This window comes from Hydra viridissima, unplaced genomic scaffold (assembly GCF_058129835.1).
Source record: "Hydra viridissima isolate aposymbiotic clone 2 unplaced genomic scaffold, HvirCarnegie_v1 scaffold_1, whole genome shotgun sequence".
In the NCBI taxonomy this organism is placed as follows: domain Eukaryota; kingdom Metazoa; phylum Cnidaria; class Hydrozoa; order Anthoathecata; family Hydridae; genus Hydra; species Hydra viridissima.
In genome coordinates, this window is record NW_028324300.1 from 33866363 (window position 1) to 33987685 (window position 121323).

Here is a 121323-nt window from a genome sequence, read left to right on the forward strand (position 1 = left end):
CAAAGCATGCACATTTTAAAAAGATTGACGTATTTTAGTTTCGCTCAATAAGTGACGAAATGTCAACAAAAGAAGAAACTTCGAGAAAAAAATTTTGTACAAATATCTTGAAAATTCGCAGGCTTCTGCAAGACTTATTGCAAAACAATTGAAAGTTCCACTAATTACAGTTAGTGATGTTCTAAGACGATATAAAGAAACTCTATCAATTAAAAGAAAGCCTGGTACCGGACGAAAGAGCGGCTTTGTTAAAAAAAAGATTAGTGAAAAAAATTAAGATCTCAATTCAAAAATCCGGGATTCAGTCAGATTATGGTGGAGCAAAAAAGTTCAAAATTAGTAGAAGCACTGCAAGACGTGCAAGAATAAAATGTGGCTTTAAAGCATATCGTGCCGCCAAGTATCCTAACCGGTCAGGAAAAAAAAGTGTTTAAGTGAAAAAAAGTACAAGATTATTGCTTGATACTATTCTCACAAAACACGGCGGCTGCATAATTATGGATGACGAAACCTACGTAAAATGTCATTCCGAATCAATTGCCCAGTCAAAATTTTTATTCGGCAATTAATTGTAGAAGTGTTACGTCCAGGTATAATTAGGTTTCAGTGGATAAATTTTACAAAATCTAGTAAATGCTTTAGAACCAATCAAGGTTGGTGCTGAAGCACTTTGCAGAAGAGATTCGAACTTGCTCTCATCTGATGGCATTCTGAAGTTCATTTTCAAGTACCTAAAAAGCCAGGAAAACACCTTTAGTCAAGAGCTAGTTGACTCATTTACTAAAAGAGTCACTGAGAGGAGGAATGCTATATTAGTAAACTTAGTTAAATATCTGAATAATCCTGATGTCATTAATGGAGCAACTCTTGACATTTTCGAAAACTCCATGCCAAAGAGAAATGCAATTGCTATTACTGCATCAAGTTTGTTTAATCGTTTGTTTGAGCAAAAGAGAAGTGAGTCTATAGATGAGGAAAATTTGTCAGATAATGAAACTAGTCAGGAACAAGTACAACGATTTGCTTCCTTGTCAGAAGACTCGAGTTTTCCATTAAGAGACAGTCAAAGGGGTTACACCAAAGGAACAAAAAATAGAATCAACTTCCAAACTAATGCTCAAAGAAATGGAAGTATTTGAGCAAGCAAAAAAACGAACAAGCAACTTAGATTTGTTGCACAAGGTTTTGAATTCAATCCAAGTAACAAGTGCAGAGGCTGAAAGGTCATTTTCTGCAAGTAGTCCATTTGTCACTAAACTAAGGTCAAGGTTAAATGATGAAACACTCAATGTTTTATGTTTTTCACGTGCTTATTGTCTTAAGAAACGTAAAATTAACCATTAAAAAGACTTGTTTGTTTGCTGCTCAATTGTATTCAATGTACGTATGAAATATTGTTGCTATATATATTTATGTTTTTACTGCTGTTACTCCCCTGAAATATATATAAAAAATACACTGGAAAACCGGTTTTTAAAACATTGAAAACCGTGGTTCATTCGAAAAACCGGTTTTAGAAAAAATATAAATATTTCTTTTCCCTAGTATTGAGTGTATTTTTTTACTTTCCGTCGGTTGTTAAAAACTATATTTTATATTTTTATTATAGATCAGTTAATAAATCCAAATGAAATAGAAGCTTTTCAAATTGTCAAAATTTTGAAAAAATGGTAAATAAAAATTTCTCTATCTACATTAAATAACATTGTAACTTTTGCATCAGAAATGTCATTACTTCTCTTCTTTTACATCAGAAATGCTATTACATCTCAAAAATTTGTTTACGTAGTTTTTGCTTAAATTTTATTTAAATAAACGCAAATTTTAAAGTATATATTTCTCGAGCAAAATCCAAAATTGATTGCAAAGTTATCGCAAACAAAGTAGATTAAATTGATTTCAAAGTTGGCGCAAACAAAGTAGATTAAATTGACTTCAAAGTTGGCGCAAAAAAAGTAGACCAAATTGATTTTAAAGTTGGCGCAAACAAAGTAGATTAAATTGATTTCAAATTTGGCGCAAACAAAGTAGATTAAATTGATTTCAAAGTTGGCGCAAACAAAGTAGATTAAATTGATTTCAAAGTTGGCGCAAAAAAAGTAGACCAAATTGATTTTAAAGTCAGGGCAAGTAGACTAAATTCAGATACAGTCACAACTTGGTGGAGATTGCCCGAATATTTTATGATTTCATTTTTTATCAAAAGTATCAAAAAAGTTCGACAATTAAAGTTCGACACTCAAAGTTCGACAATTAAAGTTCGACAATTAAAGTTCGATACTCAAAGAACGCCTTAGCAACAGTTGCGCGTCATTGAAAGCAGAAGAACAAAAAAAAATTTAAACAAAAAATAATCGAATTCTTAGTCAAAATACGAAGTTTTATTGCATGCAGAAGTTAAAAATGAGTTCTATGACAATAAAAGCTCCAAAGTGACCAGCTTTTGAAAACCAAATGTTAGTTTCTCTTTTGCAAAACGCACATCTAATTATCAAATGTTCATTAAACGTTAACGAACCAATAAAATTTGTAAACCAGTTTGAAAAATTGATTCTCTTTAATTTTTCCAAGAGGCTAAAAGATACACGAAATTGACCTCTTTTTGTTTTAATGCAAATGTTCTGTTTCTTTTCAGAAGATTTTAAAATGAATAGATATAATGAAATGTAATCGATAAAATAACAGAATCTGGACGAGATGCAGAAGTTAACTTTCCGATGAAAAGTGTAAGGAAGTGCTGACAACTAATTAGTGAAAATTTGTTAGAACTTTTAAAAGTAAATGTAGATGCCATTGTTTTGATTTTTGAAAAAAATTATTAAGCCACTCGAAGAAATTCCAGAAACATTTGAAAAACATTTCAAAATCACCTTTAATCAGAATAGAGAAAATATATATTTTTTTTATTAAAAAAGTTTTTGTCTACTAAATTGCTGCTACGCGAACTAGGTCCACGTGATTACACTACCGTTGGAAAGTATAAGATAACATTCTGAAAAAGGCTGCAAAATATTTTTAAAAAATGTTACATTACGACTTTTATTAATAATTTCTTTGTTTTAGTTATTTACATTAATTAGATTTTTTTTCGTTTTAAATTTATTTCATAAACAGTTTTTTTCCTTTAAATTTATTTTCAGTAAAAGAAGATTTTAACTGGTTAACGAAGCCCTGCCATTTTTTGCCCTTCCCCCAAATGAAAGATTTATGCAAAAAAAAAACAAAAAACAAACAGAAACAATGAGCCGGTTTAACCATAATTTAATTTGGAATAGAAAAAAAAATTATCTTACAAACTATTTCAAAAAGTTTTCAGATAAGTCGACAGTAGAAACGTGTTGTGATTCAACTTCCTTCAAACAGCGTTTTAACAAAGTGGGATTGTTAAAGAAGTATGGGAACAAGGCTCTTTCCATACTTTTAAAGGAATCCATAGAAAGAATCTATCAAAAATATAAATAAAAAACTTAAACCAACCGGTAACGAAAAACAAAACAAGTACACAAGTAAGTATGAGAAAAAGAGTAACAAACAACAACATGGAAGCACCTTTCTTTTATAAACAATGTCTTTAATTATTTCGTTAACTTTTAGTTCTGATCGCGAAAGATCTTCTTCTATATTGTTCATTAAAGTCGATATCTAATAAAGAGAATAATTGCTGTATATATTAGGGTGTAGTGAGTAAAGAGAAATGTAAAAAATCACTTTCTGATTTCCTACAATATTTAGTATTCTAAAATGTTTTCCCCATGTACATTGAACAATATTATTTCTGTTTTAACTTACAAGTTTTTCTAACACATTAGCGTTTTAGGATTATGAAAAACAATAAAATCCTAAACATCAAAAAACCTTTCCACTGTTTACTACCTTTTTCTTGAGTAGAACAAACTTTAGCTTTGCTTCTTTCCTACGGGTAGAGCTACCTTCAGTTCTACTCAACCTTTTCTCAGACGTCTCTCCTATAAAACTCATTTTAAAACCCTTTTCACCCTGAACTCTTTCTCTCTATGGTTCTCTTTTATCCTTTTAGTAAATTTTGTTTATTCTAAATTTATAGTATTTATTTACAAACAATTGACCTGATACTAATCCTATCTTTTTTATAATAAACTAACTCACAGCATATATGTAAATATTTATAAAATAGATCTGCAGAAATTTTTAAACTACCTCACAGCATATATGCAAATATTTGTATACTTATAAAATGGATCTGCAGAAATTATTAAACTACTTCACAGCATATATGTAAATGTTTATATATATTTATAAAATGAATCTGTAGAAATAAAAAAAAAAAAAAAAGGTTAATCTTTACCTGCTCCTCTTCCTTCAGGTGATTGTTAGCTAAAAAATCCTCAAGCTTCTTTAAGGTTTCTTTTCTATGAATTAAATAAGTAGAAAATTTTTACAAATTTACGAGAAATTTTTACAAATTTACGAGATATTTTATTGTTAAATTAAACAAACATCTTCAGTTGTCAAAAACTTTCAAGATAACATTTAAAGTACCATCATAGAAACTCAGTGCCCAGGTTCCTTTGTTCGAATATATTTAGCACTTAGACAGTATGCGTTTTACATAACTATCTTAATAATTAAATGACTCACTGAAAATCGAATTTTGGATGCAATACTTACAAATGCTGTAATTGTGAATCTAAGTCATCATAACTTTCTTCCTTAGGCAGACACGCTTGTTTTGCATGGTCAGCTATTTCTTGATATGTTTTGTATAAAGCAGCTTTGTCACTGGGAGGTACTAAAAACACATTCATTGGTGATGGCAGTTTTTTAACAATAGGCATCATTAATATATTACTTCAGAAGAAACTCTCACCAATAGCATCATAGAGTCTGTTGACGAATTTATCATCAGATAAAATTGTTTCATTGTTATTCAAGGGGTCATTAAGATACGGTTCATTTAACAGTTTCTGTTAAAAAAAAAAAGAGTTAAAGAACTTAAAATTGCAAGATCTTTTATAAGTTAACTGCCATTTTAATTTCGTGGTCGCACTTATTAATTTTATGATGGAGATTATTATCATTTGGGAGATCAACTTAAGTAAAAAAGATACAATTCGAGATTCCATTGATTTGATTTCGTTAACAAGTAAAGTTTTTGCAGAAGCAAGAAGATAATAAGTATTTCGGTGTTCTTCAAACTCTGCTTTATACATCAAGCAAAGAGAATGTTGGCGAGAACTCTGCAGCGTTAATTGGTCAATTACCTAAAAAAAAAGAACATATATGTACATATAGATGTATACATATAGATGTGTACATATAGATGTATACATATAGATGTGTACATATAGATGTATACACTAAAGTTATAACATTTTAAAATTTTTTTAAAAGCTTGCTCTCAGCCCTACATGATGAGAATTAGTGAAAATATGTGATATAGCACTCTTGATTTGCCCTGACAAATACCCAGCGGATTGATTGAAATTTAAAAAGAAAGATATAAAACTTGATTTTTATACTCAAAGTAAAAGGTTTATAGATTAAATGAAAGACTTAGTTTCATTATGACTTGTTTTATTTACATTAAATTATCAATTACTCTGTTATTTTAGCTCCTAAAAGTTCATACAAATTCAATATATTTTCACACTGTTGGCACTGACATACTAGATATTTCATCAGAATATACGTTTCTCCCAATCAATAACTGTACTAATATAAGCTATTTTGTATACTGTGTAATAAAATTCAAGATTACATATCTACTATTTACCAATAAGGTTATTATCCTTTCTAGAAAATCTCATTTATGAAGAGCAGGGAAGATGTAGAAAACTCTAGTACTTGAAAAAAAACTTCACAGCATACAAAAGTAGGGTAACAGTCAATGATTCACTTGATGGTTCAACTAAAACCAAACCCAAAGAAATGATTCACTTGATGGTTCAACTAAAATACCCAAAGAAATGAAAATTATTGAAAAGTTTCAACATCTTTCTCAAAATGAAAAATTTGGAAATGGCAGATTTATAGTGGTGGCTAATAAACTGAAAAAATTGTGAGAAAAGTTAATTTTTTCTAACAACGATTTAAATTCTACTCTTAATTTTAAAGCATTTAATGGAGCAAATTCTTGGTGGAAAGATAACATTTCTAAATATATCATATGATTTTGTGCAAGAGGTCAGTAGAAATTAAGCAAATTTAAGAAATGATTTTTAAAAAAGTAATAAAAGGTAAAAATACAAAATGGTGCAATGATATCCAGTTTCTATACAAATTGGAAAATGGCTACCAATCAAGAACATGCTACATTTCCCTTAATTACCTTTAGAACATTACCTAATGCAATTAATGCTTGCTTTTGTGCTATTCTCAGAAAAATATGAACTATTTAAGGAAATTTCTAAAGCTTGATTAAGTAGAGTAAAGCTTCTTTTGGACAAAGTTGAGGACAGATGAGAAATTATTGATGGACAGATGGGAAATTATTTACAGTGCAATCAATTTACAATAATTAGAATGACCAAATTTAAGCACAGTGCAAAGAAGACATCCCAATGAGTAAATAGATTATCAGCACCAAAAAAAAGCACCTGCAATTGGTTAAACATGTGTAACCTTAATAGGTAAAAAAAATAACCCTTATCTTTATGGAAGAAACAAATCAACATGTTTACTTGAAATTGTTAAAGGAGCAATGGACTGCTTGGATCAATAAGAACAAATAAAGAGACAGATCAATAAGAACAAGTAAAGAGACTGGCATCAGTTTTGACAAGACAAAGTGACAGCTAATGCCCTAAATGTTGTTCAAGATTGGTGAAAGGGATTTTGATGTGGGTGATGGCAGGTTCTGGGGAAGGGATTTATCCCTCTCCACCAGATTTAAATACAATGGATTTTGCTATTGAAGTAATTTGGAAAGCATTGCATGTTGATTCTCTCACCAAAGTATAACATGAAATTTCACCAAAAACCACCCTTGCTTCATGTAATCAGGATTCTGAGATATTAAGGCAAGTGGTGAAAGCTAAAGGAGGTTACATTAATAAATAACTTGTTATTTATATTTGTATAGCTACATACTTTACTTACTCAAAAATTAAATCAAAATTCTTTATATTTGTGAAGTAATTTAAACAAAAATTTGTCAGAAAATACAAAAATTCAAACACAAAGAAGTAACATTTGTGACCAACGAGCAATTATAATTAAGCAAGAAATGTAAAAATAATATGTAAAAGTGTAAAAATTCTGAGAAAACCAATTTGAATTTTATTTTATCAAACAAGTGATTTTATTGCATTATTCAATTCAATTACCACAGAATTTGTGTTATATATTTCAATTTACTCATAAGTATAAATTCATTCATTTACACAAAACCGTAAATTTTCAAAAATAGTTTTTCTGTTTCTTGGGGGGAGATTTTTGGAAATAAATAATGTCTACTTTAATGCTTTTATATTAAAACTAATCTTAAAAGCTGTGGCCATATAAAGTTATAAAAATATTATAACCCTAATATACACATGCATGATATAGAATGGAAAATTAAATTAGACATATTTTTAGAGCTAATAAATTAAAAATTGAAAAATAATAAAAACCTCATCTAACTTTTCTAAGAAATACTTTTGTCTGGCTATCTTGAGATCACAGTTCCCATCTATAATCTTAGTAGAGTAAAGCCGTTCAAGTTCGCATAGTACAGTTTTAATTTCATTGTTAAATAAGCTATCACAAGATGCTTTCTTTGATTTCAATTCTGCAGTTAAGCTTTCTATTTCTTTGCTTGAAGTAAAGAAAAAGAAAAGAGGTAAACAAAACATGATTTAACAATAAAACACTTTCATAATACTTAAAGGAATATTTTATTACTACAGCAGTAAAACAGTATACATCATGACTTACATGCCATAATGACAATGATATACACACCAATATACATGTTTAAAATACCAAAAATTTACTACTCACTCAAAATCAATTTCATCAATATTGAATGAATCTGAAGTTAACATCTTCAATTGTTCTTCAGCAGTTTCTAAGGCTTTTTTGACACCATGCAATTTAACCTCAGATTGGAGGCGTTTTGTCTGGCTTTGCACATACCTTATCAATTTAAATGGATAAAAAATTTAAAAAAAAAACCTGATTAAAAAAAAAAGAAGAAACAACCACCAGTAATTTAAAACTTACTGTGACTTCAGTCGAAGCAACTCATTACGATGTTGCATTTTTATGGCTTGACTCTCTCCTTGAAATGAAATAAAATGTAAGTACTCTATATTTTTGTATATTTTTGTATATTTCAGTTTTTTATCATCATAAAAAACTTAATTTATTTTGAAATAATTTTTATTAGTAGACTTTAATTTAAAGCCTGTAGTATATTAAACAGGAGTTAAGAAACACTCTTTTAATAATCATTGTCAAGGTTTTGCACAAACTGGACACGAACTGGGTAGTATTGCAATATTATTTGCACAAACTGGACATGAACTGGGCACTGTTGCAATATTCTTATTACACATGAGTCTGAGACACACAATTCAAATAAAGTTCCATTAAACTTGATCTCTTTAAGTAAAACAAATAAAAATCTATAAAAAAAGTTTAAGTATAAAAAGTTTGTGGAATTCTGGTGAAAACAAATTTATAAAAGGCTTGTAATTGTTAAAAATGATTTTAACTGAACTAATGTTTACAAGCTTTTTAAAGACATAGAAAAAGCTAAAACTGATTTTTTTAAGAATACTGTTCATAGGAGAACTGTCAGCACAATAATACTGTAGAACTCTGAGGATTTGAGATAAAAAGCACAAAAATACTACAGATTTCTGAGGAGCAAGAGACAGTAACTTAGTGAAGCTGCCAAGCAGAAAAGCTACTTGAACTTTACTTTTCAACTTCATGAATGGACCCTGACATATAAACTATCTACTCTAATGTGAAAATGTTGATGACTTCTCTAAATATAAACAACACGATTATCATTGGTATATCTAAAGAGGTTTTCCAGATTTAAATTACGGCTAATCCCATGAGACAGCATCCTTGTGATTTCTGCAGAAATTTACTATGAAAGACTTTTTTTATCAGAATAAAAAAAAAAAAAACACTAAAACAAAAAAAAACCTTTTAAAATTTGAGTGTCTGGATTACTGAGATCTAATAATCCGTATTGGGAGGCATCTTGAGTTTCAGCAATATCACTAATACCCTTAAAACAATTTTAAAGAAAAATTTAAAACAACACAAGTACTGTAACACTAAAAATACTACAACAAAACTAAAAAAATAGACTACCTGAAAGAATTGTTTTTTAGTATAATCTGCAAGAGCGGAAATGAACTTTTCTTCCTCTGCCAAAATTTTATCCAGGGGGTATTGGAAAAAAAATTGAGGAGAATCTAAAATTTATTTTTAAAAAAAAAGGTTTTTTAATGAGTTAATAAAATTTAATAATTAAAATATTATAATATACATCATCATTTATCATGGAAAATCAATAATTACAGCTAATTCTTAGCACCTTTATCTGTGTCGTACAAGGAAATAATCTCTTTAGAAGTTTCAACGAAGGCTGAAAAACTTTTCGCAGTCTGAAGAAAAACAATTATGTTTTTACACACTTTTATAAAAATATTCAAAAGTCACATGGCTACTAATTACTTACTAACATTACTTACTTCCTCAGTACTTTTTATTGATATCTTTTTTTATGTTTACATTTTACTTTTCAAAAGTTAAACTAAAAGTGTCATTTTTATAGAACAGTCTCATACTTTAAAAGGATTTTAAATTTACACATATTTTTTATAACTTAATATATTTGTTTTATCATATAAACAATATAAAAAAATTTCAGCCCAATTCCAATAATAAGTATAGAGCAGTAAGAAAAGCTTCATTTTGCATAATTTTCTTCTTACTTACCATATCATTAGCTTGTTTGGTCTGTGCTGAAAGATATTGCTCGAATTCTTCATTTTGGGTTTGGTGAAGCTGCTTGTAGTTACTCAACTTTTTTTTTAACTCTTCATGCAATGAACTGGAAAAGAAAAAAAAGAAAAAATTTTTCAAATTATTTACATGTCCCTACGTGAAATATAAAATACTGAAAATAAAAAAACTGCTAAGAGCTTCCTCTTTTTTTTTGAGATTCAAGAGATGAGATATATTTTGAGTAAAAAAATCATATACCTTTTTTAAATTCAAAAAAATTTTCTTTTAAAAACAGTTTTGATTAAAATGATTTTAAAGAGCAAGAAGCAAGATGCTAACAATTATAAAATTAAAGTAGCCAAAAAAAATTGTACTAATGGAGAACAATAAAGTCTCAACTAACCAATATTTAAATTGAACTATCTTTATTGTAAAGCTATCTTTATTGTAAAGAGAAGATAAGCATCAAGACAAACTTAATACCAAGTGAAAAAAAAATTTACCTTAAGGGATCCATTTTAAGATTCAAAATTGCATCACAGTTTTTGATAAAAAACTCTTCATATTGTTTATGTAAAGCAAAATAATATTTTATAAGAAAGCTATTCTATTTTCTTTTTGAACAAGGTTAAAATTTTTGATACTGCTTACCATACTAATGAAAAAAACTTACATGTAAAATACAAACAAAAATATTGTTGTCAAAAATACTACTTTGACAACAATACTTTTTCTTTTGGGCAAAAAAATAAAAATGAAAATATTGCTTAAAAAAAAATGCAAAAAATTAAGCAGCACAAATAAATGTACAAAATAGTTTATTCATAGACATGCAAAATGTTCTCATAAATACAGCTTTATTCCATGACATTATGTGACATAAACACTTTTTAATAAGTAGATAAAACAAGTAAATATTCAAATAGAAATAAATTATGTCTTTATATAATTTTTACTGTATAAAAAAGATAAAAATATCACAAAGTAAAGAATAAAAACTCTATTTTACACCCAGCAATACTTATACAATGTTTTTTTTGCAAGCTCTATGTTACCACTGGCTTTATAGATCATAGCCAAATTACAGGCTGCTTCTCTATGCAAATCTATGAATGGATGGTACTAAAATAGAAAATATTGATCTTCAGTACTTTTTAAATACAAATAAAAAGCAAATATTTTAATTTAAGGTTTACTCTTATGTGTTGTTGTTATTTCATTTGTAAGTAAAACATATTAATATTAACTAACATATTGAACACATTAAAGCATGTAATTAATTTGTTGGGAAAACAGCACATAATAGTAGATGTAATGTTACATAATGATGTAATGTAATTACATCATTATGTAGATGTAATTACATCAAATGAATGGTACATGTTACTATTGAACTTTTTTTTAGTTACAATTAAAAGAAAGAAGTAACAACAACATAAATGTAAAAGCAAAAACTCAAAGTTTTCTATCTTAAAAAAAATTTAAGGAGCATCCAGCAATTCCTTAACAAAAATATGCAAATTGAATAATGCAAACCTCAGCTTTGTCTCCGTCTTTTTCATTGTGCAGTGGAAATTCTAATGCTTTATTGTAATAAAATGATGCAAAATGTACAAGTCCTGAAATCATAAAAATACATCAGTGTTTTTCTACATATAAAAAAAATGAAAGTCTGGTAACAGAAAAAATAAAAATTGAAGAGAAATTAGTAAAGAAATAGAAAAAAAAAACTTAAGGACCAGTTATGCTGTAAAAATGTTTTTAAAAAGCATGCAATGCAGATTTGCAACTCAAATACAAACAAAATGTATGTTTATGTATATATTGTTTACAAAATTTAAAATGCAGTATCGCAACTCAAATAAATATGATATATATTTCATTTAACACCTGATGACTAAAAAATGAGACAACTTTAAAATTGTTATTATAGCCATAGTTACATAGCTATCAAATTTAATTTTAAAAAATTTATAAACAATTACATGATATTAAAAAAAAAAAATTTATTGGTTTTCAATAACATCATTAAAAGCAATTCAACTTAGACGAACTGAAGTCATTGAGGCATAATGTTTTGCCACTTCTGGATCCATTTTGTTAAGACAATTCATGATACGTCATTTGAGTTGAGGAATGCTTGTTGCTTGCCAATTATTCTCGTAGACTAAGTGTTTCAACTGACCCCAAAAGTCCTCAATTGGTCAAGCTTCTGGTACATTGGGTGGATTTTTTACCTTTGGTAGGTATTTGATGTTATTGGCTTCGAGAAAAGAAACCACTTCCTTTGCATAGTGCGAGCTAGCTAAATCTGGCTAGAACAAGTACACTTCATTTTTATTATGTTTATCAATGAAGGGTATTAACCACTTGCGGAGACATCCAATGTATGCTTGTTTGTTGATTGCCTGGCCACTTCCAAAAAACATTGGTTTTGAAGTCCCTTTGGGCGATTTAATCAAAGAGACTAGCACCTTTTGCTCGTACTTCTTTATTCTTTTGAATATGACATCGCTAGTTGTAGATGACATGCTGCTAGAATAGAAGCCATCGTTGCCAGCCAACGTTGTATTCGCATATGTGAAATACGATTCGTCATCCAAGACAAAATCAAAATTCCTAAAATTGCAATATATATGACGACACAAAGGTTTGATTCGAGCTAGTTGGCTTTCGCTTCGATGTGGAATCTTTTTCTTCTTGTAATATCTAATATTTGTCTTGTTTTTAAGAATTTCAGATATATACGATTGGTCACAATCAAATCTTCGAGCTACTTGACCTTGTGAAACACTGTGATGATGATCAAATGCCTTTTTCAATTGGTCTATGTGCTTTTTGTCCATTTTTTTTGCCTTTGGACCGCTTCCTATTTTTCGTTGATAGCCTAAATTATTGTCTACACATTCTAGAGCACGATATATGGTCGCTTTCGATGCTCGTTCATCTAGAAAGTGTTTTACTGTGAAGATTTTTGGCTTTTCCAGATGCAAATTTCTAAATTGGCAAATGCGTTTTCTTAGGTCTTCTTGCAAGTGTACAGAAGACCAAATGAAAGATATTTTGCTTGAAACATTTGAGAAACCACTTTATAGGGAGGCAGCTCAGTGATAATATGGGGGCGGAACATATTTAACAGCTCACACAGAGCTTTTCATTGTTGATGGTGGACGCCTGACTTCTCAATGATACATGATAAACATTTTACAACCTTTTAGACCACACATAACACATATTGTTACTGAATACTTAAATAATGTTAATATTCATATTTTGGAGTGGCCAGCTTGCAGTCCAGATATGAACCCAATAGAGCACCATGTTAGAAGCCAACATCCACCACCTAACAGCCTAGACGGGCTGCAACAAAGCCTTATCTGCATGTGGGAAGACATCCCTCAAGAAATGATTAGATCTCTAATTGAAAGTATGCTACAGCGCTGTCAGGCTGTAATAATATCATAAGCTGTATCAGTATGCATAACAATAGTTATCATTTCACTTTATTTTGTTAAATGAACCATTCTTTGGTTTTTCTTTTTGTTTTGTTTTTTTTTTTCACCATCCTCAAAGTCAACTTTAATGTTTCATTTACAATGATTAGAAAAAAACACAAAGAAACAAACCAATTTGATGAAAAGCTCTTCCCATATTATAGAGAGATTCCTGATTTTCTTTTCTTAAACTCATGTATTGAAACATAAATACCAAACCCTAAAAGTTAATAAAGTAATTTGTTTTTAAAGTTAAAAGATTAAGAATTATCAGAGACAAAATCTTTAAATATCTAAAAAAAGGTTTTCAGATGTTTAAGATCCAAACATATTGTTCACCTGAATTATACTAGTGTGTCTTGTCTTGTGGAACTTTTGGCATGAAAGGTGGAGATAAGATACAGCCAAAAGTAAACTATTCAATGGGTTTGTGGGCCATTCACGAAAACATCGTGAATATTCACCTAACCAATAAAAAGGTACACATTACAATTTGAATAAACAAAAAAAAACAAACAATTTTCAAAATAGCCAAAAAAAATTTACCTATAGCATACTTATATGTTCCAGAAACAAATGAATTATTTCCATTCATAATAATTAAAGGCACAAGTGTTGGTTTTCTGAACAGCAGCCGAAGAACATAACGATGATGTCTTTTATCCATCATTTTATTGGTTATCAATGCAAACAAATTCCAAATAGTATTTTTATCAATGACATCATCAGTTTCATGCGTAATCAGAACACGGAAAGAATCAAATGCTTTGGAATACTCGCCTGCTACAAAAAACATAGTCGTTTGTAAGTAATCAAGCTCTAGTCGATATTTTCGACTCTCTTGGTAGGGTTTGAATAACATGGCTTTAGAAACAAGTTTGAAAGCTTTCTGATACTCTTTCAGATCCATGGCAACATTTAGTATCTATATAAAAAAATTATTTACAATTTATTTCACTAATTTTAAATACTGATTCCATTAACCTTTATGCATTAATAATTTTATAAAAAAAACTTTTTTATAAACCAAAAACATATTTGTCAACCATAAATATATTTATAACCAGAAATAATTTTAATACAAACCAGAAAGCTGTAAATATTTTTATGTTACTAATGAAATTTTAAGAATTTTAAGTTTTATATCAAAGAAATAAAAGAAATATAGAATATATGAAATAAAAGAAATATATCAAAGAAATGAGGTTGAATATTTTAAAAATTTTAACTAATTCTTATTAAATATAGTAAAAAGGTGAATTGCATGGTTCAGGAAGAATGTACAAAAAAAATCCAACCTGTAGAAGAAACTGCCACATTTGAGCTCTACCTATTAGCATTTGTTTTTGGTAACCTTAAAATAATAAAAAAAAATCCTTTTATTTTCAGCTGTAAATGCAGCTTTTTTATACATTTTTGATTCATCATTAAACCTTTTCAAAACATGCAAAAGTAGAAAGTAAAAAATACCAAAGCTCCACAAAAGGTAATTATGAATCAGTATGTAACCATCACACAGAAACTCTTGAATATTTCCCTCAGCATACAAATTCATACATTTCTTATAAAGTAGCTCACATTCCTTTATAAAAAGAAGATTTAAAAAAAGAAATAACCAAATAATCCTGTATAAATTAATAAAATAATTATTTGTTACAAAAATATAAACAAGCATTAATTGGACCAATCAAGAAATAATAAATTTCTGAAGCATTAGTTTTTATGACTAAAATGTAAAGTTCACCGTTGTGCAAAACAAATATAAAAAGTAGCAGAAAGAAGAAAACATACTTCCACTTTTAGTTTATTCAGTTCACTAACAGATGGATTTTCTGTTTCTTTGTCATTGAAGGTTTGGTCATACTCTATGTTAAAATAATGTAGCAAGTGAAACCACTTACATCAAAATCTAAATCCTATAAATTGTCTTGATTAACCTTAAATTGGTCAAAACAGACATCAAAAACATAGAGTTTATTAATAAAAAGAAAAAAATTGTGATGAAGTTATTTTTATACCAGAAATAACTGTCATGGCCTCATCAGCTCTTCCAACACCTCTGAGCAGGGTAGCAAGTGTCATACGAACAGATACATGTTGAGGTGCAAGTGATAGGACCATGTAGTAGGCTTCAATGCTTTTTTCTTTTTCATTTAGACAATCAAAACTTTCTGCAACTTTTAACCACACAGCTGCCTATTACAAAAAAAATCTGTGAGCTACTCTTAAGAAAATACTCTTAAGAAAATACTCTTAAATAAATACTCTTAAATAAATACTCTTAAGAAAATACTCTTAAGAAAGTGTAGATAACTTTGTGAAGAGAAAGATCAATTGTAGATTTAAGATTTTTTTGTAGACTATTTACAAGGCTATTCTGCGTTATGTTTATATAAGATTGCATAATATTATTACCTATAATAATTAACTTGAAAAGACTTATTAATTTTCATACACATAATTTTTAAACAATATTTTTAGTTTAGGAAAACGAGACGATGAAAATTAAGGGTACAGAATGAAATAGGTATTGTTTCCACTTTCTAGAAAGAAACAATCAGGGCACATCAATGAAAATAGAAGATTAAGTATAACAACCAAAATGGTTTGAGTTTTATTTTGAAAAACATTAAGTATTAATATACTTGATTAAACTTGGCACACTCAACCAATTCTAGTAAATACTTTAAAGATAAATTGTAATTTCCTATAATAAAAAAGTAAAAAAAAGCATAAACTTTATCAAGCTTTTAAAATCGAGAATAAACAAAAATATACACTAATATGGTGTTGTTTTTTTTTAATTTGAAATCACCTGTTTCGAAATATGCCTCAGCTAGATCTAACATTAAATCCCCAACCTCATTTACATCCTCAGAAAGCAATGGCTCCACTATATTCTACAAACATAAATATATTCTACAGACTAAAATACAATTTTTTAATTAATCAACTTAATTTTAATTGACAAAAAAGAATAAAGAATTATTTACCTCTACATAGTTAAGCTCATTTGAATAAATAAGACACTGAGCAAGTTTAACACGAATGTCAAGTGGCAAGTCAACTGGGATGTAATAACCACCATTAATAGGTTGGTTCTGAGAAACTGTTATCTTTGAAGCTCCATCTTCCAATGTTCTGTTTGGATCCTCAATGGTCACTGCAGAAGTCACTGCAAGTTTTTCAACTATTTTTGATGATAGGTCAGTAAAATGATTTGAAGAAACTTGAGCAGCAATTTTCTGAAAGTTTAGTGCACTCTTCTGTTCGGGGTAATTGTCTTGTGATTTGAATATTTCATCAGGAAGTTTTACTTCACATGTTTTCACAAGAAGCTGAAACAAAAAATCTAGCAAATTAGGTAAAGTACCAGAAAAGGTAAAGTACTTGAAATGACCTTTTGTTTTTGTAAAAATTTTTATTTAATAAAACTTGTTTAAAAATATTAATACAGTGGTTTCAAAAAAAAAAAAAAAAAAAAAAATGAAGCATTAAGATTTTGTTACCTCTTTTATTTTTTAAATAAAAAAGTAACCATACTTGATAAAAATGTAATTTTTTTTTCTTTTTTTTTTTGCAAGACAGTAAAAATTTTTGCTGACAACCTGTGTCACAAAGAAGTTCACAAGTTCATTACATTTTTATAAAAATTCAATATTATTAGGTGCATATAACAAAAAAATGCCAAAAAAAGTCTACAAAATTTTAAATTAGTACAAAAAAAAATTAGGTGCAAAAAGTTTTAAATTTAAAAACAATTCTATTTTCTTCCTAAACCTATTTCATTTATTCAAAAATATTTTATTAATCAGTTTCAAAAAATTTTTAGTTTCAAAAATTAGTTAGTTTCAAAAATTTTTTTGCTTAAATTTTGATAGAAGTTTCATATGTAGAACTGCTAATCACTAGTTTAGTCATATTTAAGATTATTTTGTTGAAACTTTGAGAAAAAACACTGAAGCAATAAGCAGGAGATAGTCTGTATAAAAAGATGCTGCAGAATCAGCAATAAGAAATTATAAGCTGATTTTTAACTTCCAAAAATTGTGTCAAAAAAACAGATGGCATTCAACATCATCCAGGATTTGAAAAGTTAAAAAAAGGTTTTATCATACCAAGTGGAAGCATTGGTATTTAAGGCTCCCTTAATTTGAGCTGTGTAATACATAGAGTCTATGTAAAATCTAGTGTCCTATTAGTCAGTAGAGAAGGTTTTAACAGGATATGGCTCCTGGCTACACTTACACAATTTAAATTTGATTGAAGAAAACAAAATTTTATACCCTATGCAGCTCAATCACCAGATTTCAATTCAATTGAATCTATTTAAGCTAAGATGGACAAAGAATTAGTCAAGATCCAAATAAGTTCCTTAAGCAGCTTAAAACCAGAACTAAATATCATTTACAGAAGAGTTCTAACCAAAAATTGCAACAACCTTGTTAAATCAAGGCAAAAGAGGTGCATTGCTTGTAAAAACGCACTTGGGGATATTTTTTGTACCTAGATTAGATTTGCTGCAACTAATTGATTATCCAATAGTTACACAAAAAAAAACCACACATAAATACATAAACATAAATACATAAAAACACTCCATTACATGCATTACATGCATTACATGCATTACATACATTACATACATACATACATACATACATACATACATACATACATACATACATACATACATACATACATACATACATACATACATATTGTTTTAAATGAAAATTTCTATAACTTTACAGACAACAAAAGTGAGATAGGCGTACAGTTTTTTGGCTCAAGGTAATCATCTTTTTTGTATAGAGGGCTAATATTTGCCAATCTCAAAAACTTGATTTAATGTTACACCAATTTTGGTTTGTTGTAGTTTTTATATTGATTTATGTCTTCAAGTATTATTTATACACAGACTAATACAGATTAAAATTTTTCTTAGAACTTTACTTACCTTAAGTACTTTGATATACTCATTTGTTCCCATATACATTTCACAAAGTAAATGTATGCCTAAGATTTAAAGAAATATTGCATTTTTCTTATTTTAAAAAAAAAAATTAATACTTAAAAAATTTTAATTTGTCGTTCTTATGGCTTTAAATGTAGAAAGAAAAAGCAAATGAACATAATACCTTCATAGTCCTTGATATTTGTACACAACTTATATGCAGTTTCCAGCATTTCTCTTGATCTGTCTATCAGCCCAATTTTATGATACAGCTGTATAAAAGTACAAAATTTAATTAACATGAAAATGAGTTTTACTTAACAATCCTTTATTAAAGAATTAAGTAAATATTAAGTAAATCATTATTAAGTAAAATATTAAGAAAACTGTTAAGTAAAATATTAAATTAGTAAACATTAAGTAAAATTTATTTAAATAAATCCTCATTTAACAACAGAAACTTACTTTAGAGATTTCTTTTGCAATAACCATGTAATCTTCTACAGAGGATGGATTTATTAACTACAAGTATGAATGAAGGTTTCATAAATATACAATTTTTACAAATTTAATGAATGCTTGTAATTTCAAAAACTAAAATATTGAAAATGTGTTTGATAAATGAGCAACCTGGAGCAGCTGTTTCTTATATTCAATAACTAGAAACATTAACAATTGAAAACTGAATCTTCTAACTATATTCAGTTTATAACAGTAACCTAAATAAATCTTCTAACCCTTCTAAATTCAGTTTATATTAGCTTAATTTACTATTGAGTTCAAAACCTTGCCAACATATCTCATATCAGTTCAAAACATATCTCATATCAGTTAAGTATCAAATATCAAATAAATATTAAATATCAGATAAGTATCATAAAGAGTATTATCTTTACCTTCATAATAGTAAATAGAATGTCAAGAGTTTTTCGGTAGTCTTGTTTTTCAAAGTACATGGTTGCTCTGTCCCATTGCAAACATGCATCCGTAGCAAGGACTTTGCAAGCTAAACATGATGAACAATGAGATAATTCTAGGTATATTTTGTTAATACAGTAGGAAAATACACAAAAGTAACTTTAACATTTTTTCAACTTCTTGTTATAAATTTCGATTAGTTTTGGATTCATGGACAGCAGGTTTAAAGTATCAGATATTTTTTCAGGAACTAAGAAGCATCAAAAAAGTAAAAAATGAACTTTTTAAAGTCAATTTATATTTTATATGGAATTGATTTTAATCATAATTTTGTTTTGAGTGTTATAAAATACAATTAAATGTTGTTTTTTTTAGTTTTTTTTTTTACTAAAGAAACTAAAGAAATTTTTGTTTTCATTATTTGTTCTTTTGTTTGTTTGTTTTTTAATATTTAAATTGTTCTTTTTAATTTGTTATTTTATTATTTTTTTTACTTTGTTATATTATTTTTGAAATTTTTATTTCTAGTTTTATAATTTATTTTTATAAAACCAAATTTAATAATATTTTTAATAACTTTTTTTTATGTAATATTTTTGTTATTACATAAAATTTAATAAAATAATATTTTTATGCAACTAATCATTGTAAAAAATATTATTGCTAATTTGAAAAATAAAAAATCTTCAAGTTAACGGAGGAAAGTAATCATACAACATGGATAAAGTCTCACCCATCCTGTTTCAATTTTGAAATCTACACAATAAATTCCAATTGCCAAAAAAAATTTCTCATCAAGAAAATAGAAATTCTTAAAACCTCTATCATAACATGCAAGAGCTTGCGTTTCACTTCCTTCAGCAATACATCTTTGTGCCAGGTCTCTCCACTCTTGCACATCTTTACAATCAAGAAATGCAGATACCAATGCATACTAACAATCAATAAGAATCAGTTATCAAATGTACATAAAAAAACATTCATTTATCAATGCTTACAATAATGATGCAAGCTTGAACTTTTGTTGAAAAATTAAAGAAAGTAATGAATGATTTAAAAACTAAATAATATCAAAAAATTATAATATAATTTACAATAATTTAAGTATAGCATATAGCATTCATCAACTCTTTAAATGAATCATTTTAAAAAACTATTGTACACTAATGGAAATAAATATATAAATTAGAAAGAGAAAAATGTGGAAAGTAAATGTGAGAAAAAATATATAGAGAGAATAAAGAAATATTTAGAGAGAATCCAGTGATGCAGCTGATGCAAGATCATATAAAGACTGATGCAAGCTCATAAACCAATAAAGATTAGAAAGTAATAAATATGAGGAATAACTAAATATAGGAAACAGTTAATTATAACAATTATTTATATATAAAGAACAATAAATATAGGGAATCAATAAACACTGGAAATATATTATTAGTTAAAGAAATTAAGTATATAAATAAACTAAATATAAAAATAGAAATGAACAAAAAAAATTGTGACAGGTTTCTAAAGGAAATCAATGAATTTAAGGACCTGCAATGCCATCTCCTTGTCTCCCTGTTCCTCATAGATAAAGGATAAAGTCTTAAAAGGTTCACCGCTTGATGGTACTAAGATAAAAACTTGAAAGATAAAAATTTCATCAATAACAACAAGCCCAGAGGAAATAATTTAGGATTATTTTTTTGAGTTATTTAATCTTAAATTTAAAAAAAAAAAAAATCAAACAATTTTTTGAGTTAATAAAAAACGAACCTTCTTTCACAACTTCTATACAAATTTCAGCTGCTTTCTTGAAATCTCCTTTTGCGACAAGCATATTAGCTTGACCAAGCTGCAGTCTAGCCATTTCGCTCAACTTTTGTCTAACACCATGTGCACGCTTGCGAAATTGGAAATTGTGTAAATCTTGAAAAATATCATGTTCTAAACCAAAGCAAGATTTTACTAACAAATCTACTTCATTGCTACATAATTCACATTCCATAGTTTGAAGAAAAAGTTTTTAGTTAAAAAAAGAGATGGAATATTAGGACCTAATTAAAAACGAAACACTTTTTCAAGAAACCTTTTTTGATTAAATGAAATGAACTGAAATGAAATGAGTGAAATAAACCTTTATGTTTCTTTGATTTGATTTTTTTATTTGCAGTGGAAGTTGAGATAACAGAAGGTAGTTTTATCATGAGTGGTTGGATTTCCACTCCTTGTAAAGAATCCTGTTCTTCAAAATTGTAATTGGGTACATTTGCAAATGACACTTCTCTTAATGGAGTAGTTAAAAAGTTCTTGGAATCTGCTGGAGGAATTGCTAACAAATACAAAAACTTTTTTAAGTTTTAAATAATTGGTTTATTAAGTTTATTGCATACATTATGTATAAAAAAACAACATAGAAAGTTTCATTTTAATAATTTTACTGTTTTTCAGCTCAAGTATATTTTCTCCTTCTATTTCATCCTTTTTCTTTTGACTTCTTTTTTTTTGCTTTATTTCTTGCTTTTTTTCATGCTCACTTGTAAAAATAGGCCCCCATGAAGAAAACATCGCTGATTCATCATCAGGAAACCTGCTACTTAAATTTAGACTTTCTGATGCTTCTTTCAAAGATGATACCAATGGATTGTTATCTTGCAAATCTGCGTAGTCAATATTTTGATTGCACAACCACGTTTCAAATGATATTTCTCCATTCAAGTAACGCAGAAGGTCTGGTTCAGATAGTGTTGGTACATTTTCCATGCTCCACAAAAAGTATTCAAAACCCTAAAGTTTTTAGTTCCAATTTTTCTTTAAACAAACGTGTTAAAAATTCTCAAATTTTGAAAGCAATTTCTGCATTTAAATTTGAACTCCATAAACATCTTGAAGGAGATTAAATACAAAATTATAAATTCCCTCCCCCCCCCCCATCCCAGTCATGCCATTGTTCATGAACTTAGAAATAGAAGTACTAATACATTGCAGTCTTAAATTTAAAACATTTGTTGTGAAGATATAATTAAAATAAAAAAGAATACATTTAAAAAGAAATTTTAACTGCACATTTGGTTTAAGTAACTTAAAATTTGTTTATTTAAAAATCAAGGACTTATAGCAGATGTAAAAGAAACATTTGACTCAGAAATGTCATTTAAAAATTGTTGAATGTCGGCATTTTCTATGTCCAGATCAAGGAGTGCTTGAGCAGTCTTGTTTAACCTTTAAAATAAGTAAAAAAAAAAAGAATTATCAAAATGATATTTTATCATGACTAACAAGGGTATATTTTACTATACTCTTGTTATGATAAAATTCTCAGCAACAGCTAAAATACAAAGATCATACTATAATTATTATTTTTAGTACATTTTCAGAACTTCACTCTGATTATATTATTTAACACTGATTTATCTACTTAATGTATTATTACATTTATGTATTTAAATATTTTTTTAAATTCATTAATAAATCCAAATATTTTACAATGAAGGCATTCAATTTCCTTACTTGCCTTAATGTTAATATAATAATTCACCAAGAGTTTAAAATACTCTTTAAATTTTTGTTTGAAAACGAAATATAAAGACTGTCTTTCTTTAAATTAGGAACCTTAACTAGAATGTTGAGCATAAAGTGAAAAGATTATTTCATAGCAATGGTAATTTATAAATGAAACTTTAAAATAAATAAAACTTTTATATCAACTTATGGTTTCAAAAGTAATTTATATAACCATTCAATTTGTTCTGGGCTTTGGAGACTTGCTTTAGTGATAGGCTCGTTATTTCGGTTCTGTTCTGTTATCTAAAGAGCAAAAAACAAAAAAAAAATTAATAAAACTCACCTTGAGCTAATAAAACTCACCTTCAGTTATTCTTTAACATCTTCCACTTTTACAAAAAAAACAACTTACCTTTAAAGCACGACATATTATATCCTCTGGTATACATGCAGAACGAGCAGTGTAGCAAGCATAACTATAGTTAGCATAACCATCTTTTAAATGATACAAAAATACCAGCTCACCATCATTTTCTATTATTTCCATGGTCTACACAAAAAAAGGAAATTATAAGAAATGCAGTAGAAAACATTTAAAGTTTGAAGAAAGTAGAAAATTATTATTTTAAATAGGAAATTAATATTTTTCATTTATTTACTAAAGCAACTATTATAAATAAATACAAAAAAAAGTAAGCATTTAACATTTATTACTGAATATTTTATAGTTTTAGCCATTAATTTTACAAATTTCTTTTAAGTTAAGAACTTTAAATTTAAAATAAATTGTGCCAAAAAATACAATCTTCTTCTTGATCACCTGGTATTTTATAATAGGAGAGTTAGGTAGTAGTTGTTTAATACTATGAAAATGGGTTGAAACAAGCACTGATGGGCACATCTCTTCATTGTGCAACCAGTATAGTAATGTTGAGCAAAGCAATGCCAGACCATCAATCTATGAAAAATTATTAATTCAACATTTTATTTTACAAAAATTAATTTTTTTAATAAAAAACTAAGCAAAAAAACAGTGTTTATAAATAGATTCTCGTTGCTATTAATAAAAATTCAGTGCTTTTTTTGCTAGGTCACCTGAACAAAATTTCATAAGATTTTAATTGCAGGTTTATTGAAGTAAGTATAAGTAAGTTATGTGATTTATACTTATGTTTTTAGCATTAAAATCAATAAAAGAAAGAAATATATCATTTACAGATGCTGTTCCCTTTCCAAATTCATCAATAATAACCAATGATTTTTCTGTGGCTCGATTAACTGCTGCCGAAATCTGCAATTTAAATAAAAAGATTTTTTAAAATTGTCTCATTTTAATATTTTTTATTTTAACTGACTTAACCAACTTTATTCTTTTGATAGTCATTTTGCAGGAATAAATAAAATCAAACAAGATGGAGGAAAATTTTTCCAGAACTAAACAGTTTTCCTAATAACAAACTTCTGAAATAAGATAATGAATCCTAATACTACCACTTTCTCTCCAAAAAATATTAAAGAAATATTAACAAATATTAAAGAAATCAATTTTAAAAAGTTGAAAAAGCAAAAAAAAGACAAAAAAATTTTGATAAAGGTGCTCTTTACTTGATTTAGATCAATCATAAAAGTAGATAATGGAACAGACACACTTTCTAGTGAATGAATTCTTGCATAAATAGCATCTTTAATGCTAATAATTGCTGACTCAGCAGGAACAAAACTTCCAATTTGCATTAAGTAAACAATAATACCAACCTATGAACAAATTTTCAAAACTTTATTTTTTAATATTTGTCAAAAACTTAACAATTTTAATAATAAATTTATTACATTTAAGTACATATAAAAATAAAATAAACAGCCTCAGTTGCGGCCAAGGACTGTGTTAAAAGATGAAATTAACCTGCTTCATCAAGACACTTTTCCCAGAAGCATTTGGACCAGTTAAAATTATTACTTTTCCATCAGACTTACTTAACTTTACATCATTGACTACAAACTGATTGACACACATTTCTTGGAGTGGATGCCTACAAAAAATGAAACATCAATAAGCAATATTGTAGTTACTTATGGAAAATCATTCACCACTAAATTAGTAATTTAGTGGTGAATGATTTTCCATAAGTAAATAGAATATTCAAAAGTAAATATAAGAATTACAAAAATAAAAGAGGATACCTTCCTCCTTTGATAAAAGTTACATTTTCTTCACTATTAACAATTTCAGGACATACAAAATTCAATTCTTTTGCTGCGACCGCCAATGCAAGAATACTAAAAAAAAATGAGTCACTATAAAAAAATCCCTTTCAAAGTTTTACCATCTTTGCTCTAAAATTAGGTTTTCAAATTTATTTTGAAAAGAGATTGAGATGACAAAGTAGCAGTAAGAAATAATATAAGCCAAAAGATAACTTTTTTTAAACTGCATCATTTGAAAGTTAGAACTATGGTTTAGGGTGTCTCAAAACCATTTTAAAAGAAAATAAGATTTGAAATCAAAGTCATTTCCTTTACAGTAAAAGTTTTGGCTTACTTACAATACATAAATGCTTAGTGTTTATGTTCAAACTGGGCTCAAAATTCAAATTAGCACGGCTTTTTAATAAGTTTTAAAAACTAATTAAAAAAAAAAAGGAGCACAAAGATTGGCTTTTGTTAATGTGTACATTTTACAGTTCTACAATTCTTAAGTTCCTTTAAATTGCACTTTTTAAAGGTTTTTGGTGATCTTCCATAACTTGCAGAAGATACAGCTATTGTGCCTCACATTGTTGACTAACACCAGGCTATCAACTGTGATCATAGCATCAATCAATGATGTTGCTATATGAAACCATCATCAATTTAAGTGACCTCAAAGAATGTTTGTGATATGATCTGAGATGCTCATTGGAGGTAATGTTAGCATATGTGAGCCAAGGTCTAGGGTAATATTTTTTAAAAATTTGACTTTTATTTGTTAGTTGTTTTAAAAACAGAGCTAGTGTAGCAAGCTCAGATCTAAGGTACCATGAATGTCAAATGTCTGAAACCTGACTAACAGCTGAAAATGTTCTGAAAATGGCCTTACCTATCCAGCAAGCTAAATGAATTATTCCCAGCTTTCAAATGTTAAATTCAATATTCATACCTGTATACAAGCCATCAAGGTTAAGAAATTCCTTATAGTTTAGTTTCTCACACTTGTGTGCTTCACTCAATTAATTGTGGATAAATGACTTAAGTTCATCAGATGCTGTTACTAATGGAACTCCTTGAAACTTTGCCTCTTCGTTAATAAATTTGTTCTACTTCTCTCTAAATCTTTTGAATGTAAAAATCATTAAACCTGATAACAGCTGAAAGTAGACTGTAAATTAATTTTCTGTCAACTGCTGCAAATAAATTAATGGGTCCCTACTTTTGCAGAAAAATTCTTTATCTTCCCCAATTTTTATTTTTGGCTCAGGTTGGGCATGGTTTATATCAAAATATCTTTTCTAGCTTTCATGAGTACTTGGCTAATTTTGTTATTTTTATTCTTCCTTAAGAAGTTAAAGCAATGCTTTATCAAACACCTGTACTCCTGGTACAGCCCCTCTATTTTAATCAAAATATGCTTTGTATGGTAGCAAGGTCTTTCACTAAAAACTTCATTAACTGGTCCTAAACTGCAGAGGCACTTTCACAAATTGGAATATATTTTGATTAATGGTAATATAAAAATTACATATCATATCTCAGTCTGATGTTGTTGTTGAGCACCAGTTAACTGTTCACATTGGAAACCAATTAACCAGAGGAAATTACTGCTTCTGGTTGTATGAGTGTCAAAAGGAGATTTGTGGTTGTTGAAATGTTGTTCTGTGCCATCATATTCACTTTTGAGGAGGTTACACATCTCAACAAATTAAGCTTGGATGTCATGGGCCACCCCTAAACCAATTCAGATAGGAATTTTGAGTTTTCTCATTATTTATCCAAAGAAATATTTTTAGGTAGAGACTCGACAATTTTGAAAAATTGTTTTTTTTTGGACACTCTGCTATGATTTTTATAGGACAGAGTTTTTCTTTATCATATCTGGGTCATTGCATTTTATTAGTAAATATCAGTAACTATTTGCAATAATCTGTACTTTCTTTTCAATACAAAATGTATAATATGGGACATCTGTACATCAGTTTTATAATTCATTAAATTCTTTTCTTTTTTATTCAAAGCAATCCTTTGTTTTCAAAATGTTCTTCTTAAAAATATTGTTAGACAACAACCACTATTTCGTTTTCAACTTGCAATAAACAAGTCGTCTTAAATTTTATTAATTACATCAGATTAAAACACGAAAACCACAAGGAGGAGTAGTAAACAACAGCAATCAATGACTGCAGTTCTGAATGAAGTATGGTACAAATTTTAACTAAGTTTATAACTAATTTCTACATTTTTTTTTAAAAAAAAAAGCCATAACAGTAGAATAAAATTCATTTTAACAAAAATTCTAAAATAAAACTTAAAGAAAATCATCCATAAAAGATTACCAATCTAACTCTGCAGAGAATTCCACAACATTTATTAGTGTACCAGTGTATTCAAGGACGACGTCTTGTAGACGGTGCATTATAGCTGTCTCATGATCTAAAAAAATTTCATTAAAAATTTCTTCAACATAAGTTTTTTGCTTATATACAATTTTGATAAAAAGAAATATAAAAACTAATTTTTTTATTTTTTAAATATTTATTTGGGACTACGTTTTTAAAAAGGTTTTTTTTTTTTTTTAAAGTGGAATTTAAATGGAGATTTCTTGCAAAGATACATGTGTGTACTTCAAACTTTAGTTAACAAAAATGATGCTCATCAAAAATTGAAAGCAGAAAAGTGTTGCCAAATATTTATTTTCCCAATTGCTAATACAGGAGTTTGAATTTATCTCAAAAAGGAACAACCACTTGGTATTTTTTTTATTCATCAAAATTTATTTCTTTTTACTTCCTCTTTACTTAACCATTTTAAGCTTTAATATACAAAGGTATAAATGTAACATTTATAAATACTTTCATCAACACTATCTTCAAAGTATAAGTTGACTTATGCTTCTCATATTCACAATATGAGAAGCATAAGTCAACTTATACTTTGAAGATAGTGTTAAAGAAAATTTAATAAGATTTATTTTGATTTTAAATTTAATTTAAATCTTAAAAAAGATAAACAAGTCCACAACATTGTATACAGACACTTTTCTAATTAAATTGGTTTTTAAATTAAGATAAATTTTTCCTCATTTTTCTTTTCTTTTTTTAGTTTTTACAAAGCTGTAAAAAATTAATTTTTTTAACCACAAAAATTTTGCTTTCAGTTAACTTCTGAATCACTGCTCCTTTAATTCTTTTTTTTTTTTTTTTTTTTTTCCAAAATGAAATGGGCTTAAGAGAATGGTAAAAATGGTTTAAGCTAATAATAAAATGGTTTCAAACTCTTCAAGTTTAAACCTTTAATAAGTTTTTATTAAGTCAGTATTAGAGCTCAGTTTTTGATTATTTACTTTGCAACTAGATTAAAAAGAAAAAAATTCAGAATAATTTTTATAACAAAATTCTAACTAATAGAATTCAAATAATTTGCTGTTTGTAAAATACAAACCATGTTTAAAAATTGTAAGCTTCAATGATTAAAATCAGAAATAAATATCTTTTTTAGAAATTGAGTAAAATTAAAAATAAAATTATTGTTAGTACACAGAAGCATAACAAATAAAAAAAATAAAACTTGATTAAAATGTGAATTTCTTTTCTAATGTCTTTTTTTAAAAAAAACTTGATTAAAATTATCTTTAATTTCTATTGTCTTTTTTTATACTAAAAACCACTTGAAAAGACCTACCTCGAATTTCACACTGGATGTCTCCCACTTTTAAATCTAACTCTATAAAAACAAAACCACATATTTAAAAAAAGTTACAATATATTACTAATAACATTTTTTAATGAAATATGAATTACCCTGCAGGTAATGTTTAGAAGCTTTGCAAAAAATATCTAAAGACTTTGATGGGGTGAAATATTTTGCTACACACAATTTCTTAGCACATTTTTTGCTGGAGTCAATTTATTTAAACATTTACAAAGGGAATTTTTTTTGTTTTGCCAAACTGATTCAAAATAACTTAGACTTTAGATTTGTTATCAAACTTGAATGATGTATGTTTGAAGTGGGGCAGAATGAAAAAAGTTAATGTTTTTTTTTATATCTAGACAACTAAAAGCTTTTGAGTTAGGTAGACCAGTAAAGTTTATCATATTGTCTTAGGTTTCTTTATTAACTCAGTAATCAAATATGGCAAGTGTTCAAGTGCTTCTGAAAAATATATTTGATGCAGATAAAACATTTTGTTTAGAGGTTTTTTGATTATTTTCTCTGGGTTTTTGTGAAGTCTAGAAGCATTAGCCAGTAGCAGAAATATTTTAGGGTACTCCAGCTCCTTTAAAAGCAGTGAATTTCAGCTTTTTGAAAAGATAAATACTTAGCCATCTATCTGGCAGTATGTAATGCTCTCAATCTAAAGATTCCATTATCTATGAGGAAAATATGACAAAGTTCAAGCAGTTCTCTGTAATCCTGTTGAACATGTGGCTAGTGCTTGCATGTAGAAAGTTTTCACTGACACAAAGTTTACTTTATTTATGAAAACCACTTGATGAACTTTCTTTCCAGGCCACTTGATAACTCAGGAACAACAAAATATAACATAATACTTTTGACAGCATTATCTCAAACATGCAATGTGACAAGCAATCCAAACAAGCTCTTTCTGGAAAGTTCTCTCAATAAATGAGTATGAACCTATTCACCCGGTATTGGAAGCTATTGCATTGAAAACTAATCCTGGAATCGGAAATTTGAGCTGCTAGTCATCCAATGAATGTAAGTTTTGATTTCCTTGCTCCTCTTCTGTACCCTAGTTGATTTTGGGATCAGCAAGCAGTGAATTATAAAAGTTGATATTGCCTTAATCTTTCCATGAGAAAGCAATTTTGGTTGCAGCTGCACTGTATTTGAACACGGTGTCTCTTTTTTGTAATTTAAATGTTCAGACTTTATAATCAAAAATACTGGTAAAAATGTTGTGAAAAAAATTAATATTAAATAGTTGTAAATTGCTAAATATTTTGCCTTGTAAAATCAGTCTTTAGTCTTACAAAATTTGAGTTTTTAAAACGAATTCCTATACAAAAAAAAAACAAACTATTTTAAACTCCTAAAAATTATTTTTTTAAACTCCTAAAACTAAATAAAGAGAATCAACCTTCAGTTCCTGAAGACTTGTAATAAACTGCTTCTTCTGTGGCAAACTATAAATTTTGATAATACATTTAAAAAGTTACATAGAATTAAACACACAAATAAATTAACAAAACTAGATTTAGTCTGAAGAAGAAAATTCCATTAAGTTAGGTAATATATTTGTATTTTTATTATTTTAAAACATTGTAGTTTAAATCAAACTGAAAATAATAAGCAAGTACTGTTTTTTAACACAAACCTTAAGTTGTAAACCAATATATCTCTAATACTTACTAAAAATAAACTAAGAAATCATTTTTATGTCTAGAAACTGACAAGATATTCAATAATAGCATAAGTTTGTTGCAAGCAAAAAAATTGGAATTTCCATGTGTTTGTGTCAATTCATGAAATATTTGGATTATGTAAGGCAAAAAGTTTTTACTTGTAAAATCTAGAACATTCTGTAACAGTAACACTATAATAAACTTTTTGTTATTACTACTTGTTATAGCTTGATAATACCCAGGGAAGAAGAAACTAATGATAAATCTAATATAATACAAAAAGATTATAAAAAAACAATTATTTGAAAGTTACAAACAAAAAATTATACCCTAAAATCCAAATTCTTATCAACTTCATAATTGTGAGTCTGCTTCATTTCTTCAGTTAATGGTATATTTACTAGATACCCAAGCTAGAAATAAATTATTGAATTGGTGAAGGGGTAAAAGGATTGTTAGACTCAGAATGAATTTATGGTAATGATGTTAATTTTTGACTCAGAAAAAATTCATGGTAATGATGTTAATTTTTGCTATGTAACTGTTTCATAAAACATTTTTCTTTTTCTTTACAGATTAACATGAGAATATTCACCTGTGGCAGATAAGTGACACTGCATTTCGTGATGCTTTCACTCAATTTATTAAGTTCTTTATGGGCTACTTGTGTCATTAGGAATGGAATGCCATCAAAAGTTTGCTTTTCTTAAAAATAAAAAAAATTAATTAAGTAAAATAATAAGATAAATGAGCAAATCAAGTTTTCAGAAACCTAAGGGACTAAAAATTAGGCAAAACAAAATCATAATTACAACTATTTACAGATAAAAACCAGAGAAATGATTTTTTATCTTTTAGCATCTATTAGTAGTTAACAAGAGTAATGGAATTAATAGCTACACTTAAAATTTTTTTTTTTTTAAAAAAAAAAAAAAAGAAAAAATTTTGATAAAATTTACTTTCATCTAACTGAGGGTCCAGTCCTTCCTTAACTACAAAATGGTTGACATACAATGACTCTTCAAAATCAATCTGATATATATTTAAAAAAATATGACTACACGGAGATCAAGATTACAATTACAACTATAATAAAATTTATTTAATATAAATTTTATATAATATAAATTAATTTTAAAGTTAATACTAACAATTTGTTTCATGAGGTTAGCAATATGAAGTAGCTTTTCAGTGAATGTTTCACACACTTTATAGACAACACTAATATCTTGTGGCAGCCGCTTACATATGTCTGCTATACAGACTGAGTTGAACAACGTCTGAAAAATCAAATAATTTAATTTTGTGAAATATGAGTTCAAACTAAAAACCACTCACAAAAAAAAAAAAAACAGCTGGACAAATTTTCTTTATGATTAACTGTAAAAGGAACAGTGAATAATCTTAAAAACTGAAACTTAAACACCACGTATGATTCTTATTGTATGCAGCACTTAAAATCTTAAATTTGTGAATTTTATCAAATTAATATTTTTCATCAAATCGCTAAAATTCAAAAATTTAACGTTTTAAAACACACAATTAAATTCAAATCTTAAAATAAAATTTATTTAAGACTATTTTATTTTTGATTAACTTTAAAAAATTTAGAACATTTATTTTTAGTAATTAATTTTACTTTCAAATATTTTAATGGTTTTTGTGATTAAATACTTTAATACAAAAAAAAAAAAAAGATTTGCATTTAATTTCTTTTCTTATTGCTTCTTATTTTTGTTATATGTAAGAATTGCAATTTATGTAAGACTTTTAAGAACAGTTAAATGTGTAAAAATAAATCAATGAGCTCATATCTGAATTTAACATAAATATTTACAACTTGGTTTAAAACAACAAATTTCTTTCAAAAACTCAGGTTGTATCTGGAAATACAAACTTTGTATAGGGTTTGCCAGTCATTCAGTGAAACAGCTGCAGTTTTCATTTTTGATAAAATTCTCTAAAAAGATAGTTGACTTTAGCAAATACATTTCATGCTTAGTGGAATCATCAGCCATGAAATGTAGACAAGAATAAAAATAAAATGTAAAAAAATTACAAAATTTTCAGTGCAAGGAGATCTGACAAAAAAAAAAAAGAATTATTTGCCAAGTTTCCCATGTCAAACTGGGGATGAAGAAACTTGTTTTTATTCTGCACTTGCGAATCAATTTGTTCTTTGTACTTCAGCAAGTTGCTGTGCTTTTAAATTATGATTTTATACTTTTTTTTAAGACATAAATAAGTTATATGAATTATTATAAACAACTTCATGTAAAAACTCACCAGAATGTTTTTAGTATTTTTCAATGCATCTTGAAGTGCAACAACAACTTCAATATTGCGTGAATTAGCAAAAAAACTCACAGCTTTTAGCCTATTTTGAATAAGTAAAATGTCCTTGCTGGGCCGAAGAAACCAGTCACGAAGTAATGCAGATCCTTGTTGTGACTTTGTCCTATTCATAATGCCTAAAGCAAAATTTGGGAAAAGTCAAATTTCCAAGCCATCTAACCAATGTGATATTTAATATATATATAGCATAAAGCAGAATTACTAAATGTTTTACCTTCTACTCATGACCTTCATAATTTAAAAATTGATTTTGCTTGAGCAAATTAGCTTACATAAACTTCGTTATACAAAATTATGTTACTTACCAAATAAAGAGAGACCCTCCTTAGCACAAGAGCCAGATTTATACACCGAAGGATGTAATTCTTTTTGGAAAATCTGCAAAGCTGAGAACACATGATCTTCAATTAACATCAAATTATTACTAAAAAAAAAGTAAGTTTAGTTTTCATTACTAAAAAAAAGTTTAGTTTTCATGGAAACCCTAACAAAATGAACATGAAAATCATCAAGTTGCTCAGAGAAAATTTATCAACTCATTCATTAAAGTAATAATAAGATAAACTTCTTTATACTTACAATAAAACCAAAATATACTTTATTAATTAAATAAATGCAACATTTCTGAATATTCATTTTGTTTACTTAGAGACTTAGAAACAAAATTGCACATGAAAGTTCCTTAGATGAGAACCACTACAAATATTTTTACAAAAATATTTTTTTTGAGAATTTTTGTAATTTTTGTTTTTTGTAGAAATTTTTATCTTTCATTGTAGAGGATCAAAATGTAATTATTTTTAAATGTAATTGTAATTACAAATTTATTTTTAAAAAAAAACTAAATTGAAAATGATTAAAACTTAACCTTTTCTGATTTGGCTAAATTTAATTGTTATAAATCATAATTGTTTTAACCCTTTGAATACATAGATATTAAAGTTTGTCTATTCTATAGTGCTAATACAATATAACGTTAAAACCTCAACTTACACTTTTTTACATAGTGTAAAATAAAAACTAAAGCATACTTTACACTACTAAAAAAAAATATTTTTTTTAGTAGTGTAAAGTATGCTTTAGTTTATATATATATATATATATATATATATATATATATATATATATATATATATATATATATATATATATATATATATATATATATATATATATGTATATATAGCATACATGGATACAGTTTTCAAATACAAGATAGGTATTTGAACTCCAGCTTCTAACTCCAATCCAACTCGTGTTTGATCTAGATATTTCAGGAGAGCACCTGTGGCAGCAATCTACAAATTTGTGAAAAAAAACAACTAAAAAAATGATCTGGTATCTAGGAAGTCCCCATATTTGTGAGAATAGTTAATAAAAATAACATATACCAGGAAAAAATAACATACACGCAAAAAATATTATATATGGGAAAAATAGCATACATAGGAAAGAAATAACATACATGGAACTATAACTTGAGACATAAAAAGATGCTTATTTACAGTTACAAAAAAATTATATTCCACCAAAGCATACTAACCATACTTGTGTTATCAAAATTAAGAAGTGATGAAAAATATATCATTCGGTGTTCATCATCTGAATTATTTGATAGACCTGAGAGACCATTTATAGCAAGTATCCGTCGTTTGCAAGATTCAAATGCTAAAATAGCAAAGAGGAAATGACTTACTGATAACATTTTTAAAGTATCTATTGTATGCAAATTGAATTTGTAAAACTCAGTTATGAAATTTTAAACTAATCAACACTATTAGTCAAAAGTTTAAGAATACTTAGAGATACCTGTAAATACTTATAAATCAACTTGAAAGTAAAATTATTTTGAGCCTGCACAATTATATGAGTAAGAAATTGTAATGAGCTGCTTCTTTTTTTTTAATATGAAAAAAAATCAATGTGCCTAAATGTGTGTAGATGTGCCCAAAACATATACCATCATTTTAAAGTTAAACAATGCTTTGCTCTTCTTTTGATTTCTTTAGAGCAAGATGCAATAAATTTGGAAAAAGTTAGAACGATATTTTATTTTTTCATTCAGAATATTTTCCCAAACTAACTTGAAAGTTTAATGAAAAATTTGGTTAGACATTGGTAGTAGGGTATATTTTTTATTATTGTAATATTATTTTTTAATAGAATATAAGTAGACTTTAACAAATACTCATCTGCTTTTGTTAATTTGTTACAATGTTTTATTTATTTCCCTATTGGTCATAACTTTTATCTGGCTATAATCAGCCAGCAATTTTAATGTAGAAACAGTTTTTATCATGTTATTTTATGCTGAATGCAGGCAAAATGAATGCTCAAAACAGAACATATTTAACTGTTGAAACAAAAGAGTGCCAATAAATTTTTATTCAAGCTGAAAAACTGTTCTGGAGAGAAATTAGCTTAACAATATGAGGAAATTGCTAAAATGGTCAGCATATTACCTTGATGGAAGAATACAAAAAATAATTTTTTTGAATCATTCAAAAATGAAAATCCAAATACAATTGATATTGATCTTGCTGATCACCTGGATTTGTTACTAGTAACACAAAACTATAGATTTACTTTATACTGATATGTCAAATTTTCACATCATCCAAATTTTCAGTATTTTAAGTTCAAAAAAGAGATTGCAAGACCAGTGTTACATCTATACACCATGAATAAAATAAAATTTAAAGCAATCTATATAAAAACTATTCTTTATGTTTTTGACTAAGAAATTTTACATGTGAACTTAAATCAACTGTTAAATATGCAAAATTACCTTTTAAAAAAATTTAAAGCTTGACATTTTTTTTGCTTAAGGACAGTAGAGATTGGCAAAAAACAAATAAAGAAATAAAAACTTAGTGGGAAAAAAAAAAAAAAAGCACTTGGTGAGCAGAAAAAAATGGTGCTTGGTGTGAAAATCTTATTAGGCTTATTAGTTGACATAAAATCTTTTTTCAACTCCTCCAGATTGAGCTCTGCCTCAATTGAAGATAATAATTTAATCAAGAATTAACAATATGCAAATCAAGAAAAACAAATTCCACTATCACCATACCAACGCTTAAATCATTATCCTGAAATACTATAGCAAGGATGTTAACAAGGATATTAATGAGGATGAATAATTTCACAAAGACATTAAAATTATCCAACTGAAATATCAGAGTCAGATTGTAAGGTAATGGCAAATTATTGTTAGAGTTTAAAATAAGAATAAAAATAAAAAATAAAAAAGTCAAAATCCTTATATTGAAGAAAATAATAAAATGTAAATTTTCAGACATTTAAATTTACAGTTTTTTTAAAAAACATCATTCCTAACATAAAGTAAATGATCTCATATAACAACATTGGAAAAGATTTTTATTCTGAATATTCCCCATGAATTTTCTCCAATTCTTATAAAGTATTTTCTGACACCTACCAAGATAAACCCAATTCTTCTGTTTGATGTAAAAATATAGAAAAACTTAATTTCTGTAAATGGCACACAATATTCTTTTGTCTCTAGTTAAGAGTGAAACTGTACAAAAGAACAATGGCTGCTTTCAAAATTGTATACCCATAAAATTGTTTAGGAAAATAACTAACAACTTAGGCAAGTGATTTGATAGAACAAAAAACAAGCCAATTTTGTTTATTATTCTATTTTTAACTAAACTATTTTTTCCCAAAATGGTCATGGCAACATGATTTTACCCTCCATGTATCAATTTTAATATTTATTGAGACTTTTGAGTTTCAAAACTTCCAATCTGTAACATGGCTTTTTCTACCACATTACCATGGTTGCATGAATAATATAATGGATATCTTAAGTAATTTCAAAAATATTATGAGAATGAATACAAAGTCTCATTACAAATTTTTTGAATAAAGCAGTCTTATACTAATACTTACATGATCAAAATATAAAATAACAAAGCCTAAACTAAACAGATTAATGAACACCTATATTTAAACAGCTATACCAAAAAAATTGCTTGGAAGTACATCTAACTTTAAATTAGTTTCTCCATTTTGATCACCTTGTTCTAAAAAAATTAACATGTAAATATTTTTTAAAAGTAAAAAAAAAAGATAAATAATTACAAATAACTTTATATCAAATATTAGTTAATCATGCTAACCTTTCTTCAAAAACTCAATAAAAGACTCTTTCTGTTTTGAACTTGTTACTACACAGCTAGGCTCAACTTGAGATAGCACTTTTTAGACAAAAAATGAACTCAAATTAAAAACCAATAAATTTCAAAACTTTCTAGAATTTGCTGAACTCTTCTTACTCTGATTTTCTAATAAAATAAAAAAATTCAGTTTAGCAAAATTAAGACATGTAAACTTTAGACGTACAATTATGAAGGAAAAGATGATCTTGTGATTCAGCAACATCAGGGATCATATAAACAATTGATGTCTCTGTACTGTAGTAAGCTGCACCTAATCGAAAGCCAAACATCACAACAGACATGAAAATCTAAAAAAATAGTTCAGAAACAACTTTAAATAACATATTAAAAAAAAGGTTTTATGCTAGAACAAATGGCAGATATAAGACATGTTTGCATATTAATATAAACATCTTTTCAACTTAACTCAAATTAAAGAATACAATTTTCTACTTTAAAAACTTCAAACTTAATTATGGCATTACATTTTATCCATACCAAAGAAACCACTTAATGAACATTTTCTAATCTTTTTTTATAAATATATAATCTCAAAATGCTATTTTGAACACACATAAATTAGAAGCATAAAGTTGTTTTATTTACACAAGAAAGAATGTTAAAAAAACTGCTATTGATTGAAAATGTCTTTAAAATATATATATTTAGATCATAGGCTCAGATCCTTAGCACCGGGACAGTAACTCTATATCCAGACAATTGGCAAAGAAACAACTCAAAAACCACAACAAGCTACTTAGTTAATAAAGTTTTCTGTTCATAAATGGCTATAATTTGATAGATTTTTTGATTATAATGCATTTTACCATTTAAGAGGAATACATGAGTTTTTTACCATTTGTCTGGATGTAGAGTGACTGTCCACATGCTAGAAGGCTAACTATAGAAGCAAGTCTTCTGAAAAAGGTTATGGCCAAATTTTACTATTCAGAAATGAAAAATTGTTACTTGTTGTTCTCACTCTTTCTCATACACATGTACATGCACAAAAAAAAAAAAATTAAAGAGTCTTAAAAATTTTTTGGATAAACAGACTCAAAGAAAAAAGTTTACTTGTTTCTGAGGTTCATCTTGATCAATTCTTTCATGGCTATCATTTAAAAAACCACCATCAGCCATCTCATCATTACTTTTATTTCTAACTCCTGCGATTGGCGAAGCTGATTCACAACTTTGTGAAAATACTAGAGAAGTTTTTTTATTTGCTTGCTTTTTAACTAAATTTCTCCCAAGATCGCTTTCTTCTATAGGATTTCTTACGTCTAATTCAACATCACTCCTAGTTTCCATATTTCTTGTTGTGTTTTTAATCTAATTTTCATCTGATCTTTTTATCCATCCTTCATGCTTTTCTATCTGAGATATTATTTACATTAAAAATGCACTAAACATAAATTGCAAATTATAAAAAACAAATATAATTTGAAAATATGAGATGTTTAACAAATGCTATTACTATTAGACGTAATTGAACTGAATGAATATTAACTAGTGCAATTACATCTTATATAGTTAGTAAAGGCTTGTTTATTAGCTTTTCAAGACTGTCTAGAAATCGTATTTTGCGGGAAAAATTTTCAAAGCAACTTAATTACATTTTTGAAGTTCTATATAAATAAATCGCGCGAGATGCTGTGCCAAAAAACAAAAGCAAATTGACAAAAATATCGAAAAGCATCAGCTTTGAATCATTTCTGAATTCTTTTTTTAACCAATAATAGAAAATATCTCTGTGGCCTATAATTTTGTAAGTTTCTTCTCGCTTTGTTTATTAATGTAAATCGTAAAATTCGTTAACGGTATCATTAGTCAGAACTATTTCAAACTATATCGTAGATCGCTTTGATGAGTAGGTTGAACAATTCCATCGTTCAACAAGACCTTGTTAAAAAAAGTAAAAGATACTTTTGATAGAAATCCGAAGATTTCTGTTCGAACTTTAAATAAATAATTTATATAACAAATTTAATAAACTTAAGGCAAGTGCTTCCACCTAACAAAAAGTTAAGAGAAATTGTGGCTATAAATCTTATAAAAAGAAAAAAGTTCCTCGTCGTGAAGAAAAACAAGAAAATATTGCAATTCGTCATTCAAAGCTGCTTAATAAAAAATTGAGTGCTAAAAAATCTTGTTTGATTATGGATCAAACTAAACTTGATTATTGATGATTAAATTTTTTGTGCTGCATATTTCTGATCTCTTCCAGGACAGCAGTATTACTTAGCAATTAATTGCAAAAAATTGAATTCTAAATATAAATGCATAGGAATGCAAAAGTTCGTTAAAAAATTTTTAGTTTGGCAAACAATTTGTGAATGTGCTGAAAAAAGCTCTTGCTTGCGACTACGGTTACGATTAACACCGAATTAAAGATCTCAAATGGGTAATCCATTATTTTAGCCAGATTTAGCATCATGTCACTACGCTGGGACAGCTTTAAACTGGGTTAGAGAACATAAAGCAGATTTCGTTTAAAAACACTGCAATCCAGAAAATTGTCCCGAATTACGTTCAATCAAAAGATATTGGGTCGTTGTCAACGGAAAACTGAGGTTCAATATAAAAGAAGCTAAAAACATCCAAGACTTCAAAATAGATTAGAGCGACTAAGAAAATCCTGCCGAAGATCGTGCAAAAGATGATGTCGAGTGTAAAACGCAAAGTGCTTGCTTTCTCAAGTACACAACTTAACAAACTTACTTAAGTAAAATTTAAGATTAGTAATATATATACTTTCAAAATATATAACATTCAATATCGAAATACTATAGTTAAGTAAATATCCTTTAAAACATCCGCGAGGATTTTTTCTGGTACATGTCTTATTATTTATTTACTTATCTCAACTTTTTTAAAAGTCTGTTTTTTGGGTGTTACTATATAAATATTTTGAAATTCTAGTTTTATTATGAAAATAATTTAATTCTAATGTTATACTTGTATTTTCTTTATCTCTTTTTTTGCTTATTCATATTAGGTCATTGCGTTTTCTTTGTAAATCACTGTTTGCAATGACCTGTGTCTTATAAGGTGAACAAATGCAGGGATCGGACTTTTACGAAAATAAACATTTAGAAACCGATTCTTGGTCGTTTATCCACCGTAAATAGTTCAATTTTACATATCGTATCTTTAGTGTTTTAGGTTGGAATTTATAGAAACACAAAGGGAACTTTTTTGTTTTTTCAACGCAAAGTAAAATCTTGGCTTTAAAAGTTTGGAGTCAAATGCGTTTTTCAAGGGAATGGCATTAATGATCATTAGTAATATCCTAGCGATGCACAATCGGAGGATGCACAATGGGGCGATGCACGATGGAAAGATGCACAATGGGACGATGCACAATGGGAGGAGTCTTGAAAAACCTGCCCAAAAGTCGAAAAATCAGTAGAATCACATGAAAATTTTTGTACAATATGTTTTTGAATCATGAAATCCGAGTTTGAAATTAGAGTTCCAATATTCAATATAAAAAAAAATCAACAAATATTCATTTGAACATAAGTTTTTTGAGAAACTTAATTTCAATGTGGCATTTAAATTAGACAAGTTAATGTGGCAAACTTCAAATGAGCTAGAAACTATTAACAGGCTAGTTGTTGAGAGGTCCAAGTTAAACTTTTAGCAATACTTGCAGCATGGCCTGCTCCGGAAGCTTAAAGAATCGTTTGAGTTGTAAGCATAGCAGCCGAGAGAAATTTTGGGCCCTGGGAAGTTTTCTTAAGGGGCCCTCATTATGATCAATTATATACCCAGGACCAAAAGACGTGTGCTCTGGTCATTGAAAGTTAAAAATAAAAGTTAATTAACTCTTTTAAAAGTCAAAACTATTTAAATCTTTTGAAAATTACTTTAAAAAATTGTTTGTACCTACACGGGGCCCCGGGAATCTTCCCCGTCCACCACCACCACCGCCCCCCTCTCGGCGGCCATAGTTGTAAGTGCTAACTCGGATGAATTTAATATGGAACACATTTCCTCAGTTTTTCGGTGTTTCATTCAATCTCATGCTTGATCAAAATTTCATTTTTTTTCGGTTACTGTCATTCCATTTTAATTCTAACTTTGTCAAGGTTTCTTCAGTTTTTTCCTAGTATCTATTGGAACCTGGATTGCTGGTTATTTTAATCTGAAGATAATCGTTTTCTCAAACTTTCAAGAATTTCCAGACAATTACTTTGTCAAGAAATTCTTTGTGATCCTTAGAATATAAAGGTATTGAATTAAAAAGGTCTTAATTACATAGTTTTATAGAACTATAGTTTAAAGCTAAACAAAAAGTAACCCTTGCTATATCATTTCAATGCCAAAGAGAAATGTGCGTATTTTTGCATATACAAACAATATATAAATTTTTTCTTTTCTTTTTCCTTTTTAGTTTACAATTATTAATCGTAATACAACAATATAACAATACATAAACTTGGTATCTGAAAGAAGATCCAAAAGATCTTGTCGTCAGAACCATATAAAATATATCAAACGTGTATATATAATAAAATAAAAATACAATTGATTTAATAACTAGTAACAATGTAGAATTAACAAAAACTGAAAATAATACTACAAATTATCCAGAGTGAAATAATTTTTCATTTCAAAAATATTTATATATATTGCCAGTAGAAAGAAGATAGTTTTTTAATTTAGTTTTAAAAACTGAAAATGAAATTGACAAATCAAAATTTGGAACAACAATTTTGTTCCACAAATATGGTGCTCGATAGTTTATGCAAAATTGATTAAACTTTGTTTGACTAAAGGGTTCAAGTAATAAATTATTATTTCGTAAAGGATATTTGGTTATAGTTTTATGGGTAAAAAGATCTTTAAAAATCGACAATGGTTGTTCACTTTTACAACGAAACATAAAACATAAGATATTATAGACATTAAGTTCGTAGACGTTGAGTGCTTTAATGCTTTTAAATAAAATATTTGAATGAGAGAAACGATTTTCAAAACATATTATACGCATTGCGTGTTTCTGACGACGGTAAAGATTTCGCAACTTACTTTTAGAGGTACTTCCCCAAACAATATTTGCATAATTTAAATAGCTATGAATAAATGAGTAGTAGAGTTGAATTAAATTTTGTTTACTTAGATAGTATCTGACTTTATATAGAATTCCAATACTTTTTGCCAATTTAGTAGAAATAAAGTCGATATGATACTTCCATGTAATATTTTCATCAATGTAAATGCCTAAAAATTTTGTGACCGACTCCTTTTTTATTTCAATTTTATCAATAAAAAGTTTAGGTAAATTACTTGGTAAAAAGCGCTTTTTTGCGAGAGAGTGGAAAAGGACCCATTTTGTTTTGTCAATGTTTAAAGTTAACTTGTTGCACTTAAACCAGTTGGAGATGTGATTGAGTTCTTTATTCATATATGAAAAAAGCTCATAAATGTCACTGTTTGAAAGAAAGAAATTAGTATCGTCGGCAAACATGATACTCATAAGGTTAGAAGCTTTATTTAAATCATTTATATAGACTAGAAACAAAAGTGGACCTAGAATAGAACCCTGTGGAACACCACATTTTATGTCAATTAATTTTTTATTTTGAAAATAATCACCATAGGAAACAAATTGTTTTCTATTTGTCAAGTAACTTTTATACCATTTTATTAATTTGCCATTAATTCCGTAAAATTTGAGTTTTTTAAGTAGAATTTTGTGATCGACCGTGTCAAATGCTTTTGATAGGTCAATGAAAATACCTAGTGTATATTGTGATCTACCAAATGAATTGGAGATTTCACGAATGAATTGTGTAATGGCTTGTTCAGTTGAACAATTTTTTTTAAAACCGAATTGATTTTTATATAGAAGTTTATTTAGATTAAGATAATTGTATGTTCTATTGTATATAATTTTTTCTAAAATTTTCGAGAAGGTTGAAAGAACCGAGATAGGGCGATAATTACTAATATTTGATTTTTTTCCTTCTTTGTAAATTGGAGTAACTTTAGCTATTTTTAATTGGTCGGGGAAAACACCTTGCTGTATAGATGCCCTGAAGACTTTATAAAGAACACATTTTAAATTTTCAAAGCAATCTATGACTATGTTACCATTTATTTCGTCCGCACCCGTAGCTTTGTTTCTTTTGAGAGATTTGTAAGCTCTTTCAAACTCATCAAAAGATAAGTCAGAATATAAATTATCTACAGAAAACGAATTGTTTATAGGCTCTAGGAAATCACTAAACGTTTTTTCCGTAATTGGAATCTTACTTGCCAATTTAGTTCCTACATCAATGAAATATTTATTAAACTCATTTGCAATTTCGTTTGGTTCATATATATTTGTTTTATTTATTTTAATTACTTTAGGGAGGGAATTTGAATTTTTTGTTTGTTTTCCTGTTATTTCTTTTAACGTTCTCCAAGTACTTTTTGTGTCGTTTTTAAATTTACTTATTAAATTTGAATAATAATTTTTTTTTAGTTTTTTACGAATTTTTTCAAATAAATGTTGGTAATTTTTATATTTTTGATGGTTTTCATCTGATTTTGTTTTTAAATATTTTATATATAGTTTCTGTTTGATTTTAGAGGATTTTCTAAGTCCTTTGGTAATCCATGGACTATTCAAGGTTTTTTTTTTGTTATTTGTTCACAAAGTGGAAAGTTTGCATTGTATATTGAGAAGAACGTATCAAAGCACACTTGTCCAAAATGGGAAATAATTACTCCGAAGCTTCCCGAAAAAACCCTTTGGAGCGAAGTATCTACATATGTTCCTGATTAGAAAAATGAAAAAAATGAAATCCTTCATGACCGTCCGAGCGAGAAATTTTAGTTTTAAAATGTAAGAAATTGCGACAAAAAATATTTTTTTGCAATCAAAAGAAAACACATTTTTTATTCACTAAACATTGATCTACACTACATAACAGATCCCTGATGCATGGGTAAGTCACTAAAATGTTTAAAAAACTTCAAAATCAAAAGTAAAATGATTGTTTAGCAAGTTTAATTTTGATTTTTTTAAAAATGATTTAACAATTGTCCACTGTAGATTGCTTTTATTCTTTTTATTCTATGAACACATAACAAAGAAATAATGTGAGAAAACAATGTGAGAAAACAATGTACTCTTTAAAAAATTGAGTTGGGGGCAGCTTTAATGTTAGTTAGTCAAGCTTTTTTGAAAAACTAAAACATAAATAAACTGAAACAAAGAGACGATGTTTTCTTGATAACTTTGCATTAAAGACGCTTGCTGTTGAAATCTACTATGCAACTCAGCAACTTTTCTGGATAGTCTGGATGACCCAGAGGCCTTTTGTATCTCTCCCAGTGGGTTCGGAAACTGTGATGAAGGGCTTCTGTTGTCTGTTCGCTGAATGGTCCAAGAGACTTTTTGTGACGATCAATGAAATCCTTGACATGAAAGAAGACAGTGTCGACTTTTGGACTCACACTTACTTTTGGCAAGGAGAGGAAAGCCAGTTGAAATTGGTCAATTTTCTTTGAGTAGTTTGAATCCAGATGATTTCCAAAGCAGGCATTTACAACTGCATCAAACTTTCTCAAAGTGTCGATGAATGGAAAAACATGAAAAGCTGAACAATTCTCTGCTTGTCTTTGAAGAAGGTCAACATTTTTGAGGAGTTTGCGGCATTCATTCCCAGCAAACTGCCCTCCGTGAAAAGGCTGTTCTTTGATATGAAGAGCTTTAGGCCATTCTTCAGCCTCAGGCCAGGAGTCCTTTAGTGCCTTGAACAGATGGTTCACTACACCGAGAAGGAGATGTAGCTCCATTGGTGGTATGATGTCAAGAACAAGTGCATTGTCAGAAAAATCCAAGAGGGGCTCATGCACCACATTCTGAAATTGTTTAGCCTTTTTCATGTCTAAACCAGCTGCTTTAAATGAGGCATAAGATCTTCTGATGGATCCAAAGGTTCGAAAGTTACCATTCTGTGATAACCTATTGTGGTCAATGTCACACCATGTGCAAGGGTGTGAGCTGGCATGTGACTGAAGCCCACACACAAGGTTTGCCACCTTCAGGTCACTTGAAAGAAGAAAGTCAACTCGCTCAGAGAAGATGAGAGATAGTATTATTCTCAAATTCTCATAGTTTTCTGGTACATCCTCTGCTACAACAACAAGAAGTTGAGATTTCACACCACTGTCTTTTGCTGCAAAAGATGTAAGTGTCTTCTTGTCTGGTGGAGCTTGAACTTGAGAAATCAATTTATCTTCTTGAATCCCAAGGCTAACCTTGAGGAAACCACCACCACCGTCAATTCCAAGCTTGACTATGTGCTCTTTATACACTTGTTTTTTGAGCAAGACATCATTGAGAAGTTCAGAGAGATTCTTGCAGTGAACCACAATTTGTTTCTTTGTCTGAGACTTTTCATGTGTCACAGTTATGTTTGTGTGAGTGAAATGTTCAGATAGTTGTGTACCTATTTGATGGAATTTTGCCCGGAATCGAGGTTCAACAACTCTGGCTTGTGCAACATGGTTCAATGTTGAGGCCAATTTTTTGACGCTTGCATTAGACAGCCCTGTGTTTGTCTGAATGTTTGCAAGGTCTTGGGCTTTTAGAACTACTTCATCACCAAAGAGTCTTTTTGCGCTTGCTGCACCTGTATTAAAAACATTGCTATGAGTAGGAGCAAATTTTTCACATAAACAACCAAGTTTTCTTTATGGAAAGTAAAGTTTAGATTTGAACTGCAAATTTTATTTGTTAAAGGTTTTTTCTTTTGTAAAAGACAAAGACAATGACAAAGTTTTAATTACTATCAGATAAAAGATTTGCAAGTTACTGTTACCTGGAGTAATTGGCAAAGGTCGCCCACCACCACTTTGTGCTATTCTTAGGGTTCCATGAGGAGAAGCCTCTTTAGATGAAATGACTGCTGAAGCAATCTGTTCACTGACTTTGGAATCTTTTGATGCCAACATCTTTATGTTATGCCTGAATGTGAACTGATTGCATTGATGAGGTACTCCTCTTCCAATTAAGGAGAGGCAATCAGAACATCTTCTTTGGTCTTGGGATGGTAAAGGCTGTTGTGGCATTTCAAATGGGTGCTTTTGCAATGCTTTCAGGTGTCCAATTTTGCAAATGATGCAATCACACTGCTGTCCTCTTGTCTCAGGCCTAGGGATGACAGATGAGAAATCAAAAATGGGAGGGACAGAGACATTCTCACCATTTTTCTTTCTCCTCAGAAGCAGTCTGCAAGAATCACACATTCCAAGTGGGACTCGTGTGTCACAAAAGTCAACATCCTGAGAAATCAGACTCTTGACTTGGTCTTTAAGAAAACTTGTTAGCTCCCTAGAACATTTTTTCATACAGAGGAGACAAACTGACTTCCGACAGTCTTCATGATTTTTTGCTGAGTTTGGCATTTTTGAGTTGTGCATTCCACGAATGAAAACATGAATATGTCATTAAAATGCCTTTTCCCGAAATTTGGTTCAATATTTTATTAGGGATGTGCCACTAATACTTAAGAACTGATTTTTTCATCAAATTTTGAAAAAAAAAATTAAAATTTTTTTTGGCAAAAATCTTATTTTTTAAACTGAAATTTCTCGCTCGGACGGTCATGAAGGATTTCATTTTTTTCATTTTTCTAATCAGGAACATATGTAGATACTCCGCTCCAAAGGGTTTTTTCGGGAAGCTTCGGAGTAGTTATTTCCAATTTTGGACAAGTGTGAAAGAATTTATTATATATTGTATTTGCGTCATCACTAAAGTTAATATGTTTCCAATGCAGAAGTGATAATTGGTATTGAAAGGATTTTATATTGTTCTCGTTGAAGACACGTTTTTTTATTACATTTTGTCTTTCGTGGTTATTAGAGGATACAGAGTGGATTGTTAGAAAAATGGGGAAATGATCGGATATGTCAGTTTTTATAATTCCTTTTTGTAATTTCTTATTATAAATATTTGTGGTAAAAATATTATCAATCAACGTCGTTGAATTTTTGGTTATTCTAGTAGGGCGATTGATTAAAGGAAGCGCTCCTGCCATAAATATTTCATCATAAAAACTTTTTACTTTTTTATCTTTACTATAAATTAAACAGTTTATGTTAAAATCACCAATTATAAAAGTAATTTTGTTTTCTTTGCTACCTTTGTGAATGATATTTTGCCGTAAAAAGAAACTAAGATTTTCAGACGCACCAACAGGTGGTCTATAACAGCAGCTTAATAGAATATTTTTTTTTTTGTTTAAAATTTCAATAGTTAAGATTTCTTTATCGCCGTCAGAAACGCACATATCATTCCTAATATTATACTCAATGTGTTCCTTAACGTAAATCAGAACTCCTCCACCCCGTTTATTTGTTTGTCTTTCTAACAAGATAGTTTCAAAACCTGGAAGATGGAAAATAGAATTATTTTTAAAGTCATTCGAAGAAATCCACGTTTCTGTTAAACAAATTATATTAAAAATGTTTTCAGTTTCATCTAAAAAATCACAAAACTTTTCAAAATTTTTATTAAGACTTCTAATATTTATGTGAAGGATTCTGATTTTTTGATTTTCAGTGCCATTTTTATTAAGAAATTCTTTTAACTTGTTGGGATAAAGATAAGAACAACATGTGTTCACATCGTTAAAAAAGTTTACATCTGGATCTGAATTAAGATTTGATTTTAAGAATTTATCATGAAAATTAAAAGTAAAGGATTCGTACTCATCCATGTTTGTTTTTAAACTTGATTATAGAATATTAAAAGAATTCCTTTATAGTTATAGGTCACGTGTAATTAATTTCTTGTAAGTTACTTTAGCAAACATACCTTTAGCTCTCATTTCTTTCGCTTCTTTGAAAAGCTTTCTTCGTAAATCCATTGTAAAATCGCTAAAGTCTTCGTTAACGTACAACCGCTCGTTCCAAAGCTTCATCGTCGTATATTTGTTCAACACTAGGGCTTTGTCTTTGTAGTTTTGAAATCGAACAATTATTGATCTGTTTTTTCCTGTTTCTTTTCCGACTCGATGGGCTCTATCTATTAAAATTTTTTCCTGTATATTAAGCTTTGTATTAAGGAACTCTTTGATTTTTTGCTCACTTTCTTCCCAAGTTTCATTAGCTTTTTCTTTAATCCCAACAAATCTCAAGTTATTTCTACGGCTTCTGTCTTCTAGTTCTGCTATTTTCTCTTTTACATTATTGTTTTCATTTTCAATGTTACTTAGATTTGGTGATTTTTTCGACTCTGTTTTTTTTAATTCTGTAAGTTCAATTATTACTTTATCATAGCTTTTACTTATAAAATCGACAGCTTTCTGTACCTCAGATAATTCTTTTTTTAACTTAAAGTTTTCATCTTTTAAGTTATTAAATTTAATTTCCATTTTTTCAATTCGATCATTAAAAATTTTCATCATAGTATTCTCATGATTTTCAAGGATTTCTTTAAGTTGTGCTGGTGTAAAGTTTTTCGCCATTATTTTAAGTTTTTTAATAAGCGTCTTTAAACACGTCCGTTCGCGGTGAAATTCAGCCATAAATGTAAAAATATATCTTTAAAAAAAGTGAAAACCGTAAAATTTACAGTCTCCTAAGATATCATTGGTTCTGTTTTGGTTTCTTCACTTAAAAATCAAAAAATAGTTGTATTTTTTTCTCGTCATGCCAATCTTTCTACTGCCACATTGAAACTTATATCGTTACATTTCATCAATATTTATAGGGTAATATGCGAAACAAAAGATGCGCAGAAGATAGTAAATTGATATAGAACTGTTCGTTATGAATTGAAAAGCCAATAAAAACCTTATTTTTAAAAAAATGACCAAATAATTTTATATACGCAAATGTGATTGTAATGCTATTTTCAGAAAATTTACAAAATTTAGAAGATTTATATAGAAACCTAAGAATGGTTTGTCAAAAAAATCCATTTAGCCGTTTTTTGCCGTTAAAATTTCAAACCTTTTAAAATTCATTAGTCACATGCATTTTAGTCAAAATGAATTTCAAGTTATAATGACTAATCTTGGCATTTTAAAATACACTAGTTTTTTGGGAAGACGATGCTTGTGTGTACTTATGATAAAAACCAAATACCTCGTTTTGTAAACGAAAACATTACTTATTATTTCTTAAAATGACTTGTAGAGACATTTTTAGCAAAGTATGGTCGAAAGTACAACCAGATCACGCGTACTTTAAAATAAAACAGAATTTTAAAAACATTTTGTTTAATCTGTTAAACTAATACATTTAAAACTTAATGACCTTAGAAATATTTACATGATCGTGTAAACCATAAAGTACAACATCCGTTAATGTTATTAAAATTTCACCACCCTGTCTCCCAGACGATAATTAGTATAATTGGTGAATTTGGAAAGGAATGTTTAAGCCCTACAAATGTTACGTTTAAGCTTGCTAAGATTCCTCAATAAACATTTTTGTTGTGACTGATTTTCGTTCTTTTCGTCGTAAAAAATTCTATAAAAGCTTGCTGGAGTTAGTTTACCATTGATCGGCTGGATTTTTTTTTTTTCCCCCGACAAAAATACTATTTTTTTTTTGTTTAAACCTTTTCATTCAGTAATACCATTTGATTGTTTGAGTTTCTTAACTTCAATGGCTGGAAACTCATCTTCCGACTTTCTCTGAAAGAAATTTATATAATGGTAACAATATCTAAGGCTAAACGCTGAATTTTTAATGTAAAACCTTCATTGAAAAAAATGACCTGGAAAAAAGGAAATGCAACAAAGAAATTCTTACTTTAAGGGAACGAACTTTAAAACCAATATCATTTACCACATCCTTAAGACAAGAAATTTGAAAAAACAGTTATTTGAAATGCTAGCCCACTGTTCATTAGTTTTAATATTAAACCACTGTTCATTAGTTAAAAAAATATCTTGTAACGAATGATTGGTGAAAATGATTGGTGTATTCATTCAGCTTTTAGTCAATTGAAAAAATATAATCAACTTTTTTCAATTAAACATACATGTTTACACTGTAAGTGCAAATTTAAATAAAATTTGCACTTACAGTGTAAAACAAAAAACAAAACAACACAAGGTTAACTTTTACAGAAACATAAAACATAATGATTCTATGTAATTTATAAAAATTTACTACAATGAACTTTGACTTATAAATAACTTTTTAAAAAATTTTTTAACTGTTAAAAAAAAATAAAATAATTACTTTTGGGTGAGGCAGCAACTCGTGGAATTTTTCTTACTAGCAAACTTACGAAATTTTAGAGCCAAAAATAATCATTTCTGGGTATTATTTACAAAAGAACAGTTCAAGGTAATTGCCTTGTCTACCCTAAAATTGAATTAGATAATCACTTTTTCAATGACACCTTTTGTATGTTGATGGTCCTGATGAGGAATGCCCTTGACTTAGAGTTCCAAGCTCTTGTAATAGATGATTTGAGAGACCTGAGTGGGCATTTTTGTATGCCTCGCTCTCCACAGTGCTCCATACTAAATAATCAATTTGATTCAAATCTGACTGGAATAAGGCCAAAAGTCTTTGGGTTGAAAATTGGATATCTTTTTGAAAACTGTCAGACCTTTTTAGCCCTATCCTGTTGGAATACATAACTCTCCTTTGGGAAGGTCTGCATGAGCCATGGTACCACATGCTTTTTCAAATTAATATAAACCTGCTATTACTTTTTTATTCTTTTAATATAGGTGGTTTCTCTTTAATATAGGTGGTTTCTTTTTAATTTAGATTATTACATTTTTCACCTTTTGAAACAACATCTAGCATTAATGATTGAGGACTTTGTATGGCACCCAGGTAGAACACTGTCACCTTTGTGAACAATTCTTCACAATCAACAGTAAATAGCTCTTTAAACAACTTAGAAGCTTTTTTGATAATTCTAATATGAGAGCTTTGAGTCTTTCTGTCAAAAGTAGACTTGTATGCCTAACATCACTGACCTTCCTAAAATCCTTTCAACTTCAAACACTTTGGCTCCAAATCTTCTGATCATTTCTCTCATAGAAAAATTTACATGGATCAAATAGAACAACTCAATTCCTTTTGCTTCTCTTTTTTAACTTTTAAATTAAAACCATTTTTGTTCAGTCAGTGAATTGCTGCCACACCTTGTACTAAAAAAAATCTCCCTAACCCTCACCTTAACACTTGAAGTTGATTTGTCAAACCCTTTATCGAACCCTTGATCAAATCCTTCTTCAAAACCACTTGACTAAAACAAAACCCAAAGAATTTTATAATTACAAAGTTTATAAACTCAATATTACAAAACTATTAACAATTTTAAGAGATAATGAGATAATTAAAAACTAACTATGCCACTAAACATTTCTTTAGCAAACTGCTTTACAGCATCTATTGATGCTTCTCCTTGCTTTTTCATTTCTTGAGCATCTTCTATCTGAATAAAAATCAACTCAAAATGACAATCAACTTTACTACAAGCAAACACAGTAAAATAAGTTGAAGTATGTTTAAATACCTTTGCCATCATATCAAGAAGTACCAGATCTTTTAATTCAATTATTTCCTTTTTATATTCTTCTAGTAAGTGTGATGCTTTTTCTTTTCCACCATTTTCTTCCAATTCATTGACTTTATTCTCAAGCACTTTTACTCTGGCTTCCAAAACTGACACAGCTTGTTCAAAACTCTTGATTGCTTCTGCAAACTTTTTATCAAAAGAGAGAGCTAATCCAATATTGTAGTATACTTCAGCAATTTTCCTGTCTTCTTTATCTGATAAGATTTCATTGTACAATTCCAAACATGCTTGAAAATCAACAACTGCTTCCTCATAGCGCTCTTAAAAAAAATGTTTGTAATATCAAAAAATAGGATTTGAACAAAAAGAGTTCATCAATATAAAGGTAATTTTTAAGTATTGCCTTTAATTTATTTAAATGTAAAAATTTAGGTTTTAACTAAAAATACCTGATTCAAGACTAATCTGTGCTAATCCATACTTTGCTTCAGCAAGAAAAGACTTAGCTTCACTAACATTTCTTGCACCAGAGCTTATTATACTAGAATTTAAATTCAACATAAATTATTAGTTTTATTGTGGTGAAAAAATTAATACAATATGTATGCCTCTTGAAATTAAAAGACACCATTTTAGATTTTTGCTTTTAGTGGACAACAGTTTAAAATTTTTTATTTTCACCAATATAAAAGTATTAAACAACATTATTTGCAGTAAATTGGATATTTAAAATCTCCAATGAATGTCAATAAAAGGTATAGAAAAAGTACTAGATTATGCATTCATAAACTAATTTTGGAAAAAATTGGATTTAGTGTTCTTTATCTTAGGCAACAAGTAGAACATAACAAGAATTTTAAAGTTAAGTAAATCACCATACTTTTAATTAAATATCTTAACTTATTTTTAAGAAAACAGTTCATTAAACAGCAACAATATAAACAAACAGGTTTACTAACCGGTTACAAATGAGACAACAAAGCTCAAACATTTCCCAAGAGAGCTGCATATTAGTAACTTCTTCATCATCACTACCAGCTTCACAATCATTGCTTTCTTCTGTGATTTCCTCTGCAGTTTCATTTACATCCTCTTCTCCATCGTTTTGTTGTTCAGGGATATTTGTCACTTCAGGAGATATTTTCTCTGACTCAGACTCTAAAAATTAGAATTAAACTTAAGAAAGTAAAAAATATACACTAACACACTAAATTTTAATAAAATTGCTTTTTAGAATTAAAGTAGTGACAGAGTCCTGCTCTCCAAGTGACACCATCATTTTTAAGTCTTTCTATTATCATGACATAAAAAATGAAAAACCTCAGCTTGCTTTTCTGGCTGATTCAACTCAAAATGAGACTTAAAAGTGAATGAAGAAACAGAGAACTAAAAAGAACTGAACAAGGAGGAACAAAAACAACAACCTTCTTGATGATCTATTCCCTCCTTCTCCTCTTCAGCTTGCTCATCCTCAGACAAAGTATCATTGTATAAATTGCCTTCTCGCAGTGCATGCTCTACATTAGCCCTTAGTTCAGCCCTTTTTTCAGATGTTATATCCTCAGGATCTTATGAAAAGAGAAGAGAAAAAAAAAACTAATAGCAAATGCAACCCTCACAACAAAATAGCTTGAGCAAATATGAACTGCAAAATCTTTTTGTGTGTAGATTTTAAGACTAAAAAAATTAAGCATGTGATTTAGATACAAATCATTAAGACTTTTTCAATTCAAAGTACAATTAAAATCAATTTACCATAATTCAAAAAAAAGAGTGCTTAAATTTTGTCAAAGTTATGAGATTAAGATCTTTAAGAAAAAAAATCTAATCTCTGAGATAAACCACTTGATACAAAAAAAAAAGTGATATAAACATGAAGGTATTTGACTTTTATATATTGAAAGCTTTTAACATTTAATTGTTAAACTTTGAACATGTTTTAAAAGTACCTTCTTCAATACTTAAATCTTTCTTTTTATTTTCTTCTTCTTCTTGCTCTCCATCTGCTACTGCATCTTCACTGTCACCAAGAACAGGTGCTTTAAATTTAAATATAGAAACAAATAATTACACAACTGAATTAACATGTAGTTAGTAATAAGAATGGTTTAGGAGAAGTAGGACAGTTATCTTTTTTTAACCCATCAAAATTATGCAAAAAATATTCTCCAGCCTTTGACTTTCATTTTAACAGATGTGATTAAAGTCTTTTTTAATCAGCTGAAAAAAAGTGAAGCTAGATGGGGTGTCCCAGTTCTCCCAAAGCTCCCCTATTAATTTAATGATAAACTAGTCTGTCAATAAGAATGTGTATATGTGTGTAATTAAGTATATTAAGTTAATAACAACTACATTATTTTTTCATTCAAAAAGTACACATTTTTCAACAGATCAATCAAATGTAGAAAAATGAATAAATCATCAAAAAGTAAGCGTATTCAGTAGCTTGCAATCAATATTTACACCTAGAGAGTCTTAAACAAGTTTATTTTATCTACTATGAAATATAACTTGCCATCTTTCACTGCATTTCCAAGAACTCCATTCTCCACTCTTGCCATCTCTAAAAGAGTTTTGCCATAATAAAGATAGGCCTCAGCACACTCATCACCAGTTTGTCCATATATATCAGCACTGAAAAAGAATAACAAAGTACTGAAGTGTTAGATAATTCTAATTTAAATTAAATTAATGCCATAAATTTGAAAACATAATTTAGCTAGAGCGATTGAATATTACTCTTTGTCATATATAACTTACAGTTTTTCACAAAGCTCAACAAAGCAGTCCAGTGCTAATCGTGGCTCATTACAAACATAGTGTCGCTTCCCATTTGACATCAGCTCTTTCAGATGTATCAGTTCTAAATCACTTAATTTAAAAACATATTTTATAAAACTTTGCATATTTTATAGCCAAAAATTTCTAAAAAAGAATATGTAAAAAAAAACACCAGCCAATTAAAAGGTACTTACATTGTAGCAACTTAACTCCTTTTAAATTCAATTATTATATTATGTAAAAACCTTACACCACAACATATTACTTATAACATATATGCTTATACTTATAAGCAAAATAAAGATATGATTTGAAAGAAAAAAATCAAACAAGAAGACATCTTGCCTTTATGCAAACAAATAATTGCAAAGATTAACTTTCAGGCACCAGCTTTATCAGGAACCATTTTGAAAATATTTAACAAAACTTTTGAAGAACATTTTTCTACATATAGCAAAATTTATTGCTTCTAGCATTATTATTATCAAGTATGATTTAATTTTTTAATTAAAACCTCAGATTTAAAAGCTTGATCAAAAATTATTTTGCCAGATTCCAAAATTGTTGTGTAAACCAGTCTGTTTTGCTACATATTCTTCTTTAAGATGTAAGGTAAAAAAAACACATTTTTTGATTGAAGTTGATTTACCTGAGACCTTAGTAAGAACACTAATTAAAAACCAGTATAAGGACTTAGCAAACTTTCATTCTATTTGTTTAAACTTACCTTGGCTCGTTTTTCGAAGAGGACGGACGTACTTCTTCTGGAAAATCTTGTTGATTTTCTAAGGTCATTTTACCTGTAGTACAGTAATTAAGTTAGTAAATATTTATAGTCAATAGCTATATAAAGTCGATCAACTTTTCTGCGTTCCCGCGCGTATTAATTCAAGCAACTAAAGGTCCGTATTAGGAGGAAAAAACGATCTAATCGACAATTCCCAAAAGACATTCCTAAAAGCAGCTTTTATTACGTAATGAAAAGATAAGTAGCTATCGAGAACTTAAATAGGAAAGATTTTTAATAAACAATTGTTATATTTCAATCAACTAAAAAAAATTAATTTAAAATGTATTTTATAAGAGGCATGTTTTTTTAACTTTAAAACCTGGAATAAAGGTTTTTTTTTATGACGAAAAAAAGTGCTAAATTGAAAATTCAAAATCAATAAAAAACACGATCATATGCCTCAGTGATTTTTCATAACTTAGCCTCTATCAACAACGTTCTCTAATTCAATTACATTTATCTATACAGTTTTTAAAACTTATGAAACTGAAAACTTATTTTTCTGGTAGAAAGTAGAAACTTGTTTTGCTGCAAGTAAAAGCAATGTTTGCTGCAAGTAAAAGCAATGATCAACCAATCTCTTGAAGTAGAAAAGCAGTTTTTAACTTAATGCTTTATCGAAGTGAATTTGGTTGAAAAGCTCGAAGTAATTATAAAAGTTGCAAAGTATACAGATATTACAAATGTGGGTGGCTAAAATCTAATCACAAATAGCTTTAAATTCACATAATAACTTTAAATTAATAAATAACAAAAGATTAAAATAACAAAAAGCCAAAAAATTTTTCATCTATGTACAATTTAAAGGCACCGAATTCGAAAACCACAATTGTTCTTTTGTTTAAAATTATTTACAAAAATTCAGAATAATAAGTTTTTAAAAGACAATATTCAAAAGTTATTATTTATAAGGTTTTCTTCAGCGATCCATCTAAAATAATTTTACGACTTTATAGGTTTTTACAACTTATCGTTAAATATATAAACAGTTTACTTTACGAAATAAATCTCTTCAAATTGTGAAAATAAATTGCGAAACTTTTAAAAGATACAAAGTATATTTACTTCTTTACGTGAAACCTTTCTGAGGCAGTTGATAAAAATGTTGGTTTTATTTGCTTTTTTTTTCAAATCTTCTACAGAGTTACAATTACTTTAAGAGTGCCATGTTTTCAATCATGTCTAAATATAAGTCACTTATTCGCTTTTTTGCTTAAACATTAAATCCTCAAGTTTCTGATGGCCGTATTTGCTGTAATAGTATGCATTATGAAGTATAGAATTTATGTTATGTTAAGCACAAGTATTATTGTTTAAACTTCGTATTGTTGTTTAAACTGAATATAAGGAAGCAGAACTTGCTATTTATATAAGCATTTAATTTCCAACTTTCTCTTTAATATCATATTTGATCCCTAATAGGTAGGATGGGTATACCTGTCATAGTAGTGGAAGTGTTGAATCAATAATTTAATCATAGAAAAGGTTTGTGCAATTAAAATTTTCCGTTTCTATTTTACAAAAAAAGTTAATTATTTGGTATCTAAAATAACTCACAAAAGTTAAAAAATCATATTTGTTCTCAGCAAATGGTATTTTAATTTATGTTTTAACATTCTGGATTTATTTTTAACATAAATTTAAATAAGAATACAAAGCTTGAATCACAGCTTATAGATTCACATCTTGCTTTAGCTTCTCGCGTCAGTTCTGAATCATTTCTCCTATGTTTTCATGAACTTATTGACGTTGTACTGCAATTTGATAAAACATGCTAACCAATCATCTACTTGCCCGATGTATAGATAAGATTTTTTATGCTAAGCCCTTCAAGTATGTAAAGTTCTAGACTTATGGAACAGAAAAAAATTACTTTCATGCTGCTAAATCTTTAGCTTTAAAATGGTTAAGATTGGGAAACTCATTTGTTTTAAAACTTGTCAATTTTCCGTAACTTAAGGTTTAAACTACATTTCAAGTACTGCTGTTTTGTGAATACCGAATTGCGGTTTTTGTGATACCGAATTGCGGTTTTTGTAATACCGAACTGTTTTGTAATACCGAATTGTTGTTTTGTAACACCGAATTGTTGTTTTGTAATACCGAATTGTTGTTTTGTGATAACGAATTGTTGTTTTGTGATACCGAATTGTTGTTTTGTGATAACGAGTTACTTAGACTAACAAGGTGCTCAACATTTACATAAAAATGTTTTAGTTTATGGAAACAGTTTTTGTGAATATAAATTTATACAAATTTTAAAATTTTAAAGCTTAATAGGGGCAAAATGAATTCATTCAATAAACGATAAGTTTGAATCTTATTTTTGCACTGGTGATAGAATATGGGAATAACTTAACACAGTGGATGCTCTTTTCCAGAAAAACAAATAAGAAAAACTCAGTAACATTACTCTTTAGAGTTGCTATGGTTTAGTTATGTATATTTATCCAAACTTTTCCTAGCTATACTCAAGAAGAGGATTTAAAGCTCCTCACCCTCTCGGTCTAAAACGCCATCCCCCACCCTTAAGTACAACAAAATTAGCAATTAAGTTTTTATATGAAATATGAAATCTTCATTTTGGCATTCATTTGGCATTAAATCATTCATCGGCATTGAATAGATAGAAGTCACGTACTTAATATAAATAAATGAAAAAAAAACAAAACACTGTTACAGAAAGTAAAGGTAGATTTTTGTAAGAAAAAGTAAACAATTGTGTATATGAAATAATAACAACTGATCGGTTGTTAACATTTTGTAATCTAAAATTGTCTATATAAAATATTAACAACTGATTGCTTCTGAAAAGCAATTGTGTATATGAATTATTAACAACTGATTGCTTGTGAAAATCAATTGTGTATATGAAATATTAACAAATGAAAATATTAACATTTTGTGCTCGCTTTAGGTCGCAGTTATTCGTAAAATTAAACGAAAAGCAATATTTTGCATGAATTTGAGAGATAACTGTAACAAAGTATCATTATTTTTTAAACAGCTCACGTGATTTGTACTCGATAGAATACTTTTGAAACATACCAATCTCGAAACAAATCGCAAATAACACGAGTGTGTTACGGAGTTTATTGTCGAAAAAGAATTCTTCAAGTATACGAGTTATTTTTTAATTTTTAAATTGCCGTTTAGTTAGTGATGATGAAATGATGACTGATACCGATGACATCCTCATTTTACAAACGAGTTTTTAATTTTACTAATTATTTAATATCCGAGTTGTGGATCACAATCGAAAAAAGTTACTCTCGCAGAATTTCATAGCAGCAATTGTCATTTTATCAGTACACACGCATCTAAAATGGATAGAAGAAACAGCACAATTGTCCAAAATGATTCCAAAGATGAAGATCTTTACCCAACAAATCATTTGTACTTCCTGTCACCAACAAACCCATTTCGACGTTTATGCGTCTCTATACAAAAATCAAAGTCGTTTGAGGCACTCATTTTGTTATCAATCCTGGTCAACAGTATCATAATGGCACTCAGTTCACCGCAGCCAAACTCAGATAAAGCCGCAATTAATTCTAAGCTAGTAAGTTTAATGGTTATATATTAAAAAGTTTTAACATGAAAGGTTGTTCCTTGACTTCTTTTGGGTAAAACTCAATTATTAATTACGTTCAAAACGTTTAGGAGAAACTGGATATTTATCTTTTGGGAATATTTTGCACTGAAGCATTTTTAAAGATGGTTTCACAAGGACTATTCATTCACAAACATTCCTACCTCCGTAATCCGTGGAATATCATTGATTTAATTTTTGTTATTACAGGGTAAGTTTTTCTTCTTTAAACTTTTATTAAAAAATCGAACAGCCGTGCATATTTTGAAGTTGGATGTTTTGACAGGTTAAAACCCAATCAATTTTAATATTAATGAAAATATGTATTAAGAGAAAGAGAGAAAAAAATGAGGTTCGAAGTCAAGCTTTTGACTTTTTTTCTTTAATATAAACTCGTATTCTTGGGGCTAAACATATCTAATTACCCTCTGACACCTGGCAAAATTATTATGGAAAAATCCATTATAGATTATCTCTTAAATGCAAACAATATTTTGTACTGAAGTGTGAAATTTTGATCTGTAAAATACTGAAGGAATAACTACTTTATTTTATATTTTCTTTTTAGTATTTACGACTGTGATTCATTTAAAGTTTTTTAAAATCAATTTAAAAAAAAAAAAAAAAATTTATTACTAATAGTAATTGCGTTGCATAACGTTCAATGTAATTACGTTGTAATTGCGTTGCTAGAACGTTCAATGACGCTAAGAAGTTGTTGTTGAGGGATATGTTTGGAAAACTGTCTGGTATAAATGAACGAAAGAATTTGTAAAGACAGGTTTTGTTTAGAGAGAAGATTATTGTCGTTTTATTAATGTTTTTGTTGTGGGAAAACTACACTTATCGAAATGTTTTACACAGCAAAACGAGCAAATAAAATTTTTTCTAAAAACTTCCTTGTTCAAAAACGAAAATAGTCCCTTTTTGAAAAAGATTTAAAAAGATGATTTTTTTTAAAATATAAATAATGTACTTTTTACAAATGCCATCTATAACTGCTTTCTTTGACCCTACCTAATACATATTTGTTTATCACACAGGGTGACCTGTGTAATTTATTAAATAAATATGCACTAGGTATCTCATAAACTCATAATCCATAAAATCCCTCAAAAACTGTAATAAAAAAAATCCCTAAAGCTATATTTATAAAGATTTCTAATTAAAAGTCATTAATACAAAGAATCTACGTAATTTATATTATCGGTCTCAAGTGACAAGAAATGGGTTTTCTAAGTTGCTGAGAAACTTACAGGTTGTAAGAAAATTACTGACAATATTTGAACCAAATTTTTACTTAAAAAAAAAAGATTTACTTAAAAAATACTCAACACATTCTAAGCAAAAAAAAAGGCTTTACTTGTATTAAAAAATGTGTGTATGAACTTTGAACTCAGAATGGTAACATGGAGGAAAATCAGTGACAGAATAAACGTAATTAAAGTGCTGCACGAGATGCAGGATTACTTTAATGGTAAAAAATGAGTTTTCATCTGAGAAAATCAGTTATTACTAAACTGTTATTTAATTACCGTCTTTTTTTCCCTCTCTTTACAAATTCAATAATGGCGCCTAGTTTCCTGTAGCTTGCTTTTAATCATCCAAGTAAAAGATTTACTAATTCAATCTAAAATATTTGAGAAGAAATGACGATAGTAGTAACAATTTTTTTGCAAGTTATGAAAAAACACCGTTCACCCTTCTACTCTTCCTGTGTGGAAATAGTGATAAAATTTTCTATCACGTGTTGCCTAATATTTCCCGGAAAACACTATAACGATTTTTTTTTTTTTTTTTTTTTTTTTTTTTTCTGAAATGATTATATCACTTAAAATAGAAATTATTTTATTTAGAGTTACATTAAAATAAGATTTTAATATTAGGTTATATAAAAATATTCTCTCAATTAAATTTCAATTTTTTTTTTCTATTTTGAATATAACTAGTATAGCTGTTTTGTTTAAGTTGTTTTATTAGTAAATGTTTATCAAAATTTTATGTATGAAGTATTCTCCCATATGTGGTAAAGAATAACACTGTGGTATGGATAAGGATAGTAAAGATGGCTAGGGTATTCAGACCGTTAAAATTTGTAACCAAAATTCAAAGTGAGCAATTTTTTATGTACCTGTCATTTCTCAATATTACATTCATTATATTTATATAGATACTTCTACCTATGGCAATAATCATGTCTTGATTTTAATAACCATACGTTAATCTTTTCGTAACAATATGCATATTATCACACATTTAAAACTTGTAAATTTAAACACTCACATAATATTTACAAATTTTTACATTTGCAAATTTCATTTTAGGTCTGCAAGTGCTAGTTGGTACAATATTGAAATCTCTTGCATTACTGTTTCAAGTGTTTATTCTTGTATGTTTTGTTATCTCAATGTATGCAATAGTTGGAATGTCACTTTTAAAAGGGCGTTTTCATTTTACATGCTTTTTGACTAATACAAGCAGTTCTCAAAAATCTGGTAATTTTTCTTTCTATATTGCATCTACTATTAACAATTTGTAAATAGTTTTAAGTATATTCTTTTTGTAGAGTTTGTCTTTAATTTGTTAAGTTGTGTGAATTAACCTAAATTTTTTTTTTATAATTTTGCACATTTACATTATAGAAATTTGGAAAAAAGATTTTTTATGTGGAACTAATGGTCAACAATGCCCTGTTAACACAACTTGCAAAGAGTACTGGTTAGGACCAAACAGTGGTGCAACTAGCTTTGATAACTTTATAGCTAGTTGTATAACAGTGTTTATTTGCATTACATGTGAGGGATGGACTGATATCATGTACAAAGTATATTTCTTGATTTTTTTAATTTTATATTTATAGTTACATATCATACTTTTTTAAATTTATATTCATTTATGTTTTTAGTTTTATAAAAGCTGCTATTGAGAAAAATTTTAAAAATCAGTATTTTTTAAAACTATTTTTAAAATAGACATTTGAAGTAAAAGATTACTCAGGTAGATACTTTTGGATATATTACTACACATTAAACATCATTGGATCTCAATTCATGATGAATTTAGTATGTGGAGTGCTGTGTGGGTGAGTAGCAGGTTTTAGTATTGCTGTTAGCATTTACATGTTTGAGAGTTGTCATAATTCTCCAATTCTACCATTTTGTTTGTCTTTTTTAAATTGATTGGTGATCCTATTTTTACAAAACATTCAGCTTAAAACTGGATCTTTTTGCTTCTTTATAATAATAGCAGTTGTAGTAATTGTATTTATTTTCTAGTGGTTTTAGCAAAGAAAGAGCTCGTATTTCAAATCGTCAGAAATTTTTGACACATAGAAAGGAGTTAGAAATAGAAAGATTATCAGAAAAATATGTTAATTGGATTGATGAGGCTGAACATGCTGCAGCATATGAAGCACAAGAAAAATGTATACAACACCCTTTAAGTTATTTTTAAAAAAAAACATTTTTTTTTAATCAGAAAATTGGTAATAAGATTTATATTTTCTAAACTAACTCAGATTTTTTAGCATTTTGTTTGCATTAATTTTTTTTTAGTACAAATGGAACAAAGTGAAGGAGGGTATGCTCATATTTTCTTCTACAATTTTTTTTGATATGTTTTTATACAACCTTTAAATATTATTTTGTATACTTTATATCAATTTATGTTGGTGAAAGTTATCAACCAAGTTCTTTATCTATATTGTATTAGTTTTTAAGAAAAACTAAATGTAAATGGTTTTAAAACTGAAATATTACTTTAAATTAACAACCTCAGTTGTTTGTCAAGTTTGTTGCTTTTTTTACATTTTTATCTATAGTATTTGTTAGGATAAAGCTTTTATGTTTACAATTAAAACTTAATTTATTACAACGCTAAAACTGAAAGATTATTACAAAAAAAAAAAAGAGTTTTTTTTGTTTAGAGTAATATTTTGTTTAGAGTAATATATGGTTAGAGTTAAATTTTTTACCATAAATTGTTAACTAACTTTTTTACTTTACAGAATATATTTTCCTTTCAGCCTGTCATGTTTGGCAAAGTTCATGGCTCTAAACTCCAGTATTCGTTTGACTTTGAAACAAGTTCTTTTGTCTTCATTTTTCTATTGGCTAGTGATTTTTTTCACTTTTCTCAATTCAATGACTATTGTTATTCAGCATTATAGACAGCCACAGTTGATAACTGACTTGACATGTATATTTTTCATTTTTATATTTTAATATTTTTTTTAACAGTTTTTTTTTAACATGTATTTACTTTATGACAAGTTGTAAGCAACTTGTTATATGAAGATTGCTGTTAAGAAAATCGAACTTTAAAAATTAAAGTATAGTTTTGTAAAATAGCAAATAGTTTCATGAAATTAATTAGTTCTATAGACAATTATAGTTAACTGGCTCTGATATCCCAAAGGTATACTAAGACATTTTCCAGGGTTTATTTCTCCTTTTCATAACAAAAATTTACAAAATCAAAATGAGGGAGAAGAATCTCAAATTAGGATGACAAGGCTCCAAATTTAAACTTTAAAAATTTGTATCACGGTACTATTTTTATGATATGACTTTATAGTCATATAGAATTAATTCCATAACATAGTTCAGTACATAAAACTTTTTTACAAACAATGGTTTGTATGTAACTCTTTCAATATTTTTATATAGTTTTTGTATAAGCAATCTACTAAACAAGAAACCAATTTCTTCTCAAGTTTTTTATTATTTTATGCAATAAGTAAAAACCTAATTCAGTGTACCAATTTGGTCAGCAGGTTTTATGCTGAGAATACACTTTGAGTTTTTTTTATTTCTTAAGTAGATATCTATCATTTGTAAAATAGATCTACCATTAGTATATTGTTATAGTATATATTTATAGTAATACACTTTTATTGGTATATAAATTATACTTAAAAAATATCCTTTTTTTTTACTGCAGCCTACATTATCCTACAGTAAATGATTGATTGCACTTTACTTTGGTTAGCATGCTGTCATAATGTTAGTTATAGTTATAAATAACAGCTGATTTATAAGATTACCAACTAGATAAGATATGATTACCAGCTGATAAGATTACCAACTAAGGTTATAAATAGTATATTGTAATTGTTGTTTTTTCTAGTTAAAGGCAACTTAGTCTCAAAGGTTCCTGCAAGGCTTTCAGTGCAGCAAAACAAATTTTTAAATGTTTTAAAAACCTCAATAATATTTTCCTATAACTTATATCCAAAGCAAAATCTACAATTGCCCAAAAATCTTTTAAGCACTGTACTGTTTGAATTAACTGAAATGGTCTTGCTCCAAAAATTCTAGCTTCTTTAAAATAAGCTTGGAGATTTATTCCAAACAGATTTTGAGCACAATTATTTATCTTTTTAAACAAAACACATTAAATGTACAGATTACAGTTAAAATGTCTTCAAGTAATGAAAATTGCCTACCTTAATATCCATGTCTTAAATTAGAGTTTCTGAAACCTCAAATTCCAAATTTTTGACAAACCTCAAAAAGAAAATCTCCTAATGTATTTAGACTTCTCATTAAAAGATGTTTTTAAAAGATGATCTCATTAAAAGTTCTGGTGATTTTATGATCAATCTTAACATCCAGATAAATATGCCTAAAAAATATAAACAAATAAAATACTGTTGATTGCATGTTGTAAGATTACGCACTAAAAAAGGATTACAATTAATATAGTATAATATATTCCCATATAATGTAATAACATAACGTAAATTCATATTAAGTCCTGTACATTATAAAACAATACATTATAAAACCTGTTGTTACATTATAAAACCTGTTGTTACATTATAAAACCTGTTGTTACATGTTTATCCAATTATTTCCAGCATCTACTTCCATTTCACCTTCACAAAACATGTATCCATATTTTTGGGAACTATTTAAAAAAAAATGTTGGCCAACCATATCAAATGCTAAAAATAATTTTTTAAATCACTTAACCAATTAACTGAAGTAGTAAATTAAAAATTTATTGGATAAATAAAATTTATATTAAATATTTTTGTATTACAAATGAAATCAGACATGTTAGTTAAAAGAAAGAAAGAAAATCTATCAAGATTCAACTCAATAATCCTTCTGACATTGCTGTAGTTTTCTGGAATATTTGCCACTACTGCTAAAAATTTATCTTTTGAACACTGGTATCCATATACTGATTTTTGAGAGCACATGTCTTTTTTCAATGATATGAAAGATGCTAACACATATCTTCATAAACCCTCCTCCATTATATATTGACACTTGTACTGAAGTTTTATTGAGATCAACTCCTCTTTTACTAATTATCAACTGAATAAAATCAATTTTTCATTATGCATACAAATAATATCACTGTAATAATATCTTGCCCAACTAAGTAACCACCTGATTCTTTTAACAAAACTTGTAGAACATATCAGTCTACAGACTTTCTTTTAGCTCTTTCAATCTTCTGAATATATTGCTTTCAAAACTACTTTGCTCTTTATCTCTCAGGTTGGAGCAAAATAATATGGTTTGATTATCACTCAGGTTGATTTAAACTTGTAAGGGATACAGATTCTATGATTTGAAGTTATCTGATATACTGAGCTGAACCATAAATCTGTTTCCACCAGTTGAAAGCATCATTTTCTGTCCACTAGGATTATTTTCCTTTTTCATTTTGTGTTAAAGAATATGAACTAGCATTTTCTCTGCACACTTCAGGTTAATACATAACTAACACGTGGAAAAATTTTTATGCCTTAAATTGAATAATGTTTTTATAATTTATTAAAATTTTATCATGGTTTATTTTAAACAAAACCATTATAAATTTAAATCTGTAAGTTGCAATAAAATGTAGATGCGATTTTAAAACTTTCTGTTTTGCAAATAGTTATTAGATATCTACTTAAGTAGTGAAAAAAAAACAGTGTTTAATGATATAAAACTTGACAGTCAATTTAGCACACTTTGCTAATTATTTAGTTTTATTTAAAAAATTCTTTTTTAATTTCTTTAGATGTTGCACATATATTTTTTATGGTGTTTTTCTTGATGGAAGTCTGCTTAAGGTTGTATGCACTTGGCCCTAATATTTATTTTTCTAAATTGTCTGACAAGTTTGAATTTGTTGTAAGTGACTTTGTTTTTTTGTTGTTGTTTTTTTTTTCTATTTTAGTAAATAATTCCTTTTTTTCCTGTTGGAAATCTATATTTTTGCATACATACAAATGCAACAAAATTTTTGTCAACTTATCTTGATCATAAACCTTTTTTAAAAATCTCAAATGCTAGTAATCATAGTTACTTTCATTATCTTATATTATTGCATTTTTTAAAAAATAACTTATAACTTACTGAATAAAAAAGATATTCTTCCTTATTCTTGACATTATAAATAGATTATTTGATTATTCATGGAGCTAGTTATTCTAACTAATTGGTAGTTTTTTTAAGATAAGCTTTTTATTTCATATTTTATTTATGAAAATTTTATTACACTTTTTTATTTTGTTTAACATATATTACTGAGTTTTAAATTTTCACATATCAAAACATTCATTTATTAACTTTAAACTCTAACCTGACTTTCCATATAAAGACTCTTCAATATCCTTTTAATGGGTCACTTTTAAACCTTTAAGTGAGGAGGTAGAAGCCAAAATGTTACAAGTTGGAATACTTCTGCTTAACAGTAAATTCACATAAAAGTTAATGTATCAAAAGCATAAAGTCCTAAGAACCTAGCATGTAGTCTAGATTATTTAAAGCTAAAGATGAAGAAGCAAAGTGAAACTTTATGTGAATTTATGATGAAGATAAAGCTCTTTTAACTTGTTTCATTTAGTTGATTTACTTCATTCAACCAGCATTCAGTTTATGAAATACATAAATTTAATAATTTTTTTCATTGAATAAAATTGTTGCTGTTGAAAATACATTCTGTAAATTTTTTATTTATAAATATGCTATTTGAATTAGGTCATCAATATGTGGTTGGTTGATTGGGTTTTATCAAAGTATGCAGGTTTCAGTTTCAGTGTTATTGTCTTGCATCAGCTGCAACTTGTTAGAGTTTTTAAATACACAAAGTAATATTTCTTTTATCTAAAAGTATCATCCTAATGTCAAATTGATCAAAATGTTACCATTTACTGACCTTTTAATCTTAGTGATTAATATTATTCTTATGTTTATATTTTAGTATTTGTAATAAAGTTTTGTAAATGTTCTGTAATACTAATTGCACTAATAATTATATTATTTATGCATATCATGAGGAAAAAGGAAACTAGATAAGTTGATTTAATTTAAGTTTGATGGTGGATGTGGCATGAACTCTGAAACCCATTTGTTATTCTAAAAAAAAAGTCTCTGTAGTAAGAGAACTTCATAACAAGAAAAAAAGATTTTAATAAGAAAAAGATTTTTTTAGAATTTTGAAAAATTACTAAAGAAATCAAGAAAAACTATTGATCAAAATCAAAAACTAATATAATAGCAAAAAATTGCTGAAGAAATCAAATTGCTGAAGAAATCAAAAATTATTGAAGGAATCAAATTGCTGAAGAAATCAAATTGCTGAAGAAATCAAATTGCTGAAGAAATCAAATTGCTGAAGAAATCAAATTGCTGAAGAAATCAAATTGCTGAAGAAATCAAAAATTATTGAAGGAATCAAATTGCTGAAGAAATCAAATTGCTGAAGAAATCAAAAATTATTGAAGGAATCAAATTGCTGAAGAAATCAAATTGCTGAAGAAATCAAAAATTATTGAAGGAATCAAATTGCTGAAGAAATCAAAAATTATTGAAGGAATCAAATTGCTGAAGAAATCAAATTGCTGAAGAAATCAAAAATTATTGAAGGAATCAAATTGCTGAAGAAATCAAATTGCTGAAGAAATCAAAAATTATTGAAGGAATCAAATTGCTGAAGAAATCAAATTGCTAAAGAAATCAAAAATTGCTGAAGAAATCAAATTGCTGAAGAAATCAAAAATTATTGAAGGAATCAAATTGCTGAAGAAATCAAATTGCTGAAGAAATCAAATTGCTGAAGAAATCAAATTGCTGAAGAAATCAAAAATTATTGAAGGAATCAAATTGCTGAAGAAATCAAATTGCTGAAGAAATCAAAAATTATTGAAGGAATCAAATTGCTGAAGAAATCAAATTGCTGAAGAAATCAAAAATTATTGAAGGAATCAAATTGCTGAAGAAATCAAATTGCTAAAGAAATCAAAAATTGCTGAAGAAATCAAATTGCTGAAGAAATCAAATTGCTGAAGAAATCAAATTGCTGAAGAAATCAAAAATTATTGAAGGAATCAAATTGCTGAAGAAATCAAATTGCTGAAGAAATCAAAAATTATTGAAGGAATCAAATTGCTGAAGAAATCAAATTGCTGAAGAAATCAAAAATTATTGAAGGAATCAAATTGCTGAAGAAATCAAATTGCTGAAGAAATCAAATTGCTGAAGAAATCAAATTGCTGAAGAAATCAAATTGCTGAAGAAATCAAATTGCTGAAGAAATCAAATTGCTGAAGAAATCAAAAATTATTGAAGGAATCAAATTACTGAAGAAATCAAATTGCTGAAGAAATCAAATTGCTGAAGAAATCAAATTGCTGAAGAAATCAAATTACTGAAGAAATCAAATTGCTGAAGAAATCAAATTGCTGAAGAAATCAAATTGCTGAAGAAATCAAAAATTATTGAAGGAATCAAAATTGAGATTGAAACAATAAAAGACATAAAAAAAAAACTAAAGGGTTACAACTAAAAAATGAACCAAATTTTGAGGTGTCCTAATCCTTCATCACCAGAAGATGTAAAATACAAAAAAAATAAAAATTTGAAGATCATGTAATGCTTTGGTTATTCTTCTCAGAAAAGGGTTTTTCAAACCTTATTTTTTGAATAAGGGAATTTCAATGAATTAGTAAACTACTTAAAGGAATGTATACAAAAAAGAGTGATGTCACCTATAAGAAAATATCATGCAGATAATAATTACATATTTTGATCAGATCAAGCAAGAGCTTATTATACTAAAAGTGTGATTAATTACTTTATTGTAAATAACATAAATTTTGCTTGTAAAAATGATAATTCTGCAAATGCACCAGAATATTTCCCAATAGAAAGCATTTAGGGTATTTTAAACTCCAAACGCTTTCTTTTGGGAAATATTCTGGTGCATTTACAGAACTATTTTGGGGTAAACAGCAAGTATACAAGAATAATTGGTGAGCAAAAAATGTGAAGCAACTCTACCAAAGGATCAGTATTTTTTTCATAAATTGGATATGAACCTAGTACAACTATTTTTTTATTAATCAAGACTTGATACTGTAAGGCAAATAGAAGTTGGCAAAAATAGATGAATGTTTTAAAATAAAGTATGATGAAGCCTTAAAAAAACTTGTTGTGAATTTTACTTTCGTCTCATTATTTAGTTGTAACCCTTTAAAGTTGTTAAAGAAGCTGACTGTTAAATCAAATAATTCACTGGCAATTAAATGAATTTATAAGGGAAATAAACAGAAGTCGCATTGATGGTAATGTGAAAGTTCTTGAATTTAGGGTGAACCATTAAAATTAAAAAAAGAACCTTTTTTTAATTTTAATGGTTGAACCCAAAAACTTCATAATTGAGATAATCCAAAAGCAGTTTAATTTTTTATGTGCAACTTAAGCTATTTTTATTTTTTATTTTTCTAGTTTTTCTAGTATTTTTCTAGTATTTTTCTAGTATTTTTTTAGTTTTTCTAGTAATTGTCAATTTAATAACATGAATTAAAACAATAGCATTGCATATTATTTCTTGTTGAAGAGATAATGAATGAAAATATTAATTCTTCTGTTTACTAAATAATGAACTTAGGTATTAATTAGTATTAATCTTAAAGAGAAAGATAAGCATAATCAAAAATCTTCAAAAAAACTTTTAAATCATATTAAAAAGTATTGTTTGTATAATTAAAAGCAACTAAACTTCATATTTCTGATAAAGCAACAAAAGGTTTTTATTTTCTTAAAAAAAAAAATTGTCTAAAAATGAAGCATTTTTTGTACTTATTTTGAGTTAAGTCTAGTCTGATTACCAGATATTTCTATTAACCATTTTAGATTATGGGGATCGTTAAAGAACTTAAAAGCATCAATATTTGCTAGCATATCATCAATTGTGAGTTTGATCTTACTCTTGTTGATTGTTGTTGTTGTTATTGCGTTACTTGGAATGACTCTCTTTGGAGGAGTGTAAGTAAAAAATGTTTAAAAAAAATTCTCTTCATAATATTTAATTCTTTTTTCCAAATAACAAAAATGAAGTCTTTAGCTTTACAGGTAATAATCACTGTTATATATGCATATATATATATATATATATATATATATATATATATATATATATATATATATATATATATATATATATATATATATATATATATATAGCGAAATCCTCGCTAAAAGTAATTATTGTTCTTAATTCTTTTCTTTTAAAGTTTTACAGATTTCTTTTATTTTTTACACAACCTAGAGCACTTAAACTACTTTTATGATGAAGTAAAATGAAGTGAAAATAAAAATAACCTTTATTTATGAAATTAAATAAAAAGCATTTATTTTTAAGCAACAACAATTATTTTATTGCTAATAAAGTTTTTATATTAATAAAAATTAGATTGACCAAAAACATCCCTAAACCAAGAACAAATTTTGATGATTTCTTTAATGCTATGCTTGCTGTTTTTCAGGTACCTTTTTCATAGACAGATATCTGTTTATAAAATGAAATTTTTTTTATGTAAAAAATTATAGTATGAGTTTATTAAATTATAACAAGCTGTACTTTTTATTGTGAATTTTGAATATTTGATTTTTGGTTGAATATTTGGTTTTTACTTTTTCTGTAAATTTTGGTTTGTTCTATTTTTAGTTCTTTTAAAGAAATATTTCAAGTTAACTTATGTTATTTTTATGGAGTTTTGAATCAGAATTTCGGAACTTTTACATTTTTTTTTGCTAAAAGGCCCTTGAATTGTGTACACTTTTTTTTTTGTTTGTTTTTTAGATAATGTCTTTATTTTTTTCTTTTGTTTTTCAGATAATGTCTTTGTTTTTTTCTTTTGTTTTTCAGATAATGTCTTTGTTTTTTTCTTTTGTTTTTCAGATAATGTCTTTGTTTTTTTCTTTTGTTTTTTAGATAATGTCTGGAGAAAGTTGGAATTTTGTTATGTATGAGGCAATCAAAGCAAATGGTGGAGCAAATAACCCAATTGGACTTTTTTCATCTTTTTATTTTATTGTAACTACAGTTATTGGAAATTGTATCTTTTTACATTAATTTTGTTATCATCTGACATTAGCACTTGCTATTATAATCAATAATTCATACTTGAAAATTTTATTTCCATTTTTCTTAACCCATATATTTTTCAGATGTTTTGTTAAATATATTTTTGGCTATAGCTCTTGACAACATTTCATTAACTGAAAAAGAAAACAATGATATAACTTCTGAAAACAATAAGCGCTATCATCATATGCTCAAAGTTCTTTCAAAAAATTCTGAGTAAATTGTTTTTTTCTTGTTTAGTTTTGTTTACTTCTATTATATTTTGATTTTTTGATTTTTTGCACATGATTACATAATTATTATTATCATAAATTCCTTTTTTTATTTGTTTAGGATTGTTAAATTTTACTTATAAAGTTTTTGCTTTTTTAAGTTAATTTTTTGTAATAAATTTTTATAATTATGCTATATATTTTTTTTAGAACAAATAAAACCAATCAAAATCCTTATGTAGGTTTATGCTTTGTTAATATACCAGCATTTAAATAGTTTTTGGTGTTGTTTTTCAAATTGTTTTATGTGTTCTTTTTCTTAATCTTTTCACTTTGTTCTATACTAATAAATATTTATGTGATAAACTGTTTAGGCTTCTAAGCATAGTAGCAAAACAAGAAATCAATCAAATCAAGGTTAGAATGAACATGCATTTAAAAAAATTCTGGTAATGTTTTCTAAAACCAAAATTGCCTACTTTGGTTTTTTGGTTGTTTGACTGTTTCTATGGATATCTGAATTTATCTTTTTTGTGTCAATTACATTTTCCTTTTAAGATGAATCTGCAACTAATCAAAATATTCTTGATGCAATGAAACATGACGAAGGAATTGTTTCTGATGCAAAGATGCTTCAATTAAACACTTTATTTATTTGTTTTCCAACTAATCCGTAAGATAATTTTAGATATACTGAGTTTTAAATTGAGGGAAATATTTTGAAAACTTTGTACCCATCCATTTAATATAATGTTATATTTTGATTATTATATTTTACATTGATTATTATATTTTATATATATATATATATATATATATATATATATATATATATATATATATATATATATATATATATATAAGATTTAAGTGACATCTTTAATAGTATGTGTAAAAGTATTACAATTATTAAAACATCATATACGGTATCATACTATTGTTTCTTTTTCTTTTTTATGTAATATTTCGGCTCATATGGTGAGAGCCATTATCAAACTAATAAAACCGTTTTTTAGAACGGTTTTATTAGTTTGATAATGGCTCTCACCATATGAGCCGAAATATTACATAAAAAAGAAAAAGAAACAATAGTATGATACCGTATATGATGTTTTAATAATTATATTATATATATATAAATATATATATATATATATATATATATATATATATATATATATATATATATATATATATATATATATATATATATATATATATATAACATTTTCCTTTAAATTCATGTTACTTTATTTTATAAGTGTTTGGCTCATAGTTTAGTCTCATTCTGCATTTCTTAATTAGTTGCTCTTTTTTTCATGAAAGGATTCGAAAGATAGCTTACAAAATCATTTTATCTAATCTGTTCAACAATTTGACACTATCTCTTATTGTAATAAGTAGCGGTTTGCTTGCAATAGAAGATCCAACTGACCCTGATGCACAAGTTAACAAAGTAACAACATGCAATTCATTTCAAAATATTTTAAGTTTTTTGATTGCTTTATTTTTTATATATTAAGTATAATATCTAAATAAGGAGTATTTATTGAATATTACTAATAGATAATAATGATAAAATTATATGAAGTAAATTCAAAGCATACAAAAGTTGACATAATATTATTTTTATTGTTTTAATTTTTAGGTTTTGATGCAATTTGATAATGTATTTACAACTTATTTTACATTGGAAATTATGTTGAAGGTAGAGTGAGTGTTGTTTATTAAAATATTATATAGTGTAACCTATAATTTTTTACAGGCTACACTTTATAAAATGTTTTGATTGGATTTTTTGTATTAGAAACGAAATTCCTTTTCAAAGTTTAAAAAGTATTGTTTAAATTGTTTTGAAAATTTTTACTTTTAGAAAATTCATTATTTCAATATTTACCTTTTTTAAAAAATATTACCTATGATTTATTAATAAAATTTTAAGATGTTTTTTTTTTAATAAAAATTATATACAAAAAGTAACACAATTAGTTTTATAATAGGAAATTTTTATTTTGACTTTTTGTGTGTTATCTAATTAATTTCTCTTATCTAAAAATATTTATACATTTTTCTGGTCCTTAAAATATAGTTTTTATTGAACAGAGATCAGGAGGATTAGCCATGATTTTTTTTTTTTTTACTTCAGATTATTAACTATGGATTTTGTTTACATCCTGGTGCTTACTGCCGTGACATCTGGAACTGCTTTGATCTTGTTATAGTATTGAACAGTATTATTTCAATAATTTTAAGGTATAAATTTTTGCTATGAGCTACAAATTCAGCATTGATAATTAAATTTAATTGAAATAGTTGAATAATATTATAATTAAAATAAAATATTAATATTAAAAAATATTATAAATATTAAAAAGAAGAGACCTGTTTTACACATTTTAGCACTAGTAAAACAACACCTAAAAATGTAAAATCAGTTTTGAAGATTCTTCGATTACTTCGAGCTTTTCGATGTCTAAAATCTGTCAACAGCATCCCAAAATTGAAGGTAAGGAAACACAAAATACAAAATAAGTAGTAAAAAAAACTTAACTTTAAGAAATAGATAAATACTGATAAGAATAAAAAATGCAAATTGAAAAATTAAAAATTAAATCAGCTCCTGATGTATTAAATGGTCTCAGCAAAAAAAACATTTTTATACTCTTTAAGAAAATCTCTTAGTTAAACTTTTCACACAAAAACAAAAATCAGATTATTTATTATTTTTAAGTAAAGTAGTAATTAAATTTTAAAAATATTTTTAGTTAGTTATTCAATGCATTGGTTCATCAGTAAAAAATGTTGCTGGTATAATTGCAGCAGCTTGGCAATTTTTCTTCATCTTTGCAATAATGGGTGTGCAATTATTTGCGGTTCGTGCCTTTTTTTTTTTTTTTTTTTGGTTTTTTAAAATATTTTATGTGTATTAGTATTTTTTAGGCTGAAATTTTGTTAAAATTTTGTTTTATGTTAATTTTTTTGAAAATAATTGTAAGAGATGATTGGTTTGTTTTTTCTCAGGGAAAATTTGATTCTTGTAATGATGAAACAAAGACTTATCAAGAGGAGTGCAAGTGAGGTGTTTTTATACTTTATCATTTTGCTTGTTTCAATAGTTACAACAATATATTAGTTAATATTTATAATAATTATAACAGTTGCAATAATATAATTCATATTAATTTTTATAAATATAAATTTTCATTGGCTTTAATATTTTAAGTTTGCTTAGATCCATTCAATAACTTTGAATTTTTTAATTTGCAGAGGTTCATTTATCACTTTTGCTGATGACAACTACAATCTACCTATAGTAAGTATTTTGACTCATTTAAGTCTCACTTTATCTGTCACTCATTGATCCTTTAAGTAAATTTTGATTTAATTGTTTAGATGTTTTGAGGGTTTTATAATTAAAAGAGAAAATTCAAAAAAAGTTAATACATTATTGTATTCCATACAAAATCATTTATGTTAGATAAAATAGTTTGTTTTATGTTCTGAATTTATTAATGGCTTTGAAAATAGTGTAAAATTTTGTGTAAAATATTTATAAGAAAAGTTATTAAAGTAATAATAACATTAAAATCTTATTTAGGAAATAAAGAGAGAATGGAAAACTAATGATTTTAATTTCAACAATATTGGAGAAGGATTAATAGCTTTATTTTCATCATCAAGTGGAGAGAGGTGGCCAAAGTAAGATTTTTGTGTTATTTTATTGGCAATATTTAAGTTTCAATTTAATTAAAAGATAAAGTATAAATTAATTTATCTTTAAACAGTGTTACTAAAGTTTATATAAAACATTTTAGCTTGATGCATAGTGGAATTGACAGCCAAGACATTGATCAAGGTCCCTTGCTAAACAATAAAATTTGGTTATCATTGTATTTTATTGCCTTTCTAATCACAATATCGTTCTTCTTTTTAAGTTTATTTATTGGAATGATTATATTTACATTTCAAGAAAAATCTGCCAAGATTGAAGGAGAACTAGATAGAAATTCAGTATGGTTTGTTATTCCACTTGTGTTTTGATAAACTTTGAATAATGAAAATAATAAATGTGTTATTAAGGTTGTAATATCTTTTGACTTTAAGAGATGATTGCAATATAGTTTGGTATAAAAACTATACAAAAATAATAAAAAATTACAATAATAATGAATAAATAAAAGTAGTAGTAATAATAATATTTACCATACTTTAGTAATAATATTAAAAATAATACTAGTAATATTAACTAAAATAAAAAATAACTCTAGTTACAAATACAATAATAATGTAAGATATTAAAATGTTCATCAAAGTTTAAAAACTGCTGATAAATATTATTTATCATTCATTTAGAGAAATAGTTTAGATTTTGCAATGATGTCAAAGCCACAACCTCGTTTTATGCCTGAAGATATTACAAGTTTAAAATACAAAATTTGGGAGTTAATTGAATCACGCTGCTGGGAATTTTTTATTATAGTTTTGGTTACTTTAAATTCAGCTGCAATGTTGCTAGAGGTTTGTAAAATATTTTATATTTATTACATTTATTCAGTGAGCTAAAAAATAGGACAGTTATGAACAAGTTAGTAGCTTCCACCTTTTTTTTGGAGTCTTTGCATCTTTTGCATCCTTGTTGCAAGATTGTTGCAATTTTAATTAGAAATTTATTCCTAAATGGTTTTTTATTTTATATTTTTGGCTTTATATTGAATTTACTCCAAGACCATACAAGTTCGTTTCAGGTGATCCGAGTGAGCGAGTGATCACCTGAAATCCAGTTTCTCAATGTTGTTATGAGATACAAGTTATCAAGCAAAATTGTTAAAACTTGTATTCTTTTGCATGCTGTTTTTCTATTTTTTTTTTTTTAGTTTATAATTTTTCAAGATATTTCTAAAGATATAATATAAAGATATTTCAAGATAAACTCAAGATATTTTGTTCACAAAAATTTTACTTTATTTTATGAAAAGTTTACTTTTCACAACCAAAAGTTTCTTAAGATAATTTTACTCTCTTTAGTTTTATGATCAACCAAAATCTTATGAATACCTTATGAATCAGATAAATAATGGATTGGTCTTTATGTTCTGTTTAGAAGCTTTAATTAAAGTATTTGCCCTTAGATGTGTAAGGCTCTTTTTGTTAATTTTTAATTGTTTTTCTAATGCCATGAAATTTTTTTTGTCTTTTAAATCATTAAATATTTTGCTTAGAATTATTTCAAGGATATGTGGAATCTCTTTGATCTATTTATTGTTTTTGTGGGATTGATTACCTTTGCAGTTCAAATATTTGTAAGCTAATATAATTTGTTTGTTTAAAAGTGTTTTGTTTATAAAATGTTACATGTGTCTTTAATTATCTTTGTTATAAGCATTGTGTATATATATATATATATATATATATATATATATATATATATATATATATATATATATATATATATATATATATATATATATATACTACTGTATAACTACAATTTGACAAAGATACTTCTCTGATAAAGATCATGATATTGATTTAAAAACTCTTAATTTGATCAAAGTAAAATGATGAAACCTTAAAAATTACAAAATTTAAATAGTACTCCTAAAAGAGTGAAATAAGTCTGACCAAGTCTTTCAAGCTTTACCTTTTTTAAAAAGCAATTCTTAAATGCATGGAGATACTTAAAATGAATAGTACTTAAAATGGGCTGAAAACTTTAAGGAAGATGTAGTTTAAAAAAGCAAATAATTTATAAAGCATTTTTACATTTGCAAACTTAACTTTTTTGAAAATAGACATTTATTCAATTTATACATAATTATTGTATTTTATTAGAATGAAATATCTGGTGACAATTTTTTTTTAAGGACCTAAAACCACCATTTGATACAAGTATTTTTTCTCTCTTTCGTGCTTTGCGTTTCATTAAACTAATGCAAAAGTTCCGCTCACTTAGAATATTAATATGGACATTCCTAAAGTCTTTTCAGGTTGGTTGTATATTCATCTTAAAGATTTTAAATACACCTAAAAGAAAACTCCAGTTTAATTCAAATGTCAATAATTATGCTTTATGCCTGTCAATATACTTATAGTATTTTAAATAAATATACAACTTTTTTCTAATCAGGCTCTGCCATACATCGGAGTGTTAATTTTCATATGTTTTTACATTTATGCTATTGTTGGAATGCAGGTATTTCATTTTATTTCCACAAAATTCTTGTTTTTGTTTCTATTTGTTATTTGATTCTTTTTTTTTTTTAGTTTTTATTTCTCAATTCTGTTTTCAAAAATGTTTGTCTTAGTTATTTTCCTTGATATCTACAACTCATGATGATGATGATGATATACGTTGGTCTTACATTAATAATCGTAATAATTTTCAAACATTCTTCAGTTCTATTCAAGTTTTATATAGGTAGGTTTTATATATAAAATTTTGTATCAGTTTATTTGAAAAGGATAAAAAACATTTTAAACATTTTTAAAAAACGTTTTAAAAACATGTTAAAAAGATAAGACTTAAAAATATTACAAATGAAAAAAAATTAAAGGCGTAAAAATTTCAATTTCAATTTATCAGCAAATATTTCAGGTAAACTGCTGCAATTTATCTGATTATAGTTTGCTGATGAATTGAAATATCAATAAAGCTAGAGGAATCTCTTCTTTTAAAATATTAACCTTCATAGCAAACCTATTTTTATGGAATGAAAAACATAAATTTAAAACCTAAGTTTGTAAAGTTTTTTGCTGAGCAAAAAAAATTTTTTTTTTTTTTACAAAAAAAGTTTTTTTTTACTTATTGTTTATTTTTGGATTTTTCAGAATGAAATTAATTTCTGTTTCAATTGTGTAAAATTTAACATTGTTTTAAACTGCTTTTCTTATGTTTTTTTTTACATTTTTCATGGAACTAAGATTTTTAAATAATTACCAGAGCTACTTCAGGTGAGAATTGGCCAAATATTATGCTTGCTTGCACTTCTAAAGCAAAATGTGACAAATCCTTGAAAGCTGTTAAAGCTGATATGATAACATGTGGGAATGATGCTGCATATTTATATTTCATCACATTTATTTTGCTGTGTTCTTATTTGGTGAGTTTTATTTGTTTTAATTTAAGTAATATATGTAAAATGTGTAGTATATATGTAATGTGTGTAGCATATATCTAATGTGTGTAGTGTATATCTAATGTGTGTGGTATATGTAACACTTTTCAACACATCATAAAAATGTAACTAGATAGGAGAAAAAAGTTTTTTTGCAACCTATATATAATAAATTCACTAAAAATGAATCAGAAAATGTAAGGCTATCAGTTTCTGACTAATGGAACTGAACTTCTCTATTGAAACAGGTGGCATCCAGCTTTAAATTACCCAAAATATTATGATTGTCATGCAAAAAATGAAATTGTTTTATGCTAAAATGTTTTGAAGTATATTTTCAAATCCAACATTTTTATGGAATGTTTTCAAATCCTATTGAAGATGAATATAGAATTTGCAAGATACTTTGTTCTGATAATACTGGATATCTGGCAATTCAAAATCATGTAATACTAATTCCCAAGACAAAATTCCTGAAAACAGAAACCTTTAAACAAAAGGGTTTCTATCTTTCTGGCCTGCAATAAAAAAAAAAATTTGATTGTTTTATGTCTCACCCTCCTAAGCTATTCCTTTTCATATAAAAACACTGCAGAGAAAATTTGGTTGAACAATATTTAGATTTAAAGAAAACATTATGGTTGTATTGTTGAGAATTTAGTTTTATTGTTTGAATTTAACTAACATTATTGAAAAATCATTCCATCATAGAAATCAAAATGTTAAAATAATTACATAGTAAATAGCTTTTAGATAAGTTTTTCTGAGTGTTGACACTGATATGTGATATTTTCTAAAACTTCTCAGAATTCAGCAAATTAAAGTGGCAAATACATCCATTTTAGTCAGTATAGCAGATAAACAAAGATGGCTATCACCTTAATATAAAGCACCAAAATTAACAAAGTAACCAGGGTAACTATTTGGGTAATCATTTGGTCCTATAAAACTCACTGGCCTTTAACATCTAAATATAAATTTTGATTTAGCAGTAAGTCTGTATTTTTTTTTATGCATTTTGGAATTGTTGACTATATGTAAAAGATTGACCCCATTAAGCTCATGTAGAGCTGATGATATGTAAAACTTTGCCCTTTTTGAAAGTTGAAAAATAAGGACCATCCTGATACCCATAACACCAACAATGATTTGTATGCCTAACTGAAATTTCCACTAAATATTTTAATTACATTTCAAATAGTCTACTAGTATTTTATTTCATTTAATGGAAGTTTTTAATCTTTCTAATACTAGTATACTTTATATTTTGAGGTTTCTAGTTTTTTATAGAAATTTTTTATTTTCTCTTTTGTCAATATAGATGCTCAATCTGTTTTTGGCTGTTATTATGGACAACTTTTCATATTTAACAGATGATACAAGCAAACTTGGTCCACAACATTTAGATGAAGTTGTGATGGTTTGGTCTGATTTTGACCCAAGAGCAACGTTAGTTGAATCTTTTTTAAGATTTAAAAATTGTTACTTGTCATGTATTATTTATGATTATTTATGATGTATTTATTTATGATATTAAATGGTTACTTATCATGTATTTGCTTATTTTAGATTCCACCAAACTTAATTATAACTTGTGTGATTTTAATTTTTTATTATTTGAAGAAATGTTTTTTTAAATATACTTTTTATTGAAAATACATATTTAAAATAACCTGATTTAAATTATTGAATATATCCAAAATTTAAACTTACATAACAATTAAATTAATCCTCCCATTCTTAAAGCATGGAATGCATTAATAAAAAATAGTATATTAAAATATTATTCATTAACATGTTGTTATTATTGTATTGGATTTATTGAAAATTTAAATTTCATTCATTGAAATTTGAAGCTTATATGTTAAAAAAATTCTTTAACTTTTTTGTTAGTGGTCGCATAAAGCATACGGAATTATGCTACCTACTTAAAGAAATGTCGCCACCTGTAGGACTTGGACACCGTTGTCCAAAAGTGCTGGCTTATGAGGTAGATTTTAGAAACATCATGTTATTTATACTAATATCCAAAAATGAACCTGAGCTAATTTTTTAATTGTAAATTGTTATTATTGCTATTTTTTCATTAAACATCTTTTTTTGACTTTTTGAATTCTGCCTAATCTTTGCCAAATTATGCACATTCTGACCGAAACCGATACGAAAAGGTACAATGAGATTGTCTTAGAAATGTTAACGAATGAGACAATAAGTAAATAGAGATAGTAATGAGTAATATTAGTTCAAAGCAATAGAGAAGCTTTTTGCTTTAAGCTTTTGGTTTTCTTAGATGTCAAACAACGACAAATATTTTTCACTACGATTTGGAGTAATCCTGGAAAGGTTCTTTTCCATAACTTTGATTTTTATTTTCCAGAGTCCAGACCTTAATTCAACCGATAATTTTTGTAGATAATATATAGCATTTATTAATATCTTGGCACTAGGGCATAATCATCTTTTTGTGAAATTTTCAGTTTTAAGGTTCCTTTTTATCAAGCAAAAATCTACATATTTTTGCCTTAAGATAGATAACTTGGATTTTAACTTAATATATTTTTTTTAACTTATGAATTAACAAATCATTTTTAGGAGTTTTTTTTATCTTTGTTTTATTTCTGTTTCAGCGTTTAGTGAGAATGAACATGATTCTGTACGACGACGGTTCTGTGGATTTTACAGGCTTTTTCTTTGCTCTAGTACGAACTGGGCTAAATATTTATACCGAAAATGGTAATTAGCTTTAAAGCTTTTAAATTGACCTGAATAATTTTTTTTAACATAATAATAAAATAATTATTTGAAAGTTAATTTTTGTATATTTATCTGAAGCCAACCTTAAAAGCAATGATGAAGCTCTTCGCAAAATGCTGCTAACGATATGGCCAAATATAACTAAGCGTACTTTAGACTTGGTGATACCACGTACCCCACAAAGTTTGTCCTTTTTTTTTAGTTAACTATTTATGTATGTATGTATGTATGTATGTATGTATGTATGTATGTATGTATGTATGTATGTATGTATGTATGTATGTATGTATGTATGTATGTATGTATCCCAGCTAGCCAGCCCATAAGGTACCCGGGTGGGTCCCAGCCGGGCCGCAGGACGGGGCCCGTACGGGTAATCCAGACGGATCCCGCCGTTTTTTGTCCGCGGGATCCAGACGGGACCCGTCCGGGATTCCCGCCAGAAAACACAACGGGACCCAGCCGGGACCCGAATGGTATTCAGCCGGGAAAGCAAACAGAACCCATACGGAACCCAGTTGGTATTTCACATGGATCCCACAATTATCCCAGGTATTATAGGTATAATGATAATAATAATAATAACAATAGTAATAATAATAATAATAATAATAATAATAATAATAATAATAATAATAATAATAATAATAATAATAATAATAATAATGATAATAATAATAATAATAATAATAATAATAATAATAATGATGATGATGATGATAATAATAATGATAAGAGTAATAATTGTTATTATTATCATTATGATGATGATGATGATGATGATGATGATGATGATGATGATGATGATGATGATGATGATGATGATGATGATGATGATGATGATGATGATGATGATGATGATGATGATGATGATGATGATGATGATGATGATGATGATGATGATGATGATGATTTTCCAAACCACGTAGAAAGTTACTTCTCAAGCATCTCCTTGGTTGTGTCCTTAGTGGCAAAGTTTTGTTTAGCAGCACCTAAATACACATAAAACAATTATGTTGATGCCGCAGTGTACATGTTAAATTATTATTATTATTATACCAATTAGCAAGTATTACTTTTCTGGGCTAAATTTTGTAATCTAAATAAATAACTCAAGATTAATATGTTGCTGTTAAATGTGGGCATACAAATTTGAAGTGAATACTTACTAAACAAAATCTGAAAGTGTTGCAGCGTTCAAAATTTAATTTTGCTTCGTTGGCCAATCAAGTTACACTGTCGCGCTTGCTTAGATGTCATTAAATAGGCCATGTTTTGCTATTTCAACAGCAATTTTTCTACGTTTTGTTCTGTGTGAACTCATAGTAAAGTTATTTATATCTTCGTAATTTTACAAAATGTTTTTCTGTTATTTAACAAAATTAATTAACAAACAACAAATAGATAATAATATAATAACAAATAATATAAAAAAAGTACATGGGTAATAAAATCTTATTAGGTTATAAATATTCCCCAATTACAAAAATATTTTAATTATAAATGAAATGAAAACAGATTTTATAAATTATATGCGATAAAAATTATTAACAACGTATGTGTTGCTTTCTCGCGGCGAACGCAGCGTTTCAACTCTACATTTTCTCTTCTAATAAAAAACTCCCATCCACAAAAAATTCGCCTTCAATTTACACTTTACAAATCAATTCAAATATGTCCATAAAAATACCGCCCAAAGTTTGTTTATAGGATTTTAAGGAAACTGTGAAATGTCCACTCTTTGTAATTGCTTTCGTGCGTAATTACAGTATCTCAGATAACTCAAAACCAGTGTTTTCAACTTAATGTTTCAATCAATTTGCAAAAATCAACATAGAATTATCTATAAATAGTTATTGCAAACATAAAGAAAACCTAATGAAACTGTAATACCTAAAATACTGTTAGTAAAAAAAATTATCCTAAAAAAGATTTTACTATAATCAAACAGTAAAAAAATTGTTCTTATCCAATAATCGTAATTTAAAAACGGATAACTTTAACGAAATATTTGAAAAATATATGCAAAAAAATATCTACCACTATTTGAACAAGAAACAACTTTAAAGCGTAAAAGAAATATAATATTAACAAAATATCGCAAAAACTTTCACACAACAAAATGGCAATTTCAAACTTCACGCATGAGGTAAATTCTAATACAGCCGATATGTGGCGTTAACAACCGGGAAAACCGTACGGTTCCCGTCTGACTCCCGGTGCCATAACCCGGATAAAAACCATACCAGATCTCCGGTTCAATACCGTACGGGACCCGTCTGTATAGGCTAGCTGGGATGTATGTATGTATGTATGTATGCATAAGAAATCACTGAAAGAACTAAGAACTTTAAAAGTGAATTATACCCCTTTTTCATACCAAGGTGAAGTTTCTTTTATCTTGACTTTATATATTTCATTAAAACTTTATGTTGTTTAATAATTTTCGAGTTTTTCTCATTGATTTTTCTAGATGCAAAGCAAATGACCATTGCGAAGATATATACGGCGAAAATAATTATTCACAATTATAAAAATGTTGTCTTGAAGAATCAGAAAGAACAAAAATGAAGAACAAAAAAAAATGTTGTGTTGTTAGAATTTATTTCTAAATAATTGAAGAGAAAAAAAAATCATGGTATAGAAAATTACGTTGAGCTTTAAAATTACGTTGAGCTTTAAAATTACGTTGAGCTTTAAAATTACGTTGAGCTTTAAAATTACGTTGAGCTTTAAAATTACGTTGAGCTTTTAGGAAGTTCTCTTCCTTAGTATGTGGATACCGAACCTAAATCTCATTAAGTGGATGCAGAAACAGGTATGTGGATACCGAACCATATTTCATTAAGTGGATGCAGAAACAGGATTGTCATTGATAAAGGATTTTGATTTGAATGAAACAATCGATATTTAAGTTGGAGCATACTATATTTATTATTGTTTTGTATGATTTTTGTATTTTTATTTTTATAATACATATTTATTGTTTTAGTTTAGAAGCTTACTTGATTTAATGATGTTCCATTCTAGTAAAACTGAAAGTCCATTCCAGAAATTCTATCAAACCAATTTTATAAGAGTTTATCGAAAAGTAAAAAAAAAGTTCAAAAAATCAACGGGAAAATTTTTTTTTAAAGATTAGCAAAAAAAAAAACCTCCATGTAGCCATCCTTAGAATATGGGAGGAACTCCAAAGTCTCCAGAATGAGAAGCATGATGTTGGGAAACATTTTGCATTTTCTTCCCATAGTTTAGATGGTTACTTGTCTTCTTTTATCTCTGCCAATTGGGATTGGAGCTCCTTCGCTTGTTCAATTCGTAGGAAAGAATAGTGGCGCTGTACATTAGAGCCAGAAGTGGACAAAATACATAATGAAAAATATTTAATGAACAAAAAAATATCATTTTTAAATGTTTTCTATATTCTACAAAAAGTTTTTTATAAATAAAATTAATTTTTACTTTTTAAAAAAAATTCCAGAATAAAATTTATTTGTCCTTTAGACGCGTTTAAAACTTTAATCGTTGTCGTTTAAAATAGAAATCTTCAAAATCAAACTTTTCTACGAGAAATAGCAATTTTATCAATGCGAATAGTTTCCGTTATTCATAGACGTGCGAAGCAATTTTAGAAGGTTGTGTGAGTTAGGCGCATTGACTCGTCCAACACACACAACTTTTAAACACTTTTTCTAATCTAGTTTGTTCACTGCAAACCGCAATTTGTCAATTAACGTTTTCTTCAATTGTTTTTCATCTCAGTTTATTTGAGATAAAATACGATTGAAGAAAAATGGAAAATTTTCTGAATTGTTGTATTTTAGAGTCCCTGGAAAACCTTTTTTAATATAAGCTCTGGTCGTTGTTCCTTCCGAACACGCACCACAACTTTTTGCGGAAAATTTTGTTTTTGCTTTACACTACCATTGGCCTTTCAACGATTTATAACCTAAACTCTCTCGTTTTTTTCATTGTACATTTAGTCATCAGAAAACGAAATTGTTAGCCAATAGGCCGGGTGAATAAAAATGAGCAACTGCTTTTACTCAGTAATTGGTCAGCTTTACGTGAATAAAAACTTCAACAACTTTTCTTAAGTTTTTATTCACGTAAAATTGAGCAATTACTGAGTAAATTGCTTACATTTACGTGAATAAAAGTTTTAGAAAAACTGCTGAAGTTTTTGTTCACGTAAAGCTGACCAATTACTGAGTAAAAGCAATTGCTCATTTTTATTCACCCGGGCTAATAACTCAGATCACTTTTTAGTATTCGGTCAATTGAATCCTTGAAATCTTTCCAGCTAATTTTCCGAAAGACTTCTTTTTCTTCCAAATTAAGCGGGCTTTCCTTTGCGAATCATTATTTTTATGTGTGCAATCCATTATTTTTATGTGTGTCGACCAGGTGAGAGACATAGTACTTTTCTCATTAATCATTTTGCACCTTCGTCGAACTATACGAAGAACAGACCTCTCGGAGCTGAACGAGATTGCTTTGGACGAAATAAGGCTTTGCTCTTTCTCCATCCGAAAAACATAGCCACACGAGAATTTTCTGTTTAAACTTAGCAAGGTGTTGATGTTTCATGCTGGAAGGAGTTTGTGCATCGTCACTCGAGTAGAAATTATTTCCATTAAATGTACTAAGGCTCGTCATAAATGATGCATTAATTTCCTTAGAGATTCCAATATAGGCGGTTGTAGCAGATGCGAATTGGGTTTCACTGGTCCTCAGTTTGCTTTGGAATTTTTGTTGTTGTTGTTGTGGTAACTAATGTTTGTCTTTGTTTTCAGCCTATAATTGATCATCATCGCTGGACTGCATCCAAAATTTTGAGCTGCCTGTCTTTGTGAAACGTTGTCATGGTGATTAAGTATGGAATTGATATTCTTTCTATTCTTTTCTTTTTGACTATACAACCTATTCGCTTGAATATTTTATGGTCAGAATTGTTTCCATCACGCTGGATTATGCCAGAGTTGGCATAATCCAGCGTGATGGAAACAATTTTTTTATATATTTTCTGCTTTAATGCAATCCTGCGTGAATATTTTCTCATTTTCACATCGATTTGCCAAATAGAATTCGTAACTTTTTTCTCTTCATGTTTTTGTATTGAGTTCATTTTTGAAAAAAATGTGCAACAATTATGTAATTGATCATATATACTATTATAGTCAATTCAATTTGCAACAAATAGGATGATAATGCAAAATAAAAAACATGTGTGTAAACAATTTATTTAGTTTTCAAAATTTTCACGGCTTTTTAACCCAAAGTTGCTATTGTGTGGTGTGGTATAGTGTGGTGTGTGGTTTTTATACTTTATATGCTCAGAACCGTTTTCTCTGCTTTTTTTTTTTTTTTTTTTTTTTTTTTCATGCTGCTTGAACAACTGAGTCAAACTATAAACATATCAAAAACTTATCCAAAAGTTTTTGCTCCAAGCTTCTCATGCTTTTGTAAGGCTTCATAGAAGTTAATGTAGCAGGGCGATTAAAAAAAAAACATTTAAAATAAGAAGGCAACTCTTTCTTTTAAAAACAATAACAAACATCAATCTATAATATCATCTATCTGTCAACTTTTTGACTAGAAAAAAAAAATTTGTTAAGCAGAAAATGAAGAATAAATTTGGTCTCATTGTTTATGCATTAAAAAAGAGGAAGCTTTGAGCCTATTAATGATACATACACCTGCTCTAAATCATGAAATGGTAGTAGAAATATTAAAAACCAAACCTTAAAAGATTTTATATCAGTTTCCATACATCCTGTAAATTCAAATTATGATAGAGAATAGCAGCCGAACCGTGTCACACTGTATCCTTTATATCCAATTCCACAACATCTTCAGGAGATGCTTGTACACAGTGTTCAAGTTGTTAGAGAGAGATTTGTTCCCGCAGGTCTCTCTGAGGATGCCCAGAAGATTCATTATAAAGTTGTTAAAATTCATAGAGAAGATTTTACTGGAAAGTTTTCAGGTATAGAAACAAACCAGGACAAAATGAGGAGGCTTCTTTGCGATAGCGATTCCTATTTTACCTCCTTGCGTAGGAGCTCAGACTTTCAATTAGAGCTTAAGCTTCGTCTTTAGCGTAAAGATCTTTTTTTGTAAGTAAAAATAAATCTCTTAAAAATAAAGGATTTTTGTCTGAAAAATCCAAATTTCGGCTCAGTGTGCATTCAATAGACTTTAGGGGTAACGTTTTTTTCAAGTTGGATTTAATTTTAATTCTTCGAAACAAGCCTTTACTACCTCCAAAACCCAGTTTAACATTAAAACTACCATGAATATTTCTGGACTTTCTGGTTTACACTCCAACTTTGTTCTGAAAAAATCTTTTTTCCTTCATTATGCTTAAATGATTTAATTATCTTCATTATAACCTAAGTGATTATAACTTTTAACCTAAGTGATATTAGTTGTTAATTTTAGAATTCTAAAAGCAGATTTCAATTTTATAAACCAAGACTTACCTGGAAAAACAGGAAGAGAAATACCTCCAACTCCATTTGACTGACTAAGCCAAATTATTTTATTTAATAATGGCTTTTTATTTAGATTGATAGCAATGAGTCTGAATGACGTCGTTTAGATGTCTGAGCACATGTAGTTAATTTCGTCATTAAAAAATTTATTGCGTATCTGCCATCATTATTTCATCTATGTTTGCATCAAAATTGATGTCATGTATAAAAAACATTCTTGATCATTTGTTTGCCTTAATATTTTAGGACTTACAAATCCAATGATCAGTGCATTTTTTTTGGTCATGATGACTAGGTTATCCTATTTTTAAAACCGTGTTAAAAACTCCGCACTTTATCTCAATAAAGTTTTAATGGTCCCTTTTAAAACATTTATTGAGATAAAGTGCTGAGACTTTATCTCAGGCGCTATATATATATATATATATATATATATATATATATATATATATATATATATATATATATATATATATATATATATATATATATATATATATATATATATTTTATTATATGAAAAGATTATGCGCATCATCCCTTAAGAAAGTATTAAACTCATTCATACTTTATAAAATTTATGCAGAGTTAAGTTTGAAAAAAAAATTTGAAGATTTTTTGCGTTTTTTTTTAGCATAAATTAAATTTTTTTAGCATAAATTAAATCTATGCACAAAAGAAAAATAAAACAAACCAATAACAAATGTAAACATTAAGCATAGATTTAAGCATATATACCATATTTTGTTTAACTTAGTTCTGAGGCTTCTAAATATACTCCATCAGCAACTTGCTGGAACTTTAACACTTTGCAAACTTTTCAGTCACTTTAATTATTATAATCTTAACAAAACACGACAGTTGCTGGGTCATAAAAAAAACACGACAGTTGCTGGGTCATAAAATAAAACACGACACGGTACTTCTCTAGAATCTATGATAGTCTGACATATTAACTACTAGTCGTAATTAATATGTCAGACTACCATATAGATTCTAGAGAAGTAGCAGCCTGGTTACAAAGCACAAAACATATCAGGTTAATCTTTCAAATGTTTATTTGGATTAACTGACAATCATAACTAATATTAATTAAGTTCTAGAAAGACAATGAAATGAAAATGAATGAATAAGAGCGACAATTCATTTCTGTAACAGTGAGTTGGACTTTGAACAATTAGAATGTCAGAAAATTCAGATTTTCGTTTAAAAAGCCTCAATTAGTAACTTAATCTTTAATTTATATTAAGTTGAAAGAGTACAAATTAAAATAAAATGTGATAAATGTATAAAGCGAGTTGAAGGCAAATCATAAATATGATAAACCAAGGTATTATAAAAACATTTCTTGAGTCAATTACAGGTATCACTTGTCCTTCCAAATAAAAACCAAGGATTCCGATCGATAAACAATTATTCATAGATGCTTTATGTATGAGATGCGGCTTGGCTCTGAAAAATGAAGCGTTTATGCTACTCAGTAGGAATATGTCTTTTTGGTCAACAACAATCCAAAAGCTATGATTTATCACAACTTTAATAATCCAAATTTGTATACCGCATACATAGAATTTTTTCGGACAAAGTTTGGACTACTGTCTGGGATTGCACTAAATTAAAAAATTTGCTTATTCAAAATCGTTTCAACGCTGTCTATAAAATTTTCCCGCCCATACAAAGCACCATTAATTAATTCTTTAATTAGAGAGATAAATTACCATGACGCAATAATGAGTATTAATTTCAAATAAGTACAAAAATCAGATAACAGGAAATTCTGTTTAAACTTTCATATTTCCTTTTTTGTAAGCTAAAATATTTTTTGTACTGCTTTTTTTGTACCCCCTCCTAAAGTTTTTTAAAACTTACGTCATCCCATGCCTTCACCTAAAACGAAGTAGAAGTGTATGTCAGTGGCGATTACTTCGGTTCCTATAACCGCTGCATGTTCAAATCCGTTGAATTTTCCATTAAAATATTTGCGGAGCTTCTTTTTCCGTTACTATTTACTATAGGGTAATGAACTTTCTTTTATGCAAGATATATTAAAAACAATGTTTATATCTTTCCAAGGAATCTATTGGTAACAATACAATAGGTAAACAAGCTTCCATTAATATTGAGTATGGGAAGCTCATAGTAAAAGAGCAATAGGAAATAAAATAGATTTTTTAGCAAATAAAGAAACGCCGTTTGTAAAAGATGAGCAAATGGCATTCGAAATGAAAATAACATCTTGCAGTTCTATATACACTTCTTAGATTACCGCGAACGTATCAATTACCAAGTTTACATCAGACGGAACAATGAGATAAATCCTTCCTCAATTCTAAAACGCTACCCCCGTACATTTTAATTGTCCTTTTTGATTGACGTATTGTTTCTTTTCGGCATTTTTAAAAAGACGAAGCTCTGTTGAGTTAATTTTATTTATATGGGACTTCTTAATTACTTTAGATTATAAAATGCAGTATTTAACAAGTAACGTTACTCTGTGCAGGTGGTAGCTAATGTCATTTTTTTGCAGAATGCTGCCTGAAAGTCATTTGAAATGATTTTAGCTGATAACTTATTCATAGCTGCAGTATTTAATGTAAGTTTTACTCTACTCGTGTTGACAAAAATATACAAACAACATGGCGCATAAGAGTCATGAAACTAACGGGAATATTAAGTAATTGATTCATAAACAGTCCTTTTTAAATTTGTTTAGATATTGTATGCATATAGGTGCTTCGGTGATAAAAGAATGCTCTCTCAAAATTACTGTGAAAACAAATACTCAACGGTATGCAGTAAACATTACGCTTTGATTTAACTTTTTATAATACAAGTATTATAAGATTGATTGAATTTGTATATACGTAGGTACCTAATACCTAAGTATGGCTATATACAAGCATGTAATTATTAGCTATAGTCCTTAAAGTATACAAAAAATGTAGTTATTGAATAAAAAATGTATAACTTTATCTTCACATAATTTGTTAGGGAATGAAGTTCAATTCTTTTTTATGGTCCGTTGAAAGACCATCTTTGCCAACAGCATATTTGTTTGGCACTATACATGCTCCTAAAGATTTAGTCTGGAAATATATTCCTAGCAATACGAAAGATGCTTTTCAAGAAGCAACACATGTATATACAGAAGTAGATTTGCATGATGAGAAAGTTATACATGCAATTAGAAAGTGCAGGCACCTTCCAAGAAACTTAACGATAAAAGATGTATTACCAGTTCAGTTGTTTACAAAATTTCAAAGAACAATGAAAAGCTTTGATCTTAAAAGAAAACGCTGGATAGCAAAGTTTTCTAGCTCAATATTTCAAGAATATTACTCATCAAATACATTCTCCTTGTACAATCAATACAAAAGATTAAAGCCAAGTTGGTTAATGACAACTATATTGCAACAGTGGAATAAGTTTTATGTGCGATCTCAGTTCTCTGAGACTGTAACATTAGATAGTTTTTTAATTCGTGAAGCCATTAAAAAGCGAACATACAGAGGTGGGATTGAGCTAGTTTCATCGCATTGTGATCCATTAAATAATCTCAAGACTGAACATGTAAGTAAATTGAGCTGAGCATGAATATAATTTGTTAAAAACATCTATAGTAAAATTTAATATTCTTCATAGTGAACAAACAAAGCATTTTCATTTCCCAGGTGAATCTTGCGCTAAACATCACCCTTCATGCCGAAGAACAAAGGATGCTTGGTAAATACATAAATAAAGAAAATGATATACGTTTACTTGCAAATCTCTACAGTTGTGGTAACCCATTAAAGACTGCAAAACTAGGAACTTTGTTTAAAAGCCTTGTAGATAAAAACACAAAAAAACAACTTGATGAAGTTGATAAGTATTTATCCAAAGAACTGGTTACAAAGAGAAACTACCAAATGGCTGATCGAATGAATGAATTATTCTCAAACAAATCACATCACTCATCAAAAATGTTTTTTGCTATTGGTGCAGGTATGAATTTAAAGTTTGCTTTTCTTTTTTTAAATCATAGAAAAATAATTTTGAAAATATTAGTTTCAGCTAAAAAAAAATTTTAATTCTTCTAAAAAAGAATAACACTAGAAATAATAACTAAAGTATGTGATTTTAATTCTCTTTTTTTTTTAAATTAAATTTTTCATTTATAGCTCATCTACTGGGGAAAAAATCTGTAGTAACTTTGTTAAGAGAAAAAGGCTACATTGTTCGGCATATCCATTCAGACGAAGTCATACAACCGTAAGTTTTAAAATCTATGAGTGGATTATTTGTATTTAAATGTCGAAAGGAAGAAAAATGGGATGCTTCCTCTGGCGCATGTTAAATAGCGCATTTGATAAAAAATAGCGTTTCCTTGGAAACATCGCTTTAATTTAATCCGACTACGACCTCCTGAACCATTCTCTTAAAATACCCCGTGGGATTAGTTTTCTGAATAAACATTCCTTGGGATTTCGAATTTATTTTACGATTTTTTTCATTATATTTGTTGTGGAATGAGGAAAATTTTAATTTTTGTATAGGGGACGACAGATAGAAAAAAGAGAGGAAGAAAGCTTAAAATCATGGGAGAACACTTTCAATAAATCTAGGTGTGTGAATTTTAAAAAAATATAGTTACTTATTTTGCTGAAATGATTTTTAAAAAAGTCCTGGTATTTTATCTACCATTAAAAAACCGTGGCTATTTTTTTTTCTTTGTCTTTTAAAATTCAGGCTTTCTCACTTTCCTGATGAAGTTAGCGAGGTTCAAAAGATTCCTCAAGTACTTATCTTTAAAACTGAAGTCAAGAAAACCTATGTCTACTATTACAAAAATGGGAGCCAAACAAATGTCATCCGCAACAATTTTGCCGTTGTATCTCTCTTACTCGTTATTCATACGTGGTTTTATCAAGATGGCTAGTTAAAACATTGTTTTATCAAGATGGCTAGTTAAAACATTGTTTTATCAAGATGGCTAGTTAAAACATTGTTTTTCCGAGTGATGATAGAAGAATTGAGTGGCAACTTTACCGAAACAGAAGTGCCATACTCCTGGACTTGGTTTGGAAAATGCTAAGCATTTTTCGGTTGTTGAAGGAATCCGAATCGCAAGTTTTCTTCGTTAAAAATTTGTTAAAAACCGAGTAGGGTTGAGAGTTTTTAACTTGAATGCTGGTCCATTTTGAAGCGATACCAGAAACATTCGTGCCAAACGGTGGAAATATAAACGATTAAAAGTCGGATTTCAGGGTGCTCTTTACCAAATACTTATAAACGATTACAAGTCGTATTTCAGGGTCTTTACCAAATACTTATAAATTATTTAAGAATTATTTATATTTATATATGCATGTATATGTCTCTATATATATTACATATTTTTATATTTATTAAAGCGGTTTTTAGAAGCCCTAAAATATATCTTAACTTGGTATCATTAAAATGACCCTTTGAATTTCAACGATCTTAAAGAACATCTCAATACTTTTGCTCTCGGTTCTAAAAAATGAAACGACTAATTATATTTTAACAATAGAAAAAAAAGATTTTTCCAAAGACATCACGATTAATTATTTTTAACACGTTTTTATCCTATGTTAAAAATAAAACATACAATTATAATTCTAAAAGCAGTAAACAGCTGCAAATCTTCCTAACTACATTTGATACCTGGAATTCAAAAAAAATTTAAGAACATTAGCAAATTAAAAAACACGGTATAAAAAAACAAGAAACCAAAACAATTTTTAAAAAATCAATTGAAGTCACCGAACCAATTTGACCTTACTAATAGAAGTTAAGCTTTAAAAAATTGCCAAATAGGTAGGTTAAAATGCAATCAAAAAAAGAAAAAGAAAAAAAAATGAAATGAATAAAAAATAGAAAAAGGAAAACGAGATTATTTCATAAATTGAAATAACGCACATCATGCGAAACCTAATTATTAGGAATTATAGAGGAATATATTTCGACCGAGTCACATTTTCTCAATCACATAGTCGTCATTTAGTGATTAAGAACCGAACTCTATTGTACTTTCGTCGATGGGTTTGTATTCGTAAGATCCCTTACCGTCCATGTACAATACATACTAAAAAAAGTTAATTTTTATTGAGCTAATGATCTCATTCAAAATAACTATTTCAAGTTATTTGATTCAAAACCTTTGTCATACCTCGTGATATTTCCAGAGTGATTTGCGATGAGAAACGGTGAACAAAGTAATCCCCACCTAAAAAATGAAAATATAAAAAAATATAAAAATAATCAAAAAACATGCTCGTTACCTTCACGTTTTCATACAGATTTTGAGGATACTCACCTCCCTACAGTGCGTGTACATGTAACCTTCCACATCCACGCTCACAGCGCTCGTACATTCGTCCAAGATAGCGAACTGCGGCGCGTGGTAAAACAATCGCGCCATCTACATCAGTATAGTATAATGAAAAATTGACATGGTAACTTAGCATCAATCAGAAGTAATTCAAGAGTTTTAAAAAAATATACTAGGATTTAAAAAATGAGCAAGGCCTATAAATACAAATAATAGTTTTTCCATGACTTTTACATAAATCGACCAAAGAAAAAGAATGACTTACAGCTATTCTTTGTTTCTCTCCCCCGCTGAGTACATCAATCCAATCTTGGACGCTATCCCATCCTCCTTCACGTTCAAGAATGTAACCCAAATGGACCTAAGGTAAACTGAATAGCTAAATGCGCTGAGAAAGTTTATGAAAACCCTTTACAAACTTTTAAGAACTTTATCACATAAAAGAAAACGAGTCTCATCAAAATAACATGTTATACACCCACAAATAAAAACACCAGCCTTAACATGTTATACACCCACAAATAAAAACACCAACCTTATCCAGCATATTTTGGAGGTCGGTATCTTTTATTCCTTTACGTCTCATGTGACCGATGGAATCTGGGTAAATAATCTGGTCTCTTAACGTTCCAATTGTCATGTAGGGTCGTTGAGGAACGTAAAAAAGTTTACCAGCATGCGGTTTTGTAACCGAACCACCGTAGGCTGGCCACAGCTGTAAAACAATAACATTTCGCAGTAATACTAATATTCTAGAATATAGAAAAAGCGCAACGCTCGCAGCCAACTCACCTCGCCGAGAACTCTAAATAAAGATGATTTTCCACAACCATTCGGTCCACAAACTAAGACATTGCGACCTGCAACAACTTCAAACGATATTTCTTTTAACAAAACGTCTCCATTTGGTGTCACTAAAGGAACTTTTTCGAAACGAATGACATGATCCTTCTCAACAATCCGAGCTTCTTGAGTCATATCAATTTTAATTCTTTCTATACTTTCTTCGTCTTGATTATTTTCTCGATTGTCTATAAAAAGTATAATATTAAGACTAAATTTTTTATTTAGTTACATCATGCTGGGCAAAGTAACTTAAAGCTGCGAGTTAACGCAATTTAACTAAATGCTTTAGATACGCAATATCGCTTAAGGAAGCTTTAAAGAAAAGAGAAAAAAAAAGTATCGTGAAAATTGATATAACATAATAATAATAGTTGGATGAAAATATGTTCAACTGCGTACATGAAAATTTATTTACAGCGAGTGTTAAAATGAACCATTTTTTATTTTTTATTTCGGTGCATCAGTATTATTCATATATGCAACGTTGAACTAATTTAGGTATCAGTCCAAAAGTATTTACAAATATGCAGACTACTTATAAGAATAAGTATTCATAACGATGATTATTCATGAGAATTAGTATTATAGCGTCGAACCTTCATGGGATGAAAACAAATATATTTGTTCACTTAAATTTTTTTCTATGGGACTTAAAAAATGCAAATAGAATGTTCTTATTTTTGAAAACCTGTTTTAACTTGAGTTCGAACATAATGATTTCGCTTTACATCATCAAGAACATCCATAAGTAGTATCACTCTTGAAGTATATCTAGAAAGAGAACTCATACATTATTCTAACTCTTCTGTCATAACTTGAACTGACTTTTAGCGAAACGCATTCTCTAACAATAACTTTCAAAAAGCAGAACAACTCTAAAAAATTCTCTATAATCCTTTTAAAAATCAAGGTTTCTTTTAAAAAACCAACAAAAAAACAAAACAATCATTATAAAAAACAAACAGCGTTACTGCTAAAAAAAAAAAAAGGTAAAGATTACAGATACCCAGATAACTTTGTCAACTCTCTGCCGGCTAACGATAGTCTACCAAGTGCTTCAGCCATTCTCAAAACAATCCTCCCAGTGGCATAATATTCCTATAACAGATAAAAATATAACAAATATTTTAAATGTAAATTTCAAGATAACAATAGCCACTATTGTCGATATAACAATAGCCGCTATTGTTAAAGACAAAGTTTGAGTAGTCTAACAAAGTCTGAGTAGTATATCTAACAAAATATCTAATTATGGGTTTCAAGATGATTCCTCTGGTTTTCAGGTTTCAGGATGATTCCTCTGGTTTTCAGGTTTCAGGATGATAACAAATACGGCACACTACCTCCATTATCTCAAAACTCTTCATTTGTTTGTGTCGTTCATTATTTGAAAAGAAGCTGATTGCCATTGAAGCAAACCCAACAATTGTTGCAAGATCTGAATTAACGTCATAATCAAAAAATTTAATTTTAAACAACTTGTTATGAAAATTGCTGAAATTAAAAGCAAAATTTGTTCAGCAGAGAAAAAAATATTCATAATTTTTTTGTTTGAGCTTTAAATTGGACTCGATTTTCCAAACATAAAAAGCATCAAGTTTTCACAAAATCACTAACAAGTTATTCAATTAAAAAAATAGTTAACAAACATTATTTAAAACAAACTTACATTTAGCAATAATATCATCCACAATTCCAATTGAAAACTTGAAGTTCAATATATCTTGAAGATTTCTCACCTTGTTAAATAAATAATACTTGCTAAAGAAATCTTTTTAACAATTTAAATATAAATGTATACATTTACATATATATATGTTTTTACATGGTAAAAAAAAAATAATAATAAAATATTGTATTTTACCACTTTATCAAATGATTCGCGCATGGTTTTTTTTTCTCGATCCTGGCCTTGGTAAAACGCAATCTCTTCACTAAACATAAATTTAAAACAAAAATTATTAAAGAAATTTTTTAAAGAAATGCAAATAAATTTAAAATGAAAATACCAGTTAGTAATAAGTCTTGAGTTAACGTATCGAAACTCCCCCTCTAACTTTTGCTCCTCTGCAGTCATTCTACTAACTGGTTTGCGAAGTCTAAACAGAAAAACTTATGGCTATCTAAACAACAACATTACTACTAAATAATCATAACAATAATTTTAAAAACTTTAAACTTGAAAAAAATAATAACATTAACTTTAACTTTAAATGGGAAACAAAAAAGTGAAAAAATATTAACTTAATACTTAAGTAACTGAAAACCTGCTAAAATTTTATATTTAAAAAAACCTGGTAAGGAATAAGCCTGAGACCATCAAATAACCAATCATTGCAAGGGGAGTCTAAAAATAGAGCCCAGCTAAGACAAGAAAGAGAACATTTTGAATTTTAAAATGAAAATAATAAAGATGTAGCAAGTGAGATCTTTAGAGCTTAAAATAACTGCATACTTCAAAATCCCATAAAGAAAAAGAACCAAAAACAAAAGATGACATATATAATACATTTTAGTCTTATTTGCTTTTAGCTAATTTATGATACCTTAAACCCAGCAGTGGAAACAAGTGTTTTTACATATAAAAATATATCCAGAAGAGGCTGAAACACAAAAGATAAAAAATCTTTTAATAGATTTTTAAAATGAAATTTATTAAAATTTATGTTTTTTTGGGAAGTTAAAATTTTAGATTTTCGTCAAAATTAAATTCAACAAAAAGCAGGTTGAAAAAGCAGGATGAAAACCTCTCTTTACCTTTGTGACATTTGAATAAAGTTCCACAATGGAATCACAAAACTTCTCTAAATCCTAAAAATAAAGTTAATTTTTATTTGTGCACAAACAAATATTCATACAAATAAAATCAACGAGCAATATTCATCACCATTCTCATCCTCTTTTTAACCAATCAAATCATCTATAATAATCATCTATAGTGTTTGTGAAAAATTACATTAAACTTACTTGTGTCAATAGTTGGTCAGGATTGGAAATTCTACCATCCAAATTGTTCACTTTATAGTAAGTCATACCACTATAATTAAAATAATTAAAATAATTAATAGGGCTCCATTTTGAAGACAAAAACATCTTAAAAAGTCTTTGTATACCAAGTCTTTGTACCAGTGAAAAGTGTTCCATGTTATAAGAAATACTAAACTTTATATTATAGTTTACACTCAAAGCCGCCTCTTACCTTAAAGTGAAGGTTCTTGAAACTCATTTTTAAAAAATTTAAAAAAATGAATTTTAAGAACCTTAACTTCAATAGATTCATTGAACTTATTTAAAATTTCAATAAAGTAGCAGCAAAAAAGTATTCATACTCTAAGTAGTGATCTTGCATCTTCAAAGTTAATCTGGTCCTCAAATTTAACTTCAATGCACTGATGCCATACTAGATAATAACAAACAACTTCCAATTTAAAGGAGATTTTATCTGAGAAGCACCAAAATTAGTTCCTTATGACTGATCATCCTTTGATCATTACATTCATCCTTAGTACATTCTCCATCAACATGATTAAACCTGCTCCCATCTATCTGGAAATTTCTCTTCTTAATTTATAATATTAACTAACATATGATCAAAATTATGTCAAAATTATTTGCTTAATTAACTCTTGTTTTTATTTCTAAAGTAAGAAATGTTTGGCTTATTTTTGCCCAGTTTTCCCATTAAACTATCAAATATATTTCATAGACTAAAATATGAAATTCATCCCACAAATGTTGTGGTAAAATGGGTAGATTTGCAAATTTAATGCAAATTTATCAAAAAGGATTTATCAATACAATTACTAGGGCACAAGTTTTTTTGTAAAAAATAATTTAGTTTATTTATAAATTAAAATGTATTTGTTAAATTTAGATTTAAAAAAAAACCTTTTACCTTTAAGAACTGATTTACAATAGCAATCTAAAGGGAAAAAAAGAATAAGATAAATATTCACATTCCAGTTGGCTTTGTTTTTCTTTTAAAACCAATTACAACTGGTTAGTTCATCTAGATAAAAATGATTACAAAAATCCCACTCTTACCATAGGCATAGCTGTTGCAAACTGACCAATATTCTCCTTAAAAGCTTTACTGTCTTTTGATATAATTGTTCTAAAAATAAAACTCATTTATGATGGAAATCATCAGTGTACAAGTTTATAATCAATAAAAAAATTTAAATATAAATAATATATATAAAATGGCTTACAAAAACAAACATGGTGTAAAAGCTTAATTAATTGTACTGTAAACAACTAAAACTTACCATTGATAAAGAGCACTATAAAACTGTTTTTATTTTCACTGCAAAGTCAAATAAGCACTCTCATATCATTAAATGTGTAATAATTTATCTCTTGTATAATTTATCTCTTGTAATAATTTATCTCTTGTATATGATTTATTTTTTATCTATAATGTTTTATTTCTTGTAAATAATGATTTATCTCTTGTGTATTTCTCTTGTGTACTGGTTTATTATTCCCTGTAATGTTAAGATAAACAGCTTTCTCCCTTTTGCATTTGAATTAAACATTTATAATTGTAATATGATAAATTTCATGAAAGCACTAAATACAAACTAACATGTACTGTCTTACCTAAAAAAGTATATACTTTTAAAAATTACCAGCTTACCGCTCTATTAGTGTTGTCATTGAAATCATCCAAACATCACAATATGTCCTTGATATCAATGATAATGCAATTAACAACATGTAACCAGTCTTAAGTAGTAAAATACAATATTAAAACAAATGTTTAAAAATTTTCCCACACATAAAATCAATGAGCAATAAAAAATTAAAATGCATATAGTGACTAATAATATGCAAGACTTAAAATTGATAACTATTACTTATTACAAAAAATCTTATGTGGTTGTTAGGAGAAACCAATGAGTTTATTTCATACTTCTTTTGAAAAAGGACCAGTTATGAGAATTTTAACAATCCTTGTCAACTGCCTAAAAATATAAAAACATATATTAATATATTATACATATAACATAAGAATGATATTAGTTAAAAACTTTTTGAAATAAAAATTTTACCAAATAAAGTTTGAATCTACAACTGCATTGTTTTTTTGGTTCTAAAAAATATATAATCATTTATTATGCAACACATTTATATAGCAACGTACTATTATATAAACCAAAAAATATTTAGAATAAGTGATAAGAATCTTTATTTTTGTATATGTTAAACTACAGATAAAAAGTAGCCCCCCTGGTAAATTAAACTGGTAAACTAAATCCTGGTAAACTGGTGACTTAAATCCACACTTACCTCTAATGGTAACTTTAAATTTGAATGACTTTTTTTTCTAAAAAAAATAAAAATACATATTTGAATAAAATATGTTCAAATGTGAAAAGAGCAGCTGATAAACAATGTACACATCTAGAGATGGCAAAGAACCTGAATCCATTGAGAACAATTTGAAGTAGAATCCTACTTATTTTAAAGAATGGAACTAAACTTGATGTGTTTGTTAAAAAAGATTTGACAACACAACCAAGTCAACCAATTAAACTATAAAATTTAAATTCTTTTCAGTTAAAAGTTTTAATATTTAAGACTTTAGCATAGATGATCACTGTTGCAATATTATGATTGACAAGTCATATCAAACTTTACATAATATCCAACTTTGTTTTAGTAAATGTATGAGTTCAATAGCAAGTTTAAAAATATTTTTAGTAGTAGGGAAACAGTTAAAAGAACTTTAGATAAAAAGGTATTGGTTCATATAAAGCAGCTAGAAAGCCATTTGTCAAAGTCACCGATAGGCTCAAAAGCTAAAAATTATATAGACTTCACTGGACTATAGAAGATTGGAGCAAATTCATTTTCAGCAATGAATCAAATTTTGAGGTCTTTAATTGAAAATCAAGAGTTATGTTAAAAAGATTGAGTTCTGAATGATATTTGGACCAATTCATATTTTAGTTAATGAATTTTCTAAAGAAAAAAAGTCTAAACAAAATCTTTTCTGGGAGAATTATCAAAAACTGAAATGTGTTTGTTACTGATAATGGATCTTATCTAAAGAAATGATGACTTAAGTTGCACATGTATAAAAAGTTGGTTGTTGACAATCCAATGGAAACATGAATCAGCTATTGTCTGTGTGATTATAATAAACATTTATAGGGAGGTTGTATGATATAGTAAACATTTTTACACTTTTAATGCACCATATTTACACCTTTAATGCAACAGCCTTTGCACAGTATACTATCATGGCGATTCTTGAGAAGTGAAGCAAAATAAAAAAACAGACCATTATTATCCATTTCATCAAATTGCTACAATGCTTTTGAATTGAATTGTGTCCAGCATTTGTATTCTACTACTTAAGTCAAAAGAAAATGTGAAGAAGTTTAAATTGAAACTAAATGTGTAGTTCCTGTTCATGAGTAGTTGATGCTTTTAAGTCAACATGGTACCAAATAAAAGGTAAACAAAGAAATAAGATGGATAGTAATTGCTTTAAATTACGAACTTAGCACAAATAATAGAGAAATAGGAAAAGGATTAGGTGGATCTGAAATATTCTATAAAAAGATATAAAGAAGTTAAAATAAAATGATAAATGTAAGGGTTAATAGTATTAAAATCAAGAATCAGCGCAACCCTACATGGAATGCAAGATTGCCTGATCTGACCCAATAGAAAGTATTTGAAGAAAATCAGCATAGTAAGGTCAGTCCTATTAGGGCCAAGTAAAAACAGAAGCTAAATTGCAGTTATTGTACCCTTTTGACTAGCCTTTTAAATAGGAAAGAACAAAATTTTGCTTTAATAAAAACTTCCAAAGAACTTTTCATAAGTGAAGAACTTGCTAACAATGGTTTAAAGAAAGAATCTTTCTCTATGATAAACTTCAACCCATACTCATCATCTTGTTTGAACTTAGCTGCTTTAGTAAAAGTTTATAATATCTTAATAATTAGCATCACTGAATAAATTACACTTATTTAACAGATTACTGTTGCAGATTGTATTAACAATCAAAATAATAAATCTTTACCAAAGTCATTAACATAAAATTACGTCAATAAATACTGAGACTAATTGTAATTAGTAAAGATTAAAAAGTTCTATTTAAATTTTGACCATTAGTTATTCATCACAGTTCAAGAACTTTTATTTTTTAATTTATTTTTTTTAAAATTGTCTTGTATTTTTAGTGATAATTACTTCTGCCCCCCCCCCCCCCCCCACATACACACATTCTTCAAATAACATAAACACACCAAGCCTGCAGATAAAAGGGAGAAAACCTCTGCTATAACATAAAATAAAACTATGTGCTTGCAAGAAAAAATATAAATTTTTTATTTCCATACAGATATAAATATAATTATACAAACTTGAAATTAAAAAATTTATACAAATATAATTACACAAACTTGAATTTATAAAGTCTTCATATGAATATGCAAAACCAGTATAGCTATACTAATTTATCTAACTTTAGACTTTAAAATGAGCTAAATGTCAATACTGCAGTACCTGTAAAATGCTATATCAAATGATCTCTAAAACATTTATAACTAAGCTCAAGGTTTTCAAGACCAAGGACAAAGACTGCAAAAACTGGTATTTTGAATAAAACTGCTTATTGCCATCTCTGGCAATAAGCAGTTTTGTTCAGAATATTTAGTATATAATCAATACAAATTCAACACTGGACATTTATTATATTGAAATTTTTTTCTTTTTTTAATTTTGTAGAAATTTACATAAAATTTCAACAATAACAGAAAATAATACCCTTGAGGTTGCCTCTTGTTCCATGTATATGCACGGAGGGCAGCAGTTAGGGATATGGCAACTGAAGTAGCCATCATAAGATTTTTACGACTAGCATTATTTTCAAATAACAACTTGCTCCAGCTGGGTGCCATTTTTGTTGATTTAACTAAATTATACTTTTATAATAAAAGGTATTTGTGCTTACGTGCTTGTGCTATGTTACATGTAATTCTTCAAAAATTTTAAAAAGCTCTTTAACATAAATAATTCTAATTTTAAAGATGTTTGATATATGGTATCTTCAAAACTTGCGCAAGATAAACATACTTTAACAACTTTTTTAACGTAAAAACCATGCTATTAATGTATTGCTTTTGTCAGCAAAAAGATCATTAACTTATTATTTTCAAAATGGCGAATATTAGGGTTTTTAGTGGGATTTTTTACAACTTTGACTTCGAATTAGAGCACTTTCCGTTGATTTTCAGGCCTATGTTTTTATATTTTTCTGAATCAGCATAAAATTCTCTATCATAATCAATCATAAAAAAAAAGGGGGGAGAAACTGCAGTAGCGCCAAGTTTTTTTGGTTAGCTTTTATTTCTGCATATATTTTTAATTATATTTCTGCATATATTTTTAATTACATTTCTTCATCTTTTTTCGTAAAAGTTACTTCTTACGAATTTCTTTTTAAATGTTTATGACTTAGTTAAATAATCGTTAGTTAAATAAAACGCACTTTCAAAAATCAGCGGAATACCAATCCAGCATGCGGACTTTAAAGGATTACTACATTACCTCTTTGTTTGGAGATAACATTTATTCTTAAAACATCAAATAACAAGAAATGAATTTTAAAGCCTAAGGAGTATTTAAATTCTGATTTATTATTTTTTTTTTTTGCGTTGTATCTCTTTTTTTGTTACAAAAGCTACCATTTAATTAAAAATGAAAAAAGCTTATTAATGTCGCTGAAAATTATTAGGCTTTGTAGAAACTATTAAAGTAGGTTACGAGTAATTACTTCCTTTAGAAATATGCGTATCAAAGGAAATGAATTAAATTTTGTTTAATGACATTACTGATTTACAAACTTTACCAACAAAAAAAAAAAATAGATATACAAAAACTACACAATTGACATAAAAAAGTAGAATACATTTTATGTATTTTATGTCAATTGGGTAATTTTTACACAATTAACTCAAAATGTATTCAACTTTTTATACATTTAATTTTTATACGTTTAATTGAATTTTACTCATGTGGAATAGGATACGTCATACTAAAAAAAATTTTGAAAATGCCATTTCGGGAGTGATTTTATTATGGGTGGGGTGAGTTTAGCAATAGTAAACCAAAAAAAAAATTAAAAAAACTTTTTTTTTTTGTATAAAAATCAACTTGAAAAATTTAAAAAAACGATAAAAGCTACATCTTTACGACAAAAAGCTAACAAACTTTACTAATGTGTTTTCACTTTTTAATTATCAAACTAAGCCAAATGGATCGATGAAAATTCTCCATGTAAGGAGGTTAAAAGTTGTTCTGCAGGAGTTCACATTTAATGCATTTGTTCTAAAGATATTAAGGTGCCATAACTTGATTTCAAAGAGATCTGAGCTATAAAACAGAAAGACAAGTTAAAGATCCTATTCTAATTTAGAATAAAGATTCAATTACTAAAGCGTTTTGTCGAAGAATAGATAAGCAAGATAACATAAGTATTACTTCTGAACCAGATGGAAGCTGTTTGACCCATTACACACCTTCAAAGGGTCTAAACAAACAAGTTAAAAAAGATGCAATTGGGCTTTTATAACTGAATGGTTCCAAGAGGAATTGATCAAAATATTATTGTGATTGAATCAGATTCCTCAAGTTCAATGACTGGGTCTGGTAAAGATGGCGGAGTGTTACCTCATCTGGTGAAGCTCATTGGATGAAGATGTTCAATTTGCATGTTGCATACAAATGAGCTACCTACAAGACGTCTGATTGTAAATCTTGATGGGCTTAGAAACTCCAAGGATGAATTTAAAGGGCTTCTAGGCAAACTATAATCAAAAGTAAGACAGATTGAATCTCTGATTAAAATTCCGGATGACATTTTAAAGTCTATGTTAACCAACGCTTTACTAAGCTACAAGTCAGTTTTTTGTCTTGAATCAGGTATCTAGAATCCTTCACTTGTCAACAGAAAATGTGGAACTTTTTGCTATAGCAGGTGGCTCACAACTGGTCAGGCAATCCTTTGGCTTTACAATAGTGAACATGGCTTGGATAGTGATATTTTAAAAAATTTAAAAGTTCTTTCTCAGCTTGTGGCTCCCCAGTGGGGACCCGATGTCAAACCGACGTCGGGTTTACGTTGGGTTTTCATCGGCGATGTCAACCGACTTATTACAACGTTATAACATCGCGATAACGACGTCAAAACGAAGTTGTCTTACCAAAGTTGTTCTGACATCGTGCGATGTCTTTTGACATAAATACGAAGTAAATCGATGGCTCCGCGCAAAATCGGACTATCTGCAATCTCCGCGGAAAACAAATTTGGCATATCTGCAATCTCCGCCAAAAACAAAATTGGCATATCTGCAATCTCCGCGTAAAACAAAATTGGACTATCTGCATTTTTGCCAGATACATTTTTGGACTATCTGCGTTTCTCGGGTGCATAAATTTTTGGTGGTGTTTCTTTAAATATTTGAAGTTTTTTATAAAATTCTACAATTTTTTAAATAGCGATTATTTAAACATTTATATATATACATTTATATATATATATATATATATATATATATATATATATATATATATATATATATATATATATATATATATATAAACTATGTTAGTGTATTCTATAGATAGAGTGCTCAATGGTCTTAAAGAGCAGAGCAGTAATAATTTTTTCTTCCACAACTTGTTTCACCATCAATAAGTAATCAGGAAGGTTAACAAATTAATCATTAGTTAACATGTTATATATTAACCTTATATATTTATAAACTTATCTTTCACCATCACTAGGTTCATCAGACTTCCTGATGAACCTACTGATGGTAAAACAAGCTGTCAAAGAAAAAATTAGATAAGTATTTTTGCTAATTTATATATATATATATATATATATATATATATATATATATATATATATATATATATATATATATACACATATCACAATAATTTTGTGTATATATAAATATATGTATGTATATATATATATACTATACGTGTATATATAAATATATGTATGTATATATATATGTATGTATACATATATTTATATATACATATATATATAAATATATATATATATATGTATACATATATTTATATATACACGTATATACACACACACACACACACACACACACACACACATATATATATATATATAAATATATATATATATTGTAACCTTGATCGTAACTAACAAAATTATTGTTATTAAGCTATTTTTGTTCATTAAGCAATCAAACTATGTGGAGTTTTCTTTGTTGTCTACTTAAAACCATTCTTTTTTGGAGATGCCACTTAACTGAACACAAATTAGTTAAAAACTCATGCCTGAGTATTAAACATTATGGTTTCCAACTTTTCTTAAACTTGGTTTATCAATAATTAGGATCAAAATCAAACTGAACCTAAGGTTCAGTTGGATTTGAGCTCTAAACCATTAAACATTGGTTTAATCAGATATCACCTCAACTGCAGTGATGATCAAACAATTTTGGTCCAATTATATTTGATAATTTTTACATATCCAAGACTTTGGGATGTAATGATATATAAAAAAGGGTTGTAATTTTTTTACTATGATAGTAATAACTATGATACAATCAAAAATAGCTGTATTTTTTCTATAAAAGAATAATTACAAAATAACAAAAAACTGCTGTTTTAAATAAACATATCCTTAACTTGCACATTGATCTGAATATCAGGCTTTTATTACTTTTACAGTATACCCAATATAATAAATTATCACATTTGTAATAGACAATATTAATTACTTGAATTTAAATTATAGTCACATTTAGGTAACTTTTAACTTTAGAAATTATAATTTAACATACAAACACAACTTATCTAAAAACATCTATAATTTTGTAGTCCTAACATATTTTTAAGATCTAACATATTTTATTTGACGATAGCAATAATACACTTGAATTAATTAATTTTGTAAGCTAAACAAACCAACTTGTTATTTTCACATTTAACCAAAACATGACTGACTGCTATATGTTATATAGTATACCTATATAATATAGATAACACAGTAACACTACTTTTTTTTTTCCTGTTGAAAATAGACAAACTTGAAAAACACCAAACAATGTTTCGAATAAGCCTCGTAAAACTGTAAAACGTTTTCTTAATCCAGCAGCATTTTAATTTCAAATTAAATTTGAATATATAAAATTGGTTTTGCGATCAGCTACACTTTGATCAATTCATGATGTGTATACGCTTACTAAGTTCAGACTTGAGATTAAAGTAGATGCAGACTGTTCTTATTTTAGCTGCTAAAATGATGTTCTAAAAATATTGTAAATTTTTCATTTGCATTAACATACCGTATGCCATAACTATTTAAAATAATTACTTCTAAACAAAATCAAATGTGGTAAGTGAAACTTTGTGTTAAAACTTAAACAGATTTATATCTCAGGAATAGATGGAAAATAATGCAATTACTGTCTTCTTATTAACAACTTATTTCGTGAGATCTGCCATTTGTAGTGAAATCACATTTTGACAAGGCGCATAATTTCATGCAATAAAAACTTTGAACGCCCGGAGAATGCAGATAGTTCAAAAATAAAGCTGGCGGAAAATACAGATAGTCCAATTTTGTTTTACGCGGAGATTAGTGTTCGGCAAAATCAAATATACGTCAAACCTTTAAAGATTTGAATTTGAACTGTTCTTTGAGGGGATAGATTTGAATTTGATTTGACAAATATCTAGAGGATTTGGATTTGATTTTCAAATATTCACTTTGTTCTCAATTTTTGCGTTTGAAAAAAAAACGATGTCCCTACAAGATGGAACTCAACAGCTGATATGCTTAAACGAGCAATGGAATTAAAAGTTGGTTTCATTGCGTATTTTTGCGATTTTGACTCAACTGCAAACAATCCAGACTGTTGTCTATCAATTTCAGCAGATGTTTGGAACAGGTTTGAAACAGTTGTTTTGTATCTTGAACCATTCAAGGAATTTACCCAGCTCATTAGTGGTGATTCATATTCCACATTGTCTTTGGTGGTTCCTCTCTTCAATATTCTTTTGGATCACATTACTGAATGGATGACCACAAAAACCAACCCTGAAGATAATCTACACCGCTCTACAGTTGCAGCGCTCGCAAAAATGTCAAAATATTATAATTTGACTAGTGACTGCTTTACTATCTGCACTGTCCTGGACCCAAGATTTGGTATTGAATATTACAAAAATGATAAGGGCGCAAACAGCGAGTCGTATACAAAGATTATGGACACAGTCAATTGTGAATATCAAATCAATTATGCCCCAAGCAATGGTACAACTGCTACAAGCATTCAAAACGTTTCAAAATATACCCCGTTCAAATCGCGTGTTTCATCAAACCCATGTAATGAGTTTGAAAACTATTGTAATGATACAAGTAAGATAGATGGCGGCAATAATAGCAACATATTACTTTGGTGGAAATCTCGATCTGACAAATATCCAAACCTATCCAGAATGGCCAGAGATTACCTGGCCATTCCTGCTACATCTGTATCATCAGAAAGGCTCTTCTCATTAGGAAAAAATCTTATTACTGACAAAAGAAATCTTCTCTCTGCAGATATCATTCAAGCTTGCCAGTGCTTGAAGTCTTGGTTGGATTAAAAAGAATAAAAGAAGCTGTAATGTGTGAGAAATAGTAACAAATGCTGCAATATGAATAAAATTTATAGATTCAGATAACTAAAATTAATAAATGAAATAAGTTAAATAACGTTCAAATATACATCAAATCTTGGAAAGATTTGAATTTGATCTAAATTCAAAATAGGAAGATTTGAATTTGGCCATTTCAAACATTTGAGGCATATTTGATCAAACTATTTGAATTTGTGCCGAACACTAGCGGAGATTGCAGATATGCCAATTTTGTTTTTGGCGGAGATAGCAGATAGTCCGATTTTGCGCGGAGCCATCGAAATTGTAATTTAAAAAAATACGAAGTATTTGTTGATAAATAAAATTGGCCGTGGATAGTGCCGAAAGTCGGCACTCTAACGAAATTTGCTTATAGTGCCGGAAGCCCGTTTATTGGTTGAAAATGTCACGTGTCAAAACAAATTTCGATTTCATATATTTTAAATTCAAATTGTTGGGAAAATATTTGAACTATATATTTGAAAAATTTCATTTCATTCATACTTAAAAGATGTCAACTAGTTTTGCATGCAAAAATACATTTTTATCATTTGAAGATTTAAAATCAGTTGTTAAGAAATATGAAGATTCTCATTTTGTGGAGTTGTGGGTTCGTGACGCCAAAACAATTGAAGCTGCTAGAAAAACCATTCAACAAAAGCTGCTATAATAGCTCCACAAATATATATTCATCCACCACCTTCTGATGCTTTAAAAATTAAGAAGAATGGGCACTCTTTCTTATAAGTTCTATAATAAAGATGTTCAAAATCGGTTATTTTTTCATGAAATAAAATGCTATCCTTTGATGAAATAAGGCATTTAAATTAGAACATTGTTTATTTCCTATGCATAAATAAGTTATCAATTTATTTTCTTAAACCTTTATTTATAATAAATTCTTCATTAATAATAATAAAGTTATAAAATAAAAAAAGTGCTAACAAAGTTTGACTTTTTCCATTGACTTTATTTGTAAATTTCCTTCCACCATGTATACAACAATACTTTATATAATAATACTTTATCTGTGGAGCTATTATAGCAGCTTTTCTTGGAATGGTTTTTCTATCAGCTTCAAATCTGTGGAGCTGATTTTAAATCTTCAAATGATAAAAATGTATCTATGCATGCAAAACTAGTTGACAGTATGAATGAAATGAAATTTTTCAAATATATAAAGGTAGAATTCCCTTAAAAATACATACCCCCTTAAACACTACACGTGTAAACTTCCAGCTCTGGGTTCCACTAATGTCAATGAGATTATTAAACAATGATTTAATCAGATCTCTAAACATACTAGATGACAAATTAATTAAAAATTTACCTCTTTTACAATTTTTAAATTCTCAAAAAGAGAATGCAAATCAAATTTTTAGGGTTAAAAATGCTTCAATTTTATGCATTATGACCTCCTGTTTTTTAAAAATTTAATTTTAAGTTTGCAATTATCATATTTCTAGGTAATGTTAGACTTGTTCTAATCCACCAATGTAATATTTAATAATTTACAAACTCTTAAAGATGTTTATTTTGTATTTTTTTTGCAGTGCTATGGAAGTAGTTTTTAAGGGGTCACTAGTTTTAAAATAGGAAATCAAGCTTTTAACACAACAACAATGTATATTTTGAATAATAGGAAATATGAAAAATGATAAGAAAAGTATAGATTTAATACAGTTTAATAAAAAAAAAGTATAGATTTAAGTACAGCTTTAATAACAGCAATAAATATTTTTTGAATAACATAAAATGACAAAAAAAAATATGAATACCATAAAATATTCTGAAAAAGAGACATGCAATAAACAAACATTTCATCTAAAAAAACATCTCTGAGTCAAATAATTGAGGCTTCTCTCAATGAATGATTTTGACATTTCATACATTGATTTCAAATATTCAGCTGAACCATACCTTCCTTTTGTTTGGGCGACTTTAGATTGTGATCTTGGAGTTGTTGCCAAGGGTCCGTCTTTTGAGGTTACACTTGTTTTCTTAGGAGTAGAAGATTGTAGATTAACATCATCAGTTTTTTCAATAAGGAGAGCTGCTTGTTCAAATTTATCCTGTTGCATATCATCAACATTAAGACCATTCTTACTTATACCAACTCTCTTGGCGGCTGCTACAATATTGGCAGTGGATACCCAATTGTTCCACATTATTTCTGGGATATTCATGAACCTTTCTCAATTTATTTTCTGGAAAGAGGAAAAGAGCTCATCTCGCTAGTTATTATAATATCGATGGAGCTGTTGATTTGGTGCTTGGTCTAGTAGCTGTGTGACTCCAGAAGCATCATGCAGAGACACAAATAAATTGATTTGCTTTTCACACAAAAAATGAGGAACTTTAAAGTCAAACCGCAACGAATGACCATCTGATAGAAGCACAACTGGTCTGCTTTTTCATTTTCTGTGCACCAATCTACTGCCTCTGATATTTGATTTTCTTTAGCTCTTATGTCCTCTCAGTAAACCGTTGCTTCAGCTCGGGTTTCTTGCTTTGTTTTTGTTCTACTTCTTTTTCTACCAGCAGAAATCTTAAAAATTAACTGCGGTTTTCCCATACTATTATTTTATTTAAACACTAAAAATAAAGAATATACATACTTAATTAGAGATTATGAACACAAAATGAACAGAAAGGTACCACTTATAGCAATTTTACCATTTTTTAGTTAAAGAAAATCAGTATAAACATTCTCTCCATTCCTGGCTATTCTAAGTAAGCTTGTGGAGGCATATTTTACCTAATATAGTATTTAAGGGGGAAATTGTGTAGTTTTTAAGAGACTTTACTAGCTAAAATGCTTTTTTTTGTTAGACTTAGTTAGCAAGCCTCCTTATATATCATACTACACTGACTTCAGATACAATAAGAAAAAAAATTTAGAACTTTCAGAAATTTTTCATCCATATAAATACAATTATGTTCCTTGTAGTTTTTAAGGGGAATCTTTGAAAAAATCAGAAAGTTCACTCTGCTAATTCTCACTAAATATAGCAAAACAAGGATAACGACTTCCAGGGCAGAAAAGCCCTGAAATAGGTATTTTCAAATCACAATAAAAAAAGTTCAAATAGTTGACCTGTAACGGATGTACTCCATTTTGAAAATTTACGAAGTTTTTAAGGGAATTCTACCTGTGGTTCAAATATTTTCCAAATGATTGGAATTTAAAATATATGAAACAGAAATTTGTTTTGACACGTGACTTTTTCAACCAATAAACGGGGTCCGGCACTATAAGCAAATTTCGTTTAAGTGCCGACTTTCGGCACTCTATCCACGGCCAATAAAATTTACATACCACGGTAGGTCACACCACGGTAATTTTATTATATTTTTTTTGAACTGGAAGTTTGAATACCGGAAAATAAACATCTTACTGGAAAAAAGTAGTTACTTAATAATAATAAAAACTATTATTATTGAAAAAGTATATTTATCGGGAAGATTTAAAATTAATACATAAGACTTTATTGACAGCCATTAACAAACCATAAAACGTATGCTTTTTACGGCAAGCAAAAGTTAGTTTATTTTTTTACTTGATTAAATTAATTGTGATTCTTTAAAACATATATATATATATATATATATATATATATATATATATATATATATATATATATATATATGTATGTATGTATGTATGTATGTATGTATGTATGTATGTATGTATGTATGTATGTATGTATGTATGTATGTATGTATGTATATAAATTAGTAAAAAATATTTATCTGACTTTTTTTATTAATTCATTACTGCAATGTTTTTAAGTTATTTGTGTATGTAAATTCAACAAGAGTGCTCAATAAATAAAATCAGAGTAATATATTTTATTTTATGTAATAAATTTAAAATGAAACTACTTAATTATCACTACTTTAAATCTCATGCTTATTGCAATTTTTTCGTATAGGCACACAGTGGGATAATCATGAATATTCAAAAATGCAATTAAATGGATTGGTATCACAATCTAAAACTTTTTCAACAGCTTTTTAACATTATTCTTTAGATGTCTTACATTAATAATTGGAGAGCACAGAATCTAGAAATCAATAATCTAATTAATGATTCTTTGCAAAATGATTCTGATGACAATCTACAATTTATTAACAATGAAGTTGAATCTCTTTGTTCTGAGTCAGCTAAAAGTAGTAATTGATCATTATTTATTATTATTAATAAATATCATTATTATTGTATTAGGGTCACTCACCCTAATACAATAATAATGATAAAATAATAACCAGTTGGTACAGTTAAGGGATCTAAGTTTGTGAATGACTTTGTAAATAAGAGGGTAGACTTTAGAATACATATTAAAATATTTAAGAATTATGCTACGTGTTATTAATTTTGTTTTGTTAAGTTATTAGTCATCCTAATAAAAAAATAATTCAATACATCCCTCAAATCATATCAAATCAACATCACAACAACCATAAAAACTAGGGTTTAAAAATTAGGGTGAATAGACATAAAAACTCTGTCTTGTTAGTATAATTTAAAGTTATTAACAAATTGTACAATAAAAATATCTGTTTTTATACTATTTACAGTAAAACAAGCAATAAGATAAAAAGTAAAACATAATATCAATAGTATCTTAATGCTTTTCTTTTAGGTTGCCTGTCTTTCAAGAGATGGTGGGATTAAATTAAAAGAAAATATTAACATGTTAGAAAGGTAATATTATGATGCTTTTGTGGGGACCAATAGCACTGAGGAAACACTAAATGTGCAAAATAATAACAAACACAAAAGTTTTTCAAAGCGTATTAATGGTAGAGTAACTTTCAAGTTTATAAAATTTTATTTGTCTATGCTTTTGTAGTTCATGGTGTTAATTTTTTTAACAATTTCTTATATGCAGACTTAAAAAAATGGCTATTTTTGAGTTATTTCAAAGTAGGTTTTAAATTTTTGAAAAATTATTTTTTTACCTTGCATCAGCAGAAACATTTCAAAAAAGTCAGAAGTTCTCACTGGTTATCAAATATTTTGGAGACCTGAGTGTGCTACTGACATGCATATTTGATAAATAAGAATATTTATCAATATATTTATTCAAAAAACAATATCTTTTGTTTTCAGAATCAACTTCAGAGTCTGGTACAGAGAATGAATACACACTTTGTTTGAGAACCAGAAATCAGGGACAGACCATTACTGTTATTAAAGAAGATATTGGGTAAACCATGAGAACTGATGTAAGTTTCCATACATATTTGATAATTAAGAATATTTATTTATCAATATATTTTGATGATGAAATGGATACAACCAATAAAATGACTGCCATAGAGGCCTAAAAAATCTTTTAGGCCTCTATGGCAGTCGCAACACTTTGCACCAAAATTTGCACTTTTTAAGGATTGATTGATTGAGCTGAGTTTTTTTTACTAAAGTTTGGCACAAGGTGATGCAAGAGAAATAGGTACTCAAATTTTTTTACACATCACATTGACATGATCAATTACCAAATATGTCATATACTTATCTGTAGCACACTCATGTCTCCAGATATTTGATAACCACTAAGAGTTTCAAACTTTGTAAAAAAATGACATCTGCTGATGCAAAGTTCAAAAAAAAAACTATTTGTAAAACATTATAAATATACTTCAAAATTTCTCAGCATCTTTTTAGTCTCCATAAAAGTCAATAAGAAAAAATTGTTGATTTCATTTTTCTAATTTTAGGGAGTTAACAGTTTAAGTGGCTATAATTACTAGGGAACAGAAATTTTGTTGATTTTGTTGTATCTATAAGAAATGACAACATCTCATGAGAGATGTGTGGCCACTTATGAGAGTTGTGTCATTTTGTTCAACTCTCAACTCTTAACTTCGAAATATGAATTGGTCTCTACGCGGAAAAAAGAATTATGTGCGGTACTTCCAGAGACGTAGGAAAGGGTTGAACTGCAAACCTCATGAATACAAGGCGAGCGCTCTTACAACTATTCTACTACCGCACTAAAGTTGACAACAATTTAGCTGATTTTGACATTGACGAAACCCTGAAGTAACAAAACAGACTTAATATAAAAATTTTTTTTATTTACCTGTAAAGATGGTAAATTGGTTAACTTTTCTGAAAGTTTTTAACGTTTTCAGTCAGTTTAAGCTGTTCTTGTCGGGTAGTTAATGGATTATTTTTTTGAAGTTTCATTAGTTGCTTGTTATTGTAACCGAAATAACTTTACTTATATGGTTTGAAATTCTAAATTAATTAAATTTGGTTTTTATATATTTATGCCTTTATACTTTCAACTTTTATTTAGCTTGTGTCATGACGAAAAGAAGCGAAGTTATGGTAGTCGATACAAAGTGGAAGTTCAAAAGGTATTGCGGTAGGCCCTAGCAAAGTTGTTGGCAGGAATGGTGGGCGTCTCCAGAAAGATACTGATGCAAAATAGAAAGTTGTTTTTTGTAATGAATTCTTTTTCGCCAGAAAATATGTGCTATTCTTTAATTGTATTTATTATGTTGGTTTAACATTGCTCTACAACATAATGACATCGTCTTTACGTCAGTATTCTGACCTCGTTCCGACGTTGGTTTAACATCGCTCGACGTTGGTTTAACATCGCTCGACGTTGGTTTAACATCGGAATTCTGACGTCGCCCGATGTCTTTTTTTCGACGTTGCCTAACCTTTCCATTTCCAAATTAAATCCGACATCGATCCGACGTTGTTCCGACGTCACTTTGCCCACTGGGTCAAGTATAATTTCATGTGTGGTTTAGAATTAAGGTGAAACATTCTATTGTTGATGGGTCCCATCATATAATCAAACTTCTTTATTTATTAAGAGGTCAAACAGTCGAAGTTAAGGATGCCGTTACAAAGTCAATTCAAAATGGGGCATTTCATGCTCATTCTGAGTCTCTTCTTATTTCTCTTCTTGCGAGCTCATCGAATGAAAATAGAACTTTTGTAGTTAACATGATTCTGAAAGTTAGAGGAGATTCAGAGCAAGGTGATGCAAGTGTAAAAAACCGAAAAAAACCTATGCTGAACTTTGGTGCTGTGACTCTCCTTGAACTCAATGACTAGAGTAATGAACAAGTCTTGGAGCCGAATTTCACATCCCAAATGACAAAAAAAGATTTATAAAAAGTAATAGATTTTCCTATAGAAGTACCTTACTATCCTCCCTACAACCATGTGAGAGAGTTGTAGTGCCAAGTCATGTGAGAGAGTTGTAATGCAAGTGACTAGGCAATTGTTTTTTCAAAGCAAAAATAGAGCACAAACATGTTGTTCCAAATCTGAAATCCAAGAAAGATTTAATCAAGCAATTTAGAGCTGATGTTCAAGCTTGATTTTAGTGAAAATTTTTACAGGCTTTGTGTTGCTGATAAGCAATTTTTCAAGCTCAGTACAACTTTTTGATTAATTTGTTTAATATTTCAAGTTGTTGAAAGCTTTTTACTTAATCTGCTTGTAAAATGATAAAATGGAACGCTTCAAAAAACACCAATTTTATGTTCTTTTCAGTATGTGACTATTATTAAACTCTACAAAACTAATTTTCGCTTTAAAAAAATTTCCTTTCAGGGAAATACACTCACATTTTTAAATATAGATAATAAAAAACATTTCACATAGAGTAATAAGGGATATATTAATAGAATTTCTACCCCAAAATTATGGAGGAAATAGTATTTTCCCCAACCAAGTTTTAGCAAAAACTGATAATAAAGAAAAAGGCAAAAAGGAAACTTTAGTGACACATTTTAGAAATAATGCTGTATATTTTTTTAAATTTGTTAATCTGACTACTTAGGTTACAAACTGGTTTGCTCCCTTATATATCGAAATTTTGTTAAAACACAGCTCTTATTGAAAGAAAGATATAAAAAAATCCTCAAGTGGTTCTTCTTGTAATTGTGGCCGGCATATTGAAAAACCTTTAACTGAGAAAACGCGCAAAAAGTGAAATAAATATATAAATGAATACACAGAGTATATTTCATATAAGTATAAGAACGACAAATAAGTACACAATAAAACGACATATAAGTACACAAAGTATATTTCATATAAGTATAAGAACGACTTATATCTCGTTTGAATCTTTTACTGTGTAATAGGCTGGATACATGTTCAGTTTTTTAAAAATTAGGATTGACGATTTCATCTCAATGTTAAAACTTCTTATGGCGACATAAACACCAAACATCAGTACTAACAGTGTCACAAGTTTCGTTTTTCGTATACAATCCCATTTTTCCACTGAAAGGCTCATTAGCATTTAGTGTTTTGCCGTGAACATATTTTCAAAGTTCATTTACATAAGTGAGCCTCTCACACATAGGTCTGATCTTGTTTAGTGAGCCCCTCAAACATCTGATCTTGTTTAAAGCCTCTAAGGGAAGGCCAGGACCTGGCTTGCAGTTGTCAGTGCCACTTTTAATTTGCTGCTATTGAATTTACACCAATTGCTTGCACCCGTTGCGTATTGTGGGTAGTGCCAGTTGTTAACTTTCGATGATGTGACATGAAAAAGAGTGATAAGTGCTGCTAATTTCATGGCGACTAAATCACTAGTATTCTGTCTAATAAAACTAGTCTAACAAATTTTGCAGTCTATCAATTATCGCATCTCTGAATCTCCCTTGAACACCAAGCTCTCTCAATTTTCATAGCATTTTTTCAATTTCTACGGGTTTTAACACGCTTTTGATAGTGTACAACACATTTCAATTTTGTCACTCTAGTATCAGGATAAGCATCTTTAAGATTACACTGCACAACAAATTTTTAAAAAAGTCTTACTTCCTGAAAAGTTTTAGGTTATTGTGACAGGTACCTATAGGGTATGCACAATTATAGTTTTTGTTTTACTGCATCAAGTAGGAACTCTAAGAAATAGACATTTATATGTTTACCTATTTAATCACGTTTATGTTCCGCATGAGCCATTAGTTCAACAGAATTAAAAATGTTTTGCTCCTGATTTTCTTTTGTATTCAACTTCTGGTGCATCACGTTGCAGTGTCAAACAGTAGTCAGCAAGCATTGACGAATTCCAGTTGCCCTGGTATCGTTTCTCCATTGTAGCAATGTCCTGGCGAAACCGCTCACCGTGTTCATCACTGACAGCACCGAGATTCACGGGGAAGAAGTCCAAGTGCGACTGAAGAAATTGAACCTTGAGTGACATGTTGCACTTCATTTTCTGGTATGCGCGGATAAGTTTGTCTACGACTTCAACGTAGTTTGACGCTCTGTAATTGCCCAGGAAATTTGTCAACAACGTCTTTCCAGGCATTTTTTTCCTGGCCAACTAACAGCTCTTCAAACCGCTTGTCACTCATAACATATCTGATCTGGGGACCAACAAAAATGCCTTCTTTGATCTTCACATCTCTTATTCTTGGAAACATCTGTCTTAAATAGTTAAAACCTTCACCTTCCTTGTTCAGTGCTTTCACAAAATTCTTCATGAGTCCAAGTTTTATGTGTAGAGGAGGCAAAAATATCTTTGCTGGCTCGACAAGTGGTTCGTGTGCAACATTTTTCTGTCTTGGAACTAACTTTTTGCGGAGTGGCCAGCTCTGTCGACAATAATATGACTCTTTGGCACGGATGTCCCATTCACAGATGAAACAACAGTACTTGGTATAGCCAAGCTGCAGTCCCAGTAACAGAGCAACGACTTTCAGATCTCCACAGATATTCCAGTTGTAACTGCTATACTTGATGTGCTTGAGCAACAGTTCCATATTCTCATATGTTTCTTTCATGTGTACCGCGTAGCCAACAGGTACTGACGGATAAACGTTGCCATTGTGTAGCAGAACAGCAGGCTTTGCATTGACGAATCAATGTAGAGACGCCACTCTTCTGGATTGTGATTACAACCCAAGGCCGAGAACAATCCTTCAATGTTACAACAGAAACAGGGACTGTCGACTTGAGCAAAAAATTTGGGGATATCATGGTGCCGGCTTCTTAACATAAAAATTTTCGTACCTGGTGACAGCAGACACCATCCCTGCAGCCTGGAACCCAGCAACTCGGCTTTTGCTTTTGACAGACCCAAATCTCTAACCAAATTGTTCAATTCTGACTGTGTTATTAGATGTGGATCACCTGATGAGCAAGGTTCAAAATCTGGGTCAATGTCACTGTCAGTAACCTGCACTGGAGTTTCTTCATCTGGTTCATCTAAGGTCAAATCCTCTGGTGGTTTCGGAATTGGGAGACTGTTGTCATGTGGCACAGGTCTCATTGCTGAAGGCAAATTAGGATATTCAATTGACTTATTGTTTTTGGAAGAGAAACCAGATATATTAGTCAAACAAAAATAACAGTCCGTCACATGGTCTTTTTTTTCTCGCTAGATCATCGGAACAGCAAACGGCATACTCTTACGAGTGCCTCTGAGCCAGGCTCTTAGATTGACACCGCATGTTGTGCAGCAAATGTGAGGCGCCCATTCCTTGTCTTGGTCACCAATTTTGCAGCCAAAATACGGATGATAAGCTTTCTTCACAAGAGCACTTATAGAACGTCTCTGAGACGCAAGTGTATATTTGCCACAGATATAGTAGAGTGTATCGCAGCTGTTACAACATTGACGAGACATATCACCAGACAGCAAAACGGCTATAGCATTAAATTTACTAACTATTATATTGATACAGACACTGTACTTACTATAATGATGCACACACACACACACACTAGCTGCACAAACTGTTGCTGATGAGTCTCTAACTGGAGTGAGATGGTTGGATATAAATTTAAGTAAAAACTTAGATAAAATTGAAGGTTTCTCTTAAACGGTACGTGATACGTAAATTTTGATGTAATATTTGTGATCAGCACCCAAAAATCTTTAAGAAACACCTAACAAGAAGCAAAAAATGTGTTGTGCGGTGTTATTATAACATTCCATTAAAAAAAAAAATCGGTTGAGATTAAGCAACATTGTGAGGAGACATTTCTGAGAGATATCTATACGCTTTATTTATCAGTTTTATCCATGGATAATAATCTTGTCTTAAATAAGTTGATGCTCAAAATAGTTTACCAAACATAACTGACTTATAATATTTTAAAACTCTTTGATGCCTTTTTTAGGCCGTACGCATCGGTGATTGTCATTTTCCAGTGATCTTCGATGATTGGAAAATACGATTAGCTCCTTACCACTCCATTCCACTCGCAGAACCAATAAAGTTCAGTTTTGCTACTGGATAAAGGCAGTATGATCACTTTGAGCAAGGATCTATTTAGAGAGCACCCGTGTATCACCTCAACATCTAAAATTTTCCTACTGTCCATTGAGAGTACTGCAAACACACCATCCGTACTTTGTTACCAAGCCCTTGTAATGCATTCGTACTTTGTTACCAAGACTTTGTTGTCAATAGTATTGAGACTTTATTGAAACAACCTGATGACAATTGAGGAAAATAATCTACGAACTTTGGATATTGGTGTATTATCACATAATACACCAATATCCAAGCTTTCATATTTATTTTGAAATTGTTCCTCTGTAATATTAACTATTTTCAAGACAAGTTTTCCATGGTTTTGGCACGATTATGAGGATCATGAATCTTTGAGTTCCTGAATGCCCTTGTGTTCATAATTTCCGTTTTTCATTGACTAATTTTGAAGTGTAAAAGTTATTTATATTTTTTTAAACTTTGAATAGACGATTGAAAGTTCAAAAGCAAGTCCACACTTTTAACTTTTGCGTAGGAAAACTTTTAGGGATAACCACTATAATTTTTAAAACCTCTTCCCCAGCCACCCCCATACATAAAGCAATCTAAAGCAGGTATAAAAAAATTAGTTGTATATCCACTAATTATCGAATTTGTAAAAATTTCAAATTTATTCTTAATATCTTTACTGCTATTATTATTACTGCTACGTTGTTATTGATTATTATTATTATTATTACTAGCAAAAAGCAGCCCGTAATACGGGTTATGGTCGGTCTGTTACTTAACAGACGGACCATATTAATAGTGGCAGTTTTCCACAATTTAAAGTTGCGAAACCTTAACTATACCCTTTTAGAAAAACGCCTTCAAATTGGCAAAATTAAACCATCTGTAAAATTAAAATAAAAAGTATGCAGATGTAAAATAATTTACCAATTATTCAACATTATTTAAGTAATTTACAACTGACGTAAGTCACATCAGTGTAAGGCAGAACCATTTTCCTCGACATTACTAAGCTCAACACAATATGTTTTTGGTTACTAACACAAAATAATAACACTTTATCATGCTTTAAATTGACGAAAAAGTAAGGCTATATTCTTGTTATATTTTTTATAACATGAATTTTAATAAGATTAATATTAAGCAAACGTAAATTATACATGATTTATTAATTTTTTGGTATCCCCTTGATACATTTTTCTTTAAAACAGGAAAATGTCTTTAAAACGTTAAATGCACATAGCCAAATAAATTTATTAAAAATAACTGACCATTACTATTTATGGCACTAATCTGACCATTTTTATATATGTCCTCTTTGTTTCAATAGCTTTTAGTAAACGATAACTTACTACCATTTGCTAAAAATTCCTTTTGTTACTCGAAATTTAATTCTCTTAAATATTGACACTAATAAAGGACCTCCCTTCCCCGTTTTTGCCTTAATGGTGGTTAGGAGAATAGTTATTTTTATTAAGAGTAGTCAAGTTTTTGATGAAGACCTTTTACCAGAATAATGAAATGTAAAACAATGATTTACGTGTATAAGAGTTTTTTCTTTTTAATATTTATAAGATTTAAACATATATAAGAATTTTTTCTTTCCTCAAAAGTGTTGCAAATCCAAACTAAGCTAATTAGTTAAAAACCTTATAAAATTTAAGCAACTCGATATTTGAAAAATGCGCTAAACTACAATATTCAC

At 28.2% G+C, this 121323-nt stretch overlaps 9 protein-coding genes and 1 long non-coding RNA gene across 40 annotated transcripts; 3 read left to right on the forward strand and 7 right to left on the reverse strand.

The window, feature by feature from the left end:
* Positions 1 to 3245: 3245 nt before the first annotated feature.
* LOC145192123 (HAUS augmin-like complex subunit 3) lies at positions 3246 to 10737 on the reverse strand. The gene is made up of 14 exons (XM_090081420.1): positions 10437 to 10737; positions 9925 to 10039; positions 9521 to 9590; positions 9295 to 9398; positions 9124 to 9208; positions 8185 to 8242; positions 7963 to 8097; positions 7593 to 7776; positions 5088 to 5240; positions 4847 to 4943; positions 4648 to 4768; positions 4325 to 4388; positions 3550 to 3642; positions 3246 to 3443 (listed from the first exon to the last, which is right to left on the reverse strand). Exons 1-14 carry the CDS (start codon positions 10448 to 10450, stop codon positions 3297 to 3299), a joined length of 1440 nt encoding a protein of 479 aa, XP_089937546.1. The 5' UTR covers positions 10451 to 10737; the 3' UTR covers positions 3246 to 3296.
* LOC145192116 (general transcription factor 3C polypeptide 3-like) lies at positions 10735 to 22298 on the reverse strand. Of its 2 annotated transcripts, none has more exons than XR_016450613.1 (21): positions 21729 to 22183; positions 21425 to 21619; positions 21064 to 21234; positions 20842 to 20918; positions 20122 to 20236; positions 19281 to 19390; positions 18850 to 18906; positions 18569 to 18656; positions 18388 to 18446; positions 16421 to 16765; positions 16243 to 16346; positions 16073 to 16134; positions 15446 to 15623; positions 15219 to 15292; positions 14898 to 15009; positions 14726 to 14781; positions 13974 to 14352; positions 13767 to 13891; positions 13560 to 13647; positions 11470 to 11552; positions 10735 to 11055 (listed from the first exon to the last, which is right to left on the reverse strand). XR_016450613.1 is itself a non-coding variant. In XM_090081355.1 (21 exons), exons 1-21 carry the CDS (start codon positions 22048 to 22050, stop codon positions 10939 to 10941), a joined length of 2898 nt encoding a protein of 965 aa, XP_089937481.1. In that variant the 5' UTR covers positions 22051 to 22298; the 3' UTR covers positions 10735 to 10938. The 2 variants fall into 2 exon arrangements, 1 of the variants encoding a protein (XP_089937481.1); XM_090081355.1 differs by having other exon boundaries at positions 16243 to 16327; positions 21729 to 22298.
* On the reverse strand, positions 22292 to 38302 carry LOC145192119 (mutS protein homolog 5-like). 7 transcript variants are annotated; one of them, XM_090081369.1, is made up of 24 exons: positions 37964 to 38302; positions 37074 to 37197; positions 36851 to 36928; positions 36692 to 36754; positions 34249 to 34373; positions 33897 to 34003; positions 33011 to 33129; positions 32637 to 32821; positions 32248 to 32310; positions 31502 to 31630; positions 31310 to 31382; positions 30946 to 31055; positions 30680 to 30763; positions 30086 to 30131; positions 28663 to 28704; positions 27318 to 27414; positions 24973 to 25068; positions 24695 to 24821; positions 24397 to 24546; positions 24008 to 24082; positions 23612 to 23749; positions 23204 to 23341; positions 23024 to 23094; positions 22292 to 22509 (listed from the first exon to the last, which is right to left on the reverse strand). In XM_090081369.1, the coding sequence occupies exons 1-24, from the start codon at positions 38198 to 38200 to the stop codon at positions 22392 to 22394; spliced, it is 2595 nt and encodes an 864-aa protein (XP_089937495.1). In that variant the 5' UTR covers positions 38201 to 38302; the 3' UTR covers positions 22292 to 22391. The 7 variants fall into 7 exon arrangements, 6 of the variants coding, with proteins under 6 accessions (XP_089937495.1, XP_089937502.1, XP_089937529.1 ...); XM_090081376.1 differs by having other exon boundaries at positions 37074 to 37160; positions 37964 to 38096; XM_090081403.1 differs by lacking the exon at positions 36851 to 36928 and having other exon boundaries at positions 34254 to 34373; positions 37074 to 37160; positions 37964 to 38296.
* A 5211-nt stretch (positions 38303 to 43513) lies between these two features.
* On the reverse strand, positions 43514 to 46806 carry LOC149894665 (uncharacterized). The gene is made up of 2 exons (XM_090067190.1): positions 45715 to 46806; positions 43514 to 45525 (listed from the first exon to the last, which is right to left on the reverse strand). The coding sequence occupies exons 1-2, from the start codon at positions 46313 to 46315 to the stop codon at positions 44132 to 44134; spliced, it is 1995 nt and encodes a 664-aa protein (XP_089923316.1). The 5' UTR covers positions 46316 to 46806; the 3' UTR covers positions 43514 to 44131.
* LOC149894666 (uncharacterized) lies at positions 46528 to 48427 on the reverse strand. Its single transcript, XM_090067199.1, has 2 exons — positions 47715 to 48427; positions 46528 to 47285 (listed from the first exon to the last, which is right to left on the reverse strand). Exons 1-2 carry the CDS (start codon positions 48424 to 48426, stop codon positions 46528 to 46530), a joined length of 1470 nt encoding a protein of 489 aa, XP_089923325.1. The 5' UTR covers position 48427.
* Positions 48428 to 49105: 678 nt separating this feature from the next.
* LOC145192517 (protein HGV2-like) lies at positions 49106 to 55104 on the reverse strand. 2 transcript variants are annotated; one of them, XM_090092528.1, is made up of 12 exons: positions 54904 to 55104; positions 54156 to 54266; positions 53911 to 54029; positions 53345 to 53434; positions 52820 to 52963; positions 52355 to 52553; positions 51845 to 51936; positions 51393 to 51715; positions 51225 to 51311; positions 51051 to 51122; positions 49661 to 49702; positions 49106 to 49542 (listed from the first exon to the last, which is right to left on the reverse strand). In XM_090092528.1, exons 1-12 carry the CDS (start codon positions 54969 to 54971, stop codon positions 49471 to 49473), a joined length of 1419 nt encoding a protein of 472 aa, XP_089948654.1. In that variant the 5' UTR covers positions 54972 to 55104; the 3' UTR covers positions 49106 to 49470. The 2 variants fall into 2 exon arrangements, with proteins under 2 accessions (XP_089948654.1, XP_089948662.1); XM_090092536.1 differs by lacking the exon at positions 52820 to 52963 and having other exon boundaries at positions 54904 to 55091.
* Positions 55105 to 57859: 2755 nt separating this feature from the next.
* On the forward strand, positions 57860 to 83662 carry LOC145191903 (voltage-dependent calcium channel type A subunit alpha-1-like). 6 transcript variants are annotated; one of them, XM_090087906.1, is made up of 39 exons: positions 57860 to 58528; positions 58630 to 58769; positions 60569 to 60669; positions 60883 to 61053; positions 61201 to 61382; positions 61531 to 61640; positions 61834 to 61982; positions 62113 to 62137; positions 62583 to 62755; positions 65582 to 65694; positions 66544 to 66653; positions 69700 to 69831; positions 70259 to 70331; positions 70781 to 70904; positions 71017 to 71149; positions 71356 to 71383; positions 71520 to 71562; positions 71704 to 71818; positions 72472 to 72601; positions 72794 to 72853; positions 73292 to 73398; positions 73546 to 73651; positions 73911 to 74018; positions 74167 to 74219; positions 74413 to 74458; positions 74744 to 74844; positions 74961 to 75156; positions 75499 to 75663; positions 76171 to 76278; positions 76365 to 76445; positions 77010 to 77132; positions 77273 to 77338; positions 77451 to 77563; positions 78086 to 78245; positions 79582 to 79709; positions 80154 to 80250; positions 80888 to 80993; positions 81093 to 81197; positions 83488 to 83662. In XM_090087906.1, exons 1-39 carry the CDS (start codon positions 58292 to 58294, stop codon positions 83583 to 83585), a joined length of 4416 nt encoding a protein of 1471 aa, XP_089944032.1. In that variant the 5' UTR covers positions 57860 to 58291; the 3' UTR covers positions 83586 to 83662. The 6 variants fall into 6 exon arrangements, 5 of the variants coding, with proteins under 5 accessions (XP_089944032.1, XP_089944036.1, XP_089944045.1 ...); XM_090087910.1 differs by having other exon boundaries at positions 66544 to 66581; XR_016452624.1 differs by lacking the exon at positions 73546 to 73651 and having other exon boundaries at positions 74167 to 74224.
* A 6241-nt stretch (positions 83663 to 89903) lies between these two features.
* LOC145191911 (metalloprotease TIKI homolog) lies at positions 89904 to 92701 on the forward strand. The gene is made up of 7 exons (XM_090091126.1): positions 89904 to 90104; positions 90225 to 90299; positions 90503 to 91081; positions 91183 to 91495; positions 91672 to 91762; positions 92047 to 92115; positions 92240 to 92701. The coding sequence occupies exons 1-7, from the start codon at positions 90063 to 90065 to the stop codon at positions 92427 to 92429; spliced, it is 1359 nt and encodes a 452-aa protein (XP_089947252.1). The 5' UTR covers positions 89904 to 90062; the 3' UTR covers positions 92430 to 92701.
* Positions 92702 to 93054: 353 nt separating this feature from the next.
* Positions 93055 to 102805, reverse strand: LOC145191907 (ATP-binding cassette sub-family D member 3-like). Of its 2 annotated transcripts, none has more exons than XR_016453535.1 (24): positions 102477 to 102805; positions 99984 to 100020; positions 99746 to 99786; positions 99607 to 99658; positions 99331 to 99419; positions 98736 to 98805; positions 98587 to 98613; positions 98021 to 98091; positions 97659 to 97728; positions 97449 to 97502; positions 97238 to 97294; positions 96986 to 97038; positions 96701 to 96790; positions 96556 to 96625; positions 96361 to 96430; positions 96035 to 96129; positions 95698 to 95789; positions 95380 to 95462; positions 94638 to 94876; positions 94381 to 94560; positions 94111 to 94216; positions 93831 to 93935; positions 93684 to 93740; positions 93055 to 93599 (listed from the first exon to the last, which is right to left on the reverse strand). XR_016453535.1 is itself a non-coding variant. In XM_090091118.1 (24 exons), the coding sequence occupies exons 1-24, from the start codon at positions 102608 to 102610 to the stop codon at positions 93522 to 93524; spliced, it is 2010 nt and encodes a 669-aa protein (XP_089947244.1). In that variant the 5' UTR covers positions 102611 to 102805; the 3' UTR covers positions 93055 to 93521. The 2 variants fall into 2 exon arrangements, 1 of the variants encoding a protein (XP_089947244.1); XM_090091118.1 differs by having other exon boundaries at positions 94111 to 94206.
* An 8897-nt stretch (positions 102806 to 111702) lies between these two features.
* Positions 111703 to 114891, forward strand: LOC149894667 (uncharacterized). 17 transcript variants are annotated; one of them, XR_016449199.1, is made up of 5 exons: positions 111725 to 111934; positions 113039 to 113198; positions 113509 to 113624; positions 113788 to 114492; positions 114701 to 114891. It is a non-coding gene; the product is annotated as an uncharacterized LOC149894667 (long non-coding RNA). The 17 variants fall into 17 exon arrangements; XR_016449206.1 differs by having other exon boundaries at positions 113788 to 114360; XR_016449200.1 differs by having other exon boundaries at positions 113788 to 113851; positions 114117 to 114891.
* The last annotated feature ends 6432 nt before the right edge of the window (positions 114892 to 121323 follow it).

What these genes read in the sequence shown, in the direction of transcription:
- LOC145191911 (XM_090091126.1), top strand. Translation starts at nt 90,063, where the DNA reads ATGATTTTAGCTGATAACTTATTCATAGCTGCAGTATTTAAT. An exon ending in ATAATCTCAAGACTGAACAT is followed by an intron (nt 91,082 to 91,182) that starts GTAAGTAAATTG and finishes TTCATTTCCCAG; the next exon opens with GTGAATCTTGCGCTAAACAT. An exon ending in GTTTTTTGCTATTGGTGCAG is followed by an intron (nt 91,496 to 91,671) that starts GTATGAATTTAA and finishes TTTCATTTATAG; the next exon opens with CTCATCTACTGGGGAAAAAA.
- LOC149894666 (XM_090067199.1), bottom strand. Translation starts at nt 48,426, where the DNA reads ATGGCTGAATTTCACCGCGAACGGACGTGTTTAAAGACGCTTATTAAA. An exon ending in GAAAGAAATGAGAGCTAAAG is followed by an intron (nt 47,286 to 47,714) that starts GTATGTTTGCTA and finishes TCCATCTTCCAG; the next exon opens with GTTTTGAAACTATCTTGTTA.
- LOC145192517 (XM_090092528.1), bottom strand. Translation starts at nt 54,971, where the DNA reads ATGACCTTAGAAAATCAACAAGATTTTCCAGAAGAAGTACGTCCGTCC. An exon ending in TCTTCGAAAAACGAGCCAAG is followed by an intron (nt 54,267 to 54,903) that starts GTAAGTTTAAAC and finishes TTTTAAATTAAG; the next exon opens with TGATTTAGAACTGATACATC. An exon ending in TGTTGTCTCATTTGTAACCG is followed by an intron (nt 51,937 to 52,354) that starts GTTAGTAAACCT and finishes TTTAAATTCTAG; the next exon opens with TATAATAAGCTCTGGTGCAA.
- LOC145191907 (XM_090091118.1), bottom strand. Translation starts at nt 102,610, where the DNA reads ATGGCACCCAGCTGGAGCAAGTTGTTATTTGAAAATAATGCTAGTCGT. An exon ending in GGATGATATTATTGCTAAAT is followed by an intron (nt 96,130 to 96,360) that starts GTAAGTTTGTTT and finishes ACGTTAATTCAG; the next exon opens with ATCTTGCAACAATTGTTGGG. An exon ending in TGTACACGCACTGTAGGGAG is followed by an intron (nt 93,741 to 93,830) that starts GTGAGTATCCTC and finishes TTCATTTTTTAG; the next exon opens with GTGGGGATTACTTTGTTCAC.
- LOC145192116 (XM_090081355.1), bottom strand. Translation starts at nt 22,050, where the DNA reads ATGGAAAATGTACCAACACTATCTGAACCAGACCTTCTGCGTTACTTG. An exon ending in GGCCATGACAGTTATTTCTG is followed by an intron (nt 15,293 to 15,445) that starts GTATAAAAATAA and finishes ATTTTAACATAG; the next exon opens with AGTATGACCAAACCTTCAAT. An exon ending in AACATATAAGTATGCTATAG is followed by an intron (nt 13,892 to 13,973) that starts GTAAATTTTTTT and finishes TTTATTGGTTAG; the next exon opens with GTGAATATTCACGATGTTTT.
- LOC145191903 (XM_090087906.1), top strand. Translation starts at nt 58,292, where the DNA reads ATGGATAGAAGAAACAGCACAATTGTCCAAAATGATTCCAAAGATGAA. An exon ending in GTATGTGGAGTGCTGTGTGG is followed by an intron (nt 61,641 to 61,833) that starts GTGAGTAGCAGG and finishes TTTATTTTCTAG; the next exon opens with TGGTTTTAGCAAAGAAAGAG. An exon ending in TGGGTGTGCAATTATTTGCG is followed by an intron (nt 74,019 to 74,166) that starts GTTCGTGCCTTT and finishes GTTTTTTCTCAG; the next exon opens with GGAAAATTTGATTCTTGTAA.
- LOC145192119 (XM_090081369.1), bottom strand. Translation starts at nt 38,200, where the DNA reads ATGGAAACTAGGAGTGATGTTGAATTAGACGTAAGAAATCCTATAGAA. An exon ending in TCATCTTTTCCTTCATAATT is followed by an intron (nt 36,929 to 37,073) that starts GTACGTCTAAAG and finishes TTGTCTAAAAAG; the next exon opens with TGCTATCTCAAGTTGAGCCT. An exon ending in CTCCTATTATAAAATACCAG is followed by an intron (nt 23,342 to 23,611) that starts GTGATCAAGAAG and finishes TTTTTTGTGTAG; the next exon opens with ACCATGGAAATAATAGAAAA.
- LOC145192123 (XM_090081420.1), bottom strand. An exon ending in TTGCTTCGACTGAAGTCACA is followed by an intron (nt 8,098 to 8,184) that starts GTAAGTTTTAAA and finishes TAAATTGATAAG; the next exon opens with GTATGTGCAAAGCCAGACAA. An exon ending in ACATTGTTTATAAAAGAAAG is followed by an intron (nt 3,444 to 3,549) that starts GTGCTTCCATGT and finishes TATTTTTGATAG; the next exon opens with ATTCTTTCTATGGATTCCTT.
- LOC149894665 (XM_090067190.1), bottom strand. Translation starts at nt 46,315, where the DNA reads ATGCACAACTCAAAAATGCCAAACTCAGCAAAAAATCATGAAGACTGT. An exon ending in ACCTTTGCCAATTACTCCAG is followed by an intron (nt 45,526 to 45,714) that starts GTAACAGTAACT and finishes TTTTTAATACAG; the next exon opens with GTGCAGCAAGCGCAAAAAGA.